At 39.2% G+C, this 144179-nt stretch overlaps 2 protein-coding genes across 3 annotated transcripts; one reads left to right on the top strand and one right to left on the bottom strand.

Moving 5' to 3' along the window:
* The first annotated feature begins 39239 nt into the window (after positions 1-39239).
* On the top strand, positions 39240-78382 carry LOC150086420 (uncharacterized). 2 transcript variants are annotated; one of them, XM_090371371.1, is made up of 6 exons: positions 39240-39327; positions 66729-66784; positions 67518-67619; positions 67826-67924; positions 70090-70113; positions 77675-78382. In XM_090371371.1, the coding sequence occupies exons 1-6, from the start codon at positions 39324-39326 to the stop codon at positions 78362-78364; spliced, it is 975 nt and encodes a 324-aa protein (XP_090227497.1). In that variant the 5' UTR covers positions 39240-39323; the 3' UTR covers positions 78365-78382. The 2 variants fall into 2 exon arrangements, with proteins under 2 accessions (XP_090227497.1, XP_090227498.1); XM_090371372.1 differs by lacking the exons at positions 39240-39327; positions 66729-66784 and adding an exon at positions 71278-71378 and having other exon boundaries at positions 67603-67619.
* Positions 78383-85757: 7375 nt separating this feature from the next.
* Positions 85758-128313, bottom strand: LOC150086419 (uncharacterized). Its single transcript, XM_090371370.1, has 3 exons — positions 127603-128313; positions 88891-89219; positions 85758-87120 (listed from the first exon to the last, which is right to left on the bottom strand). The coding sequence occupies exons 1-3, from the start codon at positions 127923-127925 to the stop codon at positions 86591-86593; spliced, it is 1182 nt and encodes a 393-aa protein (XP_090227496.1). The 5' UTR covers positions 127926-128313; the 3' UTR covers positions 85758-86590.
* Between the last annotated feature and the right edge of the window lie 15866 nt (positions 128314-144179).

The following is a 144179-nucleotide window of genomic DNA, read 5'->3' as shown; positions in this document are numbered from 1 at the left end:
GCCTTCAAAATAATACACCAAACACAATGGCTGTGGTATTGCAATTCCGGACTCATTTCATAAAATGATTCAATATACACAATTTCGCAGTTAAATTAAATATTTTTCTAGCCTGGGCCTTGCAGAGAATATTTAAGTTTAAGACTTCATTTCAATACATGAGAGTTGACCAACCAGGTTCTTTCAGATTGATCATTTTTATGCACCATAATTTATGCGATTACGGTGCATAAAAGAAAGTTTTATTACTTGCTATTTTTGACTATTGGACCGATTACTTTTTGGTTGAGAAAAAATAACTGGAGAAAAAATATCCCTTTCTTTATGTAATCAAAGAAATCAAGCACTAGGTTATAACTTCAGTGTATTATACAGAAATTTCTTAAATACTGTATTTAAGAAAAAAAAAACAAATTAAATATACTATTGCATGTGCAATTATTTAAATCTTACATCAAATTTCTTCATTCAAATAAACCAATATTTTTCCAAAGTGATATTCTTTCGCAAAAATATCACTTTGGGAAAAAGTGATATTTCAGTTGAAAATTATATATAATGTTCAACTGAATAAACGACCAATTTTCTTGGGACTTCACATTTGGGTTGCATTTCCTCCCGAAATCAACGATGAAACGGTTCTTACTGATTTCGTGTGGAGGAAATAAAGAAATCCAAACAAACGTTGGATGTCTTTATTGATTTGCCAACTCAAGATTTCGTAATTTGAAAAATCCTGCATGTGCCATACGAATGCTGCAACCAATTGTTGATGAACTTGGCCAGAATGGGAATAGGGCGTTGTTAATGGCTTAACAACACTTTAACATTTTAAGGTGTCTTTTCCGAAAAGAAATTACGTTTTTCCAGATTATTCTAAAGCAGTTAATTAATAAACTACCTTCCCGTTATCCACCTGGTAAAAGAGTAACTCATTACAAAAATTAATCCATTGATATTAAATAAAACAAACTGTGGTTATATCTATTATATATAAAAAAAATTTGTCTTAGATATAACAAACTATTACAAAACCTCAGGGCATTTATGTATCCTGAATATGAGATTGACACATGTCCCTTAGGGAAAAATATAATGTGCACTCTGCAAATGAGATTAACCTCTGTGTCTCCCTAAAGGGTTAACCCCTTAGGGAGAAAAATCATTTCAAACCGAACTTCAGATTATCACTAATACCCTTACCCTCAGATTACCACTAATACCCTGAATCTCAGATTACCATTAATAATTTGACGTCACACACAGTTTGAGCTAAGGAATGAAACATGGCATTTAATTGGTTAATAAAATTTTCTGATAGGTATATAATGAGTTCCACGAGGCTCAGATATCAGTTTTATTTTTATTGTAGTTTTAACCAGATTGACGATAGCGTCCAGAAGAGAACTCTGCTATATAATGGGTAAGTCAATTTTATCTTTACTGCATGATTTTTAGAAATCCTTTACTATTTATTGATTCCACGACTTCCTGTTTATTCGTACTGTAATCAGTTATCTTAATTCTTCTACAATTTCTTTAAAATTTACAACCCCTTTTCTTATTAAATTAGCACAATTCCAAACGTTATTTGAAATTAAAATATTATTTTCCTTCAAACAAATTTAAGGGCTATTCGATCCTTGTATTAAAATGCCAAAAAATTAACTTGTATTAAAATAGTAAAATACAAATGAAAACAGATTATTAACTATCATTTCTTTTGCAGAAAATTACAAATCCATGAGGGATATAGTCCATTTCCTTCAGCATGAATTGTTGAGGAGGATTCCATCCTACAGTGGCTTGGTGATGGCTGCACTGTACCTTTTAACCTTCAACTTCCTCGTGAAAGGCGACTTGCGTTATATCAGAAATGGAGAAGTAAATACATCCTTCAAGAATGGATATCTGAAGATTTAACTACTGAAAGGTAATCCCAACATTTCGGCATATTTCTTGTAATTAATAGACAACCACTAATATTTCGAATAAGTATACTTCAAACATTCTTATCTCACAAAAATTCTAATTAACTTTAAGCATAAGTCTAATGGTTTTCTATTCTTTGAAGCCTGGTATAATTTTAAACATATTCATTTTACTAATTTAATTATTTACAAGTTCTTAATTTTATAATATAAATTAATTGAGGGCGACTGTTATTTTTATCTTACAGGTTTTTCAACGCTGAAGAAAATTTTCGAGAACATTTTCGGAATAGCAGTTCGAAGAATTTTCAGTTGTTAGGACGTTCAATAGATCCTTCTCCATTATGTAAATGGTAACATTGCGTTTTGCAATTCTTAAAAGTTTTCTTTCAAATGCTGCAAATTACGCAATTTAAATAGCACAACAGGAAACTTGGGCGTTTTCTGCTATTGTATGCAAACCTCGTAGAATTGACAAAAATCAAAATCCTGTTACTGAATACACCGTTTTCACCAATCTTAGAATTGTAAATGTCTGCTGACTTCATTATGTCTTAATTAACACTCCAGTCTCTTTCCTTTCTTTGCCTCTCTGCCGAGCATTGAATGGTTTCTTCTGGATTAACAAAAAGCAAACTCCTCTGAGATGGTTGGTACCTTGACGTGGTTCAGAGGCTTTTAACCAAACCCAACCGGCAGCCAAGTTAGAAAGTCCTTTGAAGTAATTGGAATTTTTCAGTAAATAATATTTATGTTGTTCTGATGTGTAGAGCTGTCTTTGACATCTAACATAATATTGTTAATGACCTAATTTCTTCCTCTTTTCATACAGCATTTTCTTTGAAATTTCTGTTAAAAAAAATGAAAAACCTTTAAAAGAGTAAAAAACCTTTTTACATTTTGGATAGCACAAACCACCATTTCATTTGATGTCTCCAATTAGCCATAATAAATCTTGATTATTTTTAAACTTTACAAGAAATCTCCTATATATTAATCAGTACATTAATAATAGTTTTTTTATTTTATTTTTATCTAAAATAATGCAAGACAAAATGGTTGCTGTCTGTGAAGAAGACTTCCCATATTTCAGTTTTGTTGCACATTGGTAAAAGCAATTCAAAAGTGAAAGAACCTCCGTGCCGATGAAGAAATCCCAGGACGATCAGCAACTGCTGTAACAAAAGACAGTGCTGCAAAATTTGAAATATTGATACTAGAAGGTGTAGTATTATCGCCAATGTAGGGTCTATGGAGAACATCATCGATCAACCGTTTAAATATCTGCTAAATGGGTTTCCTGACTTATGATCCCTTATACGAAGAAGGAAACATCACAATGTGCACATAAATTGCTTAACAAAGTCTATAATAATGCTGCGTTTGAATCTTCGTGGAAAATGTAATTTATTCAATAAATAGTAATACAATAAAATATTAATCATTTGTACTCCGGTCTGAAATTGTACCTCATATCTTGTTCAAAATTGCTTTACAATGGATCAGCTAGTGTGTCCTGTGCACAGGTCTCTCTTAACTAATTTGCTTTTTTGATTAGTTTTGTTTATGAGTCTTTGAACATCCAACCATAAATGTAAAAGGGTCTGAGAAGTCCGGGTACACAATTATGGTCATCGGGGAGTGTAATCCATGATTTAAAACTTAACCCTGGCTGTGCTTTTGCAGAACCTGTAATTTAGTTCCTTCAAGAGCCTCAATTACTCCTGATAACGAATTTATGTGGGATCCTGAAACGTTGAACAAATGTATTGAGATGATAACATTTCAATGAATTACGCAATCTCACGTATGGTCAAAGAGTATACACTTTAAAGTAAAATATGTACTCTTTTTTTCCATATGTGAGATTGTGTAATTCATATTTCGGTACATAACTATTCCGATTTATTGATTTATAACAAAAAGTTTGTTCTCAATTTAAGGAATCATTTTCAAAAGTAAAATCAACTGATTTTTATATTTAGATGTGCAGTTTTTCACGAAAATTACTTTCAATTTGAATGTCCACTATCCCGTTCCCTGTCTGTTTGCCACACTTTTTATTTTGGAGATCAGTTACTTTGTTTATAACGTAGTTTACTAACCATCGTATAGTTGGCCATGAAAACTTAATTAAAACAATTAAAAATAATCCTCGTTTCCCTCTCAGAATGTTATGAAATAAACTGAAATAAAGAAATCACGAGGTTTCAGTCATTCATTTTATTCTTGACTTGAATCGAATTATTTTCAGATGAAACCATAAAAAGTGAGTTCCTGTTTCGCTGAGGCGATGTTGGCCTTAGGTTAGGACAGATCACATTCTGGTATTCAGCGATGATTTGTTGAATGTTTGCGATGACCGTTGGGATGCTTCTGGTGTATACCTAGAAAGTGGGTAGAACTTTGATAGAGAGCGAGTGGAATATTAGAAAGTTGCTTTGGATTCAGGATACCCTCTTTGAGCGACTAATTCTTGTCTCTGAGTAGAGTACGATGATGGCTGAGATGAAGTCAGTGGTTTATTGGAGGAAAGGTTCGATGGTTCACGTATTGAAACATCTGCTCTATTAGTTCCTGGTGGAAACTGGGATAAATAAGGCGCCGATTGAAGCGGGAAAGTAGAAGATGAATGCACATCTGCCTCTAAGGCTTTACTTGGCGATGGTATTGGTTGACCCTCGTTTCCCGACATTGGATTGTTAACTACCGGAGATATAAAATGGGTAGGTGGAACATTTAACTCAGGTAGAGGAAATACAGGATACGTCTGTGGGCGGTTTTGTTCGACGCTTGGAGCCTGCTCAATATATTGTCGAGCCAGATCTTGGTTAGATAGTTGTTTGTTGAAATTTAACTCGGATGTAGATCCTGCGGATTGCGAGGTAGAGTCTAGTGGAAGATATGTTTCGCCTCTTGGTTTACTGTAAGACTGAATAGGTAATGCGACAGTTTCTACAGCATGGACAGGAAGGCCAGCAGTCGCTTGGGGCGTATAAGATGATTGGGAGACTGTATACAACGAAGTTCCGTTTGCACCATTTTGTGATATATACTGTTGAGATGGATATTGTTCAACTGGTGGTATATTATTATGTGGAATGGGCAGCACAGATCCTCTTTCAGTAGCCACGCTTGTCACCTGTGGTAAGTATCGTGGAGTAGGATTTTTCCCATCTTCAGGTTTTTTATAAGATAGTAACTGCGATGACTCTCTCTCGCCTTCTAATTTTGTTATCTGCTGTGTATTATAACGCGAGAACGAAAAATTATCCGATGACTTATTATAAGGTGCAGTAGGCCACGAAGATTTTACGTCTCTGCCCAGTTGAGATATCGGAGCTGTCTGCTGTTCGGAAACATATTGTTCATCTTGTGGTTTGCTGCTAGAAGGGGGCCAAAATGAAGGATTAAATTCACCATTCATTTTTGATGGTTGAGGTGAAATCTGCAGAGGCAGAGTTTGTTGATTCCATGATTTATTAAAAGGTTGGATATATGGCGATATTCCTACTTGAGTAATGATTTGTGGTATTGGCAATTTATACTGATTAGAAGGATATTGTTGAACTGCTTCGTGATATATCGGGGTCTGGAATGAATAATCTTCTTTAGTAGGTGAATTTGGTGTCTGATACGAATTTGTTTGGTGAGAATGTTGTTCAAGCGGTGGTTTATTAAGTGTTGCGTTAACCGAAGGAGCCAATTCTGCAGAAAGATTTAATGTTTGTGGTATGAACTGTTCAGCTTGTGGGTTCACTGTCATTGCATGTGATGATATTAATTGTGGTGTCTGAATGTGATACTGACCAGATTGTTGTTCTGTATTAGATGTAGTATTCTCAGAAGTATATTGTGGAACAGGATATTTCTTATCCTGTGGCTTATTGTAATAATGTGCGAGTCGTGATTGTCTTTCTTCTGCTCTTATGGGTTTTCTCTGGGATGTAACCTGTGGATTCTGTTCATCTTGTGGTTCTTTGTAAGATGATGGGGACGAAAATATTAGTTCACCACTCACTTGGGGTGCCTGTATCATATATTGTGTAGAAGGATACTGTTTATCCTGCGGAGTATTGTAAAGTTCACCTCTGTCAATTGACATTTGTGTTTTTTGAGGTGAGTATTGTGTGGGAGGATAGTTCTGATTTTGCAGATTATCGTAAGGATGAGTGGGTAATAGTCTTTCCACTTCAGAAATTTGTGTAGGTGGGAGTGAATTCTGTGTACTTGGATACTGTGGAGCTTGTGGTCTATTGTAAGATTGAATGGGTAATGATTTTCCATCCCCAGATATCTGCGCTGTTTGAGAGGAATATTGTTGTGTGGGATAAAACTGTTGGCCTTGTGGTTTATTGTGAGATTGAGTAGACAATGATCCTTCCTCAGAGATTTGTGCCCGTAGACGTGTATATTGTGGGGGAGGAGATTCTTGACTTTGTGGTCTATCGAAAGAATGGATGGGTAATGATTTTCCATCCCCAGATATCTGCGACGTTTGAGGGGAATATTGTTGGCCTTGTGGTTTGTTGTAAGATTGAGTAGAAAATGATGCTTCTTCTTCAGAGATTTGTGCCGGTAGACGTGTATATTGTGGGGGAGGGGATTCTTGACTTTGTGATCTATTGTAAGAATGGATGGGTAATGATTTTCCATCCCCAGATATCTGCGAAGTTTGAGGGGAATGTTCTTGTGTGGAATAAAATTGTTGGCCTTGTGGTTTGTTGTAAGATTGAGTAGAAAATGATGCTTCTTCTTCAGAGATGTGTGCCGGTAGACGTGTATATTGTGGGGGAGGGGATTCTAGACTCTGTGGTCTATTATAATATTGGATAGGTAATGATTTTTCATCACCAGATATCTGCGACGTTTGAGGGGAATACTGTTGTGTGGAATAAAATTGTTGGCCTTGTGGTTTGTTGTAAGATTGAGTAGAAAATGATGCTTCTTCTTCAGAGATGTGTGCCGGTAGACGTGTATATTGTGGGGGAGGGGATTCTAGACTCTGTGGTCTATTGTAATATTGGATAGGTAATGATTTTCCATCACCAGATATCTGCGACGTTTGAGGGGAATACTGTTGTGTGGAATAAAATTGTTGGCCTTGTGGTTTGTTGTAAGATTGGGTAGAAAATGATCCTTCTTCTTCAGAGATTTGTGCCGGTCGACGTGTATATTGTGGGGGACGAGATTCTTGACTTAGTATTTTATTGTAAGATTGGGTGGGTAATGATCTTGCGTCTTCATTGATTTGCACTGGGAGATTTTTATATTGTGAGGGAGGAGACTGTTGACTTTGTGGTCTATTGTAAGATTGGATGGGTAATGATTTTCCATCCCCAGATATCTGCGACGTTTGAGGTAAATATTGTTGTGTGGGATAAAATTGTTGACCTTGTAGTTTACTGTAAGATTGGGTGGATAATGATCCTGCATCTTTATTGATTTGCGTAGGTAGATTTGTATATTGTGAGGGAAGAGATTGTTGACTTTGTGGGTTATTGTAAGATTGGACTGGTAAGGATTCACTATTCCCAGAGGTTCTTGTTGTCTGAAATATATACGGCGTGAGAGGATATTGTTGATCTTGGAATTTGCTGTATGATGGAATGGATAAAGATCCTCCATCTGCAGAGATTTGGGTTCGCTCAGGTAGGTATTGTATGGTGGGGGACTGTTGATCGCTTCGTATACTGTAATGGTCGTTGAGTAAGCCTCCATCCCCAGAGATTTGTGGTGGCAGAGGTGAATACTCTGGCTTATAAAACTGGAGATGTAATGGTGTTTCTTTATCTCTAGGTATTTGTGTTATTTCAGGTGAAAGCTGTGGTTGAAAGTATTGTAGATTTCGTGGTTTATTGTAAGGCTGGGTGGGCAATAACTCATTTCTTTTAGAAACTGGTATTGGTTGAAATGAATACCGTGTGGATGGGTATTGTTTCTTTGTTGGATTACTGTAGTAATGGTCAGGTAATGATCCTTCTTCTCCAGACAGGAGTGTTTGCGGAGGCGAATTCTGCCTGGAAATGTAATGATGATCTTGTGACTTACTTAAAGATTGAATAGGTAATGGAGTTTCTTTGTCTAAGAAGATCTGTGATGTCTTAGGTGAATATTGTGCTGGAGGATATTGTTGACCTTCTAGTTTATTATAAGGCTGGATAAAGAATGATCCTTCCCCAGAAATTTGCGATGCCTGAGATGAATATTGTGTGGGCGGATATTGCAGATGCTGTGGTTTATTATTAGACTGAGTGGATAATGAACTACCTTCGGATATATGTGTTCTCTGGGGAAAATATTCTGGTTTGTTGTACGATTGAGGATATAATTGGTTTACTCCATCTCCAGAGATTTGTGCTGATTGAGATAAATGCTGTTTGGGAGGATATTGTGGGCTATATGGTATTTTATAATACTGTGCGATTAATGGCTTTTCCTCATTAGAGGTTTTTGTTGGCTGGGGTGAATACGGTATGGGAGTTTGTTGTTGATGTAATGGTGGTTCTTTATAAGCGTGATTGGGTAATGACCTACCATTTTCAGAGATTCTTGTTGTCTGAGGTAAATATTGCGTTGGAAGGTATTGTGGATCTTGTGTTTTGCTGAAAGATTGGGTGGGTAATGAAGTTTCTTTGTTTTCAGCGGTGTATAATATTTGAGGTGAATATTGTATTGGAGGATATTTTTGACCTTCTGGCTTATTCAGAGGCTGGGTGGGTAATGATGCTTCCTCTCCAGAGATTTGCAATATCTGTGGTGAATACCGCACGGGAAGATCTTGTGGATTATTATAAGATTGAGAATGTAAGTCTTGTTGACCATATGATTTACTGTACGGTTGGTTGAGTAGCAACCTTCCATTCTCAGAAACTTGTCTCTCCTGTGTGGAGCGATACGGTATGCCCTCTGGTTTCCTCTCTGGTTGGTTGGATGATGACTCCCTATTATCAGGTATTTGCACTCTTTGAGGATAATTTTGATCCTGTGGTTGATTGTGAGATTGGGTGGCAAAGAAAGATGCTTCTGACTCACCAGTTTGCATTTTCTGTGACGAGCGTTTTATCAGAGAATATGCTTCGACTTGTGGTTTACTGAACGACTGCATGGGCAATGACGCTCTCTTATCAAATGTTTGAGTTGGAATTCTGTACTGTTGCGGAGGATATTCTTTAGCCTGTGGTGTTTTGAGAGGTAACTTGCTTAATGAATGCGCTTCTACGGCAGGGATCCTAGGTGCATGTGATATATATTGTAGATTTTCATACTGTTTATCACGTGGTTTGTTGTAGCCCTGAATGGGTTGCGAATATCCTATTTTATTAGCAAACTGTTGAGATGTATGCTGAATAGGTGGATTTTGGCCATCGTGTTGTGGTTTAATGTAAAGAGACTCGAGTAAAGGAGATCTTATTGTAGTAGTTATTTTTGGTATTTGTTGGGCTCGATACAGTATATCCTTAGCAGTATGATAAGATGGCAACATAAACAAAGAATTTCCTTCATGCGCTTCTTGTTTTGCGTGTATTGTAAAATGTGGGTGTTGATGTCCAAATAATGGTTTGTTGTATGAAGCACCCAATTTAGATCTTTCCTTGCTACCGACTTTCAGTTCTTGCTGTACATGCTCAGTGACTGGTGGAAGGTGATGACTAAGTGGAAATTTATTGTGATGTGGCAAGGGCAATAAAAGTCCTGCTTCTTTAACAACATTTCTTTCATTTTGGTTCGCATGTGATCTATTTAAACCGGAATTAAATGAAGAAATACCTGCTTGCTTGGTTGCCCTTGATACCTGAGGTATAAAATGTAAGGAAGGATGTTGTGGATATTCCAGTGCTTTGTAAAGCGGATCTGGATGTTGAGTTCGGATTTTGTCAACTGAAGACGTCGGCATTGCAAAATTAGGAACATTATTGTAAGGTATTAGAGGCACTGATAAACCAACTTTATTAGCTAGTTGTGACGCCTGCAATCTAAAATTATGGTGAGGAGAACGTTCAGTTTGTGATATGTTGAGTAATGGAGGTAATAAAGCAGCTAGTTGATTATATACGTGTGGTGCCTGCAACTTTAAGTAAGATGGTGAATAATGAAGATAGTCTTCTGGTTGTTTGTTGTTAGAGAGACTAACTTGCACTTTAGGATAAGACTGTCTGGGTTTTGAAGATAATGATGTAGTCGCCCTACTGGCTGCTTGGATTTGGTGCAATAAATTAGTATGATTTAAAAAAGATGGATGTGCAATGGGTAATGATGCCGCTACATGATCGAGTATTGCCGCTGCTTGTGATGAATAATCTGCAGAATAATTAGTTAAGGATGGTGTTCTCCCATGAAGTCGAATTGGTATAATGGGTATTGATTTTCTTATGTTACTAATTATTCCCTGCGAAGTGTCCCGAGCTAAACGCTGCAATGCATTTGAGGATTTCCTAAGAGAATTGGATGTAGGAGGTTGTCTGATCTTCCCTTCATTAATTGCTGATAAGACCTCTGAAGAGCGTTGATAATGATCATATGGTTTGCTTTCGGTGTTACCTACTGACGAAGTTTGAGAAAAAGACTTAAGAGAACTTTGTGATACAAACAATGGTTGATATGAATCACCAGTGGAAGAGTCTGGTAGAGCGTTTGGTGCATTGAACGGTGGAACAGAGAAGACGGCAGATAAAGGTTGTGCTTTAACTGGCGTCTGTGATGAGTAACTGGATGTGGTTGATGGATATGGAATTTGTGCATTGACAGATGGAGTAAAAGAAGGTTTCGATAGCGCTCTTGGATCAACCAGTGTCTTCAAAGAGTAAATAGGTGGAGGTTGGGATTTATTAATTGGCGAAGGAGATGGATATAGCGCATTTAGTGGTCTATTAGAAAATGCAATTGGAGAAGGTGTAGATTTGGTTAAGGGAAAAAGTGGTCTCCTAGAAGCGTAATTACTGGAAGTCTTTGGTATGTGATCTTGTTTACTTGTAGTTAAATACGGCAAAGAGTAACGAGATGGTCGAGATGAGTTGCTGGAAGAGGTTGGATTAAGGCTTCCTGGTGATGAAGTAAGTTTTCTGTTTTTGGCATTATTAAAGGCTGGTACTACAGACTTAATTTGAGATTTTTCCGTTTGCAAGACCGGCTGGTTTGAAAGCCGTGATTTCGATGAATGTCGTTGGCTTGACATTTCTTCTTTTGGAAAAGTTGCATCGGAGTTGGATTTCGGTGAAGATTCATTTGAAGATGATTTGGTTAGAGTGAGCAAGTTGTTTAGAAGTGTTCCTTTTGAGGAGTTTTGATCTGGGTGTGCATTAGATGCTGAATGTTGTGGAGGACTATAACCGAATAGTAAATTTGCTGGAAATTGCTTATCTAGCTCGGTTATCTGAAAGAGAAAATTTGAAACCAGTTAACACTGAACAGTAGAACTGAAGGATACAACGTATTTATTTATTTTTATAAAAGTAAAGAGAAACAGAAATAAACTACATATAAAGAACAAAATATCCTTTACCTCTAGTTTATTTCTATAACGCCAAAAGGACAACATTTTAGTAAAAGGTAGTATTTTTTAAATTATAATAAGGTCAAAATGTGTACTTTGAGTAAAACCTAAAGATTATGGTAGATCTGATTCATTTGAGAAACTTTCATTAACCTATTATTCTTTGCACACGATTCCTTTTCCTCTGGATTAAGACCCTCATGGCTATATCGAATGTGATATTCCAATACAGCCCGTAATTTTTCTCCACAACTCCACCTCACAGAGTACAACACTCTATTCGAAGTAACTTCGAATAGTGTTGTACCTGTTCGACAACACCCGCCTGCCGTAATGAATAATAACAGAGAACAATATTGCACATAAGATTTTTTTCATATATATATATATATATGAAATAAATACATCCCAAAGATGCTCGATAGGGTCCAGATCAGCAATCTGGGCTGGCTAATCCAACTTTTTCACACCCGTGTCCTCAAGCCACTCGTTATGACCCGAGCAGTTATCTTACTGATACAGGTATGGGCCTTCCCCGAAGTACTGTCATAATATTGGAAGTGCATAATTGTCCAGCCTGTCCTGCTATTCCACAGAATTCATGGTTTTGTGGATAATGACTAATGGTACCAAGCCAAACCATGAAAGCAGTCCCCATACCATGACACTGCCTTGACCAAACTTCATTGTTGGGAGGATACAATCAGGAAGGTGCGCCTCCGTAGCCATGTGGGCAGAAGCAGCAGTACGTAGCACATGCTTCTTGATTAGACCGGGGTTCGAGCCCGTGACCACCAAATACGGAGGATGCGGAAAGGTCAGGGAATGACCACCGCATATCCCCGGTGCCTTAGTTGTAATGCTCCTAAAAATCCAAACCAACAACAATCAGGAAGGAACTATTCCCCTGATATTCGCCACACCCGGGAACGGCCATCAGACTGGTAGAGTGCGAACCTCGACTCGTCTGTCCATAGGACTGTTTTCACTGCTCTACAGTCCAGGATTCGCGCTCCTTACACCATGTTAATCGGCGTCTAACATTTGTTGAGGTGATCAATTCTGTTGAACCGTTGAGGTAATTCTGTTATAGGTGTCATGTAGCATGCCCGCTTTGCAATTGTCTATTCGAAGCCGGGTGTGCATATTTATAGCAGGTTCTGTGACATGTTGCATGCATAGGACCTGTTTCCCCATCCATGGAGGGGTGTCCGAATATTAATGGTAGGGCAGTGTATAAGAGGACTGCTTGTTTATCGAAGATGATCCTCTCTCAGGCTGCCCTTCCTTCACCATCAAAAAGGAATGATCTAATTGCTGTTTCCCATTTGAATATTGCTGAAATGCTGGGACAATACGATATTATAAAATATGCTGCTTCTTCCGTTAAAAAGTTCAACTTCCATGGTCTTCACACGTATTTACTATATACTCGATTCACAATAACTTTTGTGTAAAACAAAAAGTATAAAATTACACACAATGTATATACCCGTGTCTTATGATAATCCTGCCTGCATAACAGTACGTTCCTCATCTGACGCAGGTGGGATTGGTTAACAGTCCACGAAGCTGTCAGTGAAATTGATATTTCTTATGGCACATGTCGATTTAACACAATGGGAATGTGACACGTTTTTGCTTTGCATCCTCACTGTTGATCACTTGCAACCTGCATTGTAGACAGGTTGCAAGGATGACTCCTTGCAACCTATCTACAACGCTCAGAGTATTTTATGTCTGACCAAAACTTAACTCCCAAGTCCCTTTCTTCCACTACTAGCTTTAGTTCAGCTACACCAAGTGTATACGTTATATCATCTGCAAATTTAGACATCACACCCTTTCTCTCTTCATCGATATCATTTAAGAAAATCAAAAACAACTGTAGTCCCAATACTGATTCTTCGGGAACCTCACTTCTTACATCAACCGAACCTGAGGAATAACCATTTATCACAACCCTGTGCCTCCTTCCCTGAAGCCATCCTGGTATCCATCTAAGGATTTTCCATGTGATTCCAACCTGTTCCAGCTTATAAAGTAACCGCTCATGTGGGACTGAGTCAAATGCTCGGCTGAAATCTAAATAAACAATGTCGAAATTATTCCCTAACACCAGCTCATGGGTAAAAATAGTTAACTAGATTTGTTAAACATGATTTTCCCTTGACAAAATCATGCTGTGTATCTTTTAGAATTCCATTTCTATTTAAATGATCCTGAATTCCAACTTGATCATTGCCTCCGTGAATTTTGGCAATTAATTTAATGTGTGAATTTTTTCAATATATTCCTTAATGTTTTTAAAAGACATGGATTTTAGCTTTATGATTATAGCTGTGAAATTTTACTAATTATCTTGTAAGATACTGGAAAAGTGTGGTGTTTTATTTTATATTTAGTAAGTTAATCACCATTTGTGTGCTCTTTTATAATATTTTATATTTAAAAGCCTTACACTTTTCAAACGGAACACCCAACCTATTAATTGTAAATATGGGCATTACAGTTGGTATAACCACTGTCCTCCCCACACCGGCTGGGAAAGACCTGAATTCGAATCCCATCAATAACGCGAGGAATTTTAATGGCCGATTTTCACAATGTGGTTGAGTTAGTAGAATGGAGGGAGCGTGGCATGGTTTTAATTTCCAGAAAACATCAAATTGACAACAAAACACTCGCAATCTACGAACGTATTGTATATGGCTGCTAAGCTCCATTACATTCCCTCATCTCTCGCCCATTTAGCTCAGGGCCTTATTTTTTTCTTTGTTTCCCGATTTTAAATTTGAACTTGAAAGAGGTCACAGATTTGCAACGGTTAATGTAAAATCTATAAAGAAGCGAATAGTTTAACGTACCTTTTGTGGTCCACCGTTGTCGCATTCCTAAAAAGAAAAAGAAATTTTTGATGCCCTTTATAATAAACATGCAGTCAGCTAAGTAAACTTTCGGTATGTAAAAGTAATTTGTCACATGGTAAAATTACAAGTTCCCCGGTTGCAAGTAAACACTGTACGCTTTCTCGGACTTCCTAGACGATCAGGTCATAGGCAAGACAGGTGATTTTTCCCATTTTCAGACAGATGTTATTATAATAGCACGTTTATCAGGAGCCACAATTGAGGAAGGAATGAAAATCATCGATGTGTTGAAAGCAACCATAAGTGGAGGAAAGGAGAATTCTGCTCTAAAAGTCAAAAAAATGACCAAACGTTGGTGTTCTTAGATCGAAACCGCTTGGATTTAAAGGGAATGACTCAAAAATTCAATTTAGGCAAAGAAAGACTCCTTTACAACCTAACTTGGCAGGAGTTGAAGAATCTAGGATCGTTCATTTGTACGAAATCTAGTTCTTTGTGTAAAAAGTAGAAAGATTCGACAGAGATGGTTCTCGGAATTTGATGTAATTATTGAAATTAAGAAGTCTTTACATTGGATGCATTTTTTCAAGGAACTTGTAATTTTAAACATATATTTGTTCAATAAAAAAAAATTTATATTAACTGTAACTAAAAGATCTTCATTTTAGATATTATTTTTATGATGTTAACTGCATTCTGGGAACCTGCGAAAAGAAAAAACTGTGACATAATATTTCAACAAAATTGTACAAGGACCTGTTGACACCTGTATTAGAGCACATATTACTCTCTTTGCTGGTAAAATAAATAAATAATTTAAATTATTTCTCTTACCTTAAATATCCCTACAAGGTTATGGAAGACAATCTCTATCAGCATTCCTTTTTCTGTGAGAGAAGCAAGTATACATTTATGCATCGAGAGTTGATTCTGTAAGTAGACAATTATTCATTAATTAAAAAAGGTGTGCAGACAGAAGATGAAATCAAAGATTCAAGATTATTTCAAGGCAAAATTACTATTTAAACAGACAAGAAACTATAAATCCATGAATCAATCGCCATTATATTGTGAGATGGACTTTTAAGATTATAACAATGGACAAATCTAAAAACATTTTCTAATTCCATTACGCAGATCATTCAGTTCTGTTTAAGATCCTCATAGAGATCCTTACCAAGAATCTTGGAAAGGTGTTATTTTTCAATGCTCCTAAAGAAGGAAATTAACTTGCAGATTATTTTACCAGACGTTGAAAATACTGAAGATGCATTTATTATCAGGAAAAAAACCCTTAGTAATCAATTAACCATGTGCAAATAATCATCACCATATTATGATTAAATATAGTAATATGAAAGGAATTCATAGATGAATCTTACCTCTAAAGCATTGTGTCCAGCTTTTACTATCTCACACTGGTATTTCATTATATTTTCCGATGCCGGTAATGTTTTACCTGTGTTACCGATGGCACACTGTTGGAATATCTGCACAAACTAAAAGATGAAAAGAATATCAAACATTACCGTTTGTTCAACAGAATATATTCGTTTTAAGATCTATAAGATATATTCACTTCGAAATTTTAAAGTGTGCATATTTCAAGGTCAGCTTATCTGTTTTGTAAAAATATCTCAGTTAACTCATTGTAAAGATTCAATTTAATGTCAATGAAATTCAAATGAAAACAAGGCTTCGGTTGTCTAAATTTAAATTATGCGCCATCATGGATCATTTAATGCTCCAGCTAAACAAAATGGAAATTCAGTGTCATGTCCTAATCTGGATATGACACTGAATACGCTCCACGTCATATCCTAAAATGGATATAACAGTGGAGCGTAACTTTTTCTCATCACAAATTTGCAGAGTTGTTATAGAAAGAAATGTTGCCTTTGTGTGATGTCTTGTAATTTTCATGTAATTTCACCAGCGAAAAGGACATTAATTCCCTGGGTGGTGAAAATTGAGTAAATTGCTGAACCACTCCAATATTTATTTGGAGAGATGCAACATTTTACTCTGAGCACATTTAACAGCTTATTTGATCCTTTTGGGGAGGGAAGGGATTTTTTCTTCCCCATCCTTGTTTTGTTTTCACTAGTGAAATTTCTGCTAAATGAAAGGATCTGGCTCGCCTGCTGTATGAGAGAATTCAGTAAGGGAAAAAAGTGAGGGCAGGAAACTAATCTGAAGACAACATTTATTTTTCGCATAATCATAAAAGCATTTATACGTTTGTTTCATTTCATTATCAAAAATTCTGATAATCAGGGATGCGTATCATTTCAACTTCCTCACAGAAGAAAATTGCTACCAAACTGTTGCTTTGACTTGAAACATGGCCTAAGTTGTCATGCGCCATAAAACATCCAACCAAACTGTTACTAGGTCACGGTTACAAACGGTTACCATGACCTACTCTTGCAGACAGATTACAAGAGCAGGTCATGGGGTTTGTCAATGATATACAGGAATTTTGCTAGCAGGGAAAAGGAGGTGATTATCCCCTTGTATAAGACAATGGTCAGGCTACGCCTTGAGTACCGCATACAGGTTTGGAGGCCTCATTTTAGGAAGAATGGAGATTTGCTTGAGCGTGAACAGAGAAGGGCAACAAGATTGGTGAGGGGAACGAAGGGATCCTCTTACCAAAAGTGGCTTAAATTCTGCAAATTGCAGCGGCTGGAGGATAGGCACCGGCTAGGTGATCTGATTGGAGTGTATAAAGCCTTGAATGAGTTGAGCACACTGAAATCTGACGAGATTCTTCCACTTGCTCAGATTGCGAACATAAGGGGGCATAAATTCAAATTGAGAAAAGACAGACGTAGAATAGATGTGCGGAAATTGCCTTTAGCCAACCGGTGGTTAATAGTAGTAGTAGTAGTGGTGACATGTGATGCAAGAAAGCAAGTGGGATCCTCTTACCAAATGAGCTTATGAAGCATCAGCCAAAAAAAAAAAAAAAAAAATCACACCATTCCCTCCAAATTCCTGTCCAGTTGCTCCTTAAATTAATTTAACCTATCAACTTCCACAACGACAGGTGGAAGTTTGTTCCAGCAATTAACCACCCGCTGGCTAAAGGCAAATCTCCGCACATTTATTCTACATCTGTCTTTTCTTAATTTGAATTTATGCCCCCTTAGGTTCGTAATCTGAACAAGTGGAAGGATCCCATCAGAATTCAGCGTGCTCAACCCATTCAAGGCCTTACACACCTCAATCAGATCACCGCGCAGGTGCCTAGTCTCCAGCCACTGCAATTTGCAGAACTTAAGCCTCTCTTGGTAAGAGGATCCCTTCATTCCCCTCACCAATCTTGTTGCCCTTCTCTGTACACGCTCAAGCAAATCTACAACCTTCCTAAAATGAGGCGTCCAGACCTGTATGCAGTACTCAAGGCGTGGCCTCACCATTGCCTTATACAGAGGGACAATCACCGCCTTTTCCCTTCTAGCAAAATTCCTATATATCATTTTTCCCTGTATCATTCCTATATATTTTTCCCTGCTAGCAAAATTCCTATATATATCACAAACCCCCATGACCTGCCCTGGCAGCCTGTCTGCATTGCTCAGAAAACTTCATATCTGTCTGCACAATTACTCCCAGGTCTTTTTCATTTTCTACCACCTTAAGTGTAGTACCACACAGTTGGTACGTTTCTCTGGGGTTATTTCTACCCATATGCAGTACTTTGCATTTGTCAAGGTTAAACTTCAGTTTCCACTTTTCAGCCCATCTGCCCAAATTATCTAGATCCTGTTGCAGTAGCACACTGCCATTACTGTCATTAACAACCCTGCCAACCTTTGTATCATCTGAAAACTTCGACACTAAGCCTGATATACCTTCATCAATATCATTGATAAATATACAAAACAACAGTGGACTCAACACCGAACCCTGTGGGACTCTACTAATAACATTAGTCCACGAAGAGCAGCACCCATTGATTACCACCCTCTGTCTTCTCCCACTCAACCATCCTTTTATCCATTGTAGCAACTTACCCTTAATACCATTCTGCTCCAATTTGTACAATTGCTGGAACAAACTTCCATCTGTCGTTGTGGTAGTTGATAGCTTAAATAAATTCAATGAGGAACTGGGCAAACGTTTAGAGGGAATGGTTGTGTGATTTTTTTAAAAAAAAATTAATTCATTTATTTTGTACGATGCTACATTAGCTCATGCTTCTTGCATCACATGCCTCTATTACTATTTGGAAAAGGTCCATGAAAATTCCTCCCGTCATCGACGGGACTCGAACTTGGGTCTTTGCCACCCGGGGTGGGGAGGACGGCAATTCTACGAACTGAGCAACCCGCGAGGGCAGTCTATAGTAACTGATACCAAAATGAACGAAGAACATACAATCGAAGAAGAATAAGCCTAATGCAATGGAACGATGAATTTCATTAGCAAAATTCAATTTACAGTAAATATACTTGCCGGAAATTCTAATATTCTTGTTTGTAGGCATAGCAGTTGATTCACAGGAAATAACAAAGCTGGAAGAAAATATAAACGATTAAACTGTTATTCGAACTTCTTTTCAAATATTGTATTAACATAGTTAACAACGACATACAAACCACAAAATTAATATTGTTTTAAAACTTCATTTTCACCTATTTTTCTTTTTATTAATTCCAGATATCGACTTAATATTCGATATTCTACATAGAATATAAATATATGGAATTCTGTATTCCAAAACTCAAAATAAATTAATAACATTAGCAGTAGTAAACCATTTTTCTGTATCATGGAAATAATTTCTTAAAAACTAAATAAATAAACTCAGGTGGCGCTGGTGAATCTCTGATTATAGGACCAGTAATGGAAGGAGTTAGTTGTAAACCTTTTTCGTTGGGTTACAAGTATTCAAGACATTTGCGCTTTTAAATATCGTAATTTTAAATTTAAATATCGTAATATAAGAATTCCAGATAACGGTAAGTTGTTAAATATTAATTTTATTTTCTTAAATAATATATATTACTTCGTTTATAAATAAATTAAGCTTGTTAGTTTATTTTATTTTTGTTACACAGAGCATTAAAACTATGATGGATACTAGTGAAGGGGGGGGGGATATAATATTAATAACATTCCTCTCTTATATTAATATTAATATTAATAACATTCCTCTCTTATCATAGTTTTAATGCTCTGTGTAACAAAAATAAAATAAATTATGAATCCAGAGCACGCAGGCGTGTTTTATTATGTAAGCTTGTTAGGCTTAACATTATCACTCAAGCAATGTCTTTTAAGTGCGTCGTCTGCGTAACTGATTAACATTTTTATAAAAAAAATTAAAATATTTCCGACATCTGTGTTTGTTATGCGTGTGAAAGAGAGAAAAGAAAATAATGGCAACGTATTTATTTCTTCATTAAAATTACTTTGTCTCGCCTAAGAGAGGAATGTTATTAATATTATATCCCCACCCCTTCACTAGTATCCTTAATGATTATGGAGAAGATCCACGATTAGTTTCTGTTTGTAATGAAAGAGTACCATGTACTTTTTAATGGAAAGAAGCATTTTCTGCATAATGTAGCCTCCTGGTTCGAGTACACATGACTGCTAAATACGTGATGATTGTATTTTTGGAAAAAAATATTACATTTTATTTAATACGAGTACAGAGAAGGGCAACGAGACTCATACCTCTACTATATTGGGATGATGGGTTTCTTCATCGGCTGACATTAATATACAAAAAAATGTTTAAATGGAACATCAAATGATGCCGGGCGTGGTCATGTATTAGACCAGTTGTTGCTGCACTGCGGTTTTCAACCGAGGTGCCGCAACAACATTCCCAGGGTACCACGTAATTTTGGTTTAAGTTACTTAAACTTTTTTTAAAATGTTTATTTCATTATAAAAAGGTGTAGGTTATCTTTTTAATTTTGTGGTGATCTATAATTGATGTTTATTTAGTACCTCTGTATAAATAATAAAATTATTATATATATATATATAATTTGTATTATGAATTGTTTGTTTATAGTTATATTAATTTAATAACTATCATATAACACATTTTTAAATATGATAGATAGATAGATATATAATCGGATCTAACAAGCAGAAAATTGAGTAGGGGTGCCGTTATTAAAAAAAAGGGTCGAAAACCACTGTATTAGACAGTGAAGCACGTGCACAAAGTTGGTGAACAATAAATGGAAGGAACACAAATTCTAGTTACTGGGCAGAATCACCCACTTGCTGTTGACAATATAGCACGCGTACGTGGGACGCTTTGCAAGACAACTGCCTCCATAATGTTCACCGAATTCCTGCACATGTTTCACTGTCTAATATATAACCACGCCCGGCATCACTAATGTTCCATTGTAACGTTTTTTGTATACTAATGTCAGCTGATGAAGGAACTCATCGTCCCGATATAGATTGTATATTTTAAATATTTGTATAGTTTTTAAATATTTTAAACATTTGTATAGTTTGTAAATATTTTTGTTAAATATTTTAGTCCTGCTCTTTCGGATGCAAAAATATTCCTAATGCATTATGTAGCCTGAAGGAAAAGATCTTTTCCTAACTGACCTATGTAATTGCAGGTAAATAATTACATTGTGATATTTATTTGGCTTTGAGAATGCTGCGTGGTGGAGTAGCCAATGGAAGAAGGGGAGATGCGGATCACGTGGTACAAGTTGGCAGGTAAATTGCGTCACTACAAATGCACAGATAAATAATTACATAGATCATTTCCTGATTAGATATCGATCAGTGCGTTTCGATAGATATTACTTACTCCATCATACCTCTACATTTTATGTATAAAACCGTGCACTGGGATTGGCGAGCAGGGGACGAAGCCCCCCCAGTCTTCTATTATTTTATTTCTAAATGCAGAATGCATCGCAAGTTGGATACTTCGAAAGGCGTCTTTGATATATTTTTGTGTAAGATGTGAATTCGCACTTAAATCCTGCACCATTAAATCCCAATTTCTGCACCATTTTTTACACTCTGTAAAATAGTAATTTCTGGATTTCAGTTCTGAATTCTATTTTACTTTTGGATTTTTTTAAGATGGTCAAGTGTATGATAAATGTAAAAAAATCTACATTTATCATACACTTGACCGCTTTTTAAAATTTATTAGGCAACCTAAAAGTTATTTAGATATTTCATATACAGTCCCTGTCAGAATAAAATGAACACCAATAGCAATGAAATTTAGCTTTCTTTTAGCATAATTTGAAAGGTTAATACAATGCATGCGCAATAATTCATGACTATACTTGTTCCAGGAGGAGTTGCATATTGATTTTCATATCCGTCTAAATGCCCCTGAATTTTCAATTCAGGAGCATTTAGACGGATTTGTCGTTCGGAATAACACACAACGTAATTTTGTTAAGGGAAAAATCATGTTTAACTAACTTAGTAAGCTGTTTTGACACAGTTACTCACGAGCTGGATGTAGGGAACAATTTTGACATAGTTTATTTGGATTTTGGCAGGGCATTTGACTCGGTCCCTTATGGGAGTTTATTGTATAGGTTGTAACATGTTGGGATTAATGAGAGGGTCCTGGGATGAATTGCTCAGTGACTGCAAGGCAGCAGGCAGAGGTGATTAATGGATATTCTTCAGATTGATGTAAAGACAGAAGTGGGGTCCGCAAGGATCGGTTCTTGGGCCACTGGTGTTTCTCATTTTCATGGGAGATATCGACGGTGGAAGGGAAGGCTTGATGTAAAAATTTACAAATTTTGATCAATACCAAGCAGCTCTCCTTCAAGTTGACCTGGTCGGGCTGCAGAAATGGTCGGAGAAATAGCAGCTTTCTTTCAGTCGAGCGGAGTGCGGGGTTTTACACTTGGGGAAAAAACAGATGTCCTATCGAAGATTTATCAAACGTTATTCTGTAGATATACGGAGGCCATAGTGCCACTGTATAGGGTGATCGTGGGGTCGCATTTGGAGTGCTGTGTTCAGGAATGAAGATCTCATCTGAAAAAAAAAAAGACTTTGAGCTTCTTGAAACGGTCCAAAGACAGGAAACTTACATGGTGAGATCTGCAAAAGGATGATCATAAGAGGAAAGACTCTGCATATATGGGCTGCAGGGCAGATGACAACTGTGTTCCACCCCTAACAACAAAAAACAAGAAGGTACGGTTGCAGTGGACCTTTTAACACCAGTACTGGACAGTGGAGGACTGGAAAAGCATTGCCCAGTCTGACAAATCCGTGTTCCGCTGTTTCACGCTGATGGGAGGACCAGAATATGCCGAAAGCAAGGCAATGGCGGTTTAAAGACTTGATGAGTGTCGTTATGCACATTGATCAGTGGCTTCCGGATCTGCTGATCAACATTTGTTTGCTACAGGTTATCTCTAAATTGATTTAAAATAAGCGCATCCTTCCATGGCTATTTCTATCTGAGTACGGGTTCTTCCAATAGGATAATGCTGCACGTCAAAGACCAGTACTGTATGAAACTAATTCCAGGAACATGAAAGTAAATTCAGCCTACTGCGGTGGCCTCTCGGCCATCAGATCTTAATCCAATTGAGCACCTGTGGGATGAGGTGGAACGAGCTCTTCAGAATAGAGCTCATTCCACCATCATTATCCATCGAATTTATAATAATAATGAAAAGCATTTCTGTCAAATAGACCAGCATTCCTGCAACACTTTTTTACAACTCATTTAGTCCATGCCACATCGAATTCCAGGCTGTCTGATAGCCAAACTAGGATGGACTTGATGTTAGGTAAGTGTTCCTAATAAAATGACCACTCAGTGCAGAACAGCTCTCTTTTCAATAAGCGGAGAAGAGATCATGTTCAAGATTTAAGTGTAGGTTAAGCATAAACAAGAGTGACTGGTTGTAAATAGGGTTTAGGAGTATCAATGACTAAGGCCATATTTCTCTGTATATAGCCTACTGTCTATAAAATGAGACCGACTAACTCAGCCACTTTATAAAAAAAGCCTATAAAAATTCTTCACATCATCCACGGAGCTCGAACTCTTGTGTTTTTCTAGTTGGTAGAATCGGCCTTAGAAAAGGGGATTCTGCTAACTGCGCTACCCACGAGAGCAGAGTAACTGGCAAAATTCTTTGACTTCTATAACTGTCAAATTGAATAATGTGGAAGGACAGTCTAATCCATCTTAATGGTTTATAATTTTTTAATTTTCATGCAAAGTGAGCCAAGTGGGTACAAGCCAAAATAGATTATTTTAACAATTTATTAGAATATAAGTCATTTCGGTAGAATAAATAAGGTCAAACTCTTTTCTACTTTTGGGATATAAAATAATATGAGGATATCTCATAGATTTCCAAAATATTTGACATTATTTTTATAGGTAAGGATGATGATCTTGCAAATTCAAATTCTGTTCTGAATTTGCATTTTCATCATTCTGCAAGTAGGAAAAAATATGTTTTGCACTTACCACAAACATAACTGAGAACCGATGAATAAATATCATCAAAGACGCTTTCGCCAGCTTGAGACACCGAGACACAAAAAGTAACGATTAGGAACGCTTTCCGCACGTCCCCCCTCATTGGCCCCGATTGCTCTGCTGTGTGTTTCCGTCAGAATTTGTTAAGAGACAGATTGTATGAATTCTAATCTTTTAAAAGGCAGATTTCAACTTAGCTCTCTGATGAACGTATGAAACAAAGTCCTTTTGGTTTCCCGTGGCAAAACATGATCCCTTAATTAAATTAGGCCACCACCTTGCAAGTAATTCTCACGAAAGTTATGGGGCAGGGAATAATTTTTATTGGCTGCTGTGCGCCATCATCAAATGATGCAGTGAACGTATCTTGAGTGGCGATTTGTTGGAATTTGGGCTTGTAATTTCAGTGAGTGCATGTTTTGCAAACTCTTCTGTTTGAAGATCTACAGTACGTATTTTGATAAACTCTATGGATGTTTAAGAAACGTTGATAAGGAATGAAACTTTGAGATTAGATTTATGTTATGATCATTCTCCCTCACATACTAAACCAGTAGTAACCAATAATATGTTGTTTTCTCTTGTTCTTGTAGGATCTTTGCTTAAATTTCCCAAATAAATTCTACTTCCCTTTTTGTTATTCCATAGCCATGCAAATCAAACCAGAATTATGCATATTTTCAAGTATGTAATATCTTAATACGTTGTAATTATTCAGAAAAATTATCAAGATTTTCAAGTACCGAGATGCAAACAAGAAAATGCCATCCCTTCTCCTGCTACATGAAAAATTCCCAGTAATACTACATTCATTTTACAGTGCCACTACATAAAAAGATCTCAGATACTATTCATTTTGGCATCCGTGAAAGTTGAGAACTGGATGCTGTCATTTCCAGCCTTCTATTTTGAAACGGCCTTGTTGTTAGTGACCACTGACATACTGCGATATTTTAGGTGACACCTGACGAAACGATAAGGACCGTCACTGGCTGCTGAACTAAAACCACACTGAGTGGCTTTGCATCAGCAACATCCCTTTGTGTAGTAATGGACTGGTCTGTGACACTGGTGAAAGCTCACAATCGGAAACTACTGGTATAAGACTAGTTTTCTCTGATAACGCAGCAGCGACACAGCACAGTAGTATCGAGATAGCCACCAGTACAACACAGGAACAGAAGGACCAAATCCACATGGACTATGCATCGGACATTAGCTCCAATAGTTTATGGCAGTCGATGGAGTCACAGTAGCCCATGCTCACTGCGCCCTGCATAGGCACGTCACCTGTACTGGACAATCAATACTGGACCATCAATATGTGAAAATCTGTTGCTTGGTCTATTGACCAACTCCATCATGCTGATGGGCCTATCCGCATTTGTGAAAAGTAACTTGAGACCATGGCACCCTGATACACTGTTGGTATTCGACAGGCTGAAAGCGTGATATTATGGTTTGGGGACTTTTCATGGCATGATCTCAGTCCTCTGATTACCTACCTTTCTGTTGTCGCTGACCAAGTAAACTCCTTCATGATCACAGTCTATCCAGACAACTCCGGTGTATGTTAACATGACAACGCGCCATGGCAGGTTGCTAACTGGTTTCAGGAACATGACAATGGCTGCAAAACTCAGCTAATCTTAACCCAATTGAGCATTTTTGGACCAACTGTAAAAGGGCATTCAATGCTACGACATTCACCTAACAACGTGTGGGCATTACTGGACACATGGTGTAGTACATGAGTAGCATAGCGGAAATGCCAACTCGGTTTAGGTGACACATCACTTAATATAAGTGGAATCGATAGAAGAATCCCCCTTCCAATCCATGGATGGATGCATCCATCCATGGCGTTCGTTACTAACCATGATCGTGTATTTGTGTTGGTTGTGAAACAAATGGACCAAGTTTGTATTTTCAGTCAGTATAGTTTATTGCTTGAAACAATATTGTACATAACAGATTAAAAGTGCATCTCCCGTACAGCACGGTAGTGGAAGGGCTAATATGCTAATAATTTTAATAAAACAATGAACAAACCATCATTAAATGGGAAAGGGATTGATTGGCTTTTACTATAAATGGATTAACTATCTAATTTTTTGTCTTACAAACATAAACACTTTTATGAAACTATACAAAGATTCCATTTTTTTCTGGTTTATTTTCTTTCATTGTTTGATCCAGGTAAATGTCGGATCCCTTATGAGTTGACGGTATCTTAAACAGTTGATGCAATATATTTATTTCTCGCCGTTTCCGTTGTCGGTAAGGATAATTATAAGGGGATGGTCCAGCCCATGATGATGGGTTTTGATAGACGTAAATCGGTCCTGATGGAGGCGGAGCTGCTCCTGGGATTGGAGGAGCTGGACGTGGACCTGGGAATGGATGAGCTGGAGCTGGACCTAGGAATGGAGGAGCTAGACCTGGACCTGGGAATGGAGAAGCTAGACCTGGACTTGGGAATGGAGGAGCTAGACGTGGACCTGGAAATGGAGGAGCTAGACCTGAGAAGGGAGAAGCTTGTCCCGGGAAGGGAGGAGCTCCATCTGGGTAGGAAGCTCCAGCTGTATTTACCAATATAATTGGTTGTACTTGCCATCCTTGAAGTTGCCACGGTTGAGTTTGGTTCGCTGCTGGTTGTGGCGGGTTAGCTGCTGACCGTGTCCCATTTGCTACTAAATTCTCCGTCTGCGTCTTGTTTTTCCAAGGAAAAATTGGGGACACACTTGGTTTTGTCTGAAAAGCAATATCAAGATATAAAAATTAAAAAAATAACGAATAGAAAGTTATTCCATGTATCTAAATGAGGTTTATATCCTTATATCTAAAGGTTTACGGAATAGTTTATAATTTTTTAAATCATGATAGATATGTTACTTACCGACGAAGGTGGAACGCTTTCACATTGCTGCAGGAAAAGGAAACATAATTATTAATTTAATTATAATTATTACTTCAAATATGTGGCATTACAGTTCCGGACTGGTACAATTAAAAGAACACAAAGTGAAGGAGTTCAAAAGTGGTTTTATTTATTGTCAAAGTAATCATCATCTGATTGAATGAACTCATTACACTATTCAAAAAGTTTCTGAAATGAGTCATCAATGGCGTCAAAAGAAATGGTTTATTTTATTCCCTCAATATCCTGAAATCTCATTCTTTTAAGGGTAGTTTTCACCTTGGGAAAGAGGAAGATGTTCACTCCACTTGTGCTAGATCGGGAGAGTATGATGGATGGTTGATTTGTACAATGCCATGATTCGTCAGAAATATCTTCGCAACAAGTGCAGAATAGGCGGGGCATTGTCATGCAACAAGAACTGGCTGCCTTTTTCTCGAAATGGCGGCTTCACCCGGGAAATGCACTTTAATAGTCTTTGAAGCACCTATACGTAGAACGCATTGAATTTGTACCTGAAGGATCAGGTACAAATTCTTTTTGAATCACACCCTGAGATCAGCATCGTCTTGATCCTGGACTCTGTAAGCTAAACGTTTTGGGCTTTTGGCTGATTTTGAAGTCCACATACTCTGACGCTTCGTCTCTTTGTCAAACTAAAACACCTAACAATTATCTCCAGTGAAAATACAGTCGATGAAATTAGGATTGCACGAGTCATCTCCTTATTCACATCGAACTCAACAGCCATCATTCTATCAAACAACGATTTCTTGCCACAATTTCACGAACTTTTGCAACTCTATCATCATTTCGAGAGATTCACAGATGCCCACTTCTTGGTTCATTCAGATACACTGGTACGATTTAACGTTTCATCGTCATAAATAGATTTTAACATTTCATACGTTTCTGTTACGGATTTTTCCAGTTTCAAGGAAATTTTGATATTCGTTGCAAAATCGTTATACACGGAATGTTAACACTGTTAACAAAAACCAGTTCTTACTTGCAACCTGCCAGCCTACTGGACAAGCTCAGTACCACCATTATTGGAGGAAGTTTCAACTGCAACATACCACCTCAGTTTATTTTCAGACTCATCGAACATGACCGCAACAGCACCAGTCCAGGAACTTTATTGCCATATCAGGTATAAAGTCATGACAAATAAGTTTATTATGAAGTAGTTTGAAACATATGTAAAAATCAGCTTTTAAATCGCCTATGTGATAGTTTTATTATCTAATTTGCCTAATTTTATACGTCAGATCATTATTTGATATTCTAAAGACCAACGAACCTACGGATGATCTCCGAGATACTCCAGCAAGTAAGATAAAAGGTGGAGAAGGAGAGATGTTAATTAAAATTCACTTCAACATCGCTTTCGCATATGCGACTTCTTATCCAAGATAACAAAAGGATTGCAATTACTACATGTAAGGAAGCCTCATTTTAGAAAGAATGTGGATCTGCTGGAACGGGTGCAGAGAAACATACGAGGGTGAGGGAAACAAAAGGGTGATCTCACTGCCCTTTTATTCCACTCAAATCACCTCACCAAAGGCTTCAATTCTGCAAATTGCAGCGTCGACTACACCTGCCAGGTGAACTTATTGAGATGTTTAAGGTTTTGAATGGATTGAACAAGCGCATTGCTGTGGCATTATTCCTCATAATAACTGCAGTGGGATACACCAACCGTATATGTCACAAACTTTATTAACATAAATTAAAACCGAATGAAAATAAAATGGCATTCTTCATCTTTCTCAGACTGCACACAAAGGAGCACAAATTCAAACTGAGGAATTAAAGAAATTGAATTGATGGTTGCAGGATAGACGTGCAGAAGTTTACCTTCAGCCATCAGGTGGGCAATCGTTGGAACAAACTTCCATCTGTTGTAGAAGTGGATAGTTTGATGAAATTCAAGGAAATACTAGATAAACTACTGGAGGAGATGGACGGGGAAGTTTTTTGTTTGGTACTGTTTAAGCTTGCTTTCTTGTACCCACTATTAATACTAATACTAATACTACAAGCAAATTGTTTTCTTATTAAGAATTAGTGAACAACAGTGTTGAAGACTTGAGTCAAATTCGTATAAATTACATCATTACGATGACTTGCGTCCAACTGCGTGGAAGTGAATTGGCAGTAATTAAATTGATTTGAAAATAGAGCCTTCAATGTTATATCCATGTCAGTCCAGGATGTGTTATCCATAGCATGGATATTACCAATATGTTTACAGCAGACAGTAGAATCTACGATATTAGTTGAAGAATTAAGATGGATATCAACGGATGATAATTAGAAATTAAACCTTTTGGTTCCTGGAAACACTTGAAGGTAACGATTGATTAAATAAAAATAAAATGGAAGATAAACATGTAAGGTAACGTTTAAAAATATTGTATGGAACACTATAAGATCTTTCAACAAAATCTTTTTTAAAAACATTTTGCTGCTTCATCCAAGGCAAAATGATTAATTACCATCTGAGAATAAATATCTGAACAAGGACCAATGAAATCATACTCTAAAGAATTATTTTAATATCTAAAGAGTTTAAAAATTTAAAGAAGGCAAGTGCTATGTCTGGTGGTCCAGAAACAGTGCTACCATTCCCCTGTAAATTTCAAATTTTGAGTTGTTCCCATTACTCTCCAAGTAACTTGTATCCCTTGTATGTGCTTGTTTTATTATAATAATAAATCTGGAAAATTTTTCTTTTAACATCTCGAACCCAAATTATTTCAAAAAATTCAATTCCACTTTTATAGAGATGTAATTTCATTAAAAATTCTATAAGTTGTTTTCTTAAACACAAAGCGCCCTTTTCTATAAATAGCTTACTTCTTAGCAGGTTTTATTTTATCATAAAAAGAAATCCATACCTTGATTAAGGCGAGGAGGTTCTTTAAGACGAGTTCTAAAATCATTTTTCGTCTTGATAGTATGTCAAAGATGCATTGCCTGACCTGAAATTGATTCTATGGAAAGAAAAAGATCATCATTAAACCAATTAACTTTGTAGCTTTTCAATATACTTATTGATTTATTCATTTACAAGTATTTATACAGACACATTAAACTCATGTTCTGTTTACAGTGTGCGTGGCGCTCTTCGATATGTACTCTAAGAGAGTTCAAGTCGAGGAGTGTAGCCTTGGATATATCCTCTCCTGCTACCTGCCAGCAGTTCATCGAAACTTCAGTGGTTGTACAGTGGCGCTGCCATACCGCAAATTAAGTTATCAATCTGTATATTTAGTGAAATTTTAGTCTAATTCCACCCTTTTTATTAAGTCAAAAGAGTAATTTTTACCTCTGGCACAATGTTTCCTCCTCTGACAATCTGGCACTGATATGTTACAAGATCTTCAAGTGCCAATATCCTGGTCCCTACGCCCATAACACATTGCTGGAACAGTTGCACTACCTGAAAATAATAATAAGAAGACGACGTCAGACTATCCATTTGAACCTGGTATTAATTTGGAGTATTTACGATCTATTCGATATTTGGAGAAAGAATTTATTTTTTATATTGCATTAAAGTTTATTGATTATACTGCGCGTTTTTTATATTAAAATTTTCTGTAGTATTTGTAAATGACATAAAACGTAATTACATATGATAATTTTACATTGAATTTGCAATCGAGAGCGCGAATTTCTAAAACAGTAATGAAGTATGTTATAGGAACGAACAATAAATCAAAATAAACAACAGTATCTACTGTTTTTTATATGTTGCTTATACTCGTAACTTGGCATAAGTAAATAATAGATGTCCATAAATAACTCATTAAAAAATCTGCCTTGCTTAAACTCAATATCATGTATTAATATTTAAAAAAAAACTCTCATCTTACTCGAAAACAAGCTCAATCATCCAGGTGTATTTTGTCCATAAATTGCGTGTTTCTGGTTGGTTTTCCCGTTTTGTTGGACGAAAACCCTGAGCTTCCAGGAGAAAGAAACCTTGTTATACTTACCTGAAATCGACTAACTCAGCCACAGAGCGAAAAAGCCCATGAAATTCCTAGTGCTGTTGACGAGATTCGAACCCGAATCCCGTCAACAACACGATACACGTACTCAATACACGGTGCACGTGCTCAACTCTTCTTAAAAACCTATCTCACTTTGAAGAGTGACAATTTATCACAGATTTCTACCTCCTGTCCTTAACCATTCCTCAGAGAGCTTCAGGATCTTGCCCGTAGTACTAATACTCTCCAGCTTTTACAGATCTAAAGAAAACTAATAGGATCCATCAAGTATCGTACTTTTTTAAAGAACAGAGTATGGAGTAACTCATGTGTCAAGATACACAATAACATGTAACACATTTATGAAGATATAGAACTACAATCCTAACTGCAAAATATATATAAAATTGATTGTAGTAATATCAAAAATAATACTTACCGGAAATTCAAGCAGCCTCTCTTGAAGACACACAAAATCCCGTACAGGTGCCAAAACATCTGTAAGTAATCGAACGAAACAGTTAAGTGACGTCATTATATTTGTTTTCTATATGAATTTGAGGTATGTGCGTGTTTTTTTTAACTGTTATCCATGGACTGATTAAATTCTATAACTGCTATATCGCAACCTTACCAGCAAGCAACTTACTCCACAAATATTCAAATTTACCTCTGACCATTGCCCACTTAGTTGCGAATTCTCGATTCCCTCCAGAAAATTTTTCTGCAAAAAATTAGGAAACTAAGCTTGTTTTCCCAAAAACGTTTGTAAATATGGATCTATTTACAAACTTTTAAAGTAAAGTAAACTTAAAAACTTTACTAAAGTAAAAGTAAAGCCTCAAACCACGTGGAAGTTTCACTGGCGGACAGGTTAATGCTATAGCATCATTTTTGTACGTAGTGAGCTACCGAAGTGAAGTACATAAACTGGCATCGTTTTAATTAAACTTTAGATCCATGGAAATATTCTAATCTTGGCAGTCAAAAGGAGAGACACCTTTCAGTCACCTACCAACAGTTTCCCTATGAACACATCACTTCAACAGGACGCGTCCCACAAGGTAGAGTTCTTTACACCCTATTGTTTGCTGTCGCACTTGAGCCTTGCTTCTCCAATCATCCTGGTATGCTATTATATGCGGACGACCTCAAGCTCTTTATCCATTCTGATGACCCAAAACAAGTCCCCAGAAAAACTGGACAGGCAACTCAATTATTAGTTGAACATTAAATCTACTTAAACTCAATTAGATTTGAAATTAACCAAATCAGCTGACAACCAAATGTCATTTACGAAGAGAAAACAAAACAATGGCATAACTATTCAAATCAACAATATCCGAATTCAGAAAGTCAAATATCATAAAGATCTTGAGTTGATCTGGAATGCGAACTTTATATTTCTCCAGCACTTCAATGGGAAAAAAAATCAAAATATTAGCAGCAATACAGAAAATCAATCAGAAACTTTTGTGGTATAAACAACATCAAAATGATGATACAATATACTCAACAGTGCATTGCCCCAGTATGCTCTGTAATCTGTTCTTCCTCTCCATCCAGCAACATTGAATACTAGATCCTTCAGTGACTAAATGAACTTATGGTGAACCCACTGACAATCTCGAAATCAGTGATACTTGCTAATATGCAAATGATCCCTTGGACACAACTTGTTGCTGCTCGGAAACTTACTATCTTGTCCCAACTCATAACGAGTGAGATTGATACTGCTGACATCTCCAGACGTCTGATCGATCGCCAAAGAGAAGGAAGGAAACATTGCACTCGTAACATCCAATGGAGCTAGAATAGAGCTCAAGCCTTGTCACAAGTCCATTTATCCATTTCTAATGAAGGCCTGCTGTTGAGATGTGTTTTTATAGTCTGATGATTATTTCACCAGATACCCTAACTAAAAACAGCTCCCATAGATTAAATCTAAAACAAACATACACCCCTGCAGTTTTATATCTTTTTGTAGTATTTGTTTCTAATGGCTACTGTATGTAATTTAATGTATTATACCACGTATGTTCATAATTTCACATATTTACGTGCTCTTACTAGCTGGTCAAAATGAGACCTGTAACCAACAAATTTTCAAAAGTCCGAGTTAGTGGTTTTGGGTGAAAATTGTCCAAAGTATCACCACGAATGTCGAAATTTGGCGGTATAACTAGTCTAATTCATCCCCTCAGTGGTATCATGAGAAGTATTCTGAAATTCGAATTATATCATACTTTAATATGCAATAATGCAATGTTTCAAAAACCAGAACTTACCACACATATACCCCAGGGCTGCATTGTAGATGCCATTGACGTCAGCGGTGTCAGCTGCTCCGAGAGGTGACAAACAAAAGACAACTGCGAATGCCTTCCATATATCCGTCATTGTTCAGAGCTACCTACTATGTGGCAGCTAAATTTTTGTAAAGCTGATATGATCAGAATTCTATTCTTTTAAAGGGATCACCTTCCACAGAATTGTCTTCCGAATGTCAAGCACAAAGTCTTCCTTTCCTTTCTCGAGTATCAAAATATGATCCCTGAGACGAAAATAGGCCACTTGGAAGACAACTCTCACAAAGAGATGTTCTTGTTTCGAATGTGCACAATTACCAAGTCTAACAGCGATTAATAGAACGTATTACCTCTATCTGCGTATTTATATATGTTAATCATTCTTTTGGTGTCAACTGTCCGAATAGCTTTCTTTCAACAACCACATCTCTCGAGAATAGTGAAGGAGACAAAAAGAACATATCTAAACCTCTGACTTCTCTCTCTCTCTCTCTTCTTTCCTGAAATCTGAAGATTATGATCACATATTATACAGAACAACAACTTGTTTACAACATGTTTAAGAAAAATATGTTTACAACAATGCATGTTAGAATTTCGAATTTATGATCTGAACCTCGTGGATATAATCATCATCCTCTCCACACGAATTGGAAATGGTCTCAGTTCAAATTCCTTCAGTAACGGGGGAATTTTTATGGCCTTTTTTCGACAAAATGGTTGAGTTAGTCGGTATCAGGAGAGAATGCTGGTTTTCATTCCAAGAAACTGGGGTTTATTTTTTTCGTCCAGCAAACAGTAAACCAACTGAAGGTTATACGGAATTGTAGATACTGCTATTGCCAAATAGCCTTAGTTACTTTGTCGTTCAATCCCCCCCTCCGCACACATGCTGATTACAATCTGAATTTTGAACTACTACATTCCACTGTTTACTTTTTTATTGGTATTTGTGTAATTCATTCCATTATGGTAAAAGGAGATATGGCTGGTTGACATGACATGACGTGATCCTTGTACAGTATTTGAAAGATATTATCTGTAATTACACTATTACCTTCTTAATAGTGTAATTACAGATAATAGATATTATTATTAATTATTCTTTTAGTTCCACCCATAAATATTTGTGGAACTAAAAGAATCTTAGCAAATTAGGATGTGTATTAAACAGATATCTTTTTGGTATATGCTGGAGTGATCCATGGCAAATAACTGTAACTATAATTGGTTGTTTGTACTGCCGTGTCAGGAGTCTATTTACAATCAAATGGTGAAGTGATGTAGTTTAATTAGGGTATAGCGAGATGGTAGGATTGGCTACAGTGAAGAGATCAACGAACAGTATTATTGAAGGAGTGTATATAGGAATATATATATATATAATTTTTGTGGAAAGGTTCCCAGATTTATTTTTTATTTATTTACATATATGTATTTTTTTAACCTCTGGAGAAGGTTCCCAGGTTTTCTCTCTTTTTTTTAACCTAACACCACTGTTTTTTATTCCCCCCCCCCTCCTCTGGAGTGGGCCTCCAGAGGAATCTCACCTTTTGGCAACATCAGGTGAAACAGTCTCGAATTGAGACAGTACATGCTCCACTGGGACTGGCCCAACTTCCCGTACTGTGGAGGAGAACCCGGAATTATCTGTCCAGGTGACTGATACATCTAGTTAGCCAGAATAGCACAACACCACAACACACACATAATCCACACAAACTCACACTAATCTGACACATATCTGGCCCTTTTACAGTGGCACTGTTCTTCACAAAAATAGTAGACGAAGTTGAACTGAGTTCTATATATAAGCGGCCCTTTTCAGTAACACATATCCAAATGTCCACTATTTATTTTTTAGGGAATTATTGGAAACCATCTTGGTGTACTCCCTTTCCTCATATACAGACATCCCATCGACATGTAGTTAATATACTACTCGGCAAAATTAAACAAAACACACAGAAAACGTGGTGTAAATCGTGCAGCTCTTAATAAAGCGGAACAAAATTTGGTTTGATGGTATACCATAGAATAACGATGAAAGGAATAGACAGCGAGAAACTTCGTACAGATATAAGGGACAGGTATTTATAGGGGTTGTATAAGAAATACCAAAAAGGTCACATTACAGAAGTCGATACAAGATGGTCGAAAATATGCTCACATGACATCAGTACAGAATATGATATCCTCCAACAGCTAAACAAGCCTGACAGCGGTGAACCATTCTCGATATAAGAGTGTCTATAAGATTCTGTGGCAAATCCCATTCTTCAAACTCAGCACACTGAGCAAGCCAAAAAACGGGAATGAAATGATATGGTCGCAACCCCTGTTTTTATAGGCATAAATAATTTGCATAATGTGCGGCTGTGTAAGATGGCAGTTCGATTTGTATTGGATACTCGGAATTTGCATTCCAGGATGCCTATAATATCAAATATTCTCTGTGGGGACACTGTTCATAATAATATATTCATGAAAGACATTTTGTTCCGTTAATTTTGTGGAGCATTGTAGAATTCCTTACAACATAGAATTCAATATAATGGGTGCGCAGTCTTTGAAGAACACACGCCTGCACTAGCGTGTCGCGGTCAACCTTCCGCCCTCCTAAAACTTCTTTTAACAGTCCGATTTCTAATCCTGGAAGTTAAGAGAGTGGTTATAAAAACGTTTTCCTTCCCTTCTCGGAATAACGATGCATTACAATTGAAATTCCATTCATGGGCACTTTATACAATGCCCTACGAAAGGCATAGAAATGATATCTGAGTTATGAGTTGTAACCAAGACATACCCGAATAGTCCAGATTTGGTGTACAAGAACGTTGCACCGTTTGATTAAACGGTGGTCATTTCTTCTTATTATTAGTAGTAATAGTAGTAGTGGCAAATGATACAAGAAGCAAGCTTATGTCGAATCAGCCAAATATATAGATATATATATATATATATATACACTTCACCCATCCATACCCTCCAAGATTTTTGTTAGTTCTTCCTTGAATTTGTTCAAACCATCCACTTCCACAACAATAGATGAAAGCCTGTTCCAACAATCAACCCCTTGCTGGCTGAAGGCAACTTCGCATATCTATCCTGCAACCATCCTTCCACAAGTTAAATTTATGTCCCCTCATGTGTGTAGTCCCAGCAAGACGAAGAATGCCATTCACATTCAGCTTACTTAATCCATTCAAGACCTTAAACACCTCAATAAAATCACCTGGCAGGTGCGTACGCTCTAGATGCTACAGTTTGCAGAACTGAAGCCTTTCTAGGTGAGATCACACTTTTGTTCCATTCACCAAGCTGGTTGCAATTCTCTGCACTCGTTCCTGCAGATCTACAACCTTCCTGAAGTGGGGCCTCCAGACCTGTATACAATACTCTAGATGCAAGATAACCATGGCCTTGTACAAAGGCATGATCACAACCTTATCCCTGCTAGCAAAGTTTATGTACAATATATGACAAAACCCTATGAACTGTCCTGGCAGCATATCTGCACTACTCAGAGAATTTCATATATGACTGCATAATTACATCCAGGTCTTTTTCATTTTATACTACCCTGCAGTACTACAGAGTTGATGTACTACTCTGAGATTACTGCTACCCATATGCATCCCCTTGCATTTGTCAATGTTAAACTTCAACTGCCATTTCTCAGCCTATCGATCTAATTTCCCTAGATCTTGTTGCAGTAGCTCACTCTGATTATTGTCGTGAACTACCCCTGCGAACCTTTGTATCATGTGCAAACTATGACATTATGGCTGATATGCCGTCATCCTTATTATTAATAAATATTGAAAACAACAATAGGCTCAGCGTTCAACCCTGGGGACTGATAACATTAGTCCAAGAAGAGCAGTGCCTATTGATAACCACTCTCTGTATTCTTTTTCAACTTCACCATCCCTTTATCCATGTCTGCGCGGGTAGCACAGTGGTATCGTCACCGTCCTCCCCACACCGGGTGGAAAAGGCCTGGGTTCGAATCCCGTCGATGACGCGAGGAACTTTAATGGGCTTTTTTCACTCCGTGGCTGAGTTAGTTGGTCTCAGGCGTAGATAGCAAGGTTTTTCTCCCCAGTTACTGGGGTTTTTTCGTCCAGCAAAACAGGCAAATCAACCATAGAACATACGCAATTTACAGACACAAATACGGGTTAATGTATTTAATTACGGGTAACCCTAAAATAATAATTTGAAATAAAAATCCCTTTATCCATTGCAGTAACTTGCTCTTAGTGCCGCATTCTCCAGTTTATACAACAGTCTTTTATGTGCAACAGTATCAAAAGCCATCCTAAAATCCAAGTACATGTATGTGATATCAAAATTAATTTTTGCATCAGTTCGTTGATCGCAGCATCATAGTAACCGATCAGATTGGTTAGACAAGACCGCCCCCCTTAAATGGTCAGATGGTCTCAAGCACGGACAGCAAGGTTCTTCCCTTCCTTAAATTCCGGTTTTTTGTAACGAAAAACAGGAAAATCTACGAGAGGACGCAGGAAATTTATGGACGTATTACAAATGAGCAAGTGAGTTTATGCTGGGATGACCCTAATATGACAGATTTGAGTGATTGTAATACCTGTTCTTCCCCCACACCACGTGGGGTTTGAATCCCATTTTTCATCCATAAAAAGAGGCAAATCGACCAGAGAACACTCTCAATTTATGGACTTAACACATGGGCTTATTAGTTGGTTCTCGGGTGGCCCTAATGTGATTTTTTATAGCTACACACGTGATATACGAGAACCTCCGGAAATATGTTAAAAACGATTTCTTAAATTCAGTTAATTTTATAAACTTTGAAGTTCTGCTTTTCTTTAATTTTCATTAAAGAAAAGTGGAAGTACTCGAAGTATTATGTTTTTGTGTGTGCACGAACTTGGATTTCCTCCTCTCTTCGCAGAAATATTTTTTGTTTTGTCCCATCCCATTCCTTTTCTCCCGGTCCATAAATCTGTACCGTTTATGACTTCTCATTATTCGTGACAGCAGTTTTAATTTGAAATAAAATCTCCCCTTTGCAGTCCAAAGAGAAAAGACGAGTCATCTTTCTGAAACCAGCGTGAGTAACTGCAAATTTGTTGTTAGTACAGGATGGTTTTAATGTCAGGAGGATACTCAAAGCGGTCCAAGTCACGAATGTTGGGTCGCACTAACGGCTTCACGCGCTCAGGTGTATTTTTAATTTTTAATAACGCATGACGAATTTGGAGGAGATCGGCTCGGTATTTTCGCTAACGGGATTATGATTATCAAAGTTTAGCTAAACCTTTCGTCAATGAAGTCTTGGAGGACTAACTGGGAGAGCTCATGTTGCAAATGCAGAAATTCTGTAATTCATCTAATCACGTGAAAATTAATAATATAGTTTATTACGCTGTTCGCCTACATTACCATACATTAAGGTGACGTTTCGGGTATCTTACTGACACCCGTCATCATACCAAGCTATTGGGGAACGGAAAAATAGAAAGAGTTAATATTTTAATAATTTAGAATAATACAATTACCAATAATGCTATTGCAATATTACAATTATAATTACCAATATTACAATTTACAAATTATGGTTCTAAAGTATTAAATTTTAAGTTTTGAATTGCAGCAAAGGTATTTTAATACTTTAGAACCATAATTTGTAAATTGTAATTGTAATATTGGTAATTATCGTAGTAATTTGTAACTCTTTCTATTTTTCTGTCCCCCAACAGCTTGGTCTGATGATGGGTATCGGTAAGATACCCGAAACGTCATCTTAATGTATAGTACTGTAGACAAACAGCCTAATAAACCATATTATTAATTTTCACGTGGTATAAGAGTGGTTTTAATATAATAATAACCTTAATGGAAAATAACCACGTAGGTCCTTCCCTAACTATATTGTAAATAAATTTTATTCAGCATAAATGTAATTATAATAGACGCCCTTTATTTAGTCATATAATAAAGTAAGTAAACAGCCCTTTAATAAATCATAATAAGATTGATAAACTAAATAAAGAACGTTTATTTTAATAATGCTGGTTCTTGTAAAAATCAATAACTCTCTTTGGTTGATATCCATTCATTCTTTCTCTTGCCAATAGATGGCAGCAGGGGCTTTGACAAATTATAATCTAATTCTGTGCCTTTGATCTGTGAGAGTTTTGTAACTATCACGAACTCTTTGTACTAAAGTTTCTTCGCGTCCGGTACCAGAGTTCATTAGTGGGTGCCTGTTTTTGTTAGGGTGTTTTCAAGAAACCAACTTTGGTGCAGTCTTTGATGGGTAGGTTTTAATGTCTTAAAATTGTTTATGCCTTCAAGTTATGTCTTAAAATTGTTTATGCCTTCAAATTATGTCTTAAAAATTAAAAAGAAATATCAGTAGCACAAGAGATGTTTATGCAGAAGGAGAAGAGTTGATAGTTCATTTTATTGATAGGTGTCATTCGCGTACCAATTGCAGATAATACATAGAGCAGAGATTAATATTTTATATGCAGAGTCTTATTTAAGGTCAGCCACGTGCAGTTTCATCTTTAAGATATCTAAATTCTTTCCTCGATATAATCATCATTTTTCTGTAACAGTTTTACGCCATCGCTTACCAGCGAACGTCTTTGCTGTCAACACCTCAAACAAAAGAACACAAAAAGCCATTACATTCCCATATACAAAAAGAAATAAAATTCCCTTGATATCTTCTACACTCAGACTTTGCTTATCTTCCATGTCAGTGATGTTTAGTTGTACCGTGTGCAGCCGAGAGGATAAACATTTCTCCATCAGACCAGCCTCTTGGAATCTCATCACTCTGCAATAATAATAAGATGAAGATTACGAGAACTGATTATTTTGAATTCGAAACACTAAATTTAAATTTAAATTCGCATGCGTTCTATTGGTTGATTTGTCTGATTTTTAGAGGGAAAACCGGAGTTCTTTCAAACCAGAGAACTTTTTCAGCCTTTATTTAAAGAAAAGATTCCTTAATATCTTCAACCAACAAACTCTGCCACAGTGTGCAAACAGCTCATAGAAATTTCTCTCACCTTAATGGGTTGTTGTCGGGTTTCAGGCGCATCAGCAACTTAGGCCATATTGGGCCTTTTATAATATGTCTAAAAATGTTGTGTGTTCTGTAGCCCATTTGTTGTTTTCTGAACGAAAAACCCGAATTTCCTGGAGGAAAAACCATGTTAAGCTCTCCTGAGACCGACTAACTCAACAAAGTTGTGATAAAAGACCATAAAAATTCCGAAGTGGCGATTATACCAATTGTGCTACCACAAGGGCTCTGTTAATGGGATTCGAACCGTTTTCCACCTCATATGTATGTGTTAATCGCCAAAGCAACTAAAGCCATGAAGCGTCAGTATATTGAATCTGTAAATTGTGTGTATTCTCTGTATATTTGGTCCAGCAAATAGTCAAATTCGATTTGACTATTTTCTGGACGAAAAAGCCGAGATTTTGGGAGATTAAACGATGCAACCCTTGCCTGAGACCGGATTCGAATCCAGTGAAGCCTGATTATAATCACTGCCGTAAACAAATAAAATTGTTCCTTGAGTTCGTTAATGTTATTTTTTTTAGATTTCTAAACAAAAATAATTATATAAAAGTAAGTACAAAAAGTTATTCATTTAAGAAATACGAATTCATTTGATATATAATAAGAATATAAAGATACTGGACAAAAAATTAGTTAATTTTTCATTTAGTAATGTTATCCTCTCTTTAAACGCGAATCGCTTCATGAATTCTGATTGATAAGGGATTCAACTAATCCCCTTAAATAGATTACATTAATATTAGGCCATTCTAATGACAATTCAGTCTGTATTTCATTTAGATTTCGTGGATACTGTTGTGTTTTCAATTTCTCCATAAGGTTGAAATCTGGTAGAATTGGATATTAACCGGGATGAGAACCAACAGTTCTCATCCTGGAAATACAGGAGTGTCGAGATCCTAAGTGTTTCTCAAATGTTCAGCAAAAGACAAACCTGGTCATCCAGAATATTTGTACAGCTATTGTGATTCATTCTGGGCGGTAGTACAGTAGGAGAACAAGTTTATAATAACTAAAGCATCACTGTACCGAGAGCTTAAACGACGCCTGTACCACACAGTCTGGATGAAATGCCTCCTTGCTTCTCCTGCGAACTCTAATAACGTTTGGCATCGTTAGAGTATACGCCAAATTTGCATTCTTCAGACCACATCACAGCTTTCCGGTCATCAACTTCCAGTTTTCATGTCTTTTAGCCCGGGCTCTTCATATTAGTCGGGCTTTTTTATACGTAGCTGTTAACATTGGTATTTTTCGGGAATTCTACCCAGATATCCATGTTAGGCAGTTCCCCTCGCAGCATCTTTCATTGTGAAAATGCTTCCGTCTTCAATAAATGAAATGCGCTAATCTGTATCCTGTAAACACAGGACACAGATTAACGTTATACTCTAATATCAGTGCTATACAAGCTTAGAAGGTATACACTGCCATACCATTAATATCCGGATACCTCTCCATGGATGGTTAAAAAGGTCCTATGCATGCAAAACGTCACAGAACTTGCTATAAATATGCACAATGGTCTTCGAACAGACAATTGCAAAAGTGGGAATGCAAAATGGCACATTCAGCAGAATTACCTCAACATCAACAGAACTGATCACCTCAACAAATGCTGGACGCCGATTAACATGGTGTAAGGAGCGCGAATCCTGGACTATAGAGCAGTGGGAAACAGTCCTATGGACAGAAGAGTCGAGGTTCGCACTCTACCAGTCTGATGGCCGTTCCTGGCTGTGGCGAATGCCAGGGGGAGCAGTTCCTTCCTGATTATATCCTCAGAACAATGAAGTTTGGTGGAGGCAGTGTCATGGTATGGGGCTCCTTTCATGGTTTGGCTTGGGGCCATTAATCCACGAAACCGTGAATGAGAGAGAGAGAGAGAGAGAGAGAGAGAGAGAGAGAGAGAGAGAGAGAGAGAGAACACTGTGTCATTACACAGTATCGAATGATTCCCTGCATGGATCTCCTTTCTGTAGAGCTAGGGCCGCTTGGGTAGTGTAAAACATGTCTTTGCTGAAATAGAACTGTTCGATTCCAAGTCGAGTGGCTACCATCACAGCCAACTGTTTGGATACGATGAAAGCTGTTTTTGTGTTTTGGACTCGCAACATCGCATCATCGATCGTAGTGACGTTGCTGTTCAGGGTTTTCCCAATTTCCTTCATTGTTCCAGAGAGGGCATTCTACCAAAAAAAAAGAAATATATATACAATCTTTTCTAGCCTATACAAAGCATAACATTTTTGAACTATAGTCATATCAAGTAACTTAAATAAAAAGAAACAAATAGAAATAGATCTACAAGTATCTTTGGCTGGGTTTAAACTACTACCTGAAATGACTTTGTAACTGCAGAATTCTCCAATGAAATGCAGCTAACATGTCCCTCGGTGGCAGCTCTTGCAAGTTCCTCAGTGGTCTTTATTGGTCGCTCCATCTGTGGAATGGCTAAAAACGACAACAAATTTCCGCTGTATCCAAATAGCAGGATCATCACAGCCACCAGCCAGAATAAGAAGACATATTTGCAGGCCTTCCATCTCGACATAGGACCAAGAACGTCTAGCAAATGGAGTAAGACATATATTCACTCCAGAGTGTACAGGTATAACGTAGGAGAGTAATCCTAAAAGAATAAGAACGACCCTTTTTCAAATGTAAACACCTACCTGCGATCTGCTATTCAGATGAACTCTTAAATTCTAGATACTTACCATTCCCGACACTAGATGGCAGTACGAGTGGTGGACATAATTAAACAGCCATGCATTTTTTTTTTTTTCTTAAAAATCGTACTTTGAAAGGCAAATTGCCAGTTTTTAATTTAAATACTTTAAATCTTACCCGTGCGATTTATAAGAGTACATGACAAAGTCCAGAAGATTTGGATAAGGCGAGACTGTCTTAATCCATTTAGTCTAGCCTCATAATGTCCAATGATACAGAGCAACACTGTGACCACTACCAAGGACACTCCTATACCTGTCCATAACTACAAAAAGAAAAGAGGTTAGCATCTACCTCATGATTGTAATATGTTAAATGTGGATTTTCTAATTTACCCAAAATGGATTTCATAATCAGTTACAGATGTTCAAAATGCGGTCAATATAATAGACATTACATCATATTTGAACTGTTCACAGATTGATTGTATAATCACTTTGTATTTCCAAAGTTTCTTACCTGAAGTGTGAAAGGGCTGACCAATGCCATTGACTTTGATTTTGGACCAGGGGATCTAGTCACGAATATCAGAGAGTCGTAAAAAAATGGTGTGGTAAAGTCTACCACTCTTGACCTCTCGTGAGTGTTGGTTATCAACTGCAGACCGATGTCAGCTTCCTACAAGTTGAAAACATAAAATAAAAAAATTGTGTATGTCAGAACTTGCATACTTCTGTGATTAAAATAGACCATTGATATTCATTAGCCTTTCCAACAGTTTATTCCCATGGCCTGTAGCTGGGCGAATTGTTCTATCATGGATTCTAATAAGATTTTTAAGTGACTTCACGTAGATAACTATCTTATACTATACCTGTACTTATCCACAACTATAAAAGTATCAACGTCTATATTTATGGATAGATATAGGTATTTGGACTCTTTGTACCCGTCTTGGGATCCTTCCATGATATTGAGCTTCTACAAAGGGTACAAAGTACGTACCTGGTGAGATCAGATAAAGAGCGTCCATATGAAACAAGACTTCGAGTAGGTGGGCTTATAGAGTTTGGAAACACCCTAGAGTAGACCTGGTTGAGATATAAGGCTTTGAGAAGTAAAGATATAATGAATGAGGATGGAATTTTTAATGGGACCATAAATTTAAATTACAGGGGAAGAGGTTTAGACTGGACAGCAGGAAGTTTTCTTTCAGCTAGCGAGTTGTTGGTTACTGGAACAAGTTTCCTCTTTGGTGATTGAGGCTGACAGTTTAGCGAAATTCAAAGATCAGCTGGACAGACACCTACGTGAGAAGGGAGTCAATTAGGTATTTCATTTTATATTTATTTATTCATTATTAGTGTTATTTTAATTAATTAATTATTTTTTTGGCTAGTACAGTACAAGACTAGGTCTTCCTTTCACCATGTGGCTGAGTTAATAGTAATGCCCTCTCAGATATTATTGGATATAATTTTATTTTATTTTATTTTATTTTATTTTATTAATAAAAAGATACACAACAGGTAACCATTAACAGTGTATCTGAGATCAGATCAATAAACATAATAACAATAATATGAAATCTAACAGGACGATAAACATTGATATAGATTCAAACAATAAAAGCATATGTACAAAAGAGGATTGTATTAAGTTAAGTTACCGGTAAAACAAGTAATAATTAATCCGTTAGAGAATAGAAAAATAATATAACAAATAATAAGCTACAATAATTAGATGTGAGCTAGTCACTTTGCAGTTTAAGTGAAGAGGCAAACTTGTGGATGGAGTTCATCAGTGATTGGGAGTTGTCAAAGAAGTCAATGAGAGAGTCATTTGCTGATTTGCTGATTCTGTTCAGTGGACTGAACTTCATTAAGTCCGTGTTGGCAGAGTCAAGGCGAAACGGTGTAAGGTTCCTGACTTGTCTACAGGGAGCATTGAAATTTATTTTACTCAGGATATCAGATGCTTCATAAATTCCAGTGATTACTTTGGCTAGAAGGGCGATGTCAGCAGTGACTCTTCTAGTGCACAGAGGCCTCAGATGAAAGTAATCACACAGCGATTCATAATACACTGAGTGATAGAATAGAGGATTGCGGTACGTAAGGTAACGGATAAAGTTTTTTTGGACTGCTTCAATTTTGTTAGTTAAAGTCTTTGTGTGAGGATTCCAGATGGGTGAACTGAATTCAAGGATTGGCAGAACAATAGTTTTATAAAGGATAACCGCATATCTGTAGTTTTTGAACTTGTATGTGTTCCGTTTGATGAATCCCAGTGTTTTGAATGCTTTGCTGGTGATTTTAAGGACATAGGCATCGAATTTAGCACTGCTGGAAAAGAGAATCCCTAAGTCGTTAACTTGGTCACACCTTTCGATGATCACAGAGTTAATACTATACTCCGTATTCATTAGTTGTGGAGATCTGCAAGATGAGAAAGAGATAACTTTGCACTTCGAGGGGTTAGCAGACAAGCCATTCAGAGATAGCCACAGAGAGAATTTATTGAGAGCACGTTGAAGTTGTTGAGAATCGGTAGTCTCCTTCACTGCTGAGTAGATCTTAAGATCATCTGCATAGAGAGCAACTTGAACATTGGAGGTGTAGATGAAAGAAGGAAGATCATTTACGAAAACAATGAAGAGAAGAGGACCTAAGGGAGAGCCTTGTGGTACTCCGCTTAGTGGTATAAAACAGTCTGAGTTCACTTGATCGATGATAACGCTCAAGGAACGATGCGTAATATAGCTGCGTAGCCATGAGAGCAAAGGGTCACGGATGCCATATAGCTTAAGTTTTTCCAGAAGTTGTTCGTGCGGGACTTTATCAAATGCCTTAGATATGTCTGTGTAGACTGCATCAACTTGTAGGTGGTTATCAAGAGCTTCCGAGGTGTATTGCCAGAAAGGAAGTAAATTTGTGACTACTGACTTGCCACTGCAGAAACCATGTTGATTCTGATCGATGAAAGGCTTGAAGAATTCGAAGAGATGTTTGTGCACCGCTGTGTCGAAGAGTTTAGCCAGGCTGTTTTGCAAGGTTATAGGTCTGTAATCGCATACGTCATTTTTATCACCTTTTTTGAAAATAGGAACTATATTGACCTGCTTAAAGTGCTTAGGATACTTCCCCAGCCTGAGAGACAGGTTGAAGATCCGCAGTATGAGGGGTTTCAATGTAGTGATAGTCCTTTTCCAAAATAAGCCTGGAGTGTCATCTGGGCCTCTAGTATATTCATTTTTCATGCTTTTTAATGCCGAATTTAAATCTTCATCAGTGATAAAGAGATTAATGAGGATATCATCTTTAACAGGTGTGAAATCAGGAAATGAGGCAGGTCTCAATGTATCATTTGTTTGAATTCTAGAAAAGTGTTTGGCAAACTCTTGAGCAATACTGAATTCGTCAGATAAGAGAATTCCATCTGCGTTTCGGAGTTGTAACTTTCTACTGGTTATGTTCTTATGCTTCATGAAATTCCAGAATGGTTTGATATCTCTGTGAGTAAGCAGACTATCCTGAACTGACTCTGTATACATGTTGTAGGAATCACAGTCCTCTTCACACCAGGTGGAAAAAAAACTGCGTTCGAATTCCCTCAGAGATGTGAGGAATTCTATGGGTCTTTTTCACAACGTGGCTGAGTCAGTCGGTCTTGGGCGAGGGTTGCATGGATTTTCCTTCCGAACACCGTATTTTAGTCCAGAAAACAGAAAATCGACCATGAAACACTAGCAAATTACAGCCATTACATTATCGCAATATATCTTAAGTTTCTGATGCTCCAAAAACCCTACAGCAATCAAGCAATCCCCTCCAGTCCTTGGTCAAGATTTTCTGTTCCGCCAGCCTTTTGATTACATGCCAAGAAACATTACATCAAATTATTAGAGCACTTCAACTTTTGTCTTCATCATCTCAATATTTCTGAAGTTAGCCAATAACAGAATTTGTTAATACTAAAAGCTCATTGAGAAGTTTAATGATTTCGAGAGCAGCGTCTCTGTGTTTTTCATTTGCCAAGTATTAAAGTACCCGTAGCCTGTTATTTCACTTATCGAAAATTTTACTGTTGCAATCAGACTTTATGGTCATTATTCTAACGTGAACCGATCTTAATGTAAATCGTTATAACAACACTCCATCATTACGAGAGACGTTCCATGCTTGCAATAATAAATATACTTCGAACAGAAGTAATGTGATTTAGAAGTTTTTATTGTTCGGTTTTAGGAGCATTAGCGACTAAGGCCATATTGCTCCGTGTAGACTATTAGTACACTGCATGTGTTCTGTGGTCGATTTTCTGTTTGCTGGACGAAAAACCCGAGTTTCCAGGAGATAAAACCATGCTACCCTCCTCTGAGACCGACTAACTTTCGGTCTCAGAGGAGGCAAGAAAAGCGGGTTTTCTAGAAAACTGAACTAAATCTCGCAAGCACGATGGACCGACTCCACCAAGGGACGCATCACAAAGAAGTTTAACCAGAAATAACAATTGTTTATCCCAAGCCTCCAATATGGTTCTCTTCTGGTCTATATACCACCTTCCTATCAACAGGACATGGTCCTAGCAATCAAAAACTAACATCTCTGGGTATTAATGGAAATCCCTACTGCCACTGCTGCCAGATAGAAGATTGTCATCATCTAGTCTACATCTACCCTCGCTACGAGGACCTTCGTAACCAACTAATCACAGATATACATGACTTTCCACAAGATAGAAAGCACCGTTTCATAACAGACCAACAGTACTTTCAAGCTTTAATAATTTCGCTCTCAGAAACTTTTTTTAATCGCGAAGGAATGATCTTCTACTTTTAGGCCAGAGACCAAAGGACCGAAGTTGACAAAATATATTAATGGAACAGCTTAAAGACTGGGAAGCATCAAATCAGTTAGTTCATTTGGCACTCTCATTAAAACCATAGTTAACAATGCTATTATATAAGATCTCTTTTCCTGTCTTGTCATTAGAAAGGCTTGAGGAAACCAAAGTAATGTCATCAGAAGAAACATGTTCATTAATCATAACTTTTCAGAACAGGTTAACAGTTTCAAATATGTTGAAATACGAGCATAAGAAAAAAAGATGACAGCAGTAATAAAATAGTATTTTTTAACAGGCCAACAAGAATTATCAATCATTTTTAAATCCTTAAAGTCAGAAAATTAAAGATTTATAAGACTGGTAAATATTGATCGTTCTAAGGACACTCCTTTTGTTTTAATCCGGCTCCGTACAGGGATTAACCAGCTAGGCATATAAGATATCTGTTGTTGATGGCCTGCAGCAGAAACCAGGCCTGTCGTCCCCAACCCTAAAAAAGTTACATTAATGTGGTACAGGAGCCCCAAGATAAGTTAATTTGATCTTGAAGGCTCAAATTAACTTGTGTGAATATTTTTCTAAGGACTCGTATATTTATAAATCTGACCATCATTTTCAGCAATAGCCCGGGGAATAGATTGTCAGAAAGGATTTGTGAAACACTTTTTTCTACATTAGCATTCAAAAATGACTGAGGAGAATGGCCCACCTTTCTGAAGACGTATCCAATGAGTCCAGACCAGTTCCCATCCTTTATTTTAAATCCAGGATATCCATCTCTAGCGTATTTCATGCGAGTCCTACAAAATATATCCAGTCCGTGATATGATTTCTCTCTCTCTCTCTCTCTCTCTCTCTCTCTCTCTCTCTCTCTCTCTCTCTCTCTCTCTTTGAATATAAAATTTTTAATACGGTTTACCTTATTATAATCATAAATATATACATAAAAAATTATGTTATTAAACAAACAAACATCTACGTACCGTATTTTGCAGACCACACTTTTGCCTAAAAACTTCTGCATATCTATTCTGTAACTTCCTCAACTTAAATTTATGTCCCTTCATGGGCACAGTCTCAGCAAGAGGAAGAATGCCATTCACATTCAGCTTACTCAATCCATTCAAGGCCTTAAATACCTCAATCAGATCTCTCCGCAGGTGCTTCGTCTCCAGATGCTGAAATTTGCAGGACTGAATCCTTTCTAGGTTTGAGTACTCTTTTGTTCCCTTCGCCAATCTAGTTGCTATTCTCTGCATCCATTTTAGAAGATCTACATCCTTCCTAAATTAAGGCCTACAGATCTGTATGCAGTACTCAAGATGTGGGCTACCATAGCCTTATACAAAAGGATAATCACCTCCTTTTCCCTGCTAGTAAAGTTTCTGTTCAACATTGAAAAAACGTCATGAGCTGTGTTGGCAGTACGTCTGCTGTTCAGAGAATTTCATATCTAACTGCAGAGACCCGAGTGTAGTACCACTCAGTTGATAAGTTACTCTGGGATTACTGCTACCCATATGCAGCACTTAGCATTTGTTGAAGTGAAACTGCAACTGCCCTTTCTCAGCCCATCGACCCAATTTTCTTAGATCTTGTTGCAGTAGCTCAGTCTGCTGACTGTCGTGAACCACACTGCCAGCCTTTATATCATCTGCAAACTTAGACATTAAGCTTGATATACCTTCACCTATTTCATTAATAAAAATATGAAAACAACAATGGGTCCATAACTGGACCCTGGGAGACTCCACTAATAACATTATTCCATGAAGATCAGTGCCCATTGATAAACACTCTCTGTTTTCTTCCACCTAACCATATCTTTGTCCATAGAAGTAACTTACCCTTAATGCCACATTTTCCAGTTTGAACAGCGGTCTTTTATGTGCAACAGTATCAAAAGCCTTCTTGAAATCCAAGTGTATGATGTCGAAATTATTTTTTGCATCCAGTTCCTTGGTGACTGCATCATAGTAACCTATCCGATTGGTTAGACAACACCGCCTCTTAACAAATCCATGCTGTTATTGCAGTATAATTGGTGGTGCCAAGTGTTAAAATTAAAATCCCACCACCCGATTTGAACTTTGATCACAAAAATAGCTATTACTGAGAATTTTTTGCGGATCGGATTTGAAATCTCAATGGCCCGATTTGAACTTGAACAGGTACCGCTATCTATTGACAGGAAGGGAAAATAGAGTCAATTAAAACATGACAATAAGAGTTACAGTTAGAGAGTTCCCTTCATTTATCCCAATTTCTCCCACCCTTTCCAAATTAGTTTTAAACACCTTAACCAAGTAGCCACCAGCCATTCATTACCTCTACTTCTGATCCCTGGAACAATCTTCCTCAACATATATTTCCTGATACAATTCTATAGACACAAATCCAGTGTCTAAATCTCTTATTGGTCAACGCATACGCAGCACTACGACGCTCTAGAACACCCGACAGTTTTTGAAATTTAAAATTATCATAAAAACACAAAATATACTCTAATACAGTATATACACTGAAAGTACAGAAGCCAATGGATACCTGGTTCCTGAGCAACGCGACGCTGCCACCCATCTCGCTAGTGGACGAACCCACCTCTTGGCAGGTATTTAGGTACACTGCATTCACGTAGACGGTAATTCGATGTCAGTATGGCCGTTAGTTAACGCCGTTAGTTAACCGACTTTGAAAGTGGAATGATAGTGGGTGCCCAACAGAAGGGTCACTCTATTGCGGAGGTGGTACAGAAATTGGGCTATCCCCGTTCGACAGTATCAACTGTGTACCGGGAATACGCTATTTCGGAATAACATTTCATCGTGGTGGTGTATAAAAGTGGCCGTCTGTCTCTCATTATTTCTGCCAACCGGAAAGAGTGACAGTGGCACACAACACCGCCGACTTCAATGAGGGAAGTGCCAGAAACGTCTCCACCAAGACCATGGCAATCATTAACCGCTATACGTTATGGGAGCCGCCGACCCACCAAAGTCCCATTGCTAACAAGACACAGGAATCTACGCTCAACTGGGCTAAAGAACATCGGCACTGGACCTTGAATGATTAGAGACGGGTCTCCTGGTCCGAAGAGTTCCGTTTCCAGTTATTTGGCGCGGATGGGAGCGGACGTGTCTGGCGAAAAACGCACGAACCTGTGCACCCTTCATGTCAACAAGGAACTGTTCAGGTAGGTGGACGGTTGGTAATGGTCTTTAACGTTGAAACCTCTGGTACGTCTAGACGCATTTCTGAACGGTCCAGATTACGTGTTCATCCTTGCAGACCATCTGAAACCATTCATGGTCATGGCACACCCATAGGACTCTTCCAGCAGGACAATGCGCCTCCGCACAAAACCGTGATGACTAGGACATGGTTCGAAGAGCATTCCGCAGATTTTACCACCATGGAATGGTCTCCCCATTCACCGGACATGAAACCGTAGAGCATCTTTGGGATGCTGTGAAAAGGTCCGTTCGAGCTTTGGATCGTCCACCTAGGAATGTGACGGAATTATGGACAGTGGTAGAGCAAGCATGGATGGAAATACCTGTGGAACGCTTTGGTGAACAGGACTCAATGGCTCGCCGTGTGACCGCCCTTGTACGGGTCAAAGGTGGGCCTATCCGTTACTAGGTAGGTATCCTGTGATTTCTATCCACTCAGCTTATGTCAGTAAAGTGTAATTAATGCAAACTACTCACTGAAATCTTAGAGCTTTTCTCAAATAGTCAGCCAAGTTGTAGAGACAACCGTATCCTTCGTACTTCACGCCATTCCGCCGTACCTCGTAGAAGTAGGTAGCCTATGAAAGAAAAACAGAGGTATGCAGGCCATAGGAGGATCGAGTAGAAAATGATGCCTCATAAATTCTTTTTTCTGTGCTTAGATTGTTCGGGGCGCTCGTGGGTACCACGGTTGATATCACCTTCCTTCCCACACCGCGAGGAATTTTTTTCACAAGTGGTGGAGTTAGCCAGTGTCAGGCGAGGGTACCATGCTCTTCTACATGAAACTCGAGTTTTTCATCCTGAAAACAACAAATCAACCTACAGAATACAATATAAACATCAAATTGACTACAGTTTCTGCAATTTATATTGCATCTCCGCCCCCACGAAAAGTTACCATCCCCACCACCCTGCTCTTAAAGAGGGCCGCCCTCTCTAAGAGCAGGGGATTTTAGAAATTTGAATTTTCGGCCTTCTGTAATGGAGGAAAACCCATTAAACTGTCACCCGAGACAGGCCAGTGGCACTGTGAGAAAAAAAAATAATCAAAATAAATAAATATATATATATATATATATATATATATATATATATATAATGTGCGGTTTTTGACATAAAGTGTCTGTGAAAATGGAAATGAAAAATACACGAAGTGCCTGAACTAACAGAAGTTTAAGGCGTAATAGAAACTAAAAGTGAAATAGTGGTGAAAAAGTGAAAGAATTCGAAAAACCTAGTACAAAAATGAACTGGGACTGAGAAAGCAAACAATATACAAATATAATTTTATACAAATAAATAAATAACACTGCATTCAGATAAGGAAGGGCAATTTTAGCAGGAGGTCGAATCAAGGGATGTCAAATATGCAAAATCTGAATGCAGTGAATGAAAAGATGATACATAGCCAGGAATTTCATCAGGAGTCTACTCCTGACCATATATCAGGCACTGCGTTTCCAAACTTGTCTATAGTATTAGAAAAGGGTGGGAGCAACTTTGCGGCCTTTATCGTAATACTAGTAGAAAAGGTAGTCCCTACGCAATGTAAAAATTCAGTTAATAATGTAATTTTTAAATTTAAGACAACTTTACAAAAGTGTAATGTGAAAAATAATACAAATGTTTGTACGGTGCGGAAGGGGTAAAAAATGTAATTAAATTAACGTGGTTAAAAAATGTAAAAATTCAAATATACAGCAGAGAAATTTGATCAAAAAGTGCGAACAAGCAAATGGTATAGGGAATGGTAAAATTCTTGGGGTGGGGACGGTAAGAAAAGGATGGCCAAAAGAAGGCGAAAATAACGATAGGCTGCAGGATAGTCAGAGTGTTCGTATCACTCGTATGTCACAAACCACACATTATTTACATCCTTTTGCTTCCTTTACTGCTGCGCTGCGAGTTTTGGAGCATTAGACATTTGATAACTTTTGTTATTTTCCTTTTTCTGCTTATTTTGCTTCTTAACAGTTTAATAATACTACTATATATATACTGTATACACTGTGCAGCCACTTTGTTAGGAACACCACTGGTCTGCACACAAATGGTTTGTCCTACAACGTTGCAAGTCACATGACCACAGTTATTGATATAAATGCGGCAGAACAACCTTTCTAGTATCAGTTAACCGTACTAACCGTAGCAAGAATGGGGAAAAGGAGTGATCCAACGGACTTCGAACATGGCATGGTAGTAGGGGCAAGACGCGCTGGACACAGCATCACTGAAACGGCAGTTCTCCTGAACTTTTCACGCACCACAGTTTCAAGGGTGTATCGAGAATGGTACAACGAACAGAAAACATCCTCTCAACGGCACTCCTGTGGAAGAAAATCGCTTGCTGATGAGAGAGGTCAGAGGAAGTTGGCTAGAATTGTGCAAGTAAACTGACGGGCCACAATGTCGCACATCAGGTCAGAATACAACCTTGGGTGCAGAACAAAATATCGCAACGGACCACTAGTCGAATTTTGTCGCCAATGGGCTTCAACAGCCGACGGCCACATCGCGTACTTTTGTTATCAATGAAGGACAAGAGAACGCTGTTGTTATTGTTGTTATTTGGGTTTTAAGGAGCATTAGCAACGAAGGCCATATTGCTACGGGCATATGCGGTGGTCATTCCCTGACCTTTCCGTATTTGGTGGTCACGGGCTCGAACCCCAGATTAATCAAGAAGCGTGTGCTACGCACTGCTGCTCCTGCCCACCTGGCTATGGAGGCGCCAAGAGAGTACGCCTCCTGTGGACACAGCAACACCAGCACTGGACTATCGAGGATTGGAAAACAGTTGCTTGGTCTGACGAGTCGAAGTTCCTGGTGCATCATGTTGATGGAGGGCTTAGAATTTGGGGAAAACAACATGAATCCGTGGATCCGCCATGTCTGACGACTACTGTGCAAGGTGGTGGGGGCAGTGTTATGGTGTGGGGAATGTTTTCTTGGCACACGTTGGGCCCATTGATACCCATAGATTCACGTCTGAATGCCACATCGTACCTAAATGTCGTTGCTGACCAAGCGCATTCGTTCATGTTGACAGTTTATCCTCAGTCAGATAGTTACTTCCAGCAGGATAATGCGCCGATGCACAAAGCCCGAATCACTATGGAATGGTTCCAGGAATATGATAATGACTTTTCTTTGCTGCAGTGGCCAGCTCAGTACCGGATATCAATCCTACTGAACATCTTTGGGATGAGTTGGAAAGGGCTGTTCGCTGTAGGCCTACACCTCCGTCGAATATCAAGGAACTGCGTGACACACTCATGTCTGCATGGTACTCCATTCCTGCACAACGTTTTCAGCATCTTGTTCAATCCATGTCTATACGAATTCAGGCTGTTTTGAAGGCTAAAGGATGCTCAACACGCTGCTAGGTAGGTGTACCTAATAAAGTGGCAGCACAGTGTATATACACTGAATAATCACTGAATTATGACCACCCCTATGAAAACTGAATTCGACCCATTGATCACGTGAGGTTCGAAAGTGCGGAGTTAGTCGACCTACATAGCGTAGATAAGGTGTCAGTGGTTCAGTACGTAGTAAAGTTCCTAGCGTGATGGGTAAAAGGAAGGATTTATCGGACTTTGATAAAGGACAGATTGTGGGAGCTCGACGAGCTGGTGCCTCGATTTCCTAAACGGCTGAACTGGTGGGGTGTTCGAGAGCCGCCGTAGTTATATTAAAGTATACCAGGACTGGCGTCAAAATAGTCAAACAACGACCAGACGGCAAAACTGAAAAGGTCAGGGAAAGGTTGATGTTAGCTGTGATGCCGGGTCCGACGACTCGTACAGGCGCAGCACTGTTGAAGAGTTGACTACTCAATACCATGGACCAACCCGGAACAATATCTGGCATGACTATGCGTTGCACGCTGGCACGTATGGGCTATACCAGCAGACGACCCCTACGGCATCCTCTCCTAACCAAGGTTCATCGGCGTAAAAGACTCGCCTGGTGGAAAGAGCATGCATGTTGGACTTGAGAAAATTAGAAGAAGGTGTGTTGGTCAGATGAATCGCGTTATTTACTCCACACCGTGGATGGTCGTGTATGGATTTGGCGTCAACCACATGAGGCTCTTCATCCATCATGCATGGTATCAAAAGTGCAGGCTGGTCGAGACGATTGTATGGTGTGGGGCATGTTTCACTGGCAGGTACTTGGACCCTTGGTGCATGTGGAATAACGTATCAGTGATCTCCGTTATTGTCAACTGCTTGCTCTTCGTACATCCCGCTATGTTACACTTTTTCCCGAATGGTGATTGTGTCTTCCAAGATGACAATGCGCCGAGCCATGGGGAACTTGTTGTGCAGGAATGGTTTGAGGAACACACTTTTGACTTCCAGCATATCGATTGGCGTCTGAACTCCTCCGGTATCAATCCCATAGAGCACTTGTGGGACACTATGGAAAGGCATATCAGCGTGTGGATACACCAATCACCTCCATACCTGCACTGCTGACCGCATTACTGAGGGCAAAAGGAGGACCTACGAAGTATTAGGTAGGTGGTCATAATTCAGTGATCACTCAGTGTATATATATATATCCTAAAATTATCTCATTAATGGGATCTGAAACCTTGGCTTTTCTCATCCAGTGAGGGTTCGTGGTCATTATAATCTTTGTGGTACCAACGAGACCTCAAAATAGTTAATTATAAATAAATAAATTTTCTGTTTTTACCGCTTCCTCACAAACTCATTCCACTTCAAACACACATACATTTAGTGCCTGCTGCTTTCTTCAATTGTTTCTTATGGGCTGTCCTTTTGAACTGGGCTTTGTAATGCCACTGCTTTCTTCCAAGGCAGTCTCCAAAGTACCTTGACTAGTCATCCTTTCCTCAAGGTTCAATCCAAAATTCATCGAACTAACGCTTCCATGGAGACAGGCATCATTTTTTCCTCCCTCATCTGAATGCCTAGACTTGAGAGTTTTTGTTAATTTAGTTCTCGCGCTGGTGATCTGCAGTAATCTGGTGGAAATGATTTTCTGTATCTATTAAAGACAAGCCTTCTTCATTTATCGAATTATATCAATTCTCCAAAATGTTTTATCATCACGATTTTTAATTATTATTATAACTATTATTATAACTATTATTTTAATTATTTTAGGCATTAAAATGTTTTACGTAATACTTCGTAATGATTTAAAAAGGACAATCGAGAAGTATATTTCTACAAATTACCAGGAAAACGGCAACTTTGAGAACTGCCCCACGAAGTGAACATCGATTGGCATTAAAACTCAAAGGAAGTCGACTAGCATTAAACAAAAAGTTGAATTTTATAGGGTTCCGTTTCTGCATTTCACTTGATCTGTGTTTCCAGTTAAATGTCTTCACTTCTGCTTGACAGTCTTCCATCTGCAAATAAATTGATTATAAATAATTGACCACAGGAAGCGGTGGATTGTTAGGAGGTCTGAATGTGATTTTAAGAAATGAAAATTAAGAAATTATCTACTTACTGATGATTGTTGAGGAGATAATAGTGCTATCCGAAATTCTGTGCGAGAGAAATTGCTAATCACTTCATCGGTGATGTTATCAGTCACAATAATCCATTTTAATACGCTTCTTCCAAAATGGTATTTGTTGATCTGTAAAAAAAGAAATGTCCTGCAGCTTAAAAATTCCAATAAAATCAATACAAACGGAAATAACAAAAAATCAACAAGGCCTACCCGAAAAAGGAGATCTTGAGCATCATGTAAGATCGAAGTCATGTAAAAGACATGGAGTGGAGTTCTCTCTGTGACATAATCGTTGAAAATACCTTGATCACCAAAGTATCCATTCAATGCATCAAACATTTTTGGGTGTTGTTCCATCAAGATAGTTTTAGTATCAACGTCGTGGAATTGCTGGATGGTCTCCAAGAGTTGCTCTTCATCTACAGAAGAGTTAAGAATAAGTTAAAATATTTCAAGGTGCTAATTTACTATGCAAATTGGGCTCTTTCCTTGAGATTGGGTATGCATACCAAAATGATCCTGTCATTTTATGAATAAAGTTATTTAAACACCTGACATTACATTGAAGTACTTTCATTTAAACAAATAAGAAATTTATCAGCTAATCATGGTTTCTGTTTAGACAGATTCAATTAATTGTAAATCATTTTTAGCATTTCAAAATGCACTCTAACCTGATCGAGAGGAATATACAACCAGAATATCCTTTATCTCCAAGTCTTTCATCAAAAGGGTCAGAAAGTGGCCAGCGATTAGGTTCAAGCATTTGTTTGTTATTAAGGAACCTGACAGGAAGAAAGTCCAAATTTTACTAATCATGTATGGGTGTATTTTTTTTTAACTTTATTCTGTCCTGAACTGCAGTAAACCAAGGAAAAAAATTTAAATAAACTTAGGAATTCTACGTGGTGTGATCAACTAATGATTTACCAGATTAAACACTCTTTCCGGTTGACAACCTTTTTTGTATTATTTTTAATTTTCATAACGAGTGTCTGTATTTGCTCTTGGGGTGGTGAACAGGTATACGTTCCTAGCGTTATTTCGGCAATCAGTTGGGCCCTATCTTTGCAGAATTCGGAGTTGTGTGTTTTCTTTGGAATTAGCTCATGGTAGTTTGATTTTTAATTTTTTTCGATTTTGTAGTTTCATTATTTTTTGTAATTCGGTTAATTAATAATTCCTGGATGTAGACAGCTGGGTCTCTGAAGCTTGTCACTAGCATTCTTCCAGGTACTTCAGCTGCTAGCTGGCGCAATACCACCACTTTGCTCATTGGAGGCTTGAAGAAGTGTAAACCGTGTTTAGTCTTCAGAGCAAAGCTCCAGCATACCTCCTATTATGCAGTTGAATCACGTCTTTTAAGGTTATAATGGGAATCATGGCGAGATGACTATTACAACTTTAAAACGTTTTCGCAGGCCAGCTGGCTAGTCCACCAAATGGAACCTATTGGTAACCATTTATGAATCATCCGGATCGACTAGTATATAATTTTGCTTCCTCCACTGTGCCTGCTGTAAAGTTTTCAAATCATCGGCAAACATTGCCAATGTACATTAGCTGATTGACACATTGAGGATAAAAATGATCCCAGAGGAGAACCCTAAGAGACACGACATGATAATTTCTTACTTAAAATCACTGAAAGTACAGAATGTAAATCGTAATATCTAAAACTATAGACTCAATCTTACACAATTCAAGAAAATAAACTGATATTCTTGGATAAAAGGCAATAAGAATAAAGTTTGATTTCTTTCAGCCAGCGAGTGGAATGTGGTACGTCTCTTTGCAGTCGAGACTGACAGCTCGAGGAAAGTAAATGTCAGCTAGATAATTATCTAGGTGGGGAGGATTGTTGTGGGTTTTAGGCATACAATGTCTCTAAATTGCGTGTGTTCTGTGGTAGATTTGCTGGTTTTCCCACATTTTATCGTTATTTTATGGAACACCACTATACCAAATTTTGTCTCGCTTATAATTGACCTCCATATTTCGTTTTATAGACTCATCGTTACAGAGAACCTATCATAAAAAATGTCTTAGAATAGAGACACATCTTACTTCATCTACTTACCACTCCCCAAGTTCGGTACACCCTGAACGAAAATGAGCAGAATAAAGCATGTAGATATATTGTGAGCTGACATCTTTAAACTGTCACAATCGCAGGTCTCTGTCATTACTTTATACCAGAAGTCATATGTCTCTCATTGGTGTAGTCAGAGAAGAGGCGGTCATGTCCAAATGATATCGATTGAAAGTCACGTGGACACTGTACGCTCCATTGGGAAGCAGTGCAGCATGACCTGTTCCGACATTAGTCAAAGTCCCAAGACCAAAACTCTAAGGACTGTCATCAGGCATTAGAACGAGATTATTACGATGATTAAACCAAAACGAGAAATAGAAAATGCCGTATATTGCTTATTTCTGCATTTAGTAAAAGATATTTTCAAACCTCAATTAAGGCAGGATGAGCCATTACTTGACCATTAAGCATATATTATAGTTCCATCTGCCTGTAATGTGACTACACAAGGTACACTTTTAACAAAACTTTTCGATAAGTAAAAGGTCAAGGCGTATGAATAAAAACCGGCTCACTTCTTCACTTGGATGACAACCATAATCAATAAAGCGTCGTTTAGCGCATTTCACCAAGGTAAATTATCAGTGGAGTTCCCTGATTAAAATTGAGGTAGGTCCATTCCAAGATTTAAATGATCAGCCTGTGTATTCATTTCAACGTGTCCGTGTACATTGGGACTCTAACATTGTTGACTTGGTTTTCACCAAGAATCCCAACTATGCCCAAAATTTGACAGTGGAGGAATCAATAGCGGGGAGCGACCGCTATTGATTCCTGCCCGGCAATATCATAAAATCGGCAGATAATCAAAGGAAAAGGGGAGGTCCTCAATAAAAAGAGAAGGGACTGTGGTGTATTTCTTGGGCTGCATTAAATGAACCGACAATTAGATGCGAGATTATTTTGTGAATTATTCAAGAGATTTCTTCAAAGGCTTTTGTTTCAATGAAGAAGTTCTGAAATGGAAAATTGCCCCAGTGGATGCCAAGATGGGTTAAAGGTTAAACTGAGAAAAAGAGAAAAGCATCGAATAGTTACCGACTATCGCGACACTGATTTATAGAAGAGTATTATTAACGTATATGTCACAAACCACAGAAGGGATAAGATAGGCGAAAGATGAGTACGAGAAATCACTTGCAAAGAGAGCTAAAAATGGAGCCAAAAAGTTCTTTTTGGGCATGGATACAAAAACGAAAACAGTAAATTAGATAGCCTTCTTACTTTATCGAATGAAAAAGTCCAGCAAAAAGCAAGATAGTTATTCTTGGCGGCCACAAGACTAGCTTTATTACTATTATAAAATAAATAATAATAATAATGAATGGCGAGAACATGGTCAGAGTCATAAATACCTGCGCAGTCCCAATACTAACGTCTTCGGGATCGAAGTGCCCACTCCTCCAGGATCATAGATTGAATCAACACAGAGTTGGAGGAGATTATGAGATCGATCAGGATAATGATGACAAAGAGCTGCCAACACCAACAGAAGTCGGCCATCGAGATACTGATCATAGCCCCGAAAGAAGGAAGGGAGGATTTGACAGACCTCAGTGAATAACAGAATAAAGCGATTAAGAACCTGAGGGATTACTTCCAGGAAAACCCAGCGTCAATCTACCAAGCCATAAGGAAGATAGACATACGGCTCACACACAGCTCAACCTCAACAAGGAGACTCCACTCATAGAGAAGGAAAAAAACCATGAGAATAAAGACAGAAAGATAGGCGAAGAAGGTACTCCACTGTGGCAGCCAACACTACGGGATGACCTCTATCAAGGCTATATAGATAAGATGGCTTCCAACGCTTGTCTCAAGAGAGGGAGGCTCTTCCTCGAAACCGAAGAATTCAAGCTCACCATCCAAGACCAGATAATCAACACCAGGAACTACAGGAAATACGAGTACATTTTGCAAAGAACCCCAGAGTGATAGATGACATATATCGATGATTCCACTTGGCCTTAGAAACAATCCAGCACATCACAGCAGAATGCAGGATGATCACTCAGACGGAATATACTCATAGACACGACCAGGTCGCAAATAATAATTATACTGTGACCGCATCATAATAACAGACAAAACGATCCCGCACAACACACTAGAAATAACTGTCATCGACAAAAAGAAGATGGCTGCATACCTGATCTACGTAGCGGTGCCCAACACCAGCAACTTCCACAAAACCTGTGAGGAAAAGATAAGGAAGTACACAGACCTAAGACAGAAGCCAAAGAAATGTGACATATGGAACAAATAATGTCCATCACAATCACTGTGTCAACCACTGGCATGGTGCCATTTGGTGGTAGAGGCCTATTGCTGATAGGTTTTCTAGAACAACCTAGTGGCAATAGGCCTCCAAGAGAACATCTACATGGAACTCCAGAAAGCTGAGATCTTGAACACTAGGACAGGAAGAGAGTTCCTTGAAAAAGAGTAATAATAATAATAGTAACTGGAGACAACCAACCCATTGGTACAGTACCCGTCACGGGGCGGAAAAAATTCAAAAATAATAATAATGATTGCTCCTATCCTACTATAGCCACGACACTCACGTTCACTCAGAAGGTCGCTGTTATACACGTGCAAGCGGATAGTCTAAAGGGCGGGCGGACAGTTGTATGCTAATATGTGCTTCGCTTCGTTGTGAGTTACACCTAAACATGCTCATCCGTAAAGGGGAGAGGTGAATCCATTCCCAGATGAGTTTCAGAAGAAAACACATCAATTGCATCACTTGTATGATTATGTTGCGTTTTCATCGAAGAGGATTTCGCAAAATTCATACGACGAAACCTTTGAACCATGACGGTAGCTTACTGAGTCTCTAATTGCTAGAAATGCGAGAACCAAAGTCACGAATATCCAAGAAAACTGAGGCTGTTAGAAACAGAAGTTTGAATATGTATAGCCTTGAAGATAGCCTTGAATATATACCAACATGTCAGCTAGCTTATTTCCCTAACCGGTCTTTCATAGCGTTTTGATCTTACAAATATAAATAAGACTTCAAGAATTTTTTTCTTAACTTCTAACTGAAGAAATGCATTTCTGGCCGCTGGTCCATAATGGGAGGGACCTTCCTGCTGATGTCATCTACACAAGATTTTCATTGGAAAATTCATAGAAACGTGAGCAGCTGCCTTGGCATTTGATCTGGTTTTGCGTAAAGGTTTTCTTAGTAAAGTTTCACGTTGTGGTTTATTTATTTATTTTTTTAAATTAATCTTTCAATTTTGCAACTAATGCTGAAGTATAACACTGTTTTATTTTAACTTTTTCTCTCTTTCAAAATGGGATATACTGGCCTTTTTCCATTGATTTGACGAATATTTTTATATTGACTACGATTTTTGGTAATTCCTGTTCTGTAAAAGTAAATTCCCTCAACGTTTCCTACCTTGAACCAAAATTGGAGTAACCAAAATTTTGAATATCTCTTATTCAGATTTTGTTTCACACTGAAACGTGCCACCGTGATGTTTACAAAAACTAGTATTAAACAGAACTAAGCGACCATACCAACACACGCATTTTGGTCGCTTTTTATTATATTTTTTTGGGAGTTTTACCTTATTAATATGTGGCAAGAGATAATGTTAAAATAAGCAAACATTCTTATCCTCAAAAACCAAAACGACTCTTGATTCTGGCCATCGTGAAAATTACTGCGGTTTGCAATAAAAATATTTATTGAGGAGCAATTTTTTTAAAACATTATTTTCAACGTAATCTTTATTCTTTTCAGTGAACCTTCCGAAGGTTATGTGAACATTTGTATTACTAGAATGAGCTTCTTATTCTACATTTATAGAGAGACAGGTTCCCATCTTTTCCATTACTAGTCCTCATTCAGAAACCTTTCTGTCAGTAATAGCGTGATTTGCAAAACTCCTGTCTCGCTCTTCTATGGCTTTCTGAAGGTTTTATTATATTTAAAAAGTAATTAAGAAAATAGCCTGGATTCTTTGTAGCATAGGCTCAACGAAGTGTAGAAAACATGCCATAGTATGCTGGTCCCTATTGAGTCAAATACTTTTCACAGTTGTTGCAAATTAGATGGATCTCTACTGCGAAGGGCTCGTTTCGCCTTATCCCACATGTTCAAAATTGCATTGAGATCTGGTGACTGAAGGCAATTGCATTAGGATCTGGTGACCGAGGAGGCAATTGCATTAGGCTGAATTTACTCTCACGTTCCTGGAACCGGTTATATATTTTTTGTATATTTAGTTGTATAATTTTCGGCTTATGACATGGAGCGTTATCCTACTGGAAAAGCCCATTCGTAGATGGATAAACTGCAGCCATGAGGGGATGCATTTGGTTGGAAATAATTTACAGATTACCTGTTGCATTGAAATGTTTCTACACTGGTATCAAGGGGACCGAATGTTCACAACGAAAACACACCTCACACCATTAGACAAAATTGTGACACCTATCAGGATGGGAGTTCGAGCTCATGCTGCTTTCTCCATATTCTCGTTCTCTGATCAACGTGGAACAGCAGGAACCGAGATTTGCTGTTATGCAACATTTTTTCAAACCTCCACTGTTTCTCTGCAGCCAGAGCACTGAACCCTACTTCCTGGACTACCTATTCGTAATTGTGGACTGGCAACGGGGAACCATGGTTCTCCAAAGGCCCATGGCTAAGAGGTCAGATGAACAACAGGCCAGCGTAACCTAACCCAATACGACGCATTCCACACACACACACATATACACATTATCTGGGCGACGAGTTTGGGGAACTCCTCGGAGCCGCAAAACACGAAACGCTAAATGTCCGCGCGGACGGACACTAAATCACCATCCTTCCCACAGCGCGTGGAAAAGGCGCGGATTCGAATCCCTCCAATGACGAAAGGAACTTTTATGGACTTTTTTTTAAATCCATTCCTGAGTTAGCAAGGTCTCCCCCCTCTGGGAACAGAGAAGTGGAACCGGGTTTGGTTGTCTGCTGTGATACCACGTCGATGACAAGGTAGGACGATGTGTGCCTTCTGAAATGGCTCTTTCGTTGCCACTGCTGTTATTTTACTGTCGATAATCTCTCTATTGTCCTGCACAAGTCTTGTCAGCATTCATTGACCTCTTGTATCAACAGAGTCAGTGTTAGACCACAGAACTGCCGATGGGTGCACATTATTTATTGGACTGATTTCGATACACCTGGGACACAATTGTATATGAACATCGGCAGTTTCGGAAATACTCATACTGGGCATCTGGTGCCGAATGCCATGTTCAGTCACTTAAATTATTTATTCTCCTTGCCTCCTGGACTGCATTATGTATAGCATCCCTACGTATCTGTCCACTTGTTTCATACAGCATGGTACGGACAATTCATGCTCTTATTGAAGAGTACTCCATTTTTAAAAGGGTAGATGTACCTAATAAAGCTTCCACTTGGTGAAAAACATATATAAACTTTTAATTACAATCTCTATTTGTGCTAGAACTACCAAAATATTCTGTAAATCTTTAACTCTCTTTGCAAGCGATCAGGTTAATCAATGACCTCTTCAGGTCCCATAAAAGCCAGTCACATTTTGACTGAAGTGTGATTCGCCACCGAAGTTCGTACTACTTTACTCTCAAAGATATCAGTCTCTTTATTTTCTTCATTTTTCCCCAAATTACCTTTGTCTGTTTAGAAATCAAAATTTCCCACTTTTATTATCCTTTTGCTTCCTCCTGGATCGTGAAGTTCGTGTCTTAACCGGAAGAAAGCCGACACCATCGTACGGTGCTACTCATCTGTCTACGTTTCCACTGGAATTTATCACCCGTCTTCATTTCTGTACATTTCTAGCGATCGTATGACTGCTAAAACAGTATCCCACTCCCATAGACAAAGATCCCAGTAGTTATCGACTTGGTCTTTCCACCAGAATGCTGTGCATAAAGATTGCAGCGGTGTGTTTGATGCTGATGTTCACGAAGGCTCAATCGCTGACCGACGCCCAGATGGACTCTTTACTGGCTTCAGTGTGTGGTAATTAACGAGCATAATTCATTATTAATTCCTTTAATTAGCAAATAATTGCACTTGTGTGTGTGTTATTGTTTCGTTCGAAATGTATCAGAACTACTGCATATTTTTGTACTCCAGTAGTTCTGACACATGTGGAGTCTACGTTTACAAAGTTTTATCCCCTAAATTCAACAATCGTTGGGAGGAAACTGCAACATGAGCACGGATCTACTGATATCTGCATTTATTCACATGCTATGTGTAGATTTTTTCGAAAATTTCACATCGAAAGTCCTATTGACTCTTTCATCAGAGAATTTTTACAGGATTATTATAAAAACATTCTACTTTGAATGGCCTATACTTATTTAAGTATTTGTTATTAAATAAGTATCATAATTCAATTATTTAATTAAAGAATTTGATGTTACGAAATATCTAGAAATTGGGAGTTTATTACTCGTCCTTGGCGCCCTCTATCGGAAATTTTCTGCTCATTATCAGATGGAGTCTTATGGTGAATTCTAATGGCAAGTTACCTACAGTATCCCTGAAAATTTTAAGTGTTTTTAGAAATGGAAGTATAAATCTGATTGGGTCTCTTTTTTATTAAATGGGTATACTATGATGGCACTCCAATTTCTAGGCAATCTCTTTTGGGGATTACCCTGACTTCTAATCTCTCTTGGCACAAGCACATTACAAATATTGCTTCCTCTGCATCCAAAAAACTTGGTTTTCTATTTCGCTCTCGGCGTTAATTTTCTGTCAAATGGCTGCTCACTCTGTACAAATCATAAATCGCCCTACCATGGAATATTCTTCCTGGGGCGATGTCCCCAAAACCTCTCTCAGGCTTCTTGATTCCATTCAGAAGAGGGCAGTTAGGTTAATTAATGATTCATCTCTAACAGAGTCTCTCCACTCTCTGTCTCATAGACGTTCTGTTTCTGCTTCATGGCTTTTCTATAGATACTTCCATGGGCACTGTTCTTCTCAATTGGCTTCTATAATTCCCGCAAAACAGTCCGAACACGTGCTGCAATCAGGCAACATCCTTTTAGTGTCCAACTTCAAATTCACAGAAACAACTTTTCTTCTTCCTCATTTATTCATTCATATTCTGTTTTCTGGAAAAAACCTTCCTTCACACGGATTTCCTGAAAATTACAATCTACAGAAGTTCAAATCTCATGTCAACAAATATCTTCTTGCATCTTCTCAATCTTCAACCTATGCACGATACTAAGTACTGTAGGTTTTATATCTCTCGTGTTTGGGGTTTTCATTAAAAAAATCTAATTAATATAAATAAATTATTATAAACAAATGACATAAATCTAGTGAGTTTTCACCACGGTTAAATAAAAATCATTTATTCATTGCCTATTAAATCTATGTTCCATTTTATATCTTTATCTCCCATAATAGCCATTCCGGGAATGTTCAACTTATATTTACAATTAACAATTTAAATTTCTTAAACTGAGATATAAAAAATAATAACTGTTGTTTAAAATCGAGCTCAATGGTCGAGGTAGTCTTGGGGAAGGGTAATGATGGTTTTCATCCCTTAAGACTGATGATCCGATCTTAGAATACACGAAATTTACACACACCATATACTGACGCTTCATGGCCTTCGTTGCCTTTGTGCCTATACAAAAACAACCCAATCGAAACTCTAAAGACCACGAATTGAAAATGCTCATCTAATATGAAGAAAACATGTTTACAGTTTCTAAAATACTGTATGTTTTAATTATTTTTTTACATTCGGTTTGCAAAGTTCCCTTGAATAGGATACCGTGAAATATAAAGTCCAAGAAAGTGCGGATTAAATATCTCTTCGGACAATGGATTATTCAGTGGTGTCGTTCTTGCTGAAAACAGCCTCTGATCAAGCTACTGGAGACATTTGGTTTCATATGTCGAATAATTTCCGAATTCTTAAGGTTAAGAGTACTAGGAATGGGAAGATATCAAGTGTTGCTTAAAAATAGCTTGAATGGAGAACTGTAAGTTCGTTATAAGAGAACAATGAAGATCCCATCTTACTTTCAATTAAACTCCAAATCAGTTGGAGTATGAAATTCAGTGATCCGGAAACTAATTCTAATTGACCTCTTTTCATGTGCGTTTCTGTTTATGAGCAGTGTCTTTTTATTAATTTTTTCAAATGTGTTCAAAGAACGAAAATAATTAAAAGCATTGCTTTATTTTTGACCACAAAATCACTCCTGACTGTTATTTTCAGCTGATACCAACCTCGTGGACGACTTCCGCTGTGTAACGCAAACCCAAGAATTTCCGGTAAGAATTTCCTACATTTTATTATAATTAAAATTTTCCTATAAAAATTTAATAATTAAAAAATAAAAGTGTTCTCCTCCCATCAGGAACACTGAAAGTAGCGTAATGTCGAGGGATGGGTCTCAGGTCGCAGAAATATAGATTTTTCTTAAAAAGGATGCATAGATCCAATTGTAATCAATCCAGTTTAGATATGAAATCTAAATATTTCATATAAAAATAAATAATATTTAACGTTGCACGTTGCACGTTTATCCTCAATGGAGAGGGACACGTTCAAGATGACAATGCAACTATCCACTGGTCCACAAGAAGGAACTGCCATGGCCAGCCCAATCCGCGGATCTGAATCCTATTGAACATCTGTGGCATGGACTGGAAAGGACTGCTCTTCCTGAGTGCATTCCTCTGGCCACATCACTCCAGAAAATGAAGATAACTCTGTTACATAACTAATATAGTCCAATAGTCTTCGTGTCACTTTCAACACGTTGTTGAGATGCTAGGCATCGGAGCATTGATTCTGGCCAACAGCGGTTCAACACGCTGTTAGCTTACTGACCTAGTAAAGTGGTTGGGGAGCGTATCAATGAATTTTACCTATTTCATATCTAACTTATGATTAATCATTATTTATCGGAAAAGTTGTATGGATGTAAAATAATTAGTGGATGCATTTTTGCAATTGAATCTGAAATCTTTCTTGCATTAACTTTTCTTCCTCTACTTTCAGTACGCGGAGGAACTCAAGATATGTGCAGCAAGATACAACATTATAGTGAATTCGCCGGTAGATGCTGCTCAGCTACACTGTGGTCGAGGAACTCCCCGTGAGGTAGGTAACCATCAAAAAGTCGTATTAGTTGACTTTTCAAGATTTACATTTCTATGAACAATGAACTGTAAAAGTCCCCGAAGTCCCCATATCGTGTAAACTCCCACCACTAATGCTGTATGTTAATTGATATATCATTAAATAACAGTTGAAATAACTCTTTTCCTTTTGCTTACGTAGGACCAATGTTTGTGTTTTTATTGTAGGTGATTTACAAGATAAAAGACTGTGTTCTTGGTAATATTGAATTTAAAACTGGGGTTCCTACTCCAGTTGCTGTATCCAGTCTTATATCGACGTATCAGGTGAGGAACATTCTTTTATTATTTAGAATTGATATTTTGGTATCTAAAATTAAATGTGGGTTGCAGTCCTGATAAATTCAGGACTGCAAGAAATCATATAAAGAATGGCGTGCTCATACGATCCCTGAAGAGGGTTATTAGGTCATCCTTACAATTCTTTGTGCAAAGATTAAGATCGGGGATGCAGTCACTACTTCTTGTGGACATTTCTGGACGACTCTTCATAAGCTACACGACAGTACTGTGTACGCAGACTTCCGCTAGCCTACGCGTTTAAAAAGCACTCTAATCTAGGGTGAAAAGGTGCTTTTGGTGATAACCGGGACTAAAACCGGAATAGTGGGTATTTTTTTTAAATATTCTAAAATTAAAATTAATATGTTTATAGAAGAATATATAAACAATAATTCACGGAAAAACAAGCAAATTGCATATTTCATCAAGGAGGAAAGTGCTTTCAGTCATATTTTAAATGACTTCTGACTTTCTTGATCAAACTTTTTATCATTTTTAATCATGTCATAGATACTGTTGCATGTTCAATTCAAATTGAATTTACACATTATGGAATCGATGGTTTTTATATCCAACTGATTTCGTTCATAGGATTACTGAATTTCTAGTTGTGAAAATATTCTTGCCACATTTCCATTGTGTGCTGGAATGGCAAACAAAAAGCCGCACAATTTCTCAAGTTCTGAGGTCTCTTCTTGAAATTCAAAATTTAAATAAAAATTATGGCCACCTGCCGTAGCAAGATTTGTTAAGCCATTCATCGCTCCTTTCATTCAATTCTTCTGTCATCTGTCATTCTGTCATTCAATTCTTCTGTCAATAGTAGTAAGCAATAAAAATTGATTAAATAACACATTTTCGTCAACTTTGAAACCCGTGTCAATAACATGTTTTGCATACCTTCCCAAACTGGAGGACAAATTGGAGGCTACCTTAAGATGGTCCTCGACTGGAATTTTAACTCGCGAAAGTACTGCGTAATATTTTGCGAAAAACGAGCATTTCCATGGCAAGTTTATTCATTTCCGGTTCTTTTATTTATTTATTTTTTTGTATTAACATGGCCAGTTACTTCAGATTTCTCGCCGTGACCAATGTTTATGTAGAATTTGCACAGTTCACGCTCCATCTTTCTCGCTTGATGAAACTCCATTGCTTTGAATATTCATCAGTAAAGGTACATTTTCTCTTCGGCATTTAGGGATTCTTCAAAAACTTTTCCAAATCCACGATAAATCTCTGTAGATGTGTTGTAGATTTGATTGTCCACTCCAGTTATCTGCAGGAAAGAATATTTGCTATTCTTTCTTCTCTTGAAACATCACAGAGAACAGATCTCGATGTTGCCTTCTTGGTATCAGGGTGTAACGCGTATACAGAGCTGTGATTAACTAAACTTATCAAGAGTTCAAGAAGACGGTTGGAAATCATATCTTGAACATTTCGAAGAATTAGAAGGGATGGTGAATAGAGTACTAGAAGGAATGTTGGCAATGAATTCTTAGTACTATTAATGAGGTTCAGATAGTAAGAATGGGAGGAAGTGTTTGTCTTAATGCGATATTCTCTTTAAGAACAGTAAATTAATTGGTTGGTTCTAAAATAATTACGTATCAGCTACTGCATAAACCACCATTAGAAAAAACCGGGACATTAGTGCATCCCGAAAAAAAAAAAAAAAATTGAACACCAGGACTCTAAAATCTGGAAAACCGGTACTTTTGGTCACCTTACTCCAATCCGAATCCCGAGAAACATGTTTGGAAAAGTTGGAACATTTGTGTGTAATTTGCCTGCTACGTTAAATTAGTTGGAGTTATTCCAGAAAGATCATCAAAACCCAACCATAAGCATTATTAAGCTTTCCCTTACATATCACTTTTGTGATCTTGTCTTTCGAAGGAGTCGTGCAACTTGTTCTTTTGCTGAAGTTGGATATAAAACGATTATTATTGAATAACCATTGGCAATTGCCATTTCGTCCGAGGGACACATATTTGAACCTCACAAAATCAACCGCTTATATTGACATCTATCCTGCCATCTTACTTCTTAAACATTTTTAAACTTAAATCAATGAAAATGGATGTTAATATATCAGTCAATAATTTTCTGTACGCATGTCACCTTTCCTTTTTTTGTTTTTTCAGCGATGCCGTACTGCTGGTCCCAACGTAAGTATCTTACTCAATTTGTAACTGTAATTAATGTTTACGTACAATTGTAGAATAAATTATTTTAACTATGTAAGCACACTTTAGAATTTTGACTGAACTCAAATTTGAATTCGAATTCAGTCAAAACAACTTTGCTGACAGCATTTAAACCATACTCATCTAGTTTAAATGATGTCATCGTGGGAATTCAATAATGCAAATGGTAGGTATGAAGACTATTTTGAAAGGTGCGATATTTCTGCATTTGATTTTCAGTTGCTGATTATTTAATTACGGAAAAAGTAAATTGACTGAGTTCCGGAAGGTGGACTATGCCCTTGGAGCCACCTCATGTTCACGGAAATGAACTCCTTGCCAAAATTCCTTTCATTTTTCAATCGTTCTCTGTTTTCTGTCTTCGTCATGTTGACGTTAGTAATTAAGTTTTTGGTAATTCTTCAGCTGCCGAGGGTTCAGCAGATTATGTCATACACGAATTGCTTCTTCCCCGTCCGGTGTCAAGGGTGGGAACTCCTCCCAGATTTCGGTAAAGATAGTGGTCTCTCTTTAAAGCCGATAACAAATTCAGAATATTTTATTTTTAAGGACAGTTGTGCCCTGTGGTCAGTAATCTCTCTTTAATGGTTTTGATGGTATCTCCCCACCCAGAGCAAATGACACTGTCTGAAGCGAACAGAAACCGTTCTTTGTCCGGCTGATTTTGACGGATGACTTTGAATTGCATGCCTAATTTGTGATCTCCTCGCGAACTCAACTTTAAGGGCCTTCACTTCATTTTATAGTAGTTTTTAACCAATGTCATTTACTAATTGGATATATTCCACCGTAAGCTTCTTGTGATGCTAATAGATAGCTAATAATACTTCTGGGCGCCTTCCTAAACTAGTTATTTCAGGTAATAGTAGTAATAGTTGCAACGACCAATGTTCTTTCATACTGCCTGGTAAAGACCTGGGTCGACTCGATCAGGTTAGCGAGGAGGAAGGACCTTTTATTGGCTTTCTTCATCCCGTAAATTGAGCTTGATTCTACAATGAATATCAGTGATTGCGGGAGATTTCGACGCCGAGCTTTGAGTTCAGTGCTACTCCACCTTCCCACTCAGTGCCCGAAATGGTTTTTGTCTTACCTAATGTCTTTCTCATATTTTTCTCTCTTTAGCTACCCTCAGGCCTCTTGGGACCCGCCGCCTCCGTCAACTGACTAATGTTTTCTGTTGGAAATTGTCCTCCGGAGTGTCGAACTCGGACACCTCACAAAAGGTATCGAGTGACATTGTAATCTATTTAGTTTCTGTCTCTCCATGTTGATATCTTCTTGATGCTCTAATTTTTCTCTGAGAATTACACCATTCAAGCAGGATTAATGGGACGAAACCACCCATGACTTTTTGAACGGTCATTCTCAGTCTTTCGAAAGTTACTAAGGGGATGTTAAAAATACGGGCTAGAACAGAATGCAATTTGATAATCCTCAAAAAAATATTTGCATAAACGTGCTCCAACAATAACACCATTTTTTTTAAAATCAGAAAGTTCACTTGTCTTCTCCATAACCGGATCGACTAAAATGTTCCAGGAAAGCGTGCAGTATTTATGTGATACCAAGGAACTCGTGATTATACCATGTGACAAGTTCGCATATTTGCATACTTTATGTTTTATCTATTGACGCCAGTTGCTAAGATCTCTTTTTTGCCAGTGTGTAAAAATATGGAAGAGTTCCTGTAGATTTGCAGCAGATACTTCGACATCAGCCAACAGAGTCCCGGATAGTAGATCCCTGCTGGATCTCCTATGAGGAACAGCAGAGATTCCTGCTGTCTACAGTTTCAGTCATACCTACAGTTTACAGAAAAAGCTACAGTTTTACAAAATTTAGATTTTTTTATTGTTATTATAGATTCATAAAAGTACATTCATATGATTGGTATCATTTACATTGGTATCATTTACAAAAGATAAAAGATATAAAGCTCTAAGATCGAAAAAGTTACAAAACTTCTAAAATACAGGGCATTCCTTTAGAACGTCTGATTTTAGAAGTTTTGAAAGTTTTATGTATTTCAGATTTTTTAAAATCGATTTAATTTTAACAAGATCGCAGAACCTCAATTTACAATAATGCTCTACAAGCTTTGGGATTTTTTATGGAATCAAAATTTGGTTCAGTTTTGATTCCATAAAATATCGGAACGCTATTGTATATTACGAGAATTGAAGTATTCTCCCATAATCAAAAGTTATCCGCTGTCTGAAATATCATCACCTAGCATGAGGGACTATGACTTCATGTTGCTTTCTCCATACTTTGTTTTCTCCAATTGAAACCGGGATCTGTCAAGCAAAACGAGCCTTTGTCAGTCCATTAGTGGTCCATTTTCAGTAATCCTTCGATATGCTTTTTGGTTTATTTGCAGAAGAATCCCTCCCACCAATCAGATTCCCCTTTGGTGGATTTAAAAACAACCAAATCAGCGACACCCACGTGTATTATGTCCGTAAATTGCATGTGTTCTCTGGTGGATTTCCTGTTTTGCTTGACGAAAAACCCTAGTTTCCGGAGAAGAAACCGCCTAACCCAGCCACTGAATGCAAGAAGCTCGTAAAAATTCCTCGGATCATTGATGGAATTCGAACCCGGGCCTTTTCCACCCGGTGTGGAACATACACTGGGGTAGGTCACGCCATAGTGGAGAAGTGTGGAGTGGTTTTTCTACCCAACTTGACTAGCCTGCCCTGCTGTTACATCGTTATTAACCCTGCGCTCTCCTTGAGTATCAGCAAATTGGTAATTTCTCGTTTTATCCTGCCCCTGACTTTTGTTTGCTCAATTATCTTCTTGGTGTGTCTGTAATACTGTGGGGTGTGAGCATGCCAACACCCAGCAGTTTTGCGATATTACTCTTCTTAAGCCTTCCCAAGTTGCTGTTGCTGTAATCGACCATAGAACACACGCAGTTAATGGACATTATATACGTCGCAATGTGGTCTATAGTTGCTGGTGCGCCTAAAAGCCTACAACAACCAAACTGTTCGGTTTTTGGAGACTTTCTTAATAAATTTTCCATTGATATATACACAAATATTTAAATATTCTTTCGACATCGTGGGAACTATCACTGGTCTTATTTATCCACTTATAAAAGTAATGAATTTATAGCAAAATAAATATATTTTGCTTGAAAATACTTTTTTTACCGCAGAAAACTGAAATTCAAAATATTCACTGGCTGTTGGCTGTTTACAATAAATGTAAAGGCTTCCTTTAAATAACTGTCTGTTTTGTTAGGTGAAAAACCCGAGGTTCCTGGAAAGATGGTTAAAAAATAACACGTTCCTCGTCTGGGATCGTTTAACTCAGCCCCTACTGATTTAAAAATAGCCGCTTTGAAACCAGAAACGAATTCAGCAAATTTTCATATGGTATGGAAGAACAGTCTGCAATAATTGTCTTCCAAGATGACAATGCGCCAAGCCATCGGGCATTTGTTGTGCAGGAATGGTTTGAGGAACATAGTTCTGACTTCCAGCATATCGATTGACCTCCGAACTCTCTCGATATCAATCCCATAGAGCACTTGTGGGACACTATGGAAAGGCATATCAGGCGTCTGGATACACCAATCACCTCCATACCTACATTGCTGACCGCATTACACACAGCTTGGTTGGCCATACCTTCCGAACGCTTCCGACATCTTGTTGAATCAATGCCACGTAGGATAGCTGCTGTACTGAGGGCAAAAGGAGGACCTACAAAGTACTAGATAGGTGGTCATAATTCAGTGATCACTCAATGTATGATAATTCGGGTAGTATAGTTATTGTAAATACTGTCCTCCCAACAGCGGGTAGAAAAGACCTGAGTTCGAATCCCGTCAATGACGCGAGGGATTTTTATTGGCCTGTTTCACAAAGTGGTTGGGTTAGTTGGTCTCAGGGTAACATGTTTTTTTTTTTTTTTTTTCCCGGAAAGTTTTCTGGGAGAACTTATCGACAACTTTTTTCGGAGAAAAGTTGTCGATGTGCCTAAAGCCCTACAACAACCAACCAGCCTCTCTCAATGAAAAGAATTACTCATCCTAACTTACTTTATTTATTATTAGCCGCTATAAGTTGACAGATTGTAAAATCAAGCGATTTCTGAACACCATGTGTGTCCAAAAAATCAGAAACCATTATGCAATATCATTATCCCAATTATAACAACATGTACATGTATTCTGCTCGATGTCTGATGGGATCCATCACCAGATTCGACCCAATCTTCCATCAAGGTATTTGTCAGATGATGTATTGTGGTCGGTAGAGAACTGTCAAGCTTAACTGTCCTTTCTAACATATACTAGACGTTCTCAATTGGATTTAGATCTGAAGAATTAGACTGCAGGGTAGATTTTGGAAATATTTTCAATGCTCCAAAAACCATTCGGATACATTTTTTTACATTGTGGATAGTTTTCGTTTTCAATGAATCCATCTCAATCTCAATAAAAATGAAGCACTACAGATTAAAATTGGTGCGAAACGACAGGAGGTTATTCACTGGAGATAATATGACTTAACACTATGAGCAGACCAAGTCCACACCAACAAATTAAATCCCATCCCATACACAGTCGCTTAAGCGCTGATAACGAAACAGTCCAGATGTATGGCTTCGTGACGTTCACCTTTACTCTACCATCGGTTCAAAAAAGTGTAAATCGAGACTCGTCAGACACATCATCGTTTTTACCCTATTCACAATATAGCCTTGGCGTTGGCAGCTTTGCTGCAGTCGAATCTTTTGATTTTTTAAGAAAAGAAGTAGCTTTCTTATTGGCACAGCAACTAAATATCAGATTTTTCAACACCGTTCGCCCAATGTCTCTTAATTTATTTACCTAAATCAAATTTTTCAGTCATTTATTGCACACTGGGCCTTCTATTCTGATTCACAATTCGCTTTAAATCTCGGAGGTTTCGTTCTTCCACTAAGTTTATACTTCTGAGATGGATACTTCGGACACACTAGTAATTTCCTTTGTTTTCTTAATTTTAACTCCTGCTCAACGTGCTCCAAAAAAACACCATTCTGAAAATATGAAAGCACACCTGTGCCCACTACCAAATCTAATAAGCCAAAGAAAAGCGTACGATATTTATTTGATATCAAGGAACTTGTGATACACGGAAAGGACACAATTCATGAGAAAACTGGTTCCTGCGCAAGGCGAAGCTGTCACCCCTCTCGCAAGTGGACGAACCCACCGCTTGGCAGGTATATAGGTACTCTGCATCACTACATCCACGTACGCAGTAATTCGATGTCAGTATGGATAAACGTCGTGAGTTAACCGGCTTTGAAAGAAGTGGATGCCCGACGCATGGGTCACTCTATCTCGGAAGTGGTACAGAAATTGCACTATCCCCGTTCGATAGTATCAAGAGTGTATCGGGAATGCGCCATTTCTGGAATAACATCTCATCTCATCGTGGACAGGGAGGTGCCACCAACGTCTCCACCAAGACCTTCATTAGGCGATCATTAGCCTCTATAGGTTATGGGAGCCGCCGACCCATCAGAGTCCCATTGCTAACACCACAAAACACGACATATACGCCTCAATTGGGCGAAAGAACATTGGCACTGGACCTTGGATGATTAGAGACGGTTCTCCTAGTCCTGCGAATCCCGTTTCCAATTATTTCGAGCGGACGGGAGGGTGCGTATCTGGTAGAAACCGCTCGACGCTATGCACCCATCCTGTCAACAAGGAACTGTTCAGTCAGATGGTCAGTCGGTAGTGGTCTGGGGCGTGTTCATCTGGCACACGTTGGGACCTCTGGTACGTCTAGACGCATCTCTGAAGGGTCCAGTTTATGTGTCCATCCTTGCAGACCATCTGCAACCCTTCATGGCCATCCTGCACCCGCAGGGCAATGGTCTCTTTCAGCAGGACAATGCGCCTCCCCACAGCTGTGGTTACTAGAACGTCGTTAGAAGAGCATTCACAGAGTTTACCACCATGGAATGACCTCCCCTTTCACCGGACATGAACCTTGTTCAGCATATTTGGGATGCAGTGGAAACGTCCGTTCGAGCTTTGGATTCTCCACCCAGGAACGAGACGGAATTATGAACAAGTGCAAAGTATGTTAGTTGTCTGAAGGCAACAGGGGTTTCTCCCATCGACGCGTTGTGTACTCCGTTTGTGTAGCACAGAACTCTGTGACGTTCAGAGATTTAAAAAGGGTGTGGGGAGTTGAAGGATGTGTAGTGTTGTGTACCATTGTTCTTCTGACCATTTATTCGATGGGCCCCTGTTGGGACCTACCGTTACCGCACTTGGTCCCGGGGAGGCAGATCAGGTACCCAGTAGATTTTATTTTGTACTCTAGCAGGCCTTGTTATTGGGCTTTTTTTTCACTCCGTGGCTGAGTTAATTGGTCTCAGGAGTAGATATCAAGGTTCCCCCCCCCCAGAAACTGGGTTTTTCGTCCAGAAAACAGACAAATCGACCATAGAACACACGCAATTAACAGACATAAGAGACATCACGGCAGATGAATTTAATTATTCGGGTGGCCTAAATATACTAGTTTTTTTTTTTTTTTTTTTTTGTTGAAGACATCCTGTGCAAAAGTGGTGAAGTATTTCTAATTGTCATGGGTATGAATTAGTATATGTTCTCGTCCTTTGGCAAATTAGCATTCTTTGTGATCAGAATAGATCTTAAGTCTTCATAGTCAGGACAGTCATACATTACCTGGTGCCATGATTCGTCAATGCCACAGTGGCAGTGTGGATCATATGTGAAGCCCAGAGACGCTAATTTTTCTTGTATCGATCCATGGCCTGTAAGGTGGTACGTTATGTACAGGCCAGGGGAAAATGAGCTTGGGGTTTTTAGGAATGCGAACGTTGCTGGGTTGGTGGTGAATGGTGGTAGAGGAGATTCCTTTGGACAAATGATACAACATTATGGTCAGTGGTGCACAAGCATTGATGGAAATACCTGTGGAACGCTTTCGTGAACTAGTGGACTCAGTGCAGCAGGCCTGGCAGCACAGATGGACGACATCCACTAAGGGAGCAATTACAAAGAAATTCATCCCTGAAGGTAATGTTCGCGTTCCCAAAAGCCCCTAGCTGGTTTTCCCCTGGCCTACATAACGTACCTCCCTACAGGCCATGGGTCGGCTGATACAACGTTATGGATAGTGGTGCAGCAAGCATGGATGGAAATACCTGTGGAACGCTTTCGTGAACTAGTGAACTCAGTGCCTCGCTGTGTGACTGCTCTTATCCAGGCGAAAGGTGGACCTACCCATTACTAGATAGGTATTCCATGATTTCTGTCCACTCAGTGCAATTTTTTGTAGCACTTCATAGTTGCATACCGTACATTTAAATGTATTGACGCCAATTGAAAAATGTTTTTAATTTATTGACCAGTAGGTATTTATTCCTCATTACTTACTCATGTCATCTTAGTAATACTTTGACTTTTTTTGTGTATATTGTCGTAAGAGTAACTTTCACATATTCATACTTTTTTTTTAACTTTCAGCAGTTCAACCTACCCAATATCTTCGTACCAAGTCAAGAATCCTGGACACCTGAGAAGCAAGAGAATCCGTGGCAACCGTTTCCAGCAGCATTCTCACCCCCATATTCCTTCAGACAATCAGGATTAACAAAACGCGACGTATCATACCACTACCGCTCTATAGCGACTCCCATGGACGCATCCCGCCATTCCCACGAACTATTACACATAGTAAAACCAGTGGACGCACCACCGGCAATGGTAGGGGTAGAACTTCATAACAAACCATTATCACGACAACAGAAAATGCTACTTCACTCAATGGAAGAAGCGGCAGATGCATACCACCATTTCAACATGCCAATGAACCCACTAGAAGACCTTGAGCACCATTATGACATACCGATAGAGCCGTCGATGGAATTGAAACATCACTACCATTCTAAATTGCCAATAGAGAGTGTGGAAACAAAACAGCAATCACAACGCCAAAGAAATGTCCCTCAAAACAACGAAAACTACCACCGTGCACCACCTAAAGATGTTAAACAGCACCAGCAGCAGCAGCAGCAGCACAACCAGAAAGAGATAGGTCCTCCACCGTCCTTCAATCCTCAAATATCTCTTGTTCAGAAGGAAATTCCAATTTCAGCTAAATCTTACCCGAATCCCAAATACCAGAAGTCAAGCTGCAAATGTGAAAATATGTAATGTGCTGAAATAAAATACTTCCCAGCTTTCGTTGCTTGATTTTAATTCGTTTTACTTTAAAAACGCATTCACTATCGACAAATTCATTGAAATGCTCTTTCAGGTACGGTCTTTTATTCCTTGAGGACAGAGGACTTACTACTGAAGTCCAATAAAACTTTTAACAATTAAAGATTGGGTTGTTTCAAAAACAACACCATAAACACTGATGACATCAGCAGTTAGTAGATGCTTTGAATTGAGTTTCTTCTATGACCAATTTGTCTTATTTGCAGGATGGAAACCCGATTTGCCTGAAGTAAGAAACCACGTAACCTCGAGATCGATTAATTCAGCCAATAACTATTTCAAGTCTGAGACAGGATTAGAAATACATATACAAGGCGATCTATAAATAAACAAGAATATTGTTGATATGTGTCAACAATTTCATGAAGAGGATACTCCTACTTTTTTCATGAAATGGAACCCCCTTCAGTAGTAGCATCACATTTTCTTATCATGAGAATATACAGCACGTGGATAGAACGTATTAGTGTCTTATGTAAGGCTGCCGTTGAACGTTCAATCCCGTAAAGATGCTTTTACAAGACAAGACAATTTCGAGATTGGTCCAATTTCTTAACATCCAGCCAACAAATAATCAAATAACTGAATAGAACGGTGGAATTTCAGATCAGTATTGCGGCCGATGACCGAACCAGGATCCACTCCAGTCAACAAAAAACAAGGTACGGTTACAATGGGTTTCAATACTGGACAGCTGAGAATTGAAAAAAGACCCAGTCAGAAGGATCGGGTTCTGATTGTTCCATGGTGATGAAGGACCACAGTATGGCGAAAACAGCAGGAGTCTATGGACCCATCTAGCCAGTTGTCAACATTGAAAGAACATGAAATTGAATTAAACTTAGTGCGGTAGCCTACTCAATCACCATATCTCAATCCAAATGATTATCATTATATCTCAATCCAACTTCCCTGCAACACGCTTTCGACACCTCGTTGAATCCATTGCTAATGAACTGAACCATCCAAATTGAGGGGTACTATATCGATGCTATGCATGATGTTTCATCAGTGCGCTTGCGGACGATTAATACTGTATTTGATATCATCCGTACTCTGACAGGCTATCCTACCATCTCCATGTGAAAGTAATGATAAGCAACTAGTAGTAATACATGTTATGCTATTAATTACCTGTACAGTATTTCAACAGATGGTGGGGTTGCCAGGAAAGCTGGCTGGAACCGTCTTCTTTAATAAATAAAAAAAGGCCATTCTGCGATGAATCCACGCTGATCTGAGGGCCAAAAGGGGTTATAAATTACACCAATCTCGCTATTAGGTAGGCGTACCTAATAACTAACTATTACATTTAGGCCACCCGAATAATTAAATTCATCTGCCGTGCTGTGTCTTATGTCTCTTAATTGCGTGTGTTCTATGGTCGATTTGTCTGTTTTGCTGGACGAAAAACCCCAGATTCTGGGGGGAAACCTTGCTATCTACGCTTGAGACCGCCTAACTCAGCCACGGAGTGAAAAAAGGCCATTAAAGTTTCTCGGTTCATCGACGGGATTCGAACCCGGGCCTTTTCCACCCGGTGTGGGGAGGACGGTGACAATACCAATGTGCTACCCACGCAGACAGGCATACCTAATAAGCTGGATATTCAGGTATAAAATGTTAACGGCTTTTGGATGTAATTGTTGAATTTTTGTGTAATTTGCTTCTCAGAATCACTCTCGCTAAATTGCATTATCTACAGTGTGTTGCCACTTCGTTAGATACACCCCTGCTGTGCCCACAAATGGTTTGTCCCAAAACCTTGCAAATCACAGGACCATGATTGTTGATATAAATACAGCAGAACAACCTCTAGTATCAGTTAAGCGTACACCGTAGCAAGAATGTGGAAAAAGAGTGATCTAACAGACTTCGAACGTGGCATGGTAGTAGTTATAAGATGTGCTAGACAAAGCCTATCTGAATCGGCTTTTCACGCAAAATATTGAGTATGAAAATACTCAATTGAAAATATTGAGTATGGTGCAACAAAAATATTGAGAATGGTGCAACGAACCGAAAACATCCTCTTAACGGCACTCTTGTGGAAGAAAATCGCTTGTTGATGAGAGAGGTCAGAGGAGGGTGGCTATATTTGTGCAAGCAAACAGACGGGCCACAATATGACTATGAAGAACAAGGGAGCACGCCTCCTGTGGGCACAGCAACACCGGTACTGGACTATCGAGGATTGGAAAACAGTTTCTTGGTCTAACAAGTCGAAGTTCCCGGTGTATCATGTTGATGGAAGGCTCAGAATTTGTCGAAAACAACATGAATCCATGTACGTCTCATGTCTGACGACTACTGTGCAAGGTGGTTGGGGCAGTGTTATGGTGTGGGGAATGTTTTCTTGGCACACGTTGGGTCCATTGATATCCATAGATTCACGTCTGAATGCCACATCGTACCTGAACATCGTTGCTGACCAAGTTCCGTTCATATTGACAGTTTATCCTCAGTCAGATGGTTACTTCCAGCAGGATAATGCGCCGGTGCACAAAGCCCGAATCACTATGGAATGGTTCCAGGAACATGACAATGACTTCTTTGCTGCAGTGGCTCGCTTAGTCTGCGGATCTGAATCTTATTGAACATCTTTGGGACGAACTGGAAAGGGCTGTTCTCTGCAGGCCTATACCTCAGTCGAATCTCAAGGAGCTGCGTGACACACTCATGTCTACATGGTACTCCAATCCTGCACAATGTTTTCAGCATCTTGTTCAATCCATGCCTAGACGAATTCAGGATGTTTTGAAGGCTAAAGGAGGCTCAACACGCTACTAGGGAGGTGTACCTAATAAAGTGGCAACACAATGTATGTTCCTGTTACACAGCGTTTTCAGTGTCAATCGTATGTCGACTTAATCCGAGAAAATTTTAATAAAGTTGACAATAAGAAAACAGGCTTCTAGAGACGTATTCCAATTTTATGGACTGACTAACTGCCTGATTTTCCAATTGCTGCCAGTCTTTGTAAGGCTGTACCTTGCAAGGACTGCCAGGACTTTAGACAAAGATGTTCACTGAGTGGACAAAGATCATGGGAAACCACCTAGTATCGAGTAGGCCCACCTTTCGTCCGGATAAGGACAGCCACACGGACAGGTATTAAGTTCATTAGTTCACGAGAGCGTTCCACAGGTATATCCATTCATGCTTGCTGCATTGCTGTCCATAATTCCGTCGCATTCCTGAGTGGAGGATCCAAAGCTCGAACGGAACTTTCCACAGCATCCCAAAGATGATTCACAGGGTTCATGTCCGAAGAACGGGGAGGCCATTTCATAGTGGTAAAATTTGCGGAATGCTCTTCGAACCATGTTCTAGCCACCAGGGCTCTGTATGGAAGCGCACTGTAGCGCTCGAAGGGTCCATTGGCCTGTGGATGCACGATGACCATGAAAAGATGCAGATAGCCTGCAAGGATGGCCTAGTTCAGTGATGGGTCGTTCAGAGATGCGCCTGGACCGTTCACAGATGCGTCTAGACGTACCAGAGGTCCCAACGTGTGCCAGTTGACCACGCAACCGATCATTACCGACCGTTCACCTTCCTGAACAGTTCCTTTTTGACATGACGGATACATAACTTCGTACGGTTTTCACCAGATACTCACCCACCATATTTTTTTCCTTATAGACGATTGTTCACCTGAACGATTACTAAGTCTGGTTTGTAATTCATTCTTCCTTAGCGATATTGATGGGGAAGTCGTCAAAGCTGTTGATATGAAGTTATGAAGAGAGGGAAACGACCAGAAACTGGCCCTTTTGTTTCAAAATCACTTAGATCGGTGGCAGAAATGGACTGAAAAACGCAAACTGAAGTCCTTGCACATAGGGAACAGAAATACAATACTTATAAGCTGGGTGGGGAGAATTCGGGTCTTTCAGTTCGAGGAATTAGGGGTTATAATTGAGTCACACATGAAATTTTCAGTGCAGTGTAAAAAATGGCTCGAAGGGGCATATGATGTCCTGTCTATGATATTTAGTATTAGCCATACAGTGCAAGGAAGCCACAGACATTTGCTGACAAGCAAAAAAAAAGAAAATATAAAAAAAAAAAAAATTATGCGCTTCGTCCCCCCCATAGGTAACATTCCAGTCGACCATCGAATTTTCTGCCTCAACTACCTGTTGTTTTTTTGTAATAGAGTTTTAGGAGCATCGGAAACTAAGGCCATATTGCTCTGTATATACTGTATGTAAATTGTGTGCTTTCTGTGGTCGATTTTCTGTTCTCTGGACGAAAAACCCAAGTATCTCAAAAAAAAACTGTACTGCTCTCGCCCGAAACCGAATAACTCTCCCAGGTTGTGAAAAAGATCCATAAAAACTTCTCATGCAATCAAAGAGACTCGAACTCAGGTCTTTTGTTAGTTGTTGGCACATCGGCTTCTGTGGCCATAATACACCTCCAAGTTTTTGCATTTTTCTCTGATCCAAGCCCGAGGAGGGATTCGAACCCGCAACCTTTGGGTTGCCAGGCTGGCACTTTACCCACCTGGATAGCCCGGTCGGCCTCAGGTCTTTTCCACCCGGTTTTGGGTAGGAATTTTATGGCCCTTAGTTCCGAATTCTTTATAGGAGTGAAAGTTCTGCCTTCATTCATTTTACTAACCTCTCTCTCAGAGCCTTATAAACCTCAGTCAGGTCACTTCTGAAGTGCCTAGTTGCCAAGCTCTGTAGCCCATATAAATGAAGCCTTTCTCTTACGATTGCCCTTTTTGCCAATCTCACCATGCGAGTTGCCGGTCTTTGAACCTTTTCAAAAAACTCAATGCCTTTTACAGATGAGATCTCCATACTTGGACGCAGTATCCCAAATTGCAGTTGCTTTTACAATGAGATTATGGGTTCCTATCTCTACAGGATATTGTTCATCGACAGGACACCATGAACTTTCCTGGCCGCCTGTTTACACTGCTAAGAAAACAACTTCATTATAAGAATTTAACGCTAAAAGATAAACACCAGTTGAATTCAAATATTTTAGAATATGTACTGCTAAATAATATGATTATAACTTGGTTTTCATTTAATATACCTCAGTTCGATACTTACGTAAGCAGTCTTACTTGGATTACTGCGACAGATTCTGTAATCGCTCCAAGTGTTCAAACGTAAACAGGCCTGACAGCGGTAAACCATGCTCGATATAAAGGTGTCTATAAGGTTCTGTGGCAAGATCCCATTCTTCCACCAGCGCAGACCGTAGATCACCAAGTGACCTAGGAGTTGGCTGTCTGCGTGCAATGCGACACCCAAGAACGTCCCACCCACGTTCGATCAGATTTAAGTCTGGTGATCGTGCTGGCCACGGAAGTCGGATATCTTCAGTTTCAAAATGTTCCTCCACCACTTGAGCTGTATGTGCAGTGGCCTTGTTGTGCATGAAAAGAAAATCTGGGCTAACCGTACCCCTAGTCACACATAGGGTGGGAGGATCAGTTCTCAGTACCTATGCGCAGTTAAGGTACCCTATCAAAAGCATAAAGAGGAGTGCGGCCGTTTATCATTGTGTCCCTTTCTGTGGTGTTGGAGGCATGATACCTCATTCTTCGTTGTCTCCAGATAAAATAACGTATAGAATCTGTAAGCTAAAACGGGGCATATCAGAGAACAGAACTTTACCCCAATTATCATGGCTCCAAGTCACATGTTCAGGGCACCAATTTCGACGAGCTCTGCGGTGGTTTGTGGCTGAGATATAAACCACTGCCTTCGTTGGATAGAGTCCAATTGAACTGAACCTTCTTAATACAGTCCGGTTGTAAATGTTTACACCAGCGGCTGTAGCAACGTGAGACGGTTGATGACAGGACATAGTAGGTTCTGTCTTGCTGTTAGAGTCAAATAGCAGTCTTTTCTGGTTCACGTAGCTGGTTGGCGACCTGGTCAGCTCTTCTTGTAATGGTCTCTTGTCTCCTGAAACTGCTTCAATATTCCCGGGAGGATATGTGTGGCATATTAAGCCAACGTGCTACCTCCACCTGCAAAAGTCCAGCTTCAAATCGTCCAACGGCCCGCCATCTCAAAGAATCGTCTTAACGAGAATGACTTGCTCAGTAGGAGAGAAGTGGCTCTCTCACTGAGCAAGCCAACGGGAATGAAATGACGTAGAAGCAACCCGTGTTTTTATAGACATGAATAATTTGCGTAAAATGAGGCTCTGTAAGGTGATACATCGATTTCTATTGGATACTCGTAATTTGCATTCCACGATACCTATTATATCAAATATTCGCCTCCGGCGACATCCTTCAAAAAAAATATTCATGAAAACCATTTTGTTCTGTTAATTTTGTCCTGTTAATTTTGTCCAGCAGTGTACTTAATATGTCGATCTAATATGGTGACACTCCGCCACAAGTTTCCTTGATATTGCACTAGTCTAATATACTTCCCTAATGTATTTCTCCACTGGAGCAATGCGGCTTAGAGGCTACATTTGAGAACTGAAACTTCATACTACCTTGAGGATTTTTCCCTAAAGTTAACTAGGTTGCCTTAGAAAAATCGAATCATCCCCTGCAGGAACATGGAATTCGTTTCGATCCCTCGTCTCTCTCAATAGGTGATCATATTCTCGAAAGAAGGATGACCACTATGATGTATAGAGGCAAAAGTAATTGAATTTTATATTTAGACTTTCTGGGTGCATTAAGCCCACATTTCCTTCTTATGGATCACAGAGATCCTCCACATAAAAAGCAACTGGTGAACTTTCTTCCAACTGAATATTTCTTAAAATGGAAATAGTATACTTCTCTACTGAATCAATAGTTCCATTTAGAGTAGTGCAATACCAAAGCAACTCAGGGCACAGTGCCTTCACAATATGAGATCAACACACTAAGTAACAATATCCTTCCTAGGATATCTATGGAATATCCTAGGGAGGATATTGGTTGCTCTAGGATATATCTTAAGGAGATGAAAGTCGTCAATCGCCTAGGATCTTACATGATATTGAGCACTGCTTTCTTGGAAAACTGTGCTCAATGTCCATTTGCAGTTTTATTTCAAATTTCTGTTTAAACTTGTGGAAGGAATAAACAGAATGATACTCCTCCAGAATGAAAGACTTGGAGAAACATTTCAAGAGATAAGATCAATGATAACACTTTATTTATGCACATCGAGCAACATCTTTGTAGTGAAAATATTTTCTCTTTAAACCACAGTATAAAAATCATTTGTAGTTATACACAGGAATTATAATCCTTTGTATATTATAATCCTAATTATTATCCTTCAGTATTTATACTTTTTATGATCTCTAAATATAGATTTAAAGGTAACATGGAGGGAATAAGATGGTACAACACCAGTTATATACAAACTTCTCTAATCCATAATTAATCTCAAATAACGTAGCTATTCATTCCCCCCTCCCCTCTTCTGCATCTGGGATAGAACGATTCAAGGATTGTACTGAAAAGGTTTTCCTAGATCATCACACAGAAAGAATGGACGAATTCGCCTCTTATTGTCACCTATGGTTGATTCAAAAACAGTTCTCATTTGAATTTCAGCAGGACGGGAGATTTTATCTCTTAAAGCACCACCTAGTGTTCAATTACACTTTGCATAACAGTTTGTGCACGAAAAAGCAAATCTTAAAATAAATGCTATCGTATATAGCGCCTTCTATCGGTACTTTCAACAATAAACAAACTTTGCTAAAAGATCAGGTCGCGCATAATATGCATAGAAATAACAAATTAAATATTCCAGCTCTTTTTTATATATAGTTCTCATAAAAATTTAATAGGTTTTCATCGTTTTTTAATATGAAAGCCCCAACCTCTTCAGTAAAACTGATGATAAAGCATTGTTCCACATCCACAAGCACAATTATCCATCACCCAAAATAGTTATCAATTTTCACGAATGTTTGTTTCTTTTAGACAGAGAAAAATAAAATTTTTCAGTCCAATCTGAATTCCTTATTTTTTCCTCTGCAAATGTAGATGCCTTTATACAAGCATCAAGAAGACACAAACAAATGGGATCACATGTGCAAATGAGAAAATTTTTACGCAGATGTCTGCAAAGAGATTGAGATGCATCTTCATCTGGACTTATCGCACACTGCACTGAGGAGATCTTTGTGGATATGATCTGCACAAGTCATAGCCACTGTTTATTGCTGGTCAAGGTAATGCCCAGCAGTGGGAGTGAAGGTACTTGAACACTGAACAGGAGCCCTCAGTTCAGCATGGGGATTTGACGGTACGTGAGGAAAGAGGTTACAGCTGGAGGCACTGGAAGAGGCTGGATAAGGATCAGGTGGAGACTGCCTCTGGAAATGATAGCGGTTCTGCATATCCAACCTGTCGGGGATGCATGTAACCTCGTTTTCATTGGACTCACGAACGAAGGGTTCCTTTTGGGAGTCATCACGGCATCCATATTCCGGGGAGGTATTCAAGGAGTTTGCATCGTGCATGTGAAGATGGGGAGGCCTGTTCCAAGAAGAGCCAGAATTTGGAGTAGGTATGCCATAATACCCATAACTCGTTGTTGAAAGGATATGCATGTAGGGATCCACAGAGTACGGTGTTGTCATAGGTGGTGGTGCTCTCATAGCCTCTCTTTCGTGGTACCTATAAGCAGCTGGATCCACGGTGGGGGGGTTGTTACTATCAGCAGCAGGAGAAAGTCGAGGTGAGCCTGAAATGAAAAACAATATGAAATTGCGTTTTCGAGTGATTTTATCAATATTCTTATAAAAATAATTCTGTAAATACTATTTTGGAATGTTACATAATTTGTTCTCAATAAGGGAATGTATTTTCAACGGTTGAATTCTAGCCTGAAATCAGCTAATAATAATGAAGACCACTGCTGGGTTGGCTGAAAATATTTTCAAATTTGCATAAAAAATTTTGAAACTACTGATGCTATATGTAGCATCAGTAGAAATACCATTCTGGCTACAGGAGCAGCAAAGGGGAAAAGGTCTAGTGAGTAGATGGTATGAGGAAAGAGTTAAGTGATTCTTGAAATGATTTTAATAAGTGAACTCAAATTTGAAGTAAGATATTGCCTAACACCCACAGGTTTAGAGATTTTACTCTTGTTGAAATTTTTAATGAAATCTTAATAAGTATTACAATAAACAGGGTTCAATTAAGTTCTGCTTTTTCTTTTGTAATGATCGGGAACTTCTCTGATCAATATCCAGCAACAGACTGTCAGAATACTGGTCTTCCACCTTCCTCGATAACGTTTCTCTATTTTAGCATCCATATTAGCAATGATTTTCGCATCCATTTTAGCAATGATGAAAAATTCACCGTGTTCATCACTAACATGTCCAGGGTTAAGTGGAAAAAATTCCAAATGAGAACAGACAAAGCCTTTTTTAGAGATAAATTGTAACCAAGATTTTGATAGGCTTAAAACAAATTTTCAATCAAGATAGTTGGCTACTCTGTTGTTGCCCAGAAATGTTCACAAACTTTTCAGAGGATTTATAAGCTCCCAGTTACAAAGGATTTAACGCTTGCTCAAAATGTTCATCTTTTAGTAACTATCTGATGGAGTCGTGCGAGGGGGAGGGAGACTTGTTTCGTAATGAATCCTTTTGGCTCTACTTGCACAGAAAGCACTATTTCATAACCAGATTGTAGACCTAAAAGGATTCCAATAACTTTGAAATCTCCAAAGATTGCCATTGGTTGTATGTTTCCATTGTGAAGTGGCATAGCTTTCAGATTTAATTTCGAAGAGTCAATGAAAAGCTTCCATATTTCTGGTTTATTTTCTCTTCCAACAAGCAGTCCAACATCATTATAGCAGCAAAGTGAAGCTTCCACCTCAAAGTAAGAATAAATCTCATTTTTGTCGCTTACGAAATAAAATTATAGTTGAATCCTTTTTCAGTAAATTGCATTTCTTCAAACTATAACCCAAAAACTCTGTCTATGCCGTAGATCTAAATCACAACGAGGTCGTTAATGCACTTTGAGTTATAAGATGGAGCTTTTTTGGGTTTGGGCATTAGTATTATGCTTCGGAGCTTTTATGGACCGTTTCTACTGGGTCATCTGTCTTTTTCTGTTCTAATAACCAGGTTTCCCGGAAGAAGAGGACCAGGTAATTTGTTACTATTTATTTTAAAACCAGCATTTGAAACACGAAATTCAAGTAGTGCAACATATGTGATGAGCCAACAACTTGTCCTGATTACCTCATTTTCAGCTAAAATTAAATTCATGCACTTTCTTTAATCGGAGAGTTAAAGACTTCCTCTTGTATATCAATCTGACATGCACAGAGTAGGTGGAGGCAGAATAGTCTAGAAACAAAGATGGTAGAATTTGCGCGCATTTTTTTTTTTTTTATGAAAAGAAAGGCATTCTTAAATGAACACATTCTAAGCTAAACGTTATCATAAGACTGCATCGTTCGAGTATTCTGAACACTCAATTAACTTACTGGACATCGAAGAAGAGCAGGGTTCTGGTAATGGCGACATCTTTTGGTGATGCGTTGAAGATGATTGATAACCAGAGAGTTGGCATGAACTCATCAGAACTTCAGCTTTGTGTCCAGATGTAGATCCCACGCTGGGTCTGATGTCCGGGGGACTTCCTGCGCTGCTTGGGCTATGAGCTTCTGGAGAGGAAGGACAATTGGTGTTGCAACTCTTCGGGGGTTTCCGCCTTCTAGGCTGGTATTTGTAATCTGGGTGGTCTTTTTTGTGTTGGTTCCGAAGTCTGTCTGCTTCTTCTACAAATGGACGCCTTTCTTCATCACTCAGCACCCTGTAACACAAAGAAAACAATATTAGGCTTGTTTAGACTAATTAATTACAATGGCAGCAGATAACAATTAAACAAGAAACTAGAATCTTCAGTCACACCTCTATTTTCTTAGAGTATGAGCAGTGGTGGGCAGCCATTTTTGCTTGCAGGCCCTCCTGATATTATCACAGGGTCCTGCAGGTTGAACGCAAAAACAGATTTATCTTCTAGAAATCCAAAGAAGTTTAAATATATTACTGCTTTCTAATACTTTGTTATATCCTTAGCTATATAGACTGTTTGATTCATAAATATATTTTCCAATAAAATCATCTTCCAATAATTAATTGTAAACTTCTACGACCACGTAGTATGACGTGGTCGTAGATGACGACCACGTCATACGTCGCGGTCGTCATACGTCGTGGTCTTCCCGTCGATGACGTGAAGAATTTTATATGTGCCTTTTTCACAATGTGGCTGAGTTAGTTGGTCTCAGGCGAGGGCAGCGTGGTTTTTTCTCCTGGCAACTTGGGTTTATCGTCCAGCAAATAGAAAATCTACCTCAGAATACACGCAATTTACAGACAATATACACGGAGCAACTTGGCCTTAGTCGCTGATGCTCCTAAAAACAATAACAACCACAACTACACTCAGGGTAGTGGAAAATGAAAAAGACATAGGGGGAATTGTGGAGCCTGATATGAAATTCTCCGAACAGTGCAGATAGGCTGCCAGGACAGATCACGGGGCTTTGCTAATGATATACAGGAATTTTTCTAGAAGAAATATGGAGGTGATTATACCGTTGGTCAGGCAATAATCAAGTCTCATCTTAAGTACTGCATACAGGTCTGGAGCCCTCTTTTTAGGAAGGATGTAGAGCTGCTAGAACGTATACCGAGAAGGGCAACGAGATTTTTGAGGGGAACAAAGGGGATGTTGTTACCAAGAGAGGCTTCAGTTCTGCAAACTGCAACATCTGGACACTAGGCATTAAAATTCCAATAAAGATTCCTTGTGTCATCTGCAGGATTCGAATTCAGATCTGTTCCAACTGTGCTACCCACGAGAGCGCGGCTGGAAGTGATATCCCGGCATGGGACATGTTCTGTAAGTAAGGACTGGGCCCGCTCATGCAGTTAGAAGGTTGTGTTACCTCAAATAAATATCTTTGTCGTATCGGACCAACTTCACCTATAATGCGTCATTTTTACCTGAATTGCGTGAATTCGTTCAAGAGGACAACACAAACTGTGTCTAAATAGTTCGAGGAACATTCCCAAGTTTTCCAACATCTACTCTGGTCGGCTAATTCTCAAAATGTGAATACAACTGAGAATGTCTAGATATGATGGAAAGAGCAGTTCGGTTTCGCAGTTCACTACCGACGACAATATACCAGCTAATAAATGTCCTGATCGAAGAATGGCCAAATCTAAAGGCACACTACTTCAGACACCTAGTAGAATTCATATATACGTCTGCAATTCGAAAAAAATGGTGGATCCTTTTAGACAGGATTGTTGTTGTAAGGTTTTCGAGCATCTTAGACCATATTGCGTAGATATTATGTATGTAAATTGTGTTTTTCTTTGGTCGATTTGCTGTTTGCTGGATGAAAACCCGACATTTCGGAGGGGGGAATGCCACCCTCGTCTGAGACCAATTAACTGAACCACGTTGTGAAAAAGGTCCATAAAATACTAGATATTGAATAAAGGTTTCTAATAGTTTGGCAGTGAGTGCAGTTCGGCATAAAATAACACGCAGTGTTATTTTATCACTGGATATGAAGCATGATATTTTTAAATAAGTAGCAGATGATAGTTTCATTGTGGCAACAGTGGCGGAGCGTAATATTGTCCCTCCCCTTCCAGAGGAACGTGTTTATTTTGGAACATTACCTTCCAGAGAAAGGAAGTGCATATCGAATGAAATGATGACCGCTAAGTTACAGGGTCATTATTCGGCAGTCCATCAGTGAGTTGGCTAAGAAATACGAGGGGCGTTTGAAAAGTTCGTGGTTTCAGTATGAAGGATAGTTTTAGTAATTTGAGGAGTCTGGTTACGTTTCAACATAGTCCACTTTCGATTCAATATCAATATACTTTTGCCACCGATACTGCAATGGGTTGATTCCAGTTGTGGAAAAAGTTTTCTCTTAGGCCTCCAGGAATGCAGTCACTGCAACTCTGACGTCACTGTCGATTGGAAATTGAATGTCTGGCAGGTATTTTTTTCAAATTAAGAAATAGGTGAAAGTCTAATGCTATATCTCGTGAATATGCTGGATGGTTAAAGATTTCAAATCCGCACTCAGGCAGTGCAGCCATAGCAATGACAGATTTGTGAGCAGGGCATTGTTCTGCTGGAACAAGACTCCTTTGAGTTTTCCTCGGGGTTTGTCTTTGTTTTCACGCAAATGCCTCGTAAGGTCTGCATAATGTGCCTCCGTGACTGTCTGGCCTTTCTAAAGACACAACAGCAACACTCCATCAACATCCCAAAAAACCAGCAGAAGCCATTGTCAGCAAAAGAATCATCATCATCAGCAGAAGGAATTGACTTAGCTTTGTTTAGAGGGGGAGAAGAGTTATTTCCACTATCTAGACTGCTCCTCTGTCTCTGGCTGAAGGTGATTGACACACGTCTCATCCATGGTCAGAAACCTTGCAAGAAAATTTGCTGGATCTGCTTGAAAACGATGCAAATGTTCACTTGACAACTCTTGTGCTTTTTTTTTTTTTTGATCTGCTGTCAACAACTTTGGGACCCAATGTGCTGACGCATTTTTTCATAGCGAGAACTTCTATTATTATGTAGAACATACGTTCAGATGAGATGCCCAAAAGGCTGGCAATGTACCGAAATGTCACTTGTCGATCACTCATCACCAGGTCATGCACACTCTAAAGAATTCTGGAGTGATGAACGCTGGAGTTCTTTCACAGCGTGGGTCATCTTCCAGGCGCTCTCTTTCTCTCCTTCGTTTAATTTCTGCTGCCCACCTCTTAACCATGGAAGAGGAAGGAGCATCCTCCCCTAATATTGCAACCATATCCTGATAAATTGCCTTTGGCGTTAGTCCTCTTTCCGATAAACGATAAAGAAACTTCTGGAAGCATTCCTAATAGGTTTGTTTTGGAACAGCCAATACTTCCTCTTGACATTCTGAATAATTTTCACAGTCATTGCAAATCGGTGACCTTTCAATCTTGGAAAACCTATAAAATCATAAGAACTTAATTCTCTGAATATGGCGGATAGGAGACAACAGTGATGGAGTATTTCGTATGAAATTCTTGAATAGAGAGCGCCAAGTGTTCAGGAGTCAATTTCTTGAAAGTTACTTTTTGCGAATAACATTTCCCTACTTTGAAACAAACTTTTTATGCAAATTCGTTGCTCACTAAAATCACTCCATTTAAAATGGTACGACACATAAATCACCTATTTGAAGAGCGCTAATTGCAGGTAAAAACGGGTGATTCATGCATTACTATAGTAACAGACTATGTTGCAACTCGCTGCGATGTCCCAATTGCAAGGAACCAAATCGGTCCCCGAGCTTTTTTTGATCACACCTGATATATAAAGAAGTTAGTGATAATGTCTAATGTGCGCTGTGGCCAAGGATTCAGAAATAGGATTCAATCATCAGAAAACAAGGATTCATTCATCAGAAAACATCATTCTTTTGAGAAATTGCTTTTGCAAGTCTGTTTCTGAAAGCAGTTCATACAAGGCATACAATGAGCATGACGAGTGGACTAGCCAGGTGGTTAAAGTGCCTGCCTGGCAACCCAAAGTACAGTAAAGTGTAAAGTGTGTTATTGTCATACGGCACCAGGGGTTTCCCCCATCTGCTTTTATTCTGGGTGAACCAGTTCGCTGGGAAATGCCAGAGATTTAAAAGTGTGAGGAACTTGTTCATCAGTGTAGTGTCGTGTACCGTTGTTCATCTGGTCATTTAGCCGCTGTACCTCTGCTGAGGCCCAACGTTGCCCCACTTACACCCCGTGGAGGCAGACCAGGAACCCAGTAGACTCAGTTTTAGTCTGCCAGGTCCTGCCGCTTACTTTCCTGAGATTTCGGCGGCTAGGACCTATAAAAAAATAATAATAAAAATAAATATATATATATATATATTTTTTTTTTAAATAAAAAAATTTTTAAAAAATAAATAATAATAATAAATAAAAAATCCGTTAATCCGTTAGGTTAGGTTAGTGTCGATGCAAACATATATATACACATTGTACATTTACAAACACATGTATACATACACATATGCGTTGGCATGGGGGTATGATCGCTAAGGTTGTTATGCCAAATTATGGGCTCAAAGGATTTTTGGCATGTTAATTTTTGTTGTGTGGGGCTTTCGTTAGCGTAAAGATAGAGGTGGGGGGAGACAGTAGACGGGGGGGTGAGAGACAGAAATATAGGACCAAAAGGGTAGGTAGTCCCAGTTTTCAGTGAGGCATGACCTTGCCCCACCAGAGTAGAAGATGTAGGGTGGCGAGGAGGGGAGGGAACGAATGTCGTCCCTTCCCCCTCCCCAAGGATGTGGGAATAAAAGATAAAGGGGGGCTAGGGTACCCTCTTCAGGTCGCCGTCAGTCTGTTAGCAGTTATGTTGCTTTTTGTCTCTTCTCTGTTTTCAATGTCACTTATGGGATAATCCCCGTCCTAACGTCTCTTCCAGTTGTCAGCGTTTCATTTAGTCGAGTCTGGTGTCCCACGAATTTCGATTTTTTGTTTCATCTGGTAGCGTTTCTTGTCAGTCTCTGTGTTGATTGCTGTAAATTGCAATTAGCATTTTCCTCCTGGGGAATAGATCCTGCACGAAGAGGGAGAGCGCCCTGTATTCTTCCTCTGAGTCCAGTAAGTGGGACTCCAATCCCTTCGGAAGGTATCTGATTCTTGTTATGAGAATCCCTCTGAGGTCCTCATATTGTGGACATTCATAAGCTATGTGGCTCCAGCTTTCGCTCTTCCCGCATGTACAGCTGGGATCGTCGGTGAGACCCAACCCGAAAAGCTTTTCATTGTAGGGACCATGTCCTGTTAACAGCGTTGTCATGTGGCTCCAGCTTTCGCTCTTCCCGCATGTACAGCTGGGATCGTCGGTGAGACCCAACCCGAAAAGCTTTTCATTGTAGGGACCATGTCCTGTTAACAGCGTTATCATGTGGTACCTTGGGAAGTACCACACCTGTTGTTTGGATATATCTTACGGGTGTCCGGTAGAAATTTTTTTTTTTTTGTCGCTTCTCTCTTGGTGGTCTCAATCCACCTTCTCTGCCAAAGGTTTAGGAGGTGGGTCTGTAACCTGACTTTTTCATTCTTTTGGCTGTTCGCCGGATCAGTCGTGTAGCCCTGGTGGGTGACAGCCACTTCCCTGAACAGCAGGAACAGCAACCTTGCCTGAATAACCTCCAGTTACATGGGGGGCACTCCGGCAAGCACCTGCAGTGCTGGGGTGCTTACCGTGCTGCAAGCTCGCGTTGTTGTGAGTAATGTGGTCTTTTGGATCGTTTCAAGTGTTCTTCTGTTCACAACCAGTGCCGCTTTGGGAAACCACACCGTTGCTGCATAGGTAATTCCTGGTAAGAAAGTTGTTTTGTTGTATATTGACAGGGTTCTCTTTTTGTGACCACAGTCCTTCTTTGTGATCCTGGCTACTATCCTAGAGTAGCCCCTGATTTTTCTCCGGATGCATTTCAGGTGCTGCTGGAAAGATAAGTTATTATCCAGGATTATGCCTAAGTACTTTAGCTCGCTCGCGAATTTTATGGTGACATTTTCAATTTTTATTTGTGGGGGCCGCCGCAATTGTAGTTTCCCTTTGAGGAGGATTGATGAGGTCTTTTCTGGTGAAATTCTTAATTAGTTTTTGGAAGCCCATTGTTGTAGCCGCTGTAGTGCCCGGTTTACCAACGACTCCAGTTGGGCCCTGGAGTCCGCCTCCACTGTCAAGGTAAGGTCATCTGCGAACGCATGCGCTCTCACGGGTCCCAGGTCCATTTTCAAGAACTCATCGAGGACCATATTTCACAGGAGTGGCCCCAGAACCGACCCCTGTGGACACCCTCTGTGCACCTCTGTCGTAAGTTTCTGGTACTGCACGTTTATCTCCACTCTTCTTTGGGTTAGATAACTTTCGATGACTTTATACAAGTTTATCGGCACTCGGGCCTCCCTCAGCCTGGCCAGGACACTTGGGCACCAAAGAGAGTCAAACGCCCCGGCAAAATCAACGGAGTTGAGCAGCAAGTACATCTGCAGTACATCATTTATCTGCAGTCCTGCACAATCTTGAGCAGGTTCCCCAGTGCATTCACAGTTGAGGTCCCCGGTTTCAAGCCATACTGGTTTGCGGATTGGAGGCCTGCTGTTTTATACTGATTTGTTATTCTTTTATGGAGCAATCTTTCAAACAGCTTGCTGGCCACTGGGAGCAGTGCGATCGGTCGATAGGTATCGGGGTTTTCTAGAGTCTTTGTACGATTTTTTAGTATTAATTTTAGGTTAGCTATTTTCCATGTAGTTGGGAATAGGCCAGTTTCTAAGCATCTATGTATAATGTGAGGAGTAATTGTGGCTGAAATTCCACTATTTTCTTCAATATTTCGGGCTCGATGAGATCAAGGCCTGGGCATTTCTTGTTTCTAATTCGACGTGCAACCCAAAGTCGTGGAGTCGAATCCCGTCTCGGGCTTGGATCAGAGTAAAATGCAAAAACTTTGGGAGGTGCATTATGGCCACAGAAGCCGAGGCGCCAACAACTAACAAAAAAAGAAAAAAAAAAAACAATTTGCATATAGGTCTGGACAAAGTGTGAAACTTGCCCTCGTGGGTTGCACATTTAGTATTCTCTTAGTCCTGCCAACACCGTGTGGAAAAAGACCTGAGTTCTAATCCCACCAATGAGGCAAGTAATTTTTACGGGTATTTTTCACATCGTGACTGAGTTAGTTTGTCTCATGCGAGGATAGTATGGTTTTTTTCTCCCGAAAACACGGGTTTTTCATCCAGAGAACCGATCAGATTTACAGATAATCAGAACAATGTAGCCTTAAGTTGCTGATGCGCTTAAAACAGCTTCTTTTTTTGGTGACAATCTATCAATTATGTCGCGATCTAAGCACCATCTAGCGACTTTGTTCAAAATAAAACTTTTTTAGCTTCTCTATTTCAATCACCGTTTTGTTCTTAACAATACGACTGTAAAGACAATTTACGAATAACTTGTGTACACTAAAATAATGAACTAGGTCTTTAAATATAAGGAAAAAAAATTAATTGTCTTAGCTTTAGAATAAACGTCTTCTTCCCGCCTTTATTTTTTATACAAGTTATCCTTATAGTTCATAGATGGCGCCTCTAGATATTATTATACGAACAGAACGGACATGTCAACTAATCTATGATCAGGAAAGTTCTAAGCGCTCTACTTGGATTAGGAGATGTTAAATTAAGGAAAAAACGTGCTGGAATTTTAGTTTAGTTAACAATATCCATCTGACTACGAGAACTCAGATTAAAAGACAACTACAAAGCACGCAGGCTTGCATTCCAAGAGATATTTATATCAGGCATGGTTAGTTGCTTCCTTGTCCACAGCATTTCTTTTCCTCTGAGTTGGAGTGAAGGAAATATCGACGGGATGGTATTAAACATACTGTCTCTCTTTCCTGCACTCTGATCCGGCTTCAAATATAACACATCCGGGTAGTCCTCACCTGAAATGTATTTGCTGCCATTAATATTAATAGATCTCCCTGAGCTTTTCGGAACTGTTCATAAGGAAACTTTAGAGGAGTTCAGTACAGAATTCCATTAACAAAAGAATCCATTGCATGCTGAACCCTTTAATAAAGGTCATTTGAGCATTTTGATATTTTATCCTTCTCTTTAGGATGGGATTAGCATCTTGGATTATTACTTTCACTAGAAGAATCGCTTTGTTACTACTGTATACATGTTTGTATAAAGTGTTCCCTCTGGCAAATATTTCAGCACCACTTTTGCTGCATCCCCACCCCAAGGTGGGTCTAATTAATCGGCTTGCCGATGTATTTCGTTATTTCGGGAGAGTCTAAGACATGTCGACTTAATTAATGGTGGCTCCTACACTGCGGGGGAGTGATGGGGTGAACTAACTACCTTCAAGACGCCCGCTGTCAAGTAAAGGTCATCTGACGGAATAGAAATAACAAATGACCTCACCTGGATACGATTTATAGGTTTTTGTCAGTCTTTCATTACTTCGAATAAGAAGATTGTAATTCATGCAGCACTTTGCGAACTGGATGAGTCAACTCCGGTTCCGTTTTCGCTGATAAAGACTCGAACTTCAAAAGGTTTCACCCGATCTTCTTAAGATAACATAAACTTGGAGAGAAAAAAGAAAGGTTTGCACAACGTTGAATAACATAATAGGCGAAGTTTCTTGCTCCCAGGAGCAGCACAGTTAATATAATCACCATCTTCCCACCCGGGTGGAAAAGAACCGAGTTAGAATACAGTCACGGATGCCAAGAACTTTTTATGGATTTTCACAAAGTTAATCAAACTCAGATGAAGGTAGCACGGTTTTAACTCCCAGAAAACAGACAAATTGGCGTCTGTTTACTGAGTCTCATAACCTTAGTTGCTCTAGCACTTACAAGTATTACATCACCAATTTCCTGAAACGGATAATCATCTCAGAGAAAGTAGGTAGTCGGAGAGGAGAGAGAAAAAAGCCTCTATTCTTGATCAAGGTTGTATTTGTATAGATTCACAATTAAAAACAGTAAGCCATCTCAACTGAGATTGGTAGTGATTGAGAGGAAAGTGCTGGACCATCTGAAAGTACTAGAACCCTTGGCCGATTGTGCAGAAAGAGATTTGAAAGCCTGGCTCATTAAAGCACCAAATGCACCAAATATCAAGTAAAGCACCAAAGGTTCAAATGGACTCAGTAAAGCACCAAAGGTTCAAATGGACTCAGTAAAGCACCAAAGATTTAAATGGAACCGATCAAAATACACGTTTTTTGGAGATGACGTTGAATCCATTGATATTTCAAGAATTATTAATGGTTCACATAGCGCAATTTCTTTCTTGCTTGCTTTCATTATTTATTATTACTGTATTTTTCCTCAATTTCAATGTGGAGATCTATTTTATGTGCCATCAGCATTCCCCACGAATTTATCTCTCACTCCAAATGTATTTTAATGCAATCGTTTAACAGTAGGTGTCGCTGTTAAGCTAATGGCACTTTAAGTAAGCGTAAAACGTCAGACTATTTGGATCGCTTCTTAATGGTCTTTCCTGGCTCCCAGCGGAACACTAACATCATTACATGCTTAATGCAAGATTCGGCACACCTCGAGATCATTAACTGCATTTAGAATGAGTGCTTCCGCCCCAGTCCAGTTGTGTTTTCAACTCTCAGAAAACGATTAGCATATCCTTAATAGATTTCTCCTCGTTTTGATTTTCTTTCGCAACTGGGCCTGTTGACAGTTTCATTTCTCACATGGGATTAGACCCAGTCAGGGTAATTAAGTCAGCTCAATAATTACTGTTCCTAAACTGTTTTTAGATGTCAAAGAGAGCAGAAGAATCTATATTTTCAGCATTCCAAGTAATCGATGATTGGTACTGCCCTCTAGCGGTAATATTGAGAATCGCGTAATATAAGCACACTTAAAACAACATCTTTTCAAAGGGCGTGTTCTCAACCTTTTTGGTTAACTGCCATGATTTATGATGTACCGGATTAGGAAGTGTGGTAGTTGACAGGAGTTTATTTTCTTGAGCCTCGGTGCGTTTTCTTTCATTTATTATATCTGGCAATGATTAATCTGTATTTTCAAATTAATTAAAATTGTTTTCATTGTTAACTCATTATGAGGCTAACGTATCCTTAAGAGATTATCCATTACCCTCTTATGATCCACTACACTGCCCTATCCACTATCAATTATAGCATCCAAAGCTCGAACGGACCTTTACACAGCATCCCAAAGATGCTCCATACAGTTCATGTCTTAGTGAACGGGGGAGGCCATTCCATGGTGATAAAATCTACGAAATGCTCTTAGAACCATGTTCTAGTCATCACGGTTCTGTGAGGAGGCGCATTGTTCTGCTGGAAGATTCCATTGCCCTGTGGGTGCACGGTGACCATGAAGGGATGCAGATGGTGTGCATTGGATTGACACGTAATGTGAACCGCCCAGAGATGTCTCTAGACGTACCAGAGGCCCAAAGTATGCCATTTGAACAAACCCCAGACCATTACCGACCGTCCACCTGCCTGAACAGTTCTTTGTTGACATGACGGGTGCATAGCTTCGTGTGGTTTTCGCCAGATACGCACCCTTCTGTCAGCTCGAAATAACTGGAAACGGGGCTCATCGCACCCGGTTCCAATCATCCAAGGTCCAGTGCCGATGTTATTTCGCCCAGTTGATGCGTAGAGTCCTGTGTCGTGGTGTTAGCTCTGGTGGGTCGGCGGCTTCCATAATCTACTGCGGTGGAGACGTTTCTGACACCACTGTCACTCTCCGGTTGGCTGAAACAATGTGAGACAGACGACGACGGACACGTTTATCCACCACCATTATCTACCCGCAGTGCTGTCCACGATGAAATGCTATTCTGGAAATGCATATTTCCGATACACTCTTCATACTGTAGAACGAGAATAGTACAATTTCTGTATACCTCCGTGATAAAGTAACCCATTTGTCGGGCACCCACTATCATCCCTCTTTCAAATTCGGTTAACTAACGACATTTATCCATACTGACATCGAATTACCGTCTACGTGAGTGCAGTGATGCAGTGTACCTATATACCTACCAAGCGGTGGGTTCGTCCACTAGCGAGAGGGATGACTGCGTCGCGTTGCTCAGGAACTAGGTAGCCCATGAATTCTGTCCTTTCAGTGTATCACTCTGGTTGCACAGGCTAAAATTCATGAATGTGGATTTGAACAGTCAAAGAGTCCCCCACAGAGTTCAAATCTGGCACCAAGTGACTATTATTTGTTCAGAAACCTCAAGTTTCATATTTGTGGAACTCATTTTAAAGATGATGAAGAATTAAAAGCCTGGTTTGATGGAATCCTGGAAGCCTTCCATCAAACCAGATGGAAGGCTCCTTTGATCCACAACCTGAACAATTATTTTTAAAGAACTGAATTCTTTGCAGATTAAATACAAGTATGTTGAACTTCGTGGCGAATACACTAAAAAATAAAAAAAGAAATAAATTAAAAACAGAATTTTGTACCTACGTCTTTTATACTCAGTGTTCAAAACTTTTTTGACTACGCCCTAGTTGGATTATGTGTTCGTTTTTATGAACTAAACTTGTGGAACTCGTGTATATAAACTAACTTTATTGGGATGCAAGAAATTTGCATGAACTACTGGAAAATAGGTAAATCGATGATGGAATTCATCGATTCATGGAGTTCAAAAGGCTTATGTGCATCATTTAAAAGACACGACATAAGGACGCCTGATGACTTTATCTACCTCAGCTCAAAATTCTAAGCAATTCAATCCAAACTTGAAGGACAGCAATAAAAAGTGAGATTCTTCTAAGGTAAATATATTATTTAGCAGTTTTTACGAATGTGTACAACTTCATTGAGTACTTGCTTTGTGAACAATGTTGTGGAGTCAAAAATTCTCGAAACTTTTGAAACAACCGTCAAAGGGCGCATATCATCCACTTGTCTGAGTGTACTTGTGATAGGTACACATATAAAAGGTTTGGTAATTAAGTTCCAGGGCTGAGTCCACCGGACGCATGTCAAAGCACTATGATGCAACACGCCATAAAAGCTAATCTACTTGATGGTTACCAACTACAAGGTCATTTACACATCGGAAGTCGTTCGCACACAGTCGTATTAAAGCGGTTGCGTTGTTCAAAAGGCATCGGTGAAGCATTTTTTGATAATGATTGTACATTGTAACAGTTCTTTGGACGAAAAATCCACTTCCGCCTTTTCAAGCTTCTATAGGCTGAAGGCGCAAACATGAATCAATCGTTCAATCAATAAATCTCGTGTTCAAAATTCTCTTTGAAATGCATCCGAAAATTTGGAACTTTGTAGCCTGATATTGACACTCGAATTTGAATCCAATTGTCAGAGGAGGCCAAAGCAAAACGGATGGGGTTGTGTCTGGAGAACCTGTTGCGATACAGTAACGAAGGAGATAATTTTCTCGCTCGCATAATCACAGCAGACGAAACGTGTGTTCATCACTTTACCCTGGAGAGCAAACAAGAATCGATGACCTGGAAACACCCACAATCTCCTGAGCGCAAAAAATTCAAAACTGTTTCCAGTGTCTGAAAACTCATGGCCACAGTATTCTGCGATTGCCAAGGCGTTCAGTTGGTGGATTTCTTGCAAAAGGTACTGTGCAACGTTGGAAAAACTGAAAGCCAACATTCGACGCAAACGACCAGGACTCCTGACAAGCGGCATGATTTTGTTGCACGACAACGCAACTCCACACACTGTCCACACCACCTGTGAGTGGTTGCGCCGTAATCGTTCGGAAACTCTGTCGCATTGCACCTACAGCCCAGCCTTAGCGCCTTCAGACTTCCATTTGTTCAGCCCTCTGAAAAAACACCTTTCAGGAAAACATTTCACCACGGATGTGAGGAAGTTCATCAGGCGGTGAGATGTTGGTTACTGCGTGTGGGCACGGACTTCTTCAGCACTGGTATTGATAAACTGATCCATCGTTGAGACAAGTGCATCAATAAAACTGGAGACTTTGTGGAGAAGTAGTACATGTTCACTTATTTCTCGGTGTGTAATTTCAACTTCGTATCATTAAACATCATTGAGAGAGAAAATGTGTTACCTTACTTTTCGGAAACCCCTCGTAGGTATGTACACTATATTGCCAAAAGTGAGTAGACACTTTCACGTGTTAAATAACGTCTTATACATTATTAAACACTATTCTCAGCGGTAGACTTCAGACCAATTTTTGACAGAAATGCGGTATCTTGGTCCAGTTCTTCTTCAACACAACTCAGCTAATGATTGCTACCATGATGGCCTGGCCAGAAGCCGACCTTCCGGTTCGTCTCAAATGCATTCAGTAGGGTTAAAGTCGATGCTCTGGAAACGCTGATAAAACTTTTGCACGCCCATGTCTTCAAACCAAGTCACCACACTATGTGCAACAACACATGATGCATTTCCGTGCTAATACAGAAAAGGTTTTTAGTCCTAATCTGTCATCGTATCGCCTGAAGTTTGGTGCACCAGAACGGCTTGTTAGCGTTAATATCAGAATTAAAATGGCTATATGAGCCAAAGTGGACTCATTGTTCCCTCCCCCACCCGATTTTATCCGTTTAGAATACTCCACTTTACAGGAGAGAAATCTCTTTGTCAAGGCCTAAGTACTTTAATGGTCAATGCCGCATGAGCAATGACTCGTAGCACTCTCGCATTCCATGTACGCAGTCAGCCAGATAGCAAATGTGGTCCGAAAGTAAACTTCATGAGATTCAGCCTTCTTACTACCGAAAATTTCAGGTAAGTCAGGTAAATCAGCTCAAAATTGTTTCTTGCATCCAAGTGTTTTATGACTTGGTCATAATGGTTAACTAGATTGCAGTGACACTCAGTATTGCTCTCTTATCGAGTAAGAGGGGCTTTAGAAAAGTTCATGGCCTGAATATGAAAGCGTAATGGTACAGTATTAAATTTCTGTACTTGAATGTATAACACTTCAAATAGTAACCCACCAGGTTTTGTGCAGTGTCTATAACGTTTATTATTATTTTTTTAATTAGAGGTCTTGAAATCAAAAAAGTTGTGTGATTGAGGAAAGAGGGGTAAAATCAGTCACCATGCAGTCATCCAATATTTGGGGGAAAAGGGAGGAACACCAAAATCAATTCATGAGGATATGGTTATAACACTAGGGGAGGATGCCCCTTCCTATTTCATGGTTAAGGAGTGGGCAGGAAAATTAAATGAGAGAGGGAGAATCTGGAAGATGACCAACTCTGTAGAAGTCCTACAACGTCCATCACTTCACAAGTTGTTGATAATATGCACTATCTGGTGATCAATGATCAACAAGTAACAGTTCGGTACTCTGACAGCGTCTTGGGCATCTCATCTGAATGTGTTTAGCACATAATAACAGAGGTTCTAGAAATGAAAAAGGTGTCAACCCGATGGGTGCCAAAGTTGATGACAGCAGATCAAAAACGCACAATAGTCGTCATGCCAAGTAAACATTTGCATCGTTTCAAAGAAGATCCAGTAAATTTCCGTGCAAGGTTTGTGACAACAGATGAGACCTGGGTCCATCACTTTCAGCCAAAGGCAAAGGAACAGTCTAAACAGTTGAAATACAGCTCTTCTCTCCCTCCAAAGGAAGCCAAGTCGATTCCTTCTGCTGGCAAAGTGATGGTATCGGTTTTTTGTGATGATGATGGAGCGTTGTGGAATGGAGCGTTGTGGTGGAAATTCAGAAAGGCCAAGCAGTCATAGAGATACATTACGCAGACCTTGTGAGGCATCTGCATGAAAACAAAGACGAACCCAGAGGAAAACTGAGAGGAGTCGTGTTCCAGCAGGACATCGTCCCTGCTGACCAATCTGCCATTGCCATGGCTGCATGGCTTTTAAATCCTTAACTATTCCCCATATTCACGAGATCTAGCACCATCAGACTTTCACCTACTTCCTAATTAGAAAAATCCCTGTCTGGCATCTATTTTCCCATCGACACTGACGTCATTGTTGCAATGGACGAATTCCTGCAGGCCCAAGAGAAAACTTTCTTCACAGCCGGAATCAACGAATTGCAGAATCGGGGGCAAAAGTATATTGACTCCAAAGGGGATATGTCGGAGAGTAACATATTACGAGACTACTCAAATAAACCCTTCACACTCGAGCCATGAACTTTTAAAAACGCCCCTCGTACGTGGCCATTTTGTTTGGCTGTCCTCGTTCCCACAATTGCGGATGACCAATAGATTTATATTCTTCAAATATAAAGTAAATTTTGCAATTAGTGTTTTGAGGTCGATTTTCTGTTTGTTGGACGAAAAACCCTAGTTTCCGAAATGAAAAAAAAAAAAAAAAAACATGCTGTTCTCACCGGATACAGACTAACTCAGCCACGTTGTGAAAAAGGCACATAAAAATTCCTCATCTATGGGACTCGAATTCGGGTCTTTTCCACACAGCGTGTGGAGGATGGCGATTTTACCCACGGTGACATAGCCCTCATTCAAAATAGTATTCACTTTTCTATGCAGTGGCCAAGGTTGTCGGTCTGGTGGTTGATAAAGTTTTATTTCTCAGAAACTGATTCAGATCTAGAAGACTGAAATCAATAATGGGAAGGAGATAGTGATCTTAAACAACGTCTGAAATTAGACTCCACACCAAAGATTGTGGAAGGATGAATATGAAGTGTTCATAGATCTCATCTAAGGACTACATGCACATGCAAAGAATTAATACATTTCTTAAGTGGAAAAATGGATAAAAGAATATGGAATTTGGATTTTAGAGATAGTGAATATTAAAGAAAACTGTCGAACAGATTATGGGCTAAATTTGGTACCCAGAAATTGGGTTCAGAAGATTTTCAGAACTACACTTTAAGGCTGATGTGTACGATTAGGAATGAGCAGTTGGAAGATATACAATTTAGAATTTAATAGTAGAATCTAATGGTAGAATCGCCGTTTTCCCCACACCGGGTGGAAAAGACCCCAGTTCGAATCCCGTAGATGATTCAGCTTTCATCCGTTCGGGGTAAGGATACGGTAGGATACGGCATCCTTGCACATGGCAATAATACTGAAGGTTCTCGACGTGAGGGGGGAGGTGTTCAGATTTTAAGGAAATGGGCTAAAAATTAACAAGAGTTGCTAAATCAGGCACACAAACATGTCGGTTGTAGGAGGTTGTGGATGTTGATGATGGACTTCAAAGGGATTGAGGAAAAAGCTAGGCTGGAAAAGTCAAATGGTAAAACTTTTAGCAAAGTTTTAACCTTTTAAGTCTGACTAAAAAACCAAGGTAAAAGACATGCAAGGAGAGGCGGGATTCAATTCATAATGTAACAAATTTAACTGAGACTGGAACGGACTGGTGATTTGCAAATTTAGTCCCAATCACTCCTGGGTATTTATTTAATGATATAGTGAATGTTACTGATTTGGGTCGTCAATCTTGAAGTCCTACTTCAGATTCACGTCCATTCGTTGCAAGACAATTCGCTGTATGACAATTTGGTGAGAGACAATTGGTGGCTACGACAATTTGGTGTATCACACAGAGATCAAGAATTAACAAAATCAATGAAGATTTAGAAAACAATAGAAATATTGGCGATATTTATGATTTTGAACATACGTACTCTGTTCTACCCTATTCGTTTCTAGAAGCATGAAATGATTGAGGATTGAGAAGCTAGAAGAAACTTATTTATACACATCTATACAATCTTCAGGGAAGCTTACCCGCCACCCACCCACCGTATTAGTCAACATTATTATCCTCTTTAAAAAAAAACCATACTGTGGGTTGCAAACCGAACGTCAGAATATACGCATTACACATCTGGAATCCATTAATGATCTCTACTTTTGGTTTCTGGAACAAAAATTCGCCATTTGCATATCCTAAAAAACGCAACTTAAAAAGTAAACTGCGAACAAGGTTCTCTTGTATCCCAATCTTTAACCTGCCGTGGCACTTGTTTAATGAGATCTTCTAAAAAAAGTAGATTGTGCATTAAAAAACGAAGATGGATAATAAGTTTTTGTAATAAGTATTAGGATTTAAGGAGCATCGGCGACTAAGGCCATATTACTACGTGTACATTGTAAATAGCGTGCGTTCTAAGGTCGATTTTCCGTTTGTGGCGTTATCAAGAGATTGTGGAACAGTGGAAAAAGATCAGGTGGTTGGACGAGTATTAACTTATACTTTTTTTGCACCAACTATAGGGTGAAATTGTGGCAAGAACCCCCATGAAGTGATGCACCCAGACTGTCTCGTGTCCATCCCTCACGCGGCTGGAGGTGGTATAATGGTATAGGGTTTGTTCTGAGGGTACGCACTGGGCCCAGTCGAGTTACTGCAATAAATATCTTTCTGGTCGTATCGGACCAACTTCACCTGCATTGCTTCGTTTTTAGCCCGATTTCGATGGACTCTTAATTTTTTCAAGTCGACAATGCCATTGCCCATCGTGCAAATATTGTATCCAAATGGCTTGAGCTACATTTCCAAAATTCCAAAATAGTTTTAGCAACATTTTGAGCTCAAAACCAAAATAGTTTGAGCAACATTTTGAGCTCAAAACCAAAACGGTTTGAGCTACATTCTAACATATAATATACTCTGGCCGCCTAATTCTTAAGATGTGAATACAGTTGAGTGTCGAGGATATCCTGGAAGGAGCAGTTACGTATCGCAGTTCTCTACCAACCACAAAAGAGCAGCTGACAAATATCCTGATGGTAAAAAGAAACATTTAAAATGGGTGTTAGGAGCTTTTTGGTTTTATTTAAGTTCAGATTATCAAATACTACAGAAAATCATGGTCCACGATCTTGCATTTCTCCTTGGAAGGCTTCGTGCATGATAATCGTTGAGTCAGATTAATGATCGTCGACCTTTTTCTGAACAACAAAAGTCCTGTAGTGACAGGTCTATTATATTTTTAGATTATTTTTTAAGTTAGCATTTAGTATACAAACTTTTTTGAGTAGTTCACGCAAGTGATACAAGATGGATTTCAATGATGAAACCAGAGAACACCGAATGTTTTTAACAAAATTTTCAGAAAAAGAAAGATGGGTTGGGATTTCAAGAATGCGTGCCAAGGTTACGTTATCCCCTTACATCTGTTGAAATCTGGATCAGAAGTTACAAAAAAAACAGAAAAAATCGTTTATGATCAAACTACGTTGCCCTACTGTATATTTATAACCGTCATGTGAAATTTCCATTTCGGCTCGCGACCTCAGGGGCGCGAATTTAAACTGCCCCATTTTAGCTCTTCAGAGGCTTTGTTAGTTGATAGCACCATTACGAATATTAACCAAAGAAATTTGAGGTAATCTTTAGAGCAAGAACATAAATAAGACACCTGCAAGGCAATACAATGGATCAAGACAGAGACATCTCATTGTGAGATAGGTTATGGGGAAAAAAAAAAGCTCGGGATTTCTAATGAACTATGAACGTGTGAAAGAAACGGGTGAGAAAGAAAGAAAGAAAAAAAGCAGTAGAAAAACCAGGGAGGGATCAAATGAAAACGAAAAAAGGCTAGGAGAATTCTTACTAATTTCTACACGTATGTGGAACGATTCGGGAGATCGTGGGTCTGAGGGGAGCAGCCCTGATTTGACTGAGTGAAGCAGGTGCTGTTGTTATACATGTGATGTAAAACAATACTCTAAGAAGGTCAAACCAGAGTCTCGTCTAACGAGAGGCGTCTTGCTTTGGCATCAGTAGAGATGCGAGAAATGACTTTGAAGTGCGAAAGAAAGAAGGGGAAAAAAAGAGCAGGGTTTAGTGTAGTTATAGTGCATATGGGGTACCAAACTAATAACTGGATGCTTTTCAAGCGCAAGATGGCTTTGATCAAATCCATCTGGAAACGCAATTATTCAGTATAAATATTCAACTGCCTGGAATTAATGAATATCCGTTGTATAGATCAAAATACATTCTGGATCCGTACCATCAGCACTTCCAGTTATGGCTATTTTTCTTTATGAATGTGAAGTCACAGAAATAGCGTAAACAGAAAGAGCAGAAATCAAAATATTTCTTTTAAAGAGTGCCTCGCAAACGCAACCCAATCTTCGTAGAAACGTATAGTATTCATTATTACAGAATCAAACTTTAATAGCAAATCCTGAATCTGCATTCAGGATTAGAAATCCTCAAATATTTTGAAATTATCAAATTTCAAATTTGATAATTTCAAAATAATTGGTTATTCTGAACAGTAATAACGGCGTGTTGACTTTTACTGGGTACTCCGTTTTTCTATTTCTCAATCTTAATCAACCGTGAATTAAATTAATTCGATTGCGCGTTCTCTTTCAGAGCGAATCCTTTGCCCCACCTTCACTGAACAAATAGTTGCTTGGTGACTAACACCCCCACATGCATCCTTTTATCCAGAGGAGGAGGATAAAATTTTTCCTTCCCCTGCATAGTGAACTGACCTTCCCGGAATTGCCCCAAGGTGCGGTGTCGTGTCCTGCTGAGCCACCCCTGAGAGTACTGATAGCAGGAAAAGACGGAGATGCTGTATATATACACACGGAGTATAGTTTCTCATCTGTTCGTGAATCGCTTGACACATCTGTAGATGTAGATGCGATTGCTGTGCTCGAGAAGGAAATTCCAGCGATGAGAAATCACATGACCACATGATTAGCTTGTCTTCACCATCAATTGTTGCATTTGTCACTTTCTTTCTTAGTGTGCGAACAAGGGACTTGTTAGTAAATGCCTGGCATAGTTGCTGTTTGCGATACAACCATGAGGTTGAAATAAAAACCATAAGAGAGGACCTGCTTATTACAGTAGCTACCCGCGTACTACCTTCGTCCATTAGGAATTACTTGTTTAACAAAAACGAGTTTATCTACCTGTGGTCGAAGTAGCATCACGTAGATGAATTGGTGAGAACGGTCTCTAAATAAAAATCAATTTTTTAGCAGCGATAGGTCAGGAAAACCGTAAATCCTTGACCAGAGTTCCACTTAGGCCTTATTTCTTCCTCTTTGATGAACTGCTACCGCAACAGAGACGAAAGTTATGTACATACGTGACGGAAAGAGAGACAAACAAGCGGACGGGTACTTATTCATCGAGGACTTACAAAAGACAAAAAAAAAGAAATGGACAGGACTGGATGCAATCCAAACAGCAACGGCAAGAGTTGTCGCAGTAAAAATAAAGGAACGTCTGCAAAGCGAAGATTAATGGCTGCCTTTGAGGTGATTAATGGCGGATTTAAGTCTGGAGGTATCGGAGATCCCGTGCCTAATTAGTCTGACTTGATGAGCATGCAGATTGCCTTTCCCAAACTATCACCGACGTTACGGATTCCGTGAGTAAATTAAAAGTGATCGCAAATCCGATAAAAATACTCAAGAGTTGCTAAATGCATTTTGCATCGTTTGTCAAGCATCCAGTGATTTATTTTCTTGGTACGCATTGGCGACTCTTCCTTGTCTTGATGCCGATTAGCAATTTCTATTTGGAAATGGAACGTTCACAATTCCTTGGTGACACTGTGGTTTAAAGGCAGCACATTTTGAGCAACGAATTCCACGAACCGTCGGCATTGCAAAACATGTTCCGTCTGTCAGTTGAACTTATTTATCACATTTGTTGGAATTCTTTTGTTGCGAGCAAGGTTATTTGAATCGTGGTCATACAGAAAGTAGTTAACTTATTTTCAATGAATGTAAAAATAGTTGCTGACCTCGAAAGAAAGATGTTTCGAATAATCAGAACGCATTTTACATACAATTGAAAAACAACTCATTAAACTGGGTTTTTAATCCTGCAAAATAAACAGGCAACAATCATTACACATAATAATCTTGTAGAACAAATCATTCACAACAGCCCTCGTGGTAGGAGAACAGAAGAATGGAGAGTGCTCAAAAAGTATTGCGCCATTGAAGTAACGCTATCATAGAGAAGACACGATGCCTTGATAGCCACATGATGCTTTGCACTGCGTGGAAAATGATTGCGCTTTTGTCGTATCCTTCTCCAAGAACAATAGGACATTCAAGAGTTTTATTCTCGAAACCACGATTAGTATTCTTACCAATGGCCATATCTTCGCTAGTAGCACAATGGTTATAATCAATCGCCGTCCACTCCACACCGAGTGGAAAAAGGTCGGGTTCGAATTACATCAATGCTGAGAGCGCTATGGTCTTTTTACCACAGGATGAATTACTCGATCTTAAGAAAGGGCAACAAGTTTTTCTTGCCAGTGGTTTTCTTCCAGAAACCGTACAAATCGATCAGAGAACACAAGCAAGTTGCAAATATTAATACACACCGGTAGATTCGCGGAAGGCCCTAATATGACAGTTTTTTTCTTGTAGTGTTTCAGTTCTTTCCAGTGATTTGTATTCCACAAACATTACATGCCAAAATGGATGAAAGGTGGTCAAAAGTTTGTGCGAGGATGCATGGAGAGTTACAAAGTCAAACAGAAATGGCAGGTGACTTTAACAAATACTTTCCATCGATAGTTACAGTAGAAAACAACTCAAAAGTCTTGGAAATATTAAGGAACCAGACTACTGTAAAATAAGTAATAAAATGAACGCAGAAAAGCGTTTGTTATGAAGGCTACTGAGGTTAAAGGAAGAAAAGATGGTGTAATTTTAATTAAAAAGACTGCATATGAGTATACCAAACTGTTGGGAATATTACTGAGAGCGTCATTTAACTCTGGAAAGATTCCCTTGGACTGGAGAATGCTAATGTCTCCTCAGTTCAAAAGGTTGCGAGAAAGGGGAGAGAAGTAACTATAAGCCAGCTAGTTTCACTTCTCTGGCGAGGAGAGTGAGAATAAATCTGTACAAGATCTGTCTAACGAGGATCCCAACATTTACTAGTCTGTTAGATTATTGTGATGTAGTCATTATGCAATTGAATGTGGATAACAATTTTGAAACTATATCTTTAGACTTTAGTAATGTTTTTGATACCGTCTATCATTGGAAAGCTGGTATATAAAATGGGGGAGTTGGAGTTACTGGTAAGATCCAACATTGGATCACAGCGCACCCAAAGATAATACACAGAGGGTTGTCATAAATGGTCAGCTGAAACAATTTGAGTCCCTCAGGGCTTGGTGCAGGATTCCATCCTATTTGCCATAAATGATATTATCCAAGGGAAGCAACCAAAGTTTTCGGCTGATTTGAAGCCATCCGGTAGCACAGCTGGAATAATCGCTGTCCTTCCCACATCGGGTGGAAAAGACCAGAGTTCAAATCTCGACGACGGGACTTAACGGCCTTTTTCATAACTTGACCGAGTTAGTTGATTTCAGGAGAGGTCAGTATGGTTTTTCTCCCAGAAACTGTGGTTTTGTGTCCAGCAATACCGAACACAGAACACGCACAATTTACAGACATAATACATACGGGACAATACTGCCTTAAGTTGCTAATGCGTGTGTTCTGTAGCCGATTGGCTGTCTGAAATTAGCAGCATTAACAGCTGAAACAGCCACCTAAACCACACCACAACCAATCAATCTGCAGACTGCAGATTGATTGGTTGTGGTGTGGTTTTAGGTGCACCAGACTGCACCTAAAAAAATACATAAAACTTCTGAAGAAGGTTTAAAGAAAGGCGACCAGATCAGATTATTAACGAGTACAAATCGATGCACACATGAAGAATGGCATAGCAGTTGAATGCAGAGTTTGACCACTAGACATCTATGGGTATATTGACTGAGGTCTATAAAGCGCTGAAGCACTTGAGTTAAAATGAATGGGGAAGGTCTGTGAATGGTTTCATGTCTCACCCTCGAAAGTGAGAGACACCGATGAAGGTGAGAAAGGAAACACGGAAACCAATGAATTAGAATACCATAATAATAGAAGCATTGGGCTTGAGCACCTGATGCGTCAAATTCTGAAGGACAAGAATAAGCTTTCATACATTTTTCCCGGGGAAATTTTAGCTTATTGCAGACATACTCTCGCTTAAAAGTTTGGAATCACAACGTATGACAATAGTTTTCGTTAATTTTTTGAAATTAGCTATGATAATGTAAGGCTTCATATATACTGATTTTTCAACAAAATATCCTTCATGAGATATCACTGCCTTACTAGACGTGGCATTCTGGGGATTAATTTTATAACAGTGTCTTGACTACATTATCCAAGTGATCTGCAAGGTTCCCCATAAATTTTGTGAAGATCGGAGACTTCACGGAGTTCATGGTCCAGATGATCCTATAAAAGCTGTATTGTCCTCAATACAGCTTTTATAGGATCATAAGTCGGAGACAATTGGGGTGGCCACACCATAACTTGCAATACTCTCTCCTGTCGTTTAGTTTCTAGAAAGCCCCTGCACAGCTTAGAGCTATGCTTCAGGTTTGTCTTGTTGTAGTATAAAAGTTCTTCCACAAACTCGAAGTCCAGGGGATATTGTATTATGTTTAAGAATGTTTTTATAGCCACCTTTAATAAAATTCCTTCAATTCTGAAAATGTCACCCACTGCAGAAAAACAGAAGCAGCCCCAAATTATGATGGAACCACCACCGTGCCTGACTCTAGGCACTAAACAACGTAGCACAATTTTCCCTTCAGTTGATTGTCTCACATGTTTATGTGAGACAATCAACGCTTGGATCAAAAAATTTAAAATTTGAATTCATCCAACCACAGTACGTTTTATCACTCCTCAATTGTCCAACATTGATGGCTCTTAGTAACCCAAGCCCACCATTTCTTTCAATTTTCCTGTTTTAATAAGGGTTTTCGGACCGCTACAAGATCATGAGGTCCTGCTTAAGGCGAAGTTTTACAATGGTTGTAGACACGAGAGTTTCTCTGTATCTATCGAACTCAGCTCGGATTTCAGGTGCCGTAAGTCGTCGATTGCGTTTAGAAATCTGTGTTATGGTCTTATCTTGTGCTTCTGTTGTTACGTGCGGTCGTTCTGATCGTGGTTTATCTTTTAAACTGCCAATCTCCTTGAAACATCGAATTGGTAGTTTGTGCTCCTTTAAATGAAACACCATAATAGCACTTCGTTTTTGAACAAACAGTTCCTTACTTCTTGCCATGTATACCAAGCACAAAACTTACACCAAGCACTCTTTGTGAATGAAGGGTATCGATTTTATAAGTTACAGCTCTTACTCTGCAATATATACATATAAATTACTCTGCAATATATACTTACTCTGGTTATATACATATAAAAATCTAAGCGTGCGTTGTTTATCCTCTGTCAATGATTTAAAAGTATTTGCAGCCCCAGCCGATGTATTGGACTCCAAACTTCCAGATGGAAATGAATAAACTTGTACAAAGATGCAGTTAAGTGTGATGATCAGTAAAGTTTACAGATATTACCATTGTCTTAAATATACACCGAGTGACCAGTTTGTTAGTTACACCTACCCTTTTAATGAAATGGAATACTCCTGCGGTAACAGCATCATGTGTTAATACCAACCGATATAATAAAGCAAGTGGGCAGATGCGTGAGGATATTGTATGTGTACAGTTCAGTGCGGGAATGGGCAAAACAAAAGATTTGAGCCAATTTAAACGTGTTATGGCAGCCGGTGCCAAACGCGCCTGTATGAATATCTCAGGAACTGCAACCTGCTGGGGTTTTGATGTAGGGCTTTGTATCGTGTATATCGAGATTAGTCCGATAACCAAATTGGTGCACTAACACATAGGAATGCGAGATCTAGTCCAACAATGAGAGTACAAGTATAGTTATGGCCCGTCTCCTCGTGGCGTGGACGGGTCCTGGGAAACAGCACTACTTCGTATCCTGGCCATTTAAAGAGTTATGAATCATCATGGAGAAGCATGGAGGAGTTGAACTGACATTTTCAGGAGTAGTCGTTCATAAGACAATACATATCCACACGATCCGATAAATAAATAACATCCAAGATCGTTTCTGTGGTCGGAAATAACTCACTTATCCGAGAGGACAATGAGAACTGACAAGAATTCTGCAGGATAACAGAAAGGCAATAGTTAATCAAAAAATGTCGCAGTAGGTGGCCTACCCAGTCATCAGATCAATTTAAATGAGCAAACCGTGGGTTGAGCTGGAATGAGCTGTTCCGAGTAGAGATAAGCAACCATCCAGTCCCCAAGAACTGTGCAAAGAAATTGAGTCAAAACTGGCCAGCATCTCTGGAGCTAGCTTTCGATACCTCATTGAGTCCATGTGATGACTAATTCGCGCTCTGCTGAGGATTAATGGGGATCTATTCCTCTATTCGGTAGGTGGAACTAAGAAAGTGACCACTCAGCGTATACGAATCACTCTTTATTCACCTCTGGAATTCTACAAACACGGCGGATAAAATAACTGTATTCAAAAGAGACTGACCAGTCTCTTTTGAATACAAAAAGAAAGGCACTCACTCCTTGTTCTACTGTAATCTTTTCTTATAACATCAATTTCTTGTTTTGGTTCCGTATTTGTTAAATCCCTAACATTGTTGCTGTTATGGGTATTGCATCAGGCATCCAGGTAAAACTACTTCCTCATTGCAATAAAATTAACTTAACTTGCCATGAGAATGAACAACGGAACGCATTATAGTAAACTCGGGTCTTCCTGAGTAGCACAATTAGTAGAATCGCCGTTCTTCCCTAGACCGGGAAGAATAAAACCCCGAGTTCCAATCCCATCAATGACGCAGGGAATTTTATGGGCCTTTTCACAATGTGGCTGAGTTAGTCGGTCTCAGTTAGCCGGTTTTTCTCCTTTCGTCTTCCACCGACCCAGAACAGATGCAATTTACAGACATTATATACGACGCAATATGGCCAAAGTTGCTGATGCGTCTGAAACCCTACAATAATCAATCAGAGCCCTCGTGGGTAGCACAGTTGGTAGGATCGCCGTCCTCCCTACATCGGGTAGAAAAGACCTGAATTCAAATCCTGTCGATGAGAGGGGCAATTTTTGTGGATCTTTTTCACAACGTGGCTGAGTTAGTCGGTCTCAGGCGAGGGTAACGTGTTTTTTTCTCCGGGAAACTATGGTTTTTCGTCCAGAAAACAGAAAATCAACCACAGAACACACGCAATTTAAAGACAGTATACACGGATAAAAATGGTCTTAGTCCCTAATAGTCCCAAAACTCAACAACAACAACACCAATCTGTCTGTAATTGGTATGCTTCAGTCGGTTTGATGAAAGAAAAACTCGAATTTCCAGGAAAATAAAACTCTATCCTGAGACCGACTAACTTAGCCAATTTGTGAAAAACCCATAAAAGTACCTCTCATCCAGATGAGAATCAAAATATTTTCCACATGATTTGGAAGGATGGCGATCGTTAGTATGGTGGTAGCTGAAAGGAACCCTCGCTTTTTAAACAGCATCTTTCAGCTATTAGATATGCAGAAGCTTCAGTAGTTGAAGCTTTTTAGGTATGCTTCCATGGTATAGACAACAGGTCTTTTATGCATAAAGGGCCTGTTGTCTGCACCGTGTCCGTCAGTCTGTTCGTCCGCATCTAACTCGATTCCGAGTTGATGAAATTTTACATTTTGGACTTTTGGAAATATATGTTGAGTCACCAGATGTTTCATTAATTTCTTGCAAACAGAAAGCGACAATTTTTTTTCCATGCATATCATATACGCCCTCCATACACTTATTATAGATGAAGCACTAAATACAATCACTTGACAAAAAATTAAAAACCTTTATTCAATATCTAATAGGACAACTTTTGCCTGAATTACTGCCCATCCACACAGCGGTATGAATTCACTAGCTGTTTCAGGAAGTTTAGCTCCAGATTTGACCATTCTTCCAACACAATGGATGTCAGGTGCTGTACTGGGGGCGATAGAGAACTGCAAGACCTTTCCAATATATCCTAGACATTCTCAACTAGATTCAGATCTGGAGAATTTGGCGGGCAGAGAATATTTGAAAAGCTTGGGAATTTTCCTCGAACCATTCACATACAATTTGTGCATGGTGGTTAGTTGCGTCTTGAAAGAATCCATCGCAATCGGGGTTAAAATGAACCAGTGCAGGATGAAGTTGGAAAAATACGACAGAAAGAAATTCATTGGAAGTAACACGTTCTAACGGTACGAGTCCATACTAACAAAACACACCCAATACCATGGTATTACTTCCATCATATTGAGTTCTGGACTTGCTACAGTTTGGATGCATGACTTCATACGGTTCCCGCCACACTTAAGCTCTACCAGTGGTGCAAAAAACTGTAAATCGAGACTGGTTCGACCACATGATCTTTTTTCACTGATTTACACTCCACTCTTGAGCTCTTGGTATTAACAGAATCACTCCACTCTTTCGATTTTTTTAACCGAAAAATGGTTTTCGTATAGGGACATGATTTCCAATCTCAGATTCGCTCTGTGGTTCGATTGGAAATGGGTCATTCTTTGCATAAATTGAACTTTTCAGTTATTTGTTACACAATGGACTTTCCATTCTAACGCAAAATTCGCTATAAACTCCTGCGATCTCGTTCTTGGCGTACTGAATTTCTACCGCACGTCTTCCTTTTAGCGCTGCATTCTCCTTCCGTCTTCCACCCACTGTATACTTTTGAGATGACCGCTTTGGACAACCCGGTGATTTCCTCTGAATCCTTAATTGTGGCTGCTGTTAAACTCCAACAGTAACACTTTTCTTGAAATCCGAAAGACCACCTGTCTTCTTCATGATATGATCAACTAAGAATCCCTAAGAAAGCGAACAGTATTAATCTGATACCAAGGGACTTGTAATCACACCATGTGATAACCAACATTTGCATACCGTAGATTTAATTCTGTTGACACCAGTTGAAAAAAGTTTAAAATTTTAACACTGAGTGTGTGGTACATGCTTTTTATCAAAAACCTCATTACCTGTTGCCTTAAGGCGCAGTTGTAGTTTATGCAATATAACTTTGACCAATAACTGTCCTCGTGTGTAGTACAGTTGGTAGGATCGTTGTCCTTCCCACACCGGGTGAAACAGACCTGAGTTCGAGTCCCGTCGATGATGGTAGGAATTTTTATTGGCCTTTCTCACAACATCGCTGAGTTAGTCGGTCTCAAGAGGGGATGGCATGGTTAATGCTCCTGTTCTATAGCTGAACTAACTACACCCAAGAAAGATAAGAAACAAATTCCTGCCATCTGCTACAAAGAACAGGTCAAAAGTGTTCACGATAAATCAATGCAAATCTTATTCAATTAAAACACATGCTTTTACAAAAGTGATCGTATCCTGAAACTTTTGATATGGCAGGGTACATGTCTATATTTTAATGAATTTACATTACAGTAAAACCAATATAGTCACTTTTCCACCATCACGGCGAAGATAGCATTTCATAAGTATGATTTTCACTATATTGAAAAAAGCATTTGAACACCCATGGGATTTCAGAAAAGTAATCCATACTCCCATTAATGTCGTAATTGGATAAACCAACTAGAAGTAAGGTCAACAAACCACAGTAGATGGGTCGAGAAGTTCAGCTTACCGGTTACCATCAGGAGGTCATTATAGGATGTTATATTAGCAATAAAATCGGTTCGTCTGCTCTTCGTACAAGGTGACAGCAGTACAGAGAGGGCCCTTTTCTGTTTCAGCATTACAACGCACCATATCATACTGGTGGTCAGCCGACCGGGCTAGCCGAGTGGGTAAAGTACCTGCCCGGCAACCCAAAGGTCGCGGGTTCGATTCCCGCCTCGGGCTTGGATCAAAGTACTGCAAAAACCTTGGGAGGTGCAATATGGCCACAGAAGCCGATGCGCCAACAATTACCAAATCAAAAAAAAAAAAAAAAAAAAAAAAAAAAAACTGGTGGTCAGCTTGTAGTGATTTGGTTTAAAGACATAGGCGAGCAAAAGCTTCATTGGTCTGCACACAGGATAGATTAATTGGACAATATAGTGTATTGCAATTCTCATTAGCATACGGTGTGCATACGCTGTGGATGTGAAAAATGTCCACAGTTCATATCTATATTTCAAAACAAGAAGACAGTTGGTCGTACTCTCCAACTGACTGCTCTTCCAGGTATGGAGGAAAGACTGTAATGGGCCAATGCGGCTGAGACGATGAGCCCTTAGTAAATTACGAACGTGAACAAAATAATGGAAACACCTGTGACAAAAGTTATAGGTATGCACTATTATGGCGTTAGGCCATCCTTTGCTTTTAAAACAGCTTGTATTTTAGGTGGAAATGATACAAATAAATCTTGAACTATCTTAAGAGGAACATTAAACCAATCTTCAGGAAGGAAAAATTAAGTTCCTTGAGTGATAAAGATGGAGAAAATATGCTTCAATAACATTTAAGCTTGGTGATGCGCAGGCATGGAAGATGCGTAGCCTCAGTTTCATGCTACTCAAACCAAGACTGGACACATCTGGAGCATTATCATCTTGAAACATGGCATCTTTTGTGAGAAACAATTTTTCACCATTGAATGACCCTGGTCACTCAGAATATCAAGGTAATTAGTGGCAGTAATTTGCCCATTCAGGGTAATGATAGCTAAAGAATACCACGATATGACCGCCCAAACCATTGTTGATCCTCTTCAATGTTTGACGGTTGGCATAAGAAAGTCCGAATGATGCACTTCCTTTCATTCGCCAAGCGTAAACTTTGTATGTTGGAAAAAGTGTGAATGATGATTCGTCTGAAAACAAGATATGTTTTCAAACACCAAGTGACCAGTTTTAGTATACCTTGCACCACTGCATCCTCTTTCTAGTGTTACCTTCAATAACGAGTGGCTTGGCAATAGCGGCTCTGCTGTTTTACTAGAAACTGGATTGCTGAGACTCACGTTAAGTTCTAAAGTTATTTTTAAAACAGTCGTTTTATGTTTTCGGACTACAATCCTTTTCAATGTCCGGCGGTCTCTTTAAGTCAGCTTCGATTATCTGCACAATTCAATCAGGTTTTGTTTTTCCACATGAATGCAGACATCACTTTCCATTCAGTTACTCTGGATACATTAAACAAATCGGCAGTTTTAGTTATCGACACCCCTGCTAAACGTGCACCCAAAATATAACCTCTTTGGAATTCAAACAGGTCTAACATTTACTTCATGTACCTTTTTATATCACCTCTAAACAAACATCAGCTTTTATTGTCTTTCCTTCACAGTACTGCGTAAAAATAACAAAAAAATCACTGTATGTTCATAAATACGTCATAAAACCATTAAAAATCTACACTGGTGTGCAAAACTTAAGGACCAACACTATTCCTAAAGGTTACAACCACAAAATATTTACTTAAGGTACTCTTTACAGATGAGGGTAGATTCAGTTTCAGCAGCGATTCTGGACGTCAGCTAATCTGGCGACAGGTTGTCACATATTATCACCCCGCAAAGGCCTTCGCAGCCAAGTGGTCAGGAGCGGGAATGCAGTAGCACACGCTCTTTGAGTAGACCGAGGTTCAAGCCCCTGACTGCTAAATACGGTCGATCTGCCAACCCGCACTGAACCAGCGTGGCCATTTCCTTCAACATGAATTGTTGAGGAGGCTTCCATCCTGCAGTGGGTTGATAATGGCTGCAGTTTACTTTTTTTTTTTTTATCACCCCGCAAACATCACTGAAAAGGATCGATATGGAGGTCGAGGTGTTCTCGTCTGGAGAGGGGTTATATTGGGTGGACGTACACAACTCCAGATACTGGAAGGCGGTACTGTAACCGGTGCACGCTACTGTACTGAGGTATTTCTTCCCCATGTGCGTCTGTTCCGAGGTGCCACTGGCCCAGAGTTCGTGTTTATGGATGATAACGCCACACCCCATCGCATGCAGCTGTTGATATGCTTTTGGAAAGTGAGGACATTGTTCGTATGGATTGACCTGCCCGTTTCGGCTGATCTAAATCCCATCGAACACAAATGGGACGCTCTGGGGAGAAGTCTAGTGGCACGTCTACACCCACCAGAAAATGTTCGCCAGCTGAAGATGGCGCTGACAGAGGAATGGACGACGTTAACCCAAGAACTTATCAACAACATTGATCTAAGTATGGACAGTGGGTGCAAAGCCTGCATCGACATTAGGGGTGGCTATATCTCCTACTGAGGACCACCTCTTCCCTTTGTTCTGTCTTTCGCAGTGATGCATCTGTATCGTGGCAGCCAGTGCTATGTTGCCATTTTTGAATAAAGTCTCTCTGTACCGTTTTGTTTCCGTTGTTCTGTCGGCGTTGTTTCCTTCATCATTTTTGTATCTCACGAGGTTCCTTGGGTATGTTTTTCCCATATCCATGCCACTCCAATGAGAAGCTACATGTGAAAACCTGAAGGGTCCTTAAATTTTGCACACACTACTTTCATATCAGGTGTTTCCATTATTTTGTCCATCCCTTGTATGTGTATTGTTCAGTCGGTCTGTGTTCGCTGAACGAAAAACTTGTTTCTTGTAAATACATGATCAAAATACCGTTTTTCCAACATTTAAACGTAATTTATCCATGATAATAGAAATCTTATGAACCTGGAACTTATCATACCAGCTACACTGGGTGGAAAAGACCAGAGTTCGAATCTCACCAATAACCTGAAAAATTAAATGCTTTTTTCGCAATGTGGGTAAGTTAGCCGGTGTCAAGCGAGAGTTGTGTTTTTTTTTCTCCAATATGATTCCAAATGCCTCATAATCATGCACGTGGAATCACATAAGATTCTATGTGATTAAAACCCTAGGAGTTCACTTTGAGTATTTGAAATCTTAGATGCTAACTAGACGAATTAAACGAAATAAATCAAAACTCTATGTTGGAAAAGTGTCCAGTTACTGAAACTGAGGCCATGTTTTAGATATATTGATTTTGGAAACTAGCAGATGAAACTTAAAATTTACAAACCCTAAAGAACATACCATGACACTTTACCACATTTTCTACACTTCAAGGTACAAATCAACAATAGATGACCCAGACAGAACTTGTGGTTTTGTTAGATAACGTTTATCAAAATATCTATATAATTCTAGAGATCAGTGAGGATATGCATTATCCTCACAGAACTGGACTAATAAGGATCAGGGATCCGATCTTATTATATCTTGGAACAATAAAGCATAAGATCTCTACAGCCATTGACAATACTCTGACCGTGTGGTCGTCCCGGAGTAAAAACCGAAATTTTATTTATTTGAATACTGAACTGCGCATATTCCAGGGTTTTAAAATCATAACTTAAATTATGATTAAAATTAACTCAAAATGATCTCGGTTTGTCCTGTAATAATAATTTCGCTTTCAATCATTTTAGTCATAAAAGCCAAAACCTCTGTAACCAAAGCCTCTGTTCGGTTGCTGCTGCTGTTGTAACAGGGTTTTAAGCATTAGCGACTAAGGCCATATTGCTCAGTGTATACTGTCTGTAAATTGCATGTGTTCTGGAGATGATTTTCTGTTTTTACTGGACGAAAAACCCGAGTTTCCGGAGGAAAAACCATGCTACCTTCTCCTCCAACTGACTAACTCTGTCATGTTGTAAAACAGCCCATAAAAATTCCTCACGTCATCGACGGGACTCAAACTCGAGTCTTTTCCACCCGTTGTGTGGAGGACGGCGATTTTTCCAACTGTGCTACCCACGAGGGAAGGCCCTCTGTTCGGAAGCAATTTCTTGGAGTATCTAATAGTTTCACTTCTGTGGTTGGAAAGCTCATGGAGGAATCTGTGGTTAAAGGTGTGATTGGGGGCCATCTTAACAAGAATGGTGTTCTCAACAAATTTCAGCATGGGTTTGCGAAGGGGAGGTAATATCTCACCAATCTGATAAGGTTGGTATGATGTAGACATTCAACAGTTGGAAGAAGGTAAGCGTTTTGACATTGTATACCTAGACTTCAGCAAAACATTCGACATCATCCCATTGGAAGGCTGCTATATAAAGTGAAAATTGAGTTACAGGTAAGATCCTAAGCTGGATCGCGAGCTGGTTAAAAGATATGAGACAGAGGGCTATAAATAGTCAGTCTTCAGGATGGATCGGTGTAGCATGTAGGGTTCTTCAGGATTCAATGTTAGGTCTCCTGCTTATTTTCATAAATCATATTGACGAGGATATCCAAGGGAAGTCCTCAAGATCTGAGGGCAATTTTAAGTTGGGAAAGGTGGTTAACAATTTCAGCCATGCTTCAAAAAAAATTGTGAACAAAAGCCCTGCAGTCAAATATCAACTAGGAGAAAGGAGCTAAAAGTGATTCAATAGGAAAAAGGCATTACTATTTAATTTCGCGTGAAAATTTTCTGTAGTGCGGCTAGGATGGCACAGAGTGTTTCATCTATGATTTATGGTACATCTGCTAGTAGGAGACAGACGTCATTGTTCCTCTTTTTAAGGAGATGGTTAAATCGCATTTGAAATATATATTGAGGTCTGGGGATCTCATCTGCTAAATGGCAACTTTCGGAAAGGGTTCAAGGTGGTAATGAGGGAAAATCGTTGTACCTATGAAGAATGGCTTAGAAGGTGTGGTTTGAAATGTTCGACAACTGCATATCAAAGGGGAGCTCTGACTGGGGCTATTAAGCACTGAAGAGCTTAATTAAATTTAAGGGGGAACATCTGTCCTTCCTCGTAGGTGACCGCAAATATAAGATCTCAAGGAGAATTTCATGAAGTCGATCTATAGCAGCGATTTTCCAAAACTGGAATAAGTGGCTTCCAAACGTGGAGGCAAAGAGCACACTGACTAATGCAGAAAAATCCGCTTCCTTTCATCATTTGACTTCACTAATTTTGTTTTGTTGTAGGGTTTTAGGCGAATTAGCAACTTAAGCGATATTTCCCCGTATACAATATGCCTGTAAATTGCATATGATCTTTGATTGTGCTGTTTTCTGAAAGAAAAACCCAAATTTTTCCGGGAGAAAAAACGAGGCTACCCTCACCTGAGAACAACTAACTAAGCCACGTTGTGAAAAAGACCCATAGAAATTCCTCTCGTCATTGACGAAATTCGAACTCCGGTCTTTTCCACCGGGTATGGGGGCGATTATACCAACTGTGCTACCGAAGAAAGCGCCTCACTTCACTAAATACTAATGCACAACTGATCGCTGTTCATAAAGGTGCCTACAACCTGTTATAAATATGCACCCATCATTTGATTTTTCACTCCTCCAATCTGGTTTCCATCCAAATTTATTTCCTGAACAACATCTGCTGCACCTTAGATATCAATATGGAAAAGTTCTATGTAGATCACAGATAGAAGAAAGTAATTATTCCTGACCTCACAGTAAAAGCATCTTTCCTTCTAATACACTGATGTACAAAATTTAAGGAGCAGTCAGGTTTTCACCTGTAGCTTCTCATAGGAGTGGCCTGGATATCGGAAAAACATACCAAAGGAACCTCGTGAGGTACAGAAATGATGAAGGAAACAACGCCGACACAACAACGGAAACAAAACGGTACAGAGGGACTTTATTCAAAAATGACAACATAGCACTGACTGCCATGATACAGATGCATCACTGCCAAAGATGGAACAAAGGGAAGAGGTGGTCCTCAGTAGGAGATATGGCCACCCCTAATGTCGATGCAGGCTTTGCACCGCCTGTCCATACTTAGAACAATGTTGCAAGTTCTTGCTGTAACATCGTCATCATCCATTCCTCTGTCAGCGCCATCTACAGCTGGTGAACATTTTCTGGTGGGTGTGGACGTGCTGCTAGGCGTCTCCCCAGAGCGTCCCATATGTGTTCGATGGGATTTAGAACGGTGGAATGGGCAAGCCAATCCATATGAACAATGTCCTCACTTTCCAAAAGCATATCAACAGCTGCAGTGCGACGGGATATGGCATTATCATCCATAAACACGAACTCGGGGCCAATGGCACCTCGGAACAGATGCACATGGGGATTACTTCAGTACAGTAACGTGCACCAGTTACAGTACCGCCTTCTAGTTCTGGAGGTGTGTACGTCCATCCAAGATAACGCCTCCCCAGACGAGAACACTTCGACCGCCATATCGATCCCTTTCAGTGATGTTTGCGGGATGATACCGTGTGCCAACCTCTCGCCAGATTAGCTGATGTCCAGAATCGCTGCTCAGACTGAATCTACTCTCATCAATAAAGAATACCTTAAGTAAAGATTTTGTGGTTGTAACCTTTAGAAATAGCGTTGATCCTTAAGTTTTGCACTCCAGTATAGATGTCCATCATCAGAACTTCCAACTTCCAAGTTGTCTTGACTCTTTTGTTCATCTTTCTGCAGTCTAACTTTACTCTTTTATTTAAGTATTGTTTTGTTTTATTTTGTGTATTTTTTGCACTTATTTAATATTTTGTCTTCTTTTTGCTTATGTACATATATATTGAATATTCTGTAATAACCTCTCCATATCCTTCTAGGCCCTAATGGCTGTTTCAAGATTGATTTAAAATTGATCAAATCAAGGAATAAATAAATTAATAAACACAATATACTGATGTGAGAGAGCCTTTAATGCTCTCGTGCTTATTCCAAAACAATCCAAATTAAGTGTCAGATTGATTTTTTTCTTTGCCCCAGATTAAAACCATGAAAGTCGAAGAAGGGGAAAAAACAACAAAAGATAAATCCAACCATCTTTCAAGACTGACTAATTTGGTGTCCCCCGTAACTATACTGCTCGACAAAATTAACAGAACACGTAGGAAACATGGCGTAAATCTTACAGCTTACGATGAAGCGGGCCAAAATTTGGTATGGCGTACAATACAATAACGATGAGATGAGGAGACAACGGGAAACTTCGGACAAGTATAAGGGACATTTATAGGGGATGTACAAGAATTACCAAAAAAGTCACATTACAGAAGTCGATACAAGGTGCTCGAAAATATGGTCACATGACATCAGTATGGTGTATGATTCCCTCCAACGGCTAAACAGACCTGACAGCGATGAATCATGCTCGATATAAGGGTATCCATAAGTTTCTGTGGCAACAAATCCCATTCTTCTACCAGCGGCAGACCTTAGCTCACAAAGTGACCGAGGACTTAGCTGTGGCGTGCAGTGCGACGCCCAAGTGCATCCCACACATGTTCCATCGCATTTAAGTCTGGTGAGTGATCATGCTAGCCACGGCAGTGTTGGATATCTTCAATTTCAAGATATTCCTCCACCTCTTGAGCTCTATGTGCTGCGGAGTTGTCGTACATGAAAAGAATATCTGGTCCAACTGTACCCCTAAAATGTCGCGCATAGAGTTCGAAGAAATGTTCTTGGTACCTGTGCACAGTTACAGTATCCCCTATCAAAAACATGAAGAGGGGGTGCAGCAGTTGATCGTTATTCCGCTGCAGGAAGGTACTGCATTCCTCGTTGTCTCCAGATGAAATAACGTCAAGAATCTGATTGTAGGCTAAAACGGGACTCGTCAGAAAACACACTGTACCCCATTTTCCAGGGCTCCAAGGTCGCATATTCATGGCACCAGTTTCGACAAGCTCTGCGGTGGTTTTGGGATTAATGGGATACATACCACTGGTTTCCTTGCATAGAGTCCACTTGAATTAAGCCTTCTTAACACAGTCCGGTTGGAAATAGTGTCACCTGTTGCCGCAGTAACCTCAAGAGACAGTTGATGAAAAGACATGGTAAGGTTCTGTTTTGATGTTAGAGCCAAGTAAGGGACTTTTCTGGTTGATGTAGCCTTGGTGCGATCTTTGCCAGTTTTTCATATAATGGTTCTTGTCTTCTGAAACTGCTTCCATGGTGCCGAGACGACATTGCGTGACACATTAAGCCAACGTGTCACGGCTACGACTTCCAGGCTTCAAGTCATCCAATAGCTCGCTATCTGAAAGAGCCATCTAAACGACGATGACTTACCATCCTGAGTACCGGATATGTTGCTGTCCCACTGAGAAAGCCAATAAACACTAATGAAGTAATGTGGTCGCAACTCGTGTTTTAATAGGCGTGAATCATTTGCATAATGTGTATCTCTGGAAGGTGGTAGATCGATTTCTATCAGACACAGAACTTTCATGCCAGGATCCCTATTATATCAAATATTCGCCTTTGGCGACACTGCTCACAATAAAATATTAATGAAAAACATTTTGTTTTGCTAACTTTGTCGAGCAATGTAGCAGAGTGTTAAAAATGCCCGAGTTAAAATCTCGTTGAGGTGTGAGCACTTTTTTTTTTTTTAGTTTTTAAATCGTGGCCGAGTTAGTCGGTCGCGGATAGAGAGCACACTTTTTTTTTTTTTTTTTGGTCGGGCTTTTATTCCGCAAAACGAATAAACTGATCACTCGACTACCATGCTAAAAAACAAAAACGTCTCCTGTACCAAATTTGAACTCAGACCTTTTCCACAGTGTGTGAAATAACATTAGACATTCTACAAGCCAACAGAGTTCTTGGGTTTGTACACAAAGAATGCTGAGATTGCTGACTAAATTACTTAATGAATAAAAACAATATACTGATAGCTTTTAATGCTCCAGTGCTCATTCCAAAACGATCCAAGTTAACAGGTTTTTTTTTTTTGGTTTTTTTTTTTGTATTTTCAGAATGAAAACCCTGAGAGTACAAAGAAAAAAATAACAAAAGATGAAGTCAGCCATCTTCCGAGGCTAATTCGTTTCCTTTTTAGCCAAAAGATTGCGAAACTGATCGGGTTCGAATCTTGTTGAGGAGGGAACATTTAATGTACAATACTTTTTTTCAATGAAACGAAATTTAGCCATAATGATCCGCGGCATATTTCGAGTTTCTACAAACAAAAAAAAAAAAGAAAGAAATTGCAGATTTATCGTTGTTTATCGCTATGAATGAAACTTGAGTTCATCACTTTGACCCAGAGACCAAGCGATAATCGTAGCACCCATCCTGCAGACACCTACACATAAATGTCCACATAAAAGAAAGGCACGTTAGCAAAACCATAAAATTTGATGCACAGTCATTAAAAGGAGCTTGTTGGCTGCGCATAAAAGTTAATACCAAAATAATATACTAAATCCTTAGTAGTCACCATACGAACTTTGTGAACGAACCACTCTGCACTGGGGATTTCGGTTACGAAATCCCCAGTGCAGAAGATTTCGTTCAACAGAGAGACAACTACTAACGAATATCACAATATTTTGATGATACTCAATGAGTATTAATACTCTCTTACATGTCTTACATACTGCCTGCTGAAAAAAGTTTAAGAATTCATCTGATGAGAGCTTCTAAATCATACCGACTAACTGAAGTTTATCGCATTCAAAATGGACCGCTCTATTAACCCCAACCTAAAGGGACCCTCCCACCTAAACGCACGCATCAGTTATTACAAAGGAAAGAGGGAAGCCACATCCATTATTCTAAAGGATAAAAGGAAGAAATCCAATACATAATTATTAGGTTCTTTTCCTTTTTTTAGACTGGTTGGCGACCTTCACAACTTAAGTGACGGTTTGTACACATGGGGGAGGCGTTATGTTTTTCCCTGAAGTATCGAGAGTATCTTTTGGGTTATTAGCGATCGTACATCGTAATACACCTTGACAAGAAAGAATTGTCCACTTACCTCCACAGTTTCCCAAGGGTTTTGCTGAGTTCCGCATTGTGAAGATGAGGGTAATGTTCCGCCAGTTTTCGGCGGGCTGCTTGGGCCCACACCATAAAAGCGTTCATAGGTCTTTTGACATGTGCACGGGCGCGCGCCTGCCGTCTGTTTTCCAAGGACCAGTCGTAATTCTGAAGCACTTTGCTCACCGCTTCTTCTAGAGTTCTGCCTGATTCATGGGGCGGTGGCCCTTCCGTGGGATCTTCGCTGCCGCTGCTGCTCGAGGGACTATCTCCGGGACAAGATACCTCCTCAGGTCTGTCCATCCCGTGGGCAGAGAACATCGTGCCGAAAGATAAAAAAAAAAAAAAACTGTTGGAGTGCTGTCCTGGAGTTTAGCGTGGCTCGGGACTGTCCATTGATGCCATATCCAAACAGGGTTCGCGAATATTCAGTCGGATGCACACGTCAGGGAGCACTGGAGGGAAGGAAGGGAGGGAGGGTCACAACCCTTGTCACCATTTCTTCACCACCCCCCGTAATCTGCACGCGCAGCCACGTGATGAGCGGGAAAAAAAGCCAGTCCGTGTGTACATCTATGTGTTTATAGATTCCTCTTTCTTCGCCGACAAACTGCTCCGTAAGCTCACCGCTCAGACTAACGATGCCGTCTACTTCCGTGTTCGGACGTAAATGATACAACACGGCAGGAACTAGAGCCAACCTAGCCCTGCCTTCATTGGACATCGGCCAACTACCGCCGACTCTTTCACACCGCATGGCCCAACCAGCTCGTGTGATGTCTGCTCTCCCCCGTTTTTTACGTTTCGTTCTCTTTTCTTATTTTTTCTTCTTTCGTTTTATCTCTTCTTCAGTCTCTCGACCTTACACAATAGTGGCATTATTGGCAAGATCACAGACAGCAGCATAGCTTAACATCACTGGTAAGTTAAAAATTCTCTCACTCTTTCTCTCTCTTTCTCCTTTCTGTTAAAGCATTCATTGCTTTAGAAAATCATTCCTTCAGTTTTTTTTTTTTATTTATTTCTAAAATCCGAATAACTTACGTTAATCTTAACAAGTTTATCTTATTTATTTTCAGCTTAACTGAACTAAAATCCCGTGCAGTTACCAATTCTAATAACCAGTTACCATTGCATAGGAAAAAAAAACCACATCTATGCATTAGAAAACAGGGAAATTGACGTACATCTCATAAATAGTACTCACCAACCGTATAGCAAGTTGTCTCGATATTGCACTACGCCAAACAGCACTGCTCTATGGAAGTGCAGTATATTTGAATCAACACAATGCTGATATTGCATGCTTCGACCGTGCATTAAAAATAACTAATTAGGTAGTGATAACAAACTACTTGTTTTTGGAAAATAAATCTTTAAACTTATCTTATAAGTCTCAGGAAACACTGAGCGCATGCGCTTCTCCAGCCATTTGAATCTTTCTCTAGCCAGTGCAGAAAATTTCAGCTGAACTGCTTATGCACAAAGACTTGAGATGTGATCTTCAGTATTACTTATGCTAAGAGACTGGATATGTATATTTAGATTAGTTTTGATCAAAAATTATAGCAAGGTCCCGATGGTCAGAACATGAGATTGGTAGATTTGTTCGGATTAATTGCTAATACGAACTGCTAGAAATATATTTCTAGTTGCTGAAATATCCTGTTTGTCTGTTGTGACTCGGGTCATCCCCTTCGCTGTAAAATTCCTGTCAGCTTTATGTCATGAGCATAACAGACAGCAGCGTTGTTGACCGTCAAGAATGCACTGATTGTTGCGAGAGGAGGCCAAAGTGTAAGCCATCTTGTGCCATGAAGACTTTGTTGATATTGAATACTTTATCCTTGTTCTATACATCCGTGATAATTCTTCATTTAGACAGCAGTGAATTGCGAGGAGACTTAGGGCATTTCGAGATGAGATTGATATAAGTATGCAATACAGATTGGTAATAATATTTTGGTGAAAACGTTTTGGGTTATTCAATGATAGATGGCAAAAGCAGTAGGTCTACAATGAATGTTCCCAGATTTCTTGTGAAAACTGACAATGGAAGAGTTTATATGGACATATTTGTTCCCTTATATGCTTATACAATCACTGTTCAAAAAATTTGAAAACTTTATTCAATACCTAGGAGGGCCACATTTTGTCCGAATCATACAAGTCTTCCGTTGTGAAAGGGATTACACTAGGCGTCTGAGGTAGTCTAGCTCCAAATTTTACCATTCTTCTATTAGAATAATTGTCAGCTGCTGTACTGTGGTCGGTAGAGAACTGCAAAGTCGAACTGCCCTTTTCAACAAATCGCAGACACTCTCAGTTGAATTCAGATTTGGAGAATTAGGCGGCCAGAAGAGATGTTTGGAAATCTTAGGAATGTTCCTCGAACCATGGATAGCTACCTGTCGTCTAGAAAGAATTGATCGCAATCAGGGTAAAAATGAAGCATTACAGGGTGAAGTTAGTCAGATACGTCAAAAAGATATCCATTGGAGGTAACATGACTTTCTAACGTTATCAGTGTACTCAGTACATACCACAGAACTTATCCTATATGATAACACTTCCAGCCACTTCAGTGATGGATAAGAGACAGTCTGAATATATGACTTCATGAGGTTCACTCCAATCGAATCTTTCGATGTTTTCATAGATACGTGGTTCTAAAACAGGCACACGACTCCATATTAAAGATTCTTCAATTCCTACCACATAGTTCGGTGGGAAATGTAAATTTTGTGCGTTAAAAAAGATTTAGGAAAATTTTTGGGTTATTCCGTTGTAGATGGCAAGGCAGTGATCTACAATGAATGTACCAGGCATTTTATTTAAAGAGCAAGATGGAAACTTATCCTGTCCAGACATCGGAGGAGTTCATATGGACATACTTGTTCTCTTATAGTTCTTATATTTACTAGCATCTTATATTTATGGCTCTGGACAGGAGCAAAACTGAGGGAAGTTGGTATTAAATATCAGAATGAAATTGAAAACAGATACCACAAAGAAGCGAATTCATTCCTTTCTCCTACTGTAACAAGACATATATCATTAACGCTAAAGAAGTCGTTAAGGATTCATTATACTGCTTCCTGAGACTAGAACAAACTCTGATATTGTTTTATGGAAAGGAGAAAAACTGACTCATGAGATTTACTGAAGAAATAGTCAGACGCTTTCAAATTATTAAAGAAAACTCTTGATGAGATGAATATTTCCAGTCAGCTCCAGTTAGTACAAAATAGCGGTGAAACTGAGTACAAGTAACCTACAACTGCTCCAAACTGGTTTCAATTCAAAATCGTAATCGTTTAAAATAAGCGTAGAGCGTTAGTATATCGTTTTATAAATTGCATACCTTGAAGTAAAAGCCCTGAAATCGAATAAATCCTAGGATTTGCCAGTTCACTTTGGTAAAAGCAAAATGTTCATTTGATTTCGAACTTTTACTGCTCTACAAATTAAACTTTAGCATTTACCAATTCGAGTTAGTAAAAGACCAAAATCTCAAAGGATTTCACTTTATTTCAGACTTTTACTTCTGCGATACGGCAAATCCCTGTATTTAACAGTTCGCTTTGGTAAAAGCTCGTCTAATAATCGAAGTCAGAATTCCTTTCCATCATCTGATTGTATATTAGGCACTATGAATATAGTGAAGATTTTACTCGGACAAGTTTGTTGAGATAGAAGATATAACCTTCCCATTAAAACTCTTATTTAACAATCGAAAAAGTGAATGAAGCAGGAGATTATAATTGCTTTCCTTTTCTATCCGATGGTCATTTTTCCGATTTTAAAGAATATTGTAAACTCACAAAATAAATGGAACTGATTTATCAAGTGTCTCTGTTAAAATAAAATTTCCATTAAATAATTTTACCTTCCTCGAAAAACATGTTGATCTTCATATTGCAAGTGCAAAAAATTTACGAAGCATATTCTCTCTCTCTCTCTCTCTCTCTCTCTCTCTTTCTCTCTCTCTCTGTGAGTACATTGATAGGTGTCTCACTCCGATACCTCTATATGCCTCTGAAATCTGGTCCTCCGCACCTGCCTCGCAGTGTGACAGATTCCTAACGATGTAATATTGAATTCTGAGGTAGCTGAGCCGTCTGGGAGGGAACCCGTTCACCATCTCCAAATCTATTTTCTAGTCAATTTAATAATGACCCCCTGGAAACTCACTATTCTCAAAAAAAAAATCTGTCCACCCTTGCTAAGCTGCTAACCTGCCAGATTGATGCCTCATCGATGGAAGATATTACCTCACTCCCAAAAGAAAGCTATAGATACCACCAGAGCCAGCACCCTCCACTTAGGATGAAGCTCACTAACCTGGACTCCTTAAAAGGAATGTTCCCGTGTAACATGATCCAACACTTCACCACCTTCTCCATAGATCCAAATAAGTTCGGAGAAAATAAAACTTACAGAAGCCAAATTATGGACCAATCTGGACCAAATCACCAGAACTACTATAAAATCGGAGCTTTGAAAATGATAGAAGAAATTATATACTGTATATATAACTACAATATTAATTTAATATCAGTTTTATTTTAAAGTTAATCGTTACTCGCTATTAAGCAAATATAATTTTCTAATTAATGTTCATTATTTTAAATATCAAAAATTTGTATAAAATTGTACGCTATATATAGCCAGATATTTGTACACCATCCTAGTCCACTGGCTGTTCGTGGGGGGGGGAACCTAAGGTGAATAAACAGATAATAGTAATAATAATAATACTAATTTTGAATATGAGTTTAGAAAATTAGTGGAATGCCATCATTAACATTAGTATACCATAATTCATTAATATTGTTACATATTATTAGTAAATAATACTAATACATATACTGCTCTACAAAATTAACAGGAATAAATGTTTTTCATGAATATTTTATTAATGGATTGAGCAGGCCCAATGCTGATGGGATTCTTCTGCTTGGTCAGATTACAAACTGAGGGGGCATAGATTCAAACTGAGGAAAGGCAGTTGTAGAATAGATGTGTTGAAATTTTCCTTTAGCCAGTGGGTGGTTGACTGCTGGAACAAACTTCCATCTGATGTTGTGGAAGTTGATAGCTTAAATAAATTCAAGGCTGAACTAGACAAACATTTGGAATGAATGGTCGTGAAATGGGAAGTGTTTTTTTTTTTTTTTGGTTGATGCTGTATAAGCTTGCTTTCTTGCATCATATGCCTCTATTAGTGCTAAAATCAATCTACCACCTTACAGACTGCACATTATGCCAATTATTCACCACATCACTTCATTCCCGTTTTTTTTTTATTATTCAGTAGGATATTCAGATCTCCAGTATTCAGGAATGCAAGTCTTCGTCGTTTAGCCGATTCTTTGAGATGGCGGGCCATTGGACGAATTAAATCCGAGCTGGCGTAGGTGACAGGTTGGCCTAATGTGTCATGCAGTATCGTCTCGGCACTATGGAAGCAGTTTCGGGAAAACAGGAACCATCACAAGAAGAGTTGGCCAAGGTTGCCCTAAGGCTATGTCAAAAGAGCAGATCGCTAGCTTTAACGGTGAGAAGGAACCCTGCAATTTCCTGTCATTAACTGTCTCTTGAATTTGCTGCAGCCACAGTTGAAAATATTTCCAACCGGGCTGTATTAAGAAGGCTCAATTCAAGTGGACTCTACGCAAGGAAACTAGTAGTTTGTATCCCATTAACCTCAAACCACCGCAGAGCTCGTCGAAACTGGAGCCATGAACGTCGAAACTGGAGCCTGGAATATGAGTTGGGGCTGTGACAAATGAGGTCCAGTTCTATTCTCTAATGAGTCCGATTTTAGCCTAAAAACATACTCTATACGTTATTTCATTTGGAGACAACGAGGAATGCTGTACCGTCCCTCCAAAGTCAGACAAGAGTCAGTGTTCTCGTGTGGAGCAGAATAATGATCAAGGGCCACACCGCGCTTCATGTTTTTCATAGTGGTACCGTAACTGCGCAGTTGTACCGAAAACCGATCCTCGAACCCTATATAAGACATTTTAGGAGTGCGGTTAGCCCAGATTTTCTTTTCATGCACGAAAACGCCACTGCACATAGAGCTCAAGAGGTGGTGGAATATCTTGAATTTGAAGATATCCAACGACTGCCTTGGCCAGCACGATCACTCACTAGACTTAAATCCGATCAAACATGTGTGGGATGCCCTTGGGCGTCGCATTGCACGCCGACAGCCAACTCCTCGGTCATTTAGTGAACCCGTGTCTGTGCTGGTGGAAGAATGGAATGTTTCCACAGAACCTCATAAAAGCCGTTATATCGAGCATGGTTCACCGCTGTCAAGCTTGTTTAGCCGTTGTAAGTGATCATACCCAATACTGATGTCAAATTTACCAGTATTCTGGATCGACTTCTGTAAAGTGACCTTTCTGGTAATTATTATACAATCCCTTTAAATTTCCCTTATTCCTATCTGTAGTTTCTTACTGTCTTCTCATGGTACACAACCATACCAAATTTTGACCCGTTTCCTTGCAATCTGCACGAGATACACATTTTCTACATGTTCTGTTACTTTTGTCGAGAAGTGTAGTTTTAGTATTAGTTCGTCATGAAATATCATCATCATAACAGTTCATTATGAAATGCATAAGCGTCTTCATCATCAATCCGCTCTTCAACCTATATAACAGATGCCTTGATAATCATTACTTTCCACCACAGTGGAACAGGTACTCCGTCCAGCCTATTTCTAAGAACCAACAATCATCTCTCCCAAGCAAACACAGATTCATCTCTTGCCTCCGTATTGCTAAAAATTCTGGTGTACACACTGCAACCATCCATCACCCACCAAATTCTCTGCGACAGTCCTCAGCAAATACACTATGAGGTCTCAGGAAGTAAGTATTTAAGTTTAGTTGTTGCGGACCCCAGAGTTCCCCTATTAGCCGCTTTTATACTTACTGTGGTGAGGCTTACGCCTAATCCGGTCATGTGCGGGTGGTGTTTTGTGTGTAAATTTTGTGCTCTGTTCTGTTGTTATGTTGTGACCTGGCATCTTACCAAAAATCCCATCCTGGTATCAGGATCAGCAAAGAAAGAAAGCTCGTCAAGGATATTCCTGTCTTCCTTGAGGAAAGAGTCCAAAGATCATGGACCAAATGTTACCCCATCACACTCCATTAATAGGGCAAGATTCAGTATTAACAAATTAACTATTTACAATCAATACCAAGTCCAAGTTGGCTTCAACAGTTCACCAGACAATACACGTCCATAAGGAAAATCCACTAGAGTAGCTTTCCCAAGAATAAAATAGTAGAATCTTCAGACGCAGTAGAAATCCGAAAGTAGTTCTAATATATAACAAAACATTGTTATCATTTAACAGTAGTCACTGTGAGAAGTTGTAATTAGAAGTAATTTTTCAGTACACCAACCCTGACGCACAAAGAGTAACAAGGAACACAGTCTACTTTGAGTTAACTGATCGAAGGGACCTCAGGAAAAAAAAAATCTAATTATTATTTTAGGGTTACCCGTATTCATGTCGGTAAATTGCGTGTTCTCTGGTCGATTTGCCTGTTTTGCTAGACGAAAAACCCCAGTTTCTGGGGAAAAACCTTGCTATATAGGCCTGAGACCGACTAACTCAGCCACGGAGAGAAAAAAGCCCATTAAAGTTCCTCGCGTCATCGACGGGATTCGAATCCGAGCCTTTTCCACCCAGTATGGGGAGGACGGTGACGATACCACTGTGCTACTACACGCACAGACAGGAATCTCAGGAAAGTCAATTATAGCTAATCTTGCATTTGATTTCATCTGCGCATATACCCCCAAATGCTACACCTCCTTAGAAAGCTACTTCAGTTGCCGCGGCGATGTTGTCTAGTTACTATAATCTCTTCTATCCAAGGGTTATCTCACACTGAAGGTTGGAACAAAGACCATCATTCGTTATAAACTGCCAGTGTGCTTGGAGCTTGATCACACGATGTGTGATCAAGCTCCAAGGAGGGAAAGGGAAAGAAGAAGAACAAGAGGAAAAGGGAAAGAAAAGACTAATACCAAGGGGCATAACACTGAACAACATACCCAGTGCCCATGCTTAAGACTGCATAGGAAAAGGTACACACAAGGACATATCCAGGAGGAAAGAAAAGAGAGGGATGAAGGAGGGAAGAAGGGAAGAAAGAAGAAGAAGGAAAATGGAAGAGAGGGGAAAAAGAAAGACAAGAAGAAATGGACACTACCATGCCAGATTGCGTACCAATATGAACTGATCACATCATTCCCACTCTTGGTCAGGATTGAGCCCTGCAAGAGATGGAATAGTACATCCCTCCCACTCTTGGCCAGGACTGAGCCCTGTGAGAGATGGGGTATAGGGATATCGAAAAGTAAATGATAGTCCTTATATTATTATAGTTTAATTTATTTTATTTTAATATATTTTACTTTATTTTATTTATTTTAATTATCTTATTTTATTTTACTTTACTTTATTGTAATTGTTTTATTTATTTTATTTTACTTTACTTTATTTTAATTGTTTTATTTATTTTATTTTATTTTATTTTATTTCATATCTAAGGGGAAATAAAACCAAAAAAGTGTGCCCTGGTAATTCTGAGGGGACCTTCCCTGATGCATTACCCGGCCACACAGGATTAACTTGATAGGACATCAGACGTCCAAAAACTTAACCACAGGACCGGATCAGTCCGTGTCCTCTTAAGATAAAGTAGATCCTGGCTGCCTCCATGTGGCTAGGGATGGGAGTGAGGGGCTGTGACACAAACCTGCCACAGCCCCCTGCTGCTAAATGCCAGGTGCCGGCTAACACACAACGCAAACACAACACTAATGCACACCTAATTACATATTTCATCTATCAGATGCATTTTTTTTTTTTTTTTCTTCTCAAAATTCAAAAACTTAAAAAATTTAAAGAAAATTTTTTTTTTTTTTTTTTTTTTTTTTTTTGTGTTAAATATATACGTGAAATTTTGATGCTCTTTTAAGTTCTTTTCTAAGCCGGCAACTTGGCAAAAAGCCTAACAAACGGCGGATATAGGGGGAACCCTGGAAGCCGCTAATAACTTACAAATACACTTTCTGTATACACTTTCTGCCAGTGTGCTTCAAGGCGGTGGTCCTGTCCGGTGTTCTCTTCGGGATCACACATGCCGACACCTGTGATCCACGATGTGTGATCAAGCTCCTAGGATATCGCCATTCGACTCCAGCCGAAACCACTTAACAAATCAAAAGGAAACTACATACATAGCTGACTATCTCAACGCCTTCAATCTCTAAATCAATTATCTGAAACCGCCACAAACCATCTTATCACTAAAGGGCAGCCCACCAGCTCTGGAGCCTGCGCTCAATGACTCCTCAGTTTCAAGTTCTGCTGCTCAATTCAAACGCACAAAGATCTGGGAGTCATATTCGACTCCAATCACCGAGTCGATTCAATTCACCGAGCAGGTTAATCTCATACATTCGAGGCTGATTTCTCCACGCTGGGTCGCCAAGCAACAGCTACTCCACACCAATGATTTGCACCTGCTAAAAAGACATATCGTATCTAATCCATACCCGGTCGTACTATACGTCTCAAAGGTATGGACCTCGGCTGCGGAATCCAGCCTTAAAAGGATCTCTGTCGCGGCATTCTGGCTGTTAAAATAGGCCACAACCAAGCTCCATCTTCCCCCAACTCTCAGAGCAACGCATTTAGCAGATGCCCTTCAACTGCGCAGGTTTCAATCCTATATCGGAGAAAGAAGGTTGCTATTCACAATCAAAAGTCACCAGTAAAATAATACAGCCGAATTTCTGGGATCAATGCTCTTGGGCAAATTCCTTGCCCTTATCTTCAGTTTTCAGCACAGCTATTAGCAAACCATAACGGGCTAGCGCTCACTGATAGATTCATATCTAAGGAAATGCTACCCTCACTCGAAGTGATGACGATAACCTCCAAGAAGTGATAGACAACAAGAAATACAGAGAGAAAATCCTCGCTATACTAAAAGTTTAGAACGCCATGTCCCAGTCAACTGTACTTTTACCTTCCAATAGTGACATCCATGAAAACCACAGACGTGATTCTCATGGGTGTCACTATCATGTGGTGTGACTAGTTTCCATATACACTTTTTTTTTTTGCATCAACGGTAAGATGAAAGTGTGGCGCGAACCTCATGAAACCATGCATCCAGAGACTCTCGCGTCCACCAAGATACAGTCTCAAGAGAGCAACGCAACTATCCACCATGCAAAATTGTATCTGAATCGCTAGGAACATTCCCAAAATTTTCAACATTTACTCTGGCCGCCCAATACTCCAGATCTGAATCCCAATTGAAAATATATAGGATATGTTGGAATGGGGATTCGACTTCGCGGTTCTCTACTGACCACAATAGGGCAGCTGACAAATATCCTGATGGGAGAATAGTCAAATTTGGAGCTAGACTTTTGCTAGAATTTAATGTCAACAAATATCTTCTTTCATCTTCTCAACCTTCAGCCCATGCACGGTACTAAGATCTATACTAGCTACCGTTCGGGCAAAAGGTGGCCCTAATACATATTGAATAAAGGTTTCTAATTTTTTGGCCAGTGAGTATATTACTTGATTTACTTAGACCTTTTAAAGTTTTAAATGTATCATCCAGATATGGCCTGATCAAGGCTTTATACACTTCATTTTTCAGACCACTTGAATATTTTATCTTGGTCGTGTTGAAGGATACCTTGGTTACTATAATTTACTACTTCTCTCAATCTTTCTATCATTAACAAACTGTCACATTACATTAAGCTTGTTTTCGGCTTCATCAATGTCATTAACAAATATCAGAAAGATAAAGGACCCAGTACTGAACCCTGTGGTTTTTCCCAACTAACACCAGTTATTAAGAGCATTAGTAGATCACTGGGTAACTTATAAAAAGCTTTATTGAAATCTAATTAAATGATATCAGAATCATTATTTGCGTCCAATTCATTTGGGACAATCATAATAACTTAAGATGGTCATAATTTCCCTTTCTAAAAGGAAGTCTTTCCCTTTACTCTTGATAATAATTAGCTCCTTAAATGTGTTAATACACTATGAATGACACCTAATAGTTCCTTAATCGAAAAATCCTCCATATCACTTTGGATTCTTAATAAAAATGAGGTCAAAATATCCTTCGCACGACATCTTTAACATGATGACAGACACAATAGCCTAGATGATTCAGAAATACGCTGCCCTGTCAAAAGTAACCGAACACCATAAAATTTAGAAAAACACGAGTTTTCATGGATAAACAAGATGGGAATCTACCTTTGGTCCCAATGGCAGCATCAATCCTTCCTGAAACATTTCCGCAGAGCTTTTTATGTGTGTTAAGCAACTAAGGCTAGGAGGCATTGGTTTATTGTATCTGTAAATTGGGTGTATGCTATGGTCGATTTGCCTATTTCCAGGCCAAAACACCCGAGTTTCAGGAGAATAATCGATTCTTACCTCGCCTGAGATCGATTATTCAGCCAAATTGCGAAAAAAATGTCATAAAAATTTCCATGCGGCATTGGCAGGAATCGAATCCAAATCTTTTCCACACTGTGGGGGTGGAAATGAAAAGAATAACGCCTTCTCCCTTTATATCATGCTTGTCTTCCCTGTACACACTGGACGGTGGTGGTGTTTTTTATTATTATACAGGTCTGTGTGCACCAGAACGGCAAAACATTCTTCGTAGTAGATGGAAACACTGCTCTCAGTCCCTTACGCGTAGCGCGTGATCATTAGAAGAAGTACAATGATCACGCGCCATCAGCGCGTGATCATTAGAAGCAGTACAAGAATTAGAAGCACGTTCTACGAAGACCAAGACCATGTGCTGCAATACAGACTTCAGAGGACCTACCTCGTATTAAAATCTGATCTATAAACCATTGCTGTTTGGATATTTTTGACTATGTCGTATACATTGTTTTGATCACATGGTATAAAGGTGTCTGGTCTGAGTAATATCCTAATTGCTCACAAAGAATTCCACCTCTTTTACCATGGAGGAACAAGAGGCGGAATCAACAGACATATGTATTTGAGTTAAATATTGGAAAATATCTTATATGAATTTCATTTTAAGAATAACTTCATATAAGGAAAACTTGATTGCACTTTTTGTTTTGGTAGAGTATGAAGTGTGGAAGAGGGGTGGATACTTTCTATGGTTTGTAACTCAATGTTCATTTATTTGTCTGCCAGGATCATGGCAATTACGAGTTATGAAATAGGTATAAACCACTCAATACGTTGGAAGACAAATACCGATAACAAAGTTACTTAAGTGTCCCCACTGATACAAAAAAAAAAAAGACACAAACATATGTATGCAAATAACTTAAGTCAATTAGAAAGAAAAAGACCAGGCTAAACTAACCGAACATAAAATTCAGAGGGGTAAAAAAAACAAGAGATGAAATCGTATTAACGGACAGGAAACAGCAGATGTGACCCGATGAGGTTACAGTTAGTATAACGAGGTGGGGAGAGTTCGGAGAGGGGGTTGACTAGTCAGGACTAAGAACATCTAGAGAATACGTGAATGTCGTTGAGTTCTGGGAAAAAGTGCATAACAAACCCACTTGAGTTTTGGTGTATTATCGTAGCTTGCACATTACGTCTCCGGGTGTTTAATTCTGCCTTTCACTTCCCACTTTAAACCCCGAGCATTTAAAACCCGTTTATCTGCGTGCATCTGACCCGTCGCCCATTAACACGACTCACCAATCGCTCCTATCGAAATCCGAAGAACAATCAGATAACCCCTGTAGCCTTACCGACACTATACTTAATGCCGAGACGCCTCTGTCTTTCTTTATTTACTAACTTTTCCAGGAAATGAAGGCGCAGTCGAGACTGGGCTCACATCTAAAAAGTGCTCCGTGCGACGATAAAGATAGGGCGGAGGCTCCACGCATCTGATTGTCCTCAATAAACACCATCGAGTCTGTACACTTGACCATTGAACTAATGAAGATCGAATTACCAGCGGGCATCAAATTGTTCTTACTTTGGAACTTGTACAGTTGACCGCCAAAGCCCCACCCTTTTTCAAATCAACTTAAAATAAGCGATATTTCTTTCAACATTTTTCGCTTGCGTCGCAGTTGCTGGTTTGAGCAACTTCCATCCGTCCTCAACAATAATTGAAATGGGTGTTGAGACATAGTTTGTATTTTCTCGGAATGTTTTTCGGGTAAATATACTACGAAGGTGTGGTCTGTTGAAATGGCCAAAATACGAGTTTATTTCTTTTCCTCAACCTTAGCTTTAGAATTCCATATTAGCGTGTTTGTTTATTTTCTCAAGGCATCAACAAAAGTAAATATGTGCGCTCAGCTTAAATGTAAACCTCCCTTTATGTTACCGGAGCCTTTTTGAAAGGTTTTATTGTTTGACAAGAAGAAGTAAAAAAAAGGAGTCTTTAGATACTTAAAAAGCCATTTTTTTTTTATGCAGTTGCTTCTTGACTACCTCAGATGTTGATGATCATCGTTACCACCGTCAAGTTATCTTAACGGGTCTGTATCGTCGGATTGAGAGCTTGTCAAAAGAAGCGAGAGTAGGAAGAAGATAAATGGGTGCAAAAACTTTATAAACTCTGTGGTGAAAGTTCGATCTTGCTACCAGCACGTGACTACATCTGCGAATATTAGCGAAACAAACATCTTATGGATCCCATTCGTGGTAGAAGAGCGGAAACACTTCAGAATGCATAATGATGCATTTAGCGGACTTCTCTTGCATGCGATGACTTCAGAGCTTGCCGGTGAAGGAAGCTTTCACTTCCATTAGCGGAGGAAGGCTTGCCGTTCCGACAGTTGTCCCGATCCCATATGGCGCTGTTCGTCATCTTTCCCGCGGGTCACAAATCAAACATAATTACACACGAAGAGTTCTGCCCCCATTCCCTGTCCATCTGAAGCAAAGACTAAATCAAATTGTCCAAACAAACACGTTACGCCAGGACGAGGGTTGCCGAAACGAACCAGAGGACGAGACGGAGGTGCGGAGGAGGCGTAAAAGGCAGACCAATTAAACAAACACCGTTCGTCCATGATGCGGTGTCTCTTTTGAGGTTTCCCCAGCAAGAACGTGAAGAGACTGCCGTTTCTCTTTGATGGGAAATCACCGGAAAAAACTCTCCCGGCGGTAAAGATGTGCTTTGCTTCCTTAAAAAGATGCCGACACCAAAGCTCGGCCATTACCGCTTGATGGCCCAGTTTCCAATTCAATCTGGAGAAGGCGCGACGCTGGCGAAATGTGTTTCCTACTTTTCGCTCTTTTGAATCTTCTTTCTTTATACATTCCTCTTTTTCTCTTACTCTGCTCTGGGTCTTTTAAAACAGAGGGAGGAAAAATCGTGTCTTTTCCCCCTGTAAAGCTTTCTTTCCTGCCCAATGCCCCTTTACGCTAAATAAGGATTATTATTTCTCCATATTCGTTAGACATTTATGAAAAAAGCTGCGATAAAGAGTTACAAAAAATAATCGCCAAAGTTCCCTAAACTCCCATTACTTTTGGTAAACAGTAATGGAATATTCCTAAATGACCCGGCCCTTTTCTCCTCAGCGGTTGGAAAGCCCCGGTTCAAATCCCATCACGCAGGCGTAGAGAACAATTTTTTAACCAGAAACTGGACCAGAGAACACCCACAATTTATGGACCTAATACACATGGGAAGTTGTTGTCGTTGTAGTTGGGTTTTAGGAGTATCAGCAACTATGGTTTGTAAATTACTTGTGTTCTGAGGTAGATTTTCTCTTTGTTGGACGAAAAACCCAAGTTTCTGGTAGAAAAAGCCATGCTGCCCTCGCCTGAGGCTGAAGAACTCATGTTGTAAAAAAAAGTCCATAAAAATTCCTCACTTCATCGACGATGAGACTCGAACTCAGGTCTTTTCCACCCAGTGTGAGAAGGATAATAATCCTACCAACTGCGCTACCCAAGAGTGCCACGTGGTCCTCTTGAGTAGCACAGTTGGGGCAGATGAGTTGGTTCTCGGGTGGCCCTGATATGGCAGTTTTTCCTCCCTGTTGTATAGCATGGTAGCGGCAGCCTGCCTAGTGCTTTGCATCTAGTCAACTTACAGAGAAGTATGCAACGTTAGTAGCAATGGAGTGATTTACAAAGTTGTTGCACTGTCCTGACAGTTTTCAACAATAAAATTTAACATAAATTACACATTGATTAAGATCAACGCAAGAAATTTAATTAATTAACAATTAAAGATTCAAAAAATATCTATCAAGTAGGAAACAGTGTCGAAAAGCAAACAATATTTGCTTTAATCGAAGAGCATAAACCAGCGAAATTTCCTAGGGATTTGAATTACCACATCTGCCCGTGTGTGTGTGTGTGTGTGTGGTCTGTGTTCTCTGATCATTTTTGCTGGACGAAAAACAGGAGTTTCCGGGAGAAAAACCTTGCGATCCTCGCCGAGACCTTCTAACTGAGCCATGGAGGGTAAAAACCCATAATAAAAAGTTTAATATTGTAAAAGTAAAAATTTAAAAAGAGATAAATGCTTCGGGTTTTCATTGTTATAAGGATGTCGTATGGATGCTCCAATTAAAGCCACATGTTAGATTTTGATTTCATGTTGAAAAATTGAGGACTTCAAGCAAACCACAAAACACCCTGTGTCTTCTCCTGTAATTGCTATTTTCGTTTGAAGTGGACTGCGAGATCCTACCAATCCTACGTCCAATGAGGTATGACAAAGAAAATAACTTTTCCAATTAATCTTCATGAGGTGATACTGCAAATTATAAAAACAGTTAACAGGAGAACCTGAAAAATGTAGTTCTAGTGAAATAACATTCAAATTCACCAAGTGTGTAAAAATCCAATAGTAATGAAGGACACTGTTTCGCGTTATTAATTAACATTCTACAATGGAAAATGAGTTTTCTAAGTAAAGGGAGCGCTTATGGCCTTAGGGATGCTGTCAACACACAGAGGAAATAAGAGGGCTAATGGTCTAGTAGGTGCATCGCTGAAGGAAAGGACGAACTTGGCAAATGCACACGAAGGGCAGAACGAAGTAACGAGTATTTATATACAGTAAGAAAAGCCGGAAGGTCTAGCAAAGTTCAAATATCCACATCAAAAAATCTTTTCACGGGTTGAGCAGACACTGTACAAACAGCGTCGTGTTTATCCTCGTTCCTTCGTTGATCCCCGTCCCGTAATCACGTACCCTAAAGGTGTCTTAAGGGGACAGGGATGCTCAATCAGCATGAATTGGTGTGTAGGTGGCAACAGGGTCCAATGATGAATATTCGTCAAGCTGACAAGGCGAGACACATGCATGTACGCAACACGGAAGGCTCGCATCGAGCTGCAACTTGTCACCTCGCGTGACAAATGACGGACAGGCGATGTCGCTGGGAACGCGAACGACGAAAGAGTGGCAGAAAGAGTAGTGATGGAGGAGGAATGATGGAATCTGGTGGACCATCAAGTAATTAGCATCTTGCGGGGAAGTGTTTCCGGTGTGC

This window comes from Mastigoproctus giganteus, chromosome 4 (assembly GCF_048544385.1).
Source record: "Mastigoproctus giganteus isolate SK-2022 chromosome 4, ASM4854438v1, whole genome shotgun sequence".
In the NCBI taxonomy this organism is placed as follows: Eukaryota; Metazoa; Arthropoda; class Arachnida; order Uropygi; family Thelyphonidae; genus Mastigoproctus; species Mastigoproctus giganteus.
The sequence above is the reverse complement of the archived record's forward strand: the minus strand, read 5'-3'. Positions and strand labels throughout refer to the sequence as shown.

Bases quoted from the DNA above. Each gene is read 5' to 3' on its own strand.
- LOC150086420 (XM_090371371.1), top strand. The intron at 66,785-67,517 runs GTAAGAATTTCC...CTCTACTTTCAG, and splicing joins CGCAAACCCAAGAATTTCCG to TACGCGGAGGAACTCAAGAT. The intron at 67,620-67,825 runs GTAGGTAACCAT...TTTTTATTGTAG, and splicing joins GTCGAGGAACTCCCCGTGAG to GTGATTTACAAGATAAAAGA.
- LOC150086419 (XM_090371370.1), bottom strand. From the start codon at position 127,925: ATGTTCTCTGCCCACGGGATGGACAGACCTGAGGAGGTATCTTGTCCC. The intron at 89,220-127,602 runs GTAAGTGGACAA...TTTGTGTTACAG, and splicing joins ACCCTTGGGAAACTGTGGAG to GGTGCTGAGTGATGAAGAAA. The intron at 87,121-88,890 runs GTAAGTTAATTG...TTTTCATTTCAG, and splicing joins CTGCTCTTCTTCGATGTCCA to GCTCACCTCGACTTTCTCCT.